Source organism: Cupressus sempervirens, chromosome 6 (assembly GCF_028749045.1).
Source record: "Cupressus sempervirens isolate cs-2001-9-10 chromosome 6, ASM2874904v1, whole genome shotgun sequence".
NCBI classification, from domain to species: Eukaryota; Viridiplantae; Streptophyta; class Pinopsida; order Cupressales; family Cupressaceae; genus Cupressus; species Cupressus sempervirens.
In genome coordinates this window covers 343,556,877-343,701,055 of record NC_143123.1, presented here as the reverse complement: position 1 = coordinate 343,701,055, position 144,179 = coordinate 343,556,877, and the positions used below count along the sequence as shown (strand labels likewise).

The following is a 144,179-nucleotide window of genomic DNA, read 5'->3' as shown; positions in this document are numbered from 1 at the left end:
GTGAATTTCAAATCTTTATCCCAAATCCTATAGTTTATTTTTTTGTGTCTTCTATGGATTTCACTCTTGTGGGTAAATGTTTGGGGGCTAGACCAGATTTTGATTCTTTAAAAAAATGATTAAACTAAAATGGGTTATCTGACGTGATGTTGATATAGCTCCTATGTCAAATGGATTCTTCTCTTTTATTTTCAACTGTAAGGAAGACATGAATATGGTTTTGTGTGGAGGCCCATGGTCATTTAGAAAAAGCTTTCTCACTATTAAAAAATGGGAGCCGAATATGGATTTATTTGATTTTTTTTCTTAACCACTCTGATCTAGGCAAGACTCCCTAGCCTCCCTTTAGAATTTTGGCATGAAGATAATTTCAAAGGAATTGCTAGCTCATTTCATGAACTAGTGGCATTGGATAATGCAATTGCTTCAAGATCTAAACTTCAAAGTGCTAGACTATATATTAAAGTAGCAAATCTGAATCATCTTCCAGATAAGGTGGAATTAATCTCAAAGTTAGGAAAAAGAATATAGGAAATTGTTTACGAAGATCTTCCAAATTCCTGCTATGCCTATAAAAAATAGGGTCATTTGGTCAAAAACTATCCTTATAAAAGTAAGAATCATCCAAACATTGAAAAGGAAGTAAAGAAGACTAAAGTTTAGAAGAAAGTGTGGAAACCTAAAGTTGCTCACAAAGAGAAATAAGGGAAACTGGAGTTGGTTTCTCAAGATGAAGTAACTTAAAAGAAAGTGAGAATATTGAAAAAAAGGGGGACCCTATAATGCCTGAGCAGAATATAGATGATACGATGGATTTAACAAAACAAATGGTTATTTATCAAAACAAGGATGAAAGATGGGAAGATCTAGTTGAGGTGGATGTTCTAGAGGAAGGGGAAATCTAGTCTAACTCTAGAAATCTGATGGAGGAGGGAGAATCCCAAAACACCCATGTGACTGATTATTAGGAAACAGACTCAATGCCTTAGGAGATGCGTGATTGTAAAGATACTGTTCACTTTAGAAACGATCTTGATATTGAAGAAATGAAGGAAGAAGGGAAGGATCCAAAACAAAAATTGAATCAAAGGAAAAAAGTTGAAAAGAAGAGTAATATAGCCCCTAAGGGAGTGGAGACAAGGAGCAGTAAAGTGGATCAGCAAGATAAGGTTAAATCAAATGTTGGTACTCTGGATAAACCTGGAAGAAGATCCTCTAGGAAAACTAGAGAAATGGAAAGTATGCAGAATATTGCTAATGGTAGACAAGCAACTATTTTGGATTTTACTCCTAAAAAATAGAAATGAAAATTATTACTTGGAATATTAGGGGTTTAAATAGTATGCACAAACTTGATGTTGTTAGGAATTTTGTTAGAGAGCAAAAGCTGGATTTTCTTCTTTTGCAAGAAACAAAGATGGAAAAAGAGAAAGTTGAACAAATTAAATCTTTCAAAGATTACTATTTAAAAGCTAGTAGTGTAGAAGGAGCTTTAGGGGGAACCTTGATGTTATGGAAGAAGAATTATTACTTAGGAACTATTTTGAATGCTAGTAAACATCTAGTGGTGGTTAAAATTACTAGTATTGATCACAATAAGGAGTGGTATATTGTTAATATGTATGCTCCCAATACTAAGAACCTTAGGAAAAAGATTTAGGATACTCTCTCACATATAAAAAGCAATGACTATTTTGGGCAATCGATCATTATGGGAGATTTTAATGTTCCTCTTTATGAACATGAAAAAAAGGGAGGAAATGTGAGTCAGTTGGAAGGTTGATTGGATCTCATGGATTTTATTAATAAGGAGGGTTTAATGGATATGGATCTTCATGGAATTCATTTTACCTGGAGCAATAAGAGAATTGGAATTGATTGTATTCAGGCTCACCTTGATAGAGCTCTTATCTCACCCGATTGGACAAAAGAGTTCACTTGTGAGCTGGAAGCTTTTCAGAAAATTGGATTAGATCATTTCCCTCTGATCTTTACTGCTACAAATATTAATATTAACAAAAATTTCCCTTTTAGATTTGAAAAAATGTGGATACAGCACCCATAATTTGAAAGTAAACTGGCTGAATGGTGGAATATAGATGTTGAAGGTACAGCTCTTTACAAAGTTGCCTCCAAGCTTAGAAATGTTTAAAAGATGGTTAAAATTTGGAACAAAAACTATTGTGGTAACATTTTTGAGAATAAATTAGGTATTAAGGAAGAAATTCAAACCATTTAGGATAACATACAGAAGGAAGGATATACTCCTGAACTTGTTATTAAGGAAAATAAAAAATTGGCCCAATATCATGATATAATCACTAAAGAAGAAATCTATTGGAGGCAAAGATCCAGATTGTCATGGTTAAATGAAGGAGATAAAAATACAATATTTTTCCATCTCTCTACTCTGAAGCATAGATCCAAAACTCATATTTCATACATAAAAAAGGGAGATTTGAAGATTTCTAAGGATAAGAATATTATGGAAGAAATGGTTTCCTTTTTCTCTTCTTTAATGACTACTGATCCTAACATTAATCTTCTTCACCAGGTTGTGCTTTTAAAGGTGATCCCACTTTTAGTTATGAAGGAGCAGAATAAATTGTTAGGATCCATTCCCAAGGAAAAAGAAATCTTTAAAGTTGTGTGTTCATTAGGGGGACATAAAGCACTTGGTCGAGATGGTTTTCCCATGTTCTTTTTCTAGAAGTCATGGAAACTAGTTGGAAAAGATGTGTGTGATGCTGTGAAGGAATTTTTTGGAGCAAAACAAATGCTAAAGGAAATAAATTCTACATTCCTTTGTCTAATTCCCAAAAAGATCGAAGCTGACTTTCCAAACCAATTTAGACCGATTAGTCTATGTAACTCATTCTACAAAATTATTTCTAAGTTCCTTACTTCTAGGCTAATCCTTGTGCTTCCTTCTCTTATTTTTGTTCAACAAAATGGCTTCATCCCAGGTAGACAAATTCTTAATTCAGTTATTGCGGCCCATGAGAATATTCACTCTTTGTCTTGTTCTAATAATCAGGGGTTTATTATGAAAGTTGATATTGCGAAAGCATATGACAGAGTTGAATGGGCCTTGCTAAAATTCTACATGCCTTCAATTTTGATCATAAGGTTGTTGGAGCTATTTATCAATTGATCTCTACTTCATCCATTGTTGTCTTGGTCAATGGTAGTTCTTCTCATTTTTTCAATCCTTCTATAGGTCTGAGACAGGGTGATCCCTTATCCCCCATTCTCTTTGTTATTATGGTTGACTTTTTGGGGAGATATATAGGGGACTTGGTTCATAAAGGAGTTATTAAAGGTCTTCAGCCTTCCTCTCATCCCCTCACTTGTTCTCATAGTCAATTTGTAGATGACACTATTTTTATGGGTAAATCTGAAGTTATTGAAGCAAGGAATCTCAAGCAAGCCCTTAATTTGTACTCCTCAGCCTAGGGTCGATTGATTGATTGGAATAAAAGTGTTGTGTTTTTTATTAATACTCCAATCCTTAGACAAAATAAAATTGCCAAAATTCTTGGGTGCTCTATAGGATATTTTCCCTCTATTTATCTAGGGCTTCCTCTTGGTCTGAAGGTTCCTGATTCCTTCTAGGAAGATCTCATTATGAAGTTTAATAAGAATTTGGCAAGCTTGAAAGGAAATCTTTTGAGCCAAGCAAGTAAAATTAATCTTCTTAAAGCATGTCTTCAAAGTATTCCTACTTATGCTTTGAGTCTTTTTAGAATCTCAATCAAATTTGCAGATACTATTGATAAAATTTAGAGGAATTTCTTATGGACCGGTACTGAGGAAAAGAAGAGAATGGCTCTTATTGCATGAGATCAAACTTGTAAACCTATCAGAGATGGTGGATTCAGAACCAAGTCTATAAGAAGTATGAATAGGGCTCTTCTAGCAAAACAAGGTTGGAGAACTTATCATGATGATAAGGAATGGAGCACTATATGGAAGCATAAATACCTTTTTAATGCTAATTCTATAGCTGATTTCCTTTCAACTCCAGATGTTCTCTCTCCATCTGCTATATGGGTAGCTATTCAGGGAACAAAGAACATTCTTGGTAAGGGTTGTTCCTAGAAAATTGGAAATGGGCAAAAAGTGAGATTTTGGGAAGATGTTTGGTTGTTGGATCATCCTTTGATTGATGACTTTCAAGATACCACTCAAGTAGGCAAATGTAAGCAAATGTTTGGTATTTTAGTGGGACATAATTGGGATGATAATACTTGGGTGAACTTGATTGATGTCGACCAAAGTTTTAATAATATATAGTTAACTCTGAATACCTTTTCTCTATATCCTATCCATGAGGATGAGACGATATGGAATGCTGATCCTAGTGGTCAATTTAAAGTTTCTTCTTTGTTTACTTCAAAAGAGAAAGCTATCCAACCTCTATGGTCTCAAGCCTACATAAAGGGTCTTATTCCTAAAATAAATATCTTCTATTGGACTCTACATCAAAACAAAATCCTCACTTAGGATAATGTGCAAAAAAGAGGTATTAATGTAGTAAACAGATGCATTTTATGTAAAGATAGATTTGAAGACAAAAACCACTTGTTCTTGAATTGCTCTTACAATCAACAAGTATGGAATATTGTTCTCACCTATTGTAACATAACTTGGGTCCATCAAAGTAATGTTGAACTTTGTTTTAAAAATTGGAGGTGTCCTTCAAAGGATCTTGATGTGGATTTTCTTTGGAAAATAACTCTTCCCCATCTCTGATGGGGCATCTGGAAAGAAAGAAATAATAGAATTTTTAGAAATAAAGATTTGCCAGGATGGGTGCTTGGACAAAATCTTGTTAGAGCCATTAAGGAAAATTTTAATTCTCAGAGGAAAAGTAATCATACTTTCCAAATTGATAATCCTATGTGATCACAAGGCTCACATTTGAAAAAAGATAACCCAAGATTGACTACCAAATGGATGGCTCCTCCTATTGGTTGGATCAAAGGAAACTTCGATGTTGCTGCTAAGGGTAATCTAGGTAGAGCAGGGTGTGGAGGAGTCTTAAGAGATCATGCAGGTAATATAATTGATGTCATTGTTATCCCTATAGGTAATTCTAACAGCCACATAGCAAAAGCTACTGCTGCTCTATATACTATAAGGTTAGCAGCTGAAACTAGTTATCTTTACCTTTGGTTAGAAGGTGATTCATTAAACATTATAAATATGCTCAATAATAAAAACTCAATCACTTGGTCAATTGAGACAAGTGTGATGGAAATTAAAACTTTATTAAATAAATTTGAAAAAGTGATTATAACCCACACTTATTGCAAAGGCAAGGGGGTGACAGACTAGGTTGCCAACTATGCCATTCAAATGGGTCATAAGATTATGTGGAATGGTGATCTCAGCAAAAAAGTGGATCTCAAAGCCCTCATTAATTATGACTCTACTCACGTGATGGTGGGAAAGATGCTAAGACTAGCAAATTAATGATTTTTGGAAATGGGCATACGGGTGTCAGAATTCCTTCCCCAAGGAGGTACATTTATGCGATTGCAATCTTGACAATGCATGTATCTGGTGCAAAGAGGGTTTTATTTGTTTTAATGAACAATCTCTATATGCTTAACCATATGCTTTCCACCTTCTGCTGAATTTGGTTTGGTATAGCATTTTGAATTCTCTAAAAATGGGAGGATAGCCACAAAAATAGGAACCCCCGAATTGCAAAGCTTGGAAGGACAAAGAGGATGTTTGGAAGATTCTACAAAAGGGGAAGGTGACTAATTTCCTGGAGCATCTTCATGGGTTTAAACCCCATGTTACCATGGCTTTCTTCAAAAATCGGACAGAGGACAGGGTTACTCTGCATGGCGTCAATGTGCAATTGACAGAGAATTTCATAGCAGAGATTACAAGTTTACCCATGGAAGGTATTAAGTTCAGAAAACAAATGAGTATCTCAACTTTTGCATTCAAGAAATTTCCCAAAATGGAAGCAGAGGAGAAAAACCTAGAGAAAAATGGAGATTTCTATGAACTGGACCAGATAAAGACCATATGGCAAGATGTGTTGTCCTATACTTGTTAGTATTTTATCCTGGATGGTAGAAATAAAAGAGTGCATAAGTTTCATTTTGTCTTCCTCAATCATTTTAGGCATAAAGATAGACTTTCTTTTCTATTTTATTTGAGTATCTCTCTTCTACAAAGTCTGCAAGCCCATAGGAAAAAAGAGTCACATCCTATATTGCATGAAGGGTTGATTCTTCTCATAGAAGGTCAATGTAAAAATATGGCCATTGTCTCTTCTCCTTCGGTAGATAAAAAGAAGGGCTCTGCCACTGAAACTTACTCTACGAAGAGTAAGGGGGATGAAATTGTTAAGGGTAAGAAGAGGAGTTTGAAACATGAAACCCAGGATACTCCTCAGTATAATGTGGAAGAGGCCACTAAATTGGAGAACTCAGAAAATAAGGAGGACAAAAACTTGGAGGAAGAAGAAAACATGAATGAGGGTGATTTTAGCTCCAATCTAGAAGGCTACTCAGATGGCAAGAAAAAAAGTGGGAAGGAGGATGAGGAAGAGAATAGTGAGGAAAATATTGAAATGGGTAATATTGGAGAAGGGGGAAACCTAAGTGACCACTCAAAAGAACTAAGGGATGACAAAGAAGAGACACAGCAGGCTAAGGAGGACAATTTGAGGGAGGAGGAATGGATTGATAAGGAGATGTCTCTGGCTAGAGCTGATGTGGAGAAGGATAAAAATGGCTCACCACATAGAGATTCTATGCTCTCCTTTTTGCACATTGAAAAATTAAAAGTTGATACCATACTGCAAGCTGACTCATGGCTATATAACAAGTTAATGAGTCTCAAAAAGAAAGTGGAAAATTTGTAGCAAAATTAGGATATGGATCAAGGTAGTCTTAATCAGGTGGAAATCTAGGTGGGGAACATACCAAACAAACTTAAAGACTATGAAAAAAACTTACGGCTGCTTATTAAGGAAAACAGTAATAAAATGGAACAGGTTACATCCAGTATCTATGTAGCTACTGCAAGTCTTTGAAAGTGGACCAATGAAGAAATTATGTCACCAAGGGGTCTGAGTAAGAGAACCATGAAAAGTTCTAGGAAGAGAGCTACAGAGGCTACTAGTGGTTCGGCTATTGATTCCATTCAAGATGCTGTTGAGATTGGTAAAGAAGTGGTCAAAATGATCAAAGAGTTGCAATAGCAGCCTTTCCTAGTCTTTGGTCTCTAGCCTTTGTTCTAGTCCTGGTCTTAGTTACTGGTCCTAGTATATGGTTATTATTTATGGTTGTAATATCTGGTTTTTTATCTATTGTGTAAAATAGGTTCTAGGTCCTTGTAAAACCTGGGTTCGCTTTTTGGATATGTTCTGTGGTTTCAGGTCCTAGTAAAACCTGATTTTGATATTGTTTAAACAATAGGTTTTAGGTCCTTGTAAAACCTGGTTGCACTTCATGTTATATCTTTTCTATTTTTGTTGAAGGGTTTCAGGGCCCCTTAAAAACCTATTTTTACCATAATCTAAAACATATTGTAGTTTAATCATTGATCTATTTTTTGTTTGGTTCACATCAGTAGAATCATCATTTTTAGATAGCTTGTGTCTAATAACCATAGGTGTACTCACTGGTTTTGAATCTTCCATGCCAAAAAAAATTAGTATCTCCTTGATATATTTATACTGGGTAATGAAGATACCTTACTTCATTTGATATATTTGTAAACCAACAAAGAATTTGATCTCACCAAATATTAGAATTTCATATTCCTTCTTCATTTCATCAGCAAATGATTTGTATAATATTTACTTCTCCAAATATGATATCATAAATAAAAAATTTAGATCATAATACCTCATTGTTCTTGCTAGCCTTCAAATATAGATTTTTGTTGTCATTTGTTCTTGCAAATCTAGTCTTCACCAAATAGTCATCTGATCTTTCATATCATTCTCTAGAGGCTTGTTTCAAACCATATAAAGCTTTGTGAAACTTACACACCATATTCTTCTTGTTGGGATCTACAAATCCTTTAGGTTGTTCTATGTATACTTCCTCTCTACTATATCACAAAGATTCACAATCATCCCAGGGTCCAATCCTCTCAAAACCATCTTCCAAGATCTTTGCAAACCCTCTGCAACAAATCACCAATAGATCAATCTTCCCAAAAAAGATCAACCTTCCATCTTCGCAACCATAGATCCATCTACATGTCCTCCCAAGGTCCTGGTGCAAACTACCTCAACCTTGGAAATCTGTCTACACGCTTAGGAACAACCTTCGATCGAATACTACTTGATGTAGTGTAACGTAGGAGAATACTCAAAGGAGATGTCCTAGCCCCTAGCAAATAACCACACCATGGAAACACAACACAAGATACACAATCTAATGCCAAATGTAATTATTTATTCATAAAATAATTGTTTACATGCAATGTATTGTGTTGTAAGGCCTTCCTGATTATGGCCAAATACAAACAACAATTACAATAATAGTTCTACAAGATCTCTCAAGATCCAACCCAAACACTAGCTAGTCTAGATCCACACTCTAGTAGAAACTTCCAAGATCTCAACTTGTGCTCCCAAGCCCACCAAGAAACCTCCTTATTTCCCAAGCCTTAGCTACTAGCCCTTCTCAAACTTTATCCAAGGTCCAAGTGTAAACTGTCTCACATTCAGTGCTTTATCCACACACTCTAGGAAACTTCACTCCTCTGCTTCTCCTTCTCTCCAAGCTTCTATTAAGAAAATATCACACCTTGAAGCTTGATTAGAAATGCTCATATGCCTAGCTTAAATAGAAACTCACCACCCAAGATGTTACAAACACAACTATCATGGGATAAAAGGTAAATGCAACTACCTTACATAAAATATGTAATTCCCACCCAAATACAACTAAGCACTACCATGTGGCCCAATAAATATTAAATACATGATTCCACCTACACACCTCGATAAATGGGATGACAACAATTTTTATTTATTTTTCTATTTATGCCACCTATGCACCTTGAAAATAAAAATTTATCTTTTCTCCTTTTTCCTATTTTTTATTTTTTTTATTTTTCCTCTAATTTTGTAACTTTCTCTCTCCTCCAAATTTTTTCCTCTCTCTATCATTATTTTCTAATGCAAGATACTCCTGCATCAAGTCATCAATAAATAGAATGAAATATTTATCTCTACAATAGCTTTGAACACCAATAGGTCTACATAAGTCAATGTGAATCAATTCCAAAATATCATCAAATGAATATGTTTTGCTCTTGCAACTAGACTTTGTCATTTTTCCTAGATGACATTGTCTATGTTGGCTCCTGATTTAACAATGTTTGAATAACCAAGTATGAAAGGCAAGAATGTGTCTATGGGCAGCTATCTCCAATAATGGACACACTTCACCAAGAACCTGGGCCAACTATAAGGCTATACTCCTTTTGCACTTCAGGCTCTGCAAAACCTAGGCGGGTAGACCTATAGATTCTTTATATGGTACCAATTATCAAAGCATACATTGAATCTAATGTAAAGCAGATAAAAACCCCTAAATCTTCTATACTTACCCAGGAATCACAAGCATGAAATAGCTAAGAACATACTTCATGAAACTGGCAAGCTAAGTGCGGGTTAACATTGAATAACTTTCAACATAAAAGGGAAAAATGATTTAATATGTTGATATCAGCAAGACCCAAGTATTAGCAATAGAACTTAATCATCCTCTCTCTAATCAGTGCCTTATCTATTGGGAAATTAAATGAATCATAACCATACATCTCTTGGAAACCTCAGACGTATCTCTACATCAAGATCCATGATCTATCTTTCACCTTGTGAATAGACATCTGCTGCAGAATGAATCTCATACTCAGAACATCCTATCATGAAATCTGCAAACCCTGTAACAAACATCAAGAAATTACATGGTTCTTTGCCCCACCAGCAAGACATTTTAATCACATACATTCCTAAACAAAATGCAACCTAATCTATGCTCTTTGATCACAACTTAGAAGAAATAACAGATCCATAATTAGGAGACAAGATTTAGACTGAACTTAAAACCTTTGCTGCTCTTTATTTGCTTTCCTTGAAACCAAATACTTGAAATGTACAGAAAATAACTCATAAATCACCTAACAGACCAGAACTATCTGCATAACAACTCAAAATGTTGTTCAATACAAGAGAGAAATGCTAAAGAATGAAGGTGGAATCACAGATCTGGATCCAACAAAGTGGTCTCCTAGAAGGACTGAAGATTTCCAACCCACAATGGTTTCTCAGTAATTAAAAATTGGAACCCTTACCATAGAGAAAGAGAAGAAAGATATAGGAGAAGAGTTCATTCCCATATCTGAATCTGCAACTGACATCTGTCAACCTGGAAAAACCTTCTCAATAGGTTAAAAACAACTTTCAAATCTTTTCCCTCAAATGCTGAATCAAATCCTTTTCAGTTATGGCTCTAAAAGCATCAAATATTTGAACCTATGATTGAACAAATTTCTGATTTGATTCTTGATCTTTACCTATGGTAAAAGTGAAGATCAGTTTTTTTTAAAATTGACTTCAAAAAGCCAAGGAAATCTTCTACAACTGATTTTCTTCACATAATGACTTTAAACATAATTCAAAACTACTTTCTAACTGACTTTGATGCTCTGAGATCAAATCTACTCCTTTCATTGAGAATGCCCCAAAATTTATAAATCTGCTTACAGACTGAACCACTGTAGACCTATGCAAAATCTAACTCCATATTCAGAAAATTTGGATTCTCCCGGTTCCAACGATATACTGCACTACCTATTTTGGATAAAAATCACCCCTTTTATAGCCATTTGAAATTTAGGCTCCTAGACTGAACCAGAGCATTAAAATTCAAAACTTTAAAAAATTTATATAGTTGAACTATATAAACTTTAAATTTATTCAAATTTTTTATTTGAAAAAATAATGCATTGAAGACATGTTTGAACTTTATTTTAAATTCATTTCAATAACTTTGCCCATCTTGCCACATGTCGAACTCCTATTTGTTATGCAAAGACTTGAAATACTTTTAATTAATTAATATATTAATATTAATTAATTTTTTTAATCCCTCTTTCATGTAGCACTGGAGAAGCAATCAATCTTCTTTACGTTCTTACGCATAGGCCCATATTAATACTATATTAATATTTTATTGCTTCCCGGACCTTCTCAAGTTTCCATTTACGACCATACACTGGCTTCATTTGTCGTAGCAGCGGAGCCTTTTAAATCTTGCTTCCCGACCATACACTTCAAATGTTGCTTTACGACCATACACTCACCGTGGCATCGTAAAGCTCTCCATTCTGTCCTTATGCTCATATGATCTGCATGTAATATCAGGGGGTCTTCAAAATTTATTCCCGACCATACGAGACACTTGCCTTCTCATATCATCAGAAGCCTTTTCATTTCAGACTCTGCTCTTACATTGAGATATTTCCCCACTGCGTAAGAACGTAACATTCAAATTTTGAGTCTCCGACCCTACGGTGAGTGAACCATCTTCCATGCACCACGTGGGTCAAAATACCTTTGCCCTTTGACCCCATGGCCCCTTCCACATGGCTCAGTGTTAAAAAGTGCAGTGTCTTATAAACACTATGGCTCTCACTTGAAATACTATTTAAACATTGCGAACCTTTTGATATCCCCAATGTGGGATAAGTATTTTGGCTCTTATCTTGCTCTACGACCTCCTCTTTGACCTGCGGCCTATTCTTCTTGCTTGGCACTTTATTTGCATGATATCTTGTCTTTCAATGTGTGAGTTCTACCTTTCTTTATCAAACATGCGAGCTTTGTTTGGTTAAAAGGCGTGGACCTTTGTTTTAAACCTGTCGCTGACTGCTATGTGAACTATAAGCTCCCCTGTCCTCAAGATGTGAGTCTACTCCCATTCAGCTGCAGGTTAAGAACTTGTCTTTTACGTGTGAATTCAAGATTGCTAGGTCTTCTGTTTTGAATGACAATGGCTCTTTGATGCCCTACGGCTTTTGTGAAAGTACGTTGACTTCTGGTTTTTTATGAATCTCCTGTTGGACTCTGCCACTGGAAACTCCTCCTCTGAGCCAATGGCTTCTTCTGCTACTTCCATTTCCCTACTCCATTTATGGCGTGAGTTCCCTTAGCTACAACTGGTGACTTGGTGTCATTCCTTATGCGTGGAACTGTGTAGACTTTGCCTCCTTTTAGACTTCCTGCAGCCTTTCCCTTTCAATCGTGTGGAGTGCTTCTACTTGGGCAGCTTTGATTGCTGATACCTCTCACAAAGTGGGGATCCTTTAATGCCACGCTCTTTCTTTTAAAAACTGATTGCTCCTTTGGAAAAGGCGATATCTCCCTTTTAAAACTATATGTTCTCATTTCCATTTATTGCGCGAGCTATGGGTCTTCATACTTTGATTGGGGCTGCTTCTTTATGTGTTGAATCATGCATTGGAAGCTACTAAACTTGCTGGCAAGTTTATTTTAGTTCTGATAGAATGATTTATATTTGAAAATTTGGGCATGACATTCATACAATCTGCTGGAAGGACCTTCACACCATCCACTTCCTTGGGGTTTGGAATTATCTCCATTGTAAGTCGATATAATGATATTTTGATGAGCTATCTTTCTTAGATATCCGCCTCAAAAGATTTCTCTCTTCTAATTGGAACTCCAAACTTCTTGAGAAAAGATCTTCAAATTCAGGCAAGAGCATTTGTTTCCCATCAAAGAAGCCCCTTCAACTCAAACTAGGGCTCATTACATGATTAACCCCTTTTTTTACTTCCTCTTGGTTGAACATGACTGTTGAACGTTTAACTGTGGTGGATGCTTTGCTTGAATGCACCTTGATTGGCTTTTCATTTTTTAAAGATTTTGATTGGCTTCAAGGACAAATTTTAGTTGAGCTCCTCCTACTCTGCCAAAGCACTTATTTTATTTGATTTTATGCTTTATGCAATTTGGGTGCAATTAAACCTATTTTTATTGCTAGCCTCACTTCTATCTCCACCCATAATTTTATAACCATACGTAGATCTGAGATTGCCACAATTTTGATGCATTTAGTTGGGCCCCAAAGTGGGTCCAGCTAAAAAAATTTTGTTCCTGGACAACTGAATCCTCAAACTAATCCATTGACCTTCTCAGATTGATTGGAAACGATTTTGATCACAGATTGATCGTTAAAACTCAATTTGTCACTTTCTGCCAACTGTGAATCTAATGCCAAGAGGTCTATTGACTGCCTTTAAAAACTGACCCGAGCAACTAATCGGGATCTAAAAATTGACACACTGAATCTTTTCTCTGCATACTTCTACCCTGTCAGATCTCGTCTCATGATGAATTTCCAGTCAAAAGATATTGATCATCAAAGTTGCCTTCTTAGGATTATCTGCAAGAAAACATGTCAGAATACCATAAACTGGGTTTGGACTTGGCTCGAAAAACTAGGCAAATGAGCACATGGGGAAACGAAAACTGGGACACTGATTCTATGTCATGAGGTGAATATGAATATGTGATTTGGGTTCATGACGAATCACAGGGCGCAAATGGCGATCAGTCAAAGTAGGCTACTCAAAATTTTATAGACTGGACATGCTGACAGAAAGAATTTTTTGCGAATGGAAATGACCTGGAAAAGTGTGCATATAGATTCGTCATGACTTGCAAACTAACACACTTGAAGTATTTTCAGGGTACTACACAGGGATACAATCCATCTGACTTGATCAATCACGGATTTTGAGTTATGACATCACAAACAGGGCTACTAATCAATCTACAAATATTGACACCAATAAAGGATAGAAATTCCATTTGGAATCGTGTTTGAAAATTGATCAAACGGATTCGTCAAGAGCTAAAACTTGAAACATAACAATTCTCTGATGTCTATAATGCAACACAAAAGGAATTTCAGCATTTATATCAACTGGTCAAAAATTACAACACGTCAAACAGGGCTTCCCAAAAATATGTGCAAATTGCAAAAGCATGAAAACAGTAAACTACCAACTTTGGGGAATTCAAAACCTAGTCAAACGGACTCGAAACGACTCAAAATTTGAAACATAGGCTCTAGGTATGGACACTAGATATTCTCAAAGTGGTGATTCCTAAAAGATTTATCGGTGCGAGATATTCAATTGCAAATGCAGCCTCCTATCGCTGTGTGACACTTGGGTGAAAATGCAAATTTGAAATGCACTCAAAACAGGACTTCACCAAACAGCTTGGAATGTCAGTTTAACATCATGGAACACTTAGACAGGCTAAATGGAAGGTGTTAGAAATATTAAACACCTCTTAGGCCTCAACTGATAACCAAGTGCACATGCACTTAAAAGCGTTTATAGGGCTTAATTTTCTCAAAAGTGCTCAAAATTGACCATGCAATTTTTAGCACCAACAGTCTAAACATGGCATTGTCAAGTTTCTTTAGTTTTGGCAAGCCTCTTACTCTTTTCAATTTACTAATGCTACCCAAATTGTCAAAATTTACAAGACATAACATCTTGTGCCATAATCAAATATCTTCATATTGTTCAAACAAACATGTCTCATCAGATAAATCTAGATAGAACAAGTTACCTCTTGTTTGATCACCCCTTCCAATCAATTTATCATCGGCATCAAATATTTTGGCCTTTCTATGATGGAACTCAACTCTATACACTAATTTTTTTAAACTATGAAATACTCAAAAGATTATAGTTAATTCCTTCAACCCAATAAACATTGTGACATTTGATCTTATCAATTAGTTGAATTGACCCTTTACCTTTCACAAGACATGGAGCATCATTACCAAATTTAACCACCACTCTTCTATGGTCCAATATCCTCATATTTACTTCTATCACCAATCATGTGATTAGAAAAACCACTATTGATTATCCATCTATCACTTTTATTCACATAAGAAAATAAAGTAGTTTCCTCATCTTCATCAAAATCTTCTTTCATAGCAACATAGACTACCTCTTCATCATTACATTTAGATTTAGTATCAGTTTCTTCTTCAGTAATATAACAAGATTTCTTACATTTTTCCTTGTAGTTCTTTTTCTTCTTGAAGTCTCAATCATCTCTTCTTAGTTTGTATTTTTTTTCTTCCTTTCATCCTTGTCTTCTCTTTCAAGACAACTTGCAGCAATATGACCAACCTTGTTGCATGAAAAATAGATTATGGTAAGTTTACCTTTGTATTTTCCTTTGTCCCTTCCAAATCGCATAGCTATCAATGCTTCAAGTTCATCAAGTTCATCATCAGAAGTATCACTATCATTTTTCACATGTTTTCTCTTTCCTTTCTTGCTAAGAATCGATTGTAATTTAGAAATAGATTCAATAGTAGGAGTGTATTTATCAAAATTAGACATCTCAAAAGAAGTAAGTCTACCAATTACACCTTCCAGGATTAGGGCATTACTTGATTTACATCTCAGTTCTTATATTGTAGAAATCCTAATTACATAAATAGGAAGTAGAGTTCTCAATACCTTTTTGACTATTATTTCATCTTCAATCCTTCCTTTAGCTCCTCAAATAGCATTAACAACTTCTTTGATTCTTGTACAATATTGTACTATTTTCTCACATTTTTTCATTCTTATTTCATCAAACTTACCTCTCAAAATTTTTAATTTGGATCTTAGGAAATTATCATCTCCTCCATAGATGGTCTTTAGTTTATCCCATATTTCCTTTCAATCCTTGTACTCTTTTAGGTCATCAAACTCAACATACATTAGGGCTGAAGCAATCTCCAAGATTGACTGATTATGGTCTTGTTTTTCTCTTAGTTGTTGAGTAATCAGAGGGACTAATGTTATGTCCACATATGTAATGTCTAGAAAATCCAATGTAGCATCACCAATACTAGAAATATGTAGCCTCATCAACTTTTACCATGTAGGAAAAGTTTCCTTGTTCAACTTTGGTACCTCCCTTTTGTGCACCATGATCTTTAGCTTTGATTACCTTCAAACTTATCTCTACAAGCACTAATGCTATGATACCAATTGTTATAATATTTATAATAACTAAGAGGGGGGATGTATTAGTTATCCAAGGTCCAAATGTATCCATTGAACAAAAAAATACTTGAACAACTTTAGATCTTATCATTTCGTTACTCAATATCTACTATAAACTTTTAGTACCATTAGCTAGTTCTCCACTATTCTAAAATAACAGACTTGCATAATGTAAACATTAATAAGTAAAATAACATAATAACATCCACACAAGTTTGACACTAGGATTTAACATGGAAACCCAATTTGGAAAAATCCACCAACAACATGCCACCAATTTTCACTCTTCTAAAGTGAGCCCTGTTAGGAGCCAACCTTGTTAAAGGTTACAATACACACTTTTAAAAGTGACCTTGTTAAAGGATTTAATCACTTTGTTAGGAGTGGCCTTGTTAGAAGACTTTAGAATATTCTATTAAAATATCACCCTATTAGAGGATTTACATAGATAGTTAAGTCACTATGACTGTTAGGTCAACCTTGATTAAAGGATTTCAAATATTATTCACAGTGGTTAGAAAGTAATAGAAGGTTTGATAAGTTTAGTACAACTCACTTTGCATGTATAGATATCTATTTTGTTCTCAAAAATGATTCACTCATTGGCCTCCATTTTCATCTCAATCTCTGATTCACTTGGTAACCCTTCAAGAAATCACCCTTCACTTCTTCTCAACTTGATTTAGCCTTCTTCTTAGATTCATCAGTCAAAAACATCAGTCACAGCTTCAACTTCACAAGTATCCACATACAGGCATACGAATAGACATGCACACTTGTAAGTTTTCCTTTGTACCACCTTAAATAGGTAATTCTGATCTTTTGTCTCTTAAACACCACCATAGATCTTAGGGTTAACAATTTGATCCATCAAATACATTATATATGATCGTCATTCTATTTTTCTCTTCTTCTCTAAAAACTTCTCTTAAAATCCATCTCTTAGGTCATTTACCTAATTCTCTCCTAAGATTAAATGATCCAACTCATTGATCCTTATCTTCAATAGGCTTTCCATACAAGAAATCAATTTAGTCAACTAGAAATTATGATTCCTCTCGAATAATTGAGATGTTGTTCCTCGATCAACACTAAGTTCTGACGCTTAGTCATCACTAGGTTACTCAATCACTACAAAACTTCTTGCTCAGTACATACACTGTCACTTAGTCAACACTCACACTTAGTCAACACTAACTTTTCTTGGCACTTACTATGGCTTGGTTGACACTAGCATCACTCAGCATATACATCAAAATTATTTAGTCTTCTACTCTTTTGTTTGGTCAAGCCTATACATTTGATATATCTTTTCTCACACTTTCAAGACTTGAACATTATTGTCTTCACCTTTCACAACATAATTTCAACAATCAATTTATCTTGTCAAAGTCCAACTAATCAAGTGTCCATTTGTAGTTTCCTCATCATAACTCAACCTATCCTCTAGATGCTTTTGTTATGAACAAATTCTCAAATCCTCTTCATCAATCAAATTGATGTGACACTTGGATCAGATAGAATTGTCTCATCAATTGATTTGACATCAATGACAACATAATATTTATTCCAATTGTAGTTTCCAAAAAATGTAAATATTATTATTTATTTTACTTAATTATAGGGACAATATAGTTTAGCATGTTTTCTGTTGTAAAAACATCCTTGCCATTGTGAATTTAAAATGTGTTGATGGGGTGCTACATGTCATCCTTAAATGCAACATGATTGAGGGGACATATCCCCATCCTTTTTAATCTAACTACAATGTTAGAGACAATCATTACATGTGTCAATGATTTCCTAACAATCTATTTTACTTATGCCCTTCTAATTTCAATGTTGGAGAACATTTACAACCACAAGACTTGTTCATTGTTAAAGTAAGTGTTGAAGGGTGAAAGAACACTCATGTTGAGGGGCTAGAACTGGTGACACACGTGTGTGTGTGTGTGTGTGTGTGTGTGTGTGTGTGTGTGTGTGTGAAAAATGTAAGTAGTCCAATTCCAAGAATCTATGTCTCTTGGATGGTTTTCATAGAAACATAGTTGTCATGGACATCAAAAATCAACAAAAAATTGATTGCAGATGAAAACCCCATTGGAGAAAATAGGGTGAAATGATATATTCAATTTAGGAACAAATTCTTTGTCATCCATCCATGTTCTTGAGCTAGAATGCAAGAATTTGATTTATATTTTGAATTATAATTATGCAACTTTTTCTTTCCTTTGAACAAGTAGAAACCTAGAATGGTTTGCCTATAATAATTCACACAAAAAATAATGGTAATCCATTCATGGCCCTTGGGAATTATGTAGGAGATGTAATGGCTCCCTTTTCAAAAAAGTACACTCATAGCTCCATTTCTACCTACTTCCACATTATATTCTTCACAATCCTATATGTGACCAGTTCAATAATGATTTTCATCGTATTCATTTGACAAAGTATTGTAGAATGATGCCACAATAGATTATCTTAGATTCATTTCTTTTTCTTTTTCAAAGCTTTTTATTGTCTACAATGCCAGATCTAGATGGAAAGCCTTAAACCCTAGCCCCCATGACTTACCATGTTTTTAATCCTTAAAAAGGGTCGATCTTCTCTCACATATATGAGTTATAGCTACCCTTAAATTGATAATCTCTAGCCTACACTACTACATGTGGCATCAATTTTTAATGTCAGTTTATCTAATCAAATGAAATATATCATTTGCCATCCAAAAATAATAATCGTCACTAAATAGGTGTCAAAACACATAATGGTGGTCATCAACGTTAGCCTTTTGACATCAAGAAGAAGCCATTAAAAACTTTATTTCATCACATTGTTGACACATAGACTATCATAAAATAACATGGAAAGGAACAACTGCTCCATCTTCATGCCATCAGATAACCAACAATAGCATCATTGTAACTATAGAATTCTCATCAGTTTTCCTATTGGAAATTATTCATGTAGCATTGGAAGTGTAATGACCTATGCATGGTACTTTTGAGGAAACAAGTTGGGGGCAATAAAAGCATAATCCATATGCATGGAAAGAAGGTGGAGCTGAAATAATGCAATTTCTAACACTCATTTGCAATCCTATTAGAGGTCCATAGGTTTTTTAGGTTATAAGACATAACAGATGTTTAAATTATGACCACTATAGGAGATGGATGCCCCCAACTAGAAAGAAATTGAAAATAACTAAAACACTAGAAGACTTTTAATCAAAACAACTATGATCTCCCATGTTAGATCTCCATCTTTAAGTTCCCACCCCCAACAACTTTCTGAATTTCCTCAATATATACAGGCTTTACCTATGCATATAAGAGTTTCTCATAGAAGGAACATGCACAAGTGATGAGCACAAGTCTTTACCAAAGCATTGTTGAGACCTTGACTCAGCCTCAAATCCACTAGTGATGATTTTATAAGATTTGAATATCAATAGTGCATTTGTGGCTAGGTCATCTCCCAGCAACACTTTGACAAATATTATGTGCTTTTCACATACGCATATACCTTTTTTGATTGAATATTATATGAATAGGTAAAGGTTGTGTATGTTGAGGAAATTCAAAATTTTATTGGTGGTAGGAACTCAAAGATAGAGATCTAATACGGGAGTTCTTAGCTATTTTCATTACAAGTATTTTAGTCTTTTAGTTATTTCAATTATATTGCTTGTTGTGGGCATCCCTCGCCCATAGGATTCATAAATATGACATTTTCCATAGTTTATAACATAAAACACCTATATAAATTTCTAACAAACATGCAAAGATGTGTTTAAAATCGTGTTTTCTACCTCTTCTTAGTATTCATGCTTATGGATTGTGGTTTCAATTGTCCCCATCTTGCTTCCTCAAAAGTACTTTGTGTGTATGTGCACGCGTGCATGCGCATGTGTGCACTAGTGGAAGTAAATCACATAAGAAATACCTCTATTGATCTTTAATATTGAACTAGGGCCTTTTCTTGCATTGTCTGAAACCAACATAAAGAGCACTAGCTTGATTTGCAAGTTCTAAGAAAGTAGAATAATATAAAATATGAAAGAACATTGTGGATTTATTAAGATTTACATCATAGAAAATGATGTCCATGATCTTCTAGTAATACCAAAAAAGTGCTTCTATTATGATTATAACAATGGTAGGTGGATGCTTCCATGAGAAATAATAGCATGTACATTATATTACCAACTACAATGAGGTATGTAAATGGTTGCCTAAGATAAATCCAATGCAATAACCAGTTAGTTCCAAAATATTGCAAAGAACCTTTGAAACAAGTATTTTTCCTAGGCTTAAAGTATACTACTCGTCTAAGTTAATATAACTTAACATAATAATACATAAGAAAAACTTCCCCTAATAAGTACTATGAGACTTTTGGAATGTGGAAACCAAATCAGTTCACAATAAAAGATTGAGCTTGGGTCCATGGGGAATCATTCATATTTTACTTCATTGTGTATTTTCACTGGTAGACTCTTAAGTTTTCTTACCTTGTAACAATCCATTGTAGAGTTATGAACTATATTTTCTAAATTTAACTTGTGGAATTCTTCTCCCACAATGGGTTTCTAACATAGGCATAATGTTGAGGTGATGCTCATAAAATAGTTTCGTTCTATTTAACTTTCTAATTTATTATATCATGCTATACATCTATTTCATTTCCCAAACTATGTAAGTAAAGAAACATATGTAATATGATTTTATAAGAACAACAACATTTCATAATACTTATGAATGAAATTCTAAAATGATTTTAAAAATTATCATATCATTGGCTAAATATTTGAGTAGCTAGACTTCTTGTTTGTAGTGTTTGTGAATTATAGTCACAAGTGATAGAGTTACATAAATTTTATTCTTGGTGCGCAAATAGTAGATGCAAATAGTTGATTGAATAGGAGCCTCAATATCCAACTAGTCAACATGTGTTTTGAAAAAATATTGGTGGAAAAGGAGCCAGGCAAAAGAGAAATATTAAACTTGAAAAATATGTACATAATTTTTTTCTAAAAATTATCAATCTCTTTTGATCTATTGTGAAATATAATATATGACATGAAGAAAAATATTTAAGTTAGAGCCATCACAAGAAGATGCAAGAAAGTGTACAAATATTTTATCATATTTTCAAGAAAACAAAAAAAAAATGTTTTTTTTCAAGAAATGTATGCTAGATAAAACTCTAAAAAAAACTAACCTATAGATACCTCAAATATGTAATGTAAATTCTTTGGAATGAAATAAGGAGAGATACAAAGAAGACAAGATATATAGAGGCCCCTTTAGTGGATTCTCTACATTAATAATAGGATTGAGAGGTCAACTTCATTAAAAACATAAAATAGGTCATAGCCTAACAAAGAAATGTAAAATATCAATAATGAGGAGAGAAACATATCTTTAACTAATAAGGTTCCACGGAAAATGTGTTGTCAAAAAAATGAGTGGGTAAGAAGATATACAAAAGCAAGTTTGGATATATCTTTCACCTGAGTTACAAAAATGTTGTCAAGCAACTTTTTTGCAAAAGTTGCTTAGTCAACTTCTTTACCAATGGTCATACCTATTCAAAAGTTGGTTTTTGTCGTTGGTAAGAGTCTATATATACATATTTTAACCATTCCCAAGCCAATGGATGGAGCTTATACAGATATATGATGAATAAAGAAACATTGATTTCTATCTAAATTTGTTGTTTTCTGAAGTTGTACAGCCTTGTATAGATATGCACAGTAGATCAAGTGACATGGTTGGATAGTGTTCTGAGTTACCTTTCTAGTGCAATTTTTTTGACTTCATTTGGTGATTGTTGAAGATATTTATAGACATTTTTTTATTAACATATCTTAAGCCCTTCTAGAAATGAGCAAAAGAAGAAAAGTGGCCACATAAAAGGTGGATTTGGAGTATTTGGAAGTTGACAGAACTCTCTAATTTACAACTTTAAGGTAAATGTGGTAAATAATGGACAAGAATTGTAAGTTTTGGATTTATAAGGATCTTGTGACTGTTGGAGAGTTCATTGGAGGTTTAAGTTGAAGTAGTAGAGTGGTTGGGGGAACTTGGATTTTCTTTTTGTTGGGAGAAGTTGAGTAGTGTCTTGAAGTGACACTTTTTATGTGAGAAGTTTTATCTCACAAAAACTTGAAAAAAAAATTCCTTGTTGAATGGGACCATTGATTGGATCCACCTTGCTCCATCATATGAGAGGCTAAATGAGCCTAATAGATGTTTTTAAACCTGGGGGTGAGTGACATGAAGTTAGATGGTTGGTTGTGACTATAATAAATAGGGGCAATAGTAATTGTTAGAAGGATAGGGATTATGATGTCAAGTTGTTTGTGAATAGTTAGGAAATGTTAAGTGTTTTGTGATTCAACATAAATTTCAAGAGATTCTTCATGTGGAAGTGTATTGGAGAGTCAAGGTATTAGGTATGGATCCATTCTAGGGTTTGATATTGGGTGTGGTGAGTAATGAAAGGTTCTATTTGGTAAGTCAATGTTTAAGCATTGAAAGGTCTCTTGAATGTGAATGGTATCTGGTACAATTATACTTTGAGAAGGTAATTGGATATCGAGCTTCACTTTGTTTTGAGAATAGTTTACTATTATCTACCTAACAATGGCAACCACATGAAGGTGGAAGGTCAACTGGCCCCATCCACCACCCCCCCCCCCCCAACATAAATCTAATTCGCTTTTAACGTCTAACATTCATTCATTATTTCATCTATTAATAAAATATAACATTCATTCATTATCACATTAAGTAAAACATAAATATGAGAATCCATGAAATAATCTCATAATATCCAAAGCTAACATCTAACATGCATTCATTCTTTCATCATTGATCATGTATTATCATCCATTCATTAACACATGACCCTCATTAGCACATAAAATTCTTTAACATTCATCAACACACAATATTCACCAATATTCCTAAGCACATATGATTCATGAACATTCAATATCACATAAAAAATTCAGTCATTTTTTTTTCTTCTTTTTTAATCTTCTTATAAGAAATAATTGTCCTATTTACCAATTGCAATTAAATTTGTTTAAAAGAAAAGGCTATGTTAATTTAAAAAACTAATTACAATTAAATTTCTTTAAAGGAATAACAATTGTCTTCTTTTCTTGATGGAGGAACTTCACTTGTGCATAGGTCATGCTCCACTTTTTCATCACAGGCTACATGTTTTAAAATAGTAACAAAAAATGGTTAGGTTAATTACTATACTAGTTTCAACTAAAGATAATTAATTGTATTAATAATTATATTATATTAATAGAAAATGATTACCTATAGTCCTAGATTCCATATTGGAGCCTTCACTACTTGAAGTATGTTCTCTTAAAGCAGCATTCTAGACATTACAATGTCATGTGCATTGTTATCAAATACACTATTAGTATAGTATTCAATTCGAAAAAAAGAAAAAAAAAATCATTTATATTTTTTACCTCTATAACAGATCCAATATTAGAACCAACTTGCCCACTCGCTTATCAAAGTCATTGAACCGTGGCTACATAGCCTTCCTTGTAGGCAATTTACTTGACCTCATCTGTGATCAATTGCTTTTACTTAGAGCCCTACATTTTGTCAACGTCGTGAATCTTTCCTGCATTGTTTCATCAAAATAAAAAAAAATTCAATTTATAAATATTTTGATATGATATTTCATTTATTGATATGACTCGAGAAACAAGCTTCAAATAACCACCAGACTTGAGCTTGTGTTTCCCATACTTTTCTACTCTTTCCTTGGTTGCTTTTGACATGTCAGTTAATCTATGAAAAATTAAAATATGTTAGATTCTATAAATATAAAGATTAATTAATAAATAATTACATTATTTATAGTATCGCATACCTTTGGTTGCCTTCAAGTGGTGTGTATCCTCTTCTCTTCATTGTTTTCTCCTTCTTGTCCAAATTCAAGTTCTTCCAATCATCAAGTGTAATCTAGGGGGGATGCTCACGCTTCGAGTTATCCATTAAATTGGACTTGTATTAGTTCAAATGTTTAATATATTTCCTTTATTTCACAAGGATATTGATTTCATCAAATGTGCTATCCTCTAAAAGCTTTCTCATACAATCAATGAGATTGCATTTTTCGTTCAGACATTCCTTATTCCACCTTTTCAGAAAAAAACAAACCTATTAGCTTCATAAATGAAGTAAAGATACCTTTGATATAGTTCAAGAACTGGATCAACGGAAAACCATCCTAGCAATTATATGAAATCAAAATAGTGGTTAAGAGTTATTTTACATATGATATTCCACCTGTGACATACAATAGGCTCATATATCTCCAATGTAATGTAATGTGATGAAGATATTTATAGAAAAGTTCATTCCCTACCAAAAAATCATGGGATTAATAGGTAATTTACAATTTTATTATATACTAATAACTTTAAAGTACTTAGAACCTTTGGTGTCTTTAAGAGAATCATTTATGTGTCACTCACAAGAAATTCACATCCTTGGACCAATCTCATACTAGCAACATAGGAACATCTAGGATATTCCTTGATTGCCTCCTCAGGTGTTGCATCTCCCACTACAGAAAATGAATGCATTATGAAATACCCCCAAGAAAGAACACTTCAAAGGAAAAAAACACATAACAAAAGAGAGAGAGAAAGAGAGATCATCATACTAATATGTTGTGTAGCAGAGGATGATTGTGCACTTTGTGTTGTCGGCATTGCAATGGGATGTCCATATGTGCATGGCCTCATTGAAGACAACATTTGCACACTATCATCGACATGACCTAATGGATGGAACAACATGAGGATATTATGAACAAAATGTCTCACTGGGGAATAGAACATGGACATCACCTTTACCACCTGAAGTACCCTCATCAGGGTGATAAGGCCCATGAATATGCAAAAAGCCCAATAAAAATAACATGTCCATAGTTTAGTTAATGACATAAAAGAGTATAAAAATAGACCATTATTGAACTTTTTTTAATTAAAGATTTGATTACTACTCAATCTTAAGGCATCTACTTGGTCCAACAATTTCTTTTCCCTCTCATTTGTTTAAGGATTTGGAGGGTGTATTGTTGACAGCTTAAAATTTTTGGACATAATATCCTAGATTACTTTTTTTAATGTAACAATTGGGTCAATGAATTTTTTGATAACAATTTTATAGTCTGACTCATCAAAGCTCTCCTCTATGAATGGCATAGATTCTAATCCTTTTCCTTGATCACCTAATTATGATAACAACAATATTAACACTAGCAAACTTACTCCAATGCACTCAAGAAAATAACATAATAAAATGACATTTTTCTTCTATCCAATTTGAAAAATTATAATGAGTTTACCTAACAGGAAGAAGAACCAATAGTATCAACATCCCTATTGATTCTATGCAAATCCATGTGGCCCTGAGTCAAACATCAAATATAAAAACATTAGCAAAAGAATTTAATAAAAAAAAATTGGAGGTTGGTTTAAATAGTGCATAGTGTGTACCACCCCCATGATAGTAAGTTTTTTGTATCTATGTAATTTAAATTATAATTGATGAGTAGCTCTTCCCTTGCACGTATTAATTTTATTACACATACAAATACAAGATTTTCCTCGTGCACCTCAAATATGCAATTGGGTTGCTTAAGAGTTGACTCAGGTCGCATACTATTTATTAAATCTGTGATATTACAGGTGTTGATTTTGGCCTCCCATCAATGTATTTATCCAATATTTTACTTTGATTATTGGCTTCTTTGTATATAATTTGTAGAAACTACATACCTATGCATACTCTTTTTATATCAAACAATTTACATCCAAATTTGGTAATCCTAACAAGGTCCAATATATTCCATCAATTCAACAACTTTGATGTAAGATAACTTTATGCCATCCATGGAAAATAGGCACAACCATGCAATGACGATGGTTCTATGCAATGTATCCTCTTGTTAACACAAAAATCAATGTTTATTGGAGGAATTTCCTTGTGTACCCATTGCTTCTATAGATGTTGGTACCTAAAGAGCACCTCAAAGTCACCTTTGGCCTCATCATCATAAGAAAATGACCACCCTTGAGCAAGGAAAAATTTTATGCATATATTGAATTTCCTTCTCATCTTTTGACCTCTAGTTGATCTTCCAATGACAGACCCACTACATGTTTCACTTTCATCTTCTATTCCTATATTTCCCTCACTTAAGGAAGACACATCTGACAAATAACTATTTGTTAGTGCCTGCACTCCATCAAACAAGAGATATAGCTAGTATAGAGAGAGAGAGAGAGAGAGAGAGAGAGAGAGAGAGAGAGAGATTTTACAAGACATTAATCTTACTATCCATAATTGTATTAAATAAACTATTGATATATGATGTATTGACTTCTACCTATCGATCCATGAGACTGTGAGGGATGTTTGAGAAAGGGGATTAAGTTCCTTCATATGTAATACAAGTATCTTATGCTAGCTAAAAATTACATAATATGTAAGCTACAATGTCTCTTAGTTGTTTTGTTGTCAACTCTTCTAGACTTTAAGCCCTTGCAATTTTTGCAAGTTAGACTATAATCTAGCAAGTGTTAACATTTTCCATCACCTCTTCATTTGAGGTTAGACCACAATCTAGCAAGTGTCTACCTATTTTTTTATTTTCTTATATTATCTAACAGGATTCGACGGCCCATAGAAATATAAAATTGAGATATCAAAAATTTGGTCTATAATTGTCATAAACTAAGAAAAATGATGTTGCAAGTAAATAATCGTCTTAGACCTAGTTATATATGGAACTTGAAATATTAGTTATGAAATGATGTTTCTGTATAAGGAATGTTGACCATTGCATCAAGGATGGTAATTGAACTATTGAGTTTTAAAGGGTTTTGTATTTAAGAAGAGGAGTTATGTCAATTAGGGTATGTTCCAAGACAAAGAAGGCTAGTGTTTGGTCAAGACAAGTTGGTATAATAAGAGTGTATTTTAAGGAAACCAATTCTTCCCTCGATATCATTCTATCTTGCTTTTAAAAACTAATTGTAAATCAAGTAAACCAAGAACATGAAGAATCATGAACTCGCAAACATAAATCAACAATGCACACACATCTATCAATGAAAATCGTCAAACATCAAAAAATCATTATGATGCAATGAGTATGACACTTCAGCAATGGCCCTTCCTATGAAACTATTGTCTAGAACTTTTCTCATGAGATAATGTGTTAGCAGCTCTTCATCAATGGGATGGAACCTGAATCCAAGAGGCAATTGTGCATACCCTTATCATGATTGTAACCAAAGTTAAGTGCCTCCATTATTTGGATTGCAAAATTAGGTCACAAGGGAACATAAAGGAGATTGTGGGGTTGTAGCTAAGATCGATAAAGGATTATTTGGATTTCCTATTATATGATCATATGATGGGAAGGATAAGGCCTAGACCTAGTTATTATTTCTGATTATGGTATAGTCTACCTCTACACATTATACTATTGTATAGTTAGTACAATTACTACTACTACCTCTACTACTAACTAACCTAGCTTCTTGTTGGCCACTAATGTGGTTGTATGTAAGCCACTCGTACCACACTATGTACGCATGACCTTTCCTTTTCCTTTTCCCTTTCTTCCTTCCAAACTAAAAAAAATCACTACAGAGATAGATCACTAGGGCACAACAACAGAAAAAACGTATATTCACTCCTGAATCCTAAATGAATGAATGAATGGAAAAACTAGGTGGGGGCACAAGTTATTTTACAATCAATCAAAATTTAATGACTTTTAGTTTCCCTTCCATTCCCCCAACTCAACAATTTTATTTTCAAATGACATAAACTAAAAGCAATACACATCCTTACCTAGGTAGTGTCGATGTTATGTTTTCTTGCATTGTTGACTCACTCATACATATACATAAACATATGCATATGCATACAAATGAACTGAAAATAAAACTATGAAATTGCTATCTAAAACCTTTCTAATGAGATAATGTGTTATGAGCTCTTCATCATCGGGATAGAACTTGAATCTAGGAGGGGGGTGTGCATCACACACATCACAAATATAACCAAAGTTAAGATGCTTCATTAATGGAGTCTCTTCCCAATCTTCTCACAAAAACACAAGAAAACAAATGGATTATTTCAAGCACCCTCCACTATATCGATTAAGGAAACCTTGTCCAATTTTCCAGATGTCCATTTATACTTCTACAAAATATGATATGTGGGGAGATATTGTATTGACTTCTTATATGGGTGTTAGAAGAGGTGGGAAAATGGGATGGGTCGAGATGTTTGGAGAGGCACAAATCAAAAATAAATATGAATGAATCCTATTGCCAATCTGAAATGGATTCCCTCAGCCTGGTGTGTACATGTGTAAGAAAAGCATCACCATAGGCAGGCTTTCTTGGTGTCGAAAGAGTATGTATTTATATCATTATCATTATAGAAGAGGGAGGGGAGGAGAGGTTTTGCGAGGGGGGAGAGTGGGGGGCGGCTATTAAAAGCTCCTGCTATGATGATCTTAGAAGCCTAAGAGAGAGAATGCATGTGTGTGTGAATATGTGTGTTGTCAGTTATGGTATAAAGTAAGTGAATGCAGAATTAAGTCACAAGGGAACATAAAGGAGTTTGTGGGGTTGTAGCTAACATCACTAAAAGATTATTTGGATTTCACATTGTATGTAAAGAGGAGAGAGCGAAGAGCGTATGGTTAAAACACCACATCAATTTTTTGTATAGAAAGGAACTGCACTATTTAGTGCCTGGTCATTCATGACTATTTATATTCTTGCCCACCTTTAAAAAATCTCAACTATTTCTCACCAAATCCCACTTGGCTTTATAAATTGAATCCACACGAACTAAAATTTTAAAAAACCATAATCAAGGTCAAGGGATACTAAATGAATATATGAGTGTCATGGGAATGGATGTGTTGTACAGTTGGGTCAGGGGGTTGTGTTTGTGCTACAAATTAGTGTTGATAGGAAGTCATCCAAAAATATTGGTGCCACAAATTGTGCTACTCAAATGCGTCAAATGTTGTAGCGTTCTGAGGGTGTAATTGATGGTGTTTATGCACATTTTTTTTGCACTTTCAAGCATTCCATTTTGAAATAAATCAAGTTTTGAGTTGGGCAATTTCAATTTCAAAACACAGAAACTTGAGGTAGTATGTGTCCTTACCCTGGAAATGTTGATGATATGTCGACTTGCAACGTTGAGTCACTGGGTAGAAAAATCTTGTGCTCAAACGTCACGTTTGAATAGTACCCTTTCACGTGTGGTCGACTGTGAAAATAATTTGGTCTTTTTTTTTTTTTTGGAATTCCCTTTTAACATTTGAAATCTTACTAGCGTAGATTAGGTAGTCAAAATTATGATGATGTTCGGGCACATTTGGAAAAAAAATATTTAAAAACTTTTTACATAATGTGCCCCCTCTGTCAGAAAGTAATGTTGGAATATAGAGCTAAATGTTTGTGTGTGTGTGTGTGTGTGTGTGTGTGTGTGTGTGTGTGTGTGTGTGTGAGAGAGAGAGAGAGAGAGAGGTTCATGTCCACTCAATTTTCAGCTTTCCTATCATTAATGAAGAATATGAAGGCAAAACTAGAAATAAGGGTACAAAAAATTGTAATCGAAAGGAAAGGGAAGGGAAAACTCGAAAAGGGGGTAGAAAGTTGCAAGTGGAATAAACTTTAAGGAAACAATAGTTAGGAGTTTGAAACATAAAAGATAATATAGGGGGAAAATAGAGCACTAATGAACACATAAATACCTGAGAAAATATATTCAATTATTTATCACCCACTTTCTTTCTGCTCTTTTAGTAAGTCGTAACCCAAATGAACATGTAGAAGATGGTAGAAATAAGGGTATAGAAAATAGTAAGTGAAATAAGCATGAAGAAAAGAGCACAAGTAAGGGACTACATATCTTAAAGTGAAATGAACATGATTATAACAGTAGAAAACACATAAACATGAATGAGTAAAAAACTATAAGTGAAATAAACATAAGCAAAATAGTAGAAAGGGATAGAAGCATGGATAGTTGCAAAATTGTAAGTGAAATGAACATGAATGAAACAATAGAAACAACCCAAAAAATGTGAGGGTGTGAGAAACCATCAAGGGTATGGAGAACCAAAAAAGAAATGAACATGAAGGAAATAGTAAAATGGATACCTATGTGAAAATGATATGAACATTAAAGGTAGTATAGACATAACAATAGAGGTATGGAAAACTAAAAAGAAATGAACGTGGAGGAAATACTATTGAGACCTGCACTGCCTACGTCTATATTACTATCCTAAACACTTGGACAAGACCCTATCCAATCATTCCAGCCAAAAGTATCACCTCATCAAGCATAAAAGATGTGGCCACCTCAACAATAAACATGAATGGATAGATACTTGAAAATGGTATGAATGGAAAAGGTAATATAGAAATAGAAAGAAAGTACAAAAATTGAAAAATAAATGAGTATGAATGAAATATTAGAATGCATGAATACATGTAAATGATAGAGAAAATGTAATATAGAAATAGCATAAACAAATAATAAACACGTATATATCTGGATAAATATCTTCAATTCTTGCTACACTGCACTCTACTTTCTTTGTGCTCGTCATTGGGTGTTGAATGAGATGAATTAGATGGTTTGAAGTCTACTAGTCTTTAATTTGTGCACTCTTACAATTTATAATTTTGAAATTGAAGTTTTACTTGCAAGAATTCATCTGATGGCTTCTTTCAATTAAGATTTGATTATTCCTTAGTGGTTATTGGTGGTCTTACACAAGTTAATTTTGAAATTGCAAGTAGCTTATTGTTGAGGTGATTAAGGAGGAATGGCGATACATTTTGGTTAGAATAATGGGACAGGGTCTTGTCTAAGTGTTTAGGGTTGTAACATATACATAGGCAATAAAGGTCCAAGTAGTTGCAATGAGGAGGCAGTTGTCAATGTCTTAGGTCAACATGTGTCCATGTTACAATGTGTCGATTACCTTGTATTGTGATTGAGGTGGTGATCCTCATTTGTGGGTTTAATATTGACTTGTAAGTGATTACACATGATTTGTATTATTGGCAAACCAAATTGACTTTTTAATATTGAACCCCCTTTAAGCTGCATAAGAACCTATGTCTAATAAGAAAGAGACCTAGTTTTTTTTATTTAATACATTTATAAAATATACAACTTATTCTTATCTATAAATTTAAAATTGTATTAAATTCTCATTATTTTTTATTAGACTTTTCAAACCCACACATAAACGTGTAATATGGTCAAGTGCTAATGTGTGGCCGCCATCAACTCCACTAACATGGCACGTTTTGAACCCAGGCAGTAATTGACTTCTCTAGAATTAGCATTTGGAACGATCATGAAGTATACAATTTTTATTGATAGGTGGTATGCATAGCCATCTTTAAGTGAAGAGTTTAAGCTATATCACTCTTTAATCTTCATAGCATGGGGCAATTTATATACAAGCGAGCATATACAGTAAATGAGATTACTGAAGCACTTCATCTTCCTCCAAATGATGAAATCCTGAGTTGACAGTGCTTATCATATGGTAATTCAAAGTTGAGGCATAACTCCTTTGTTATGGCTCTGATAAGCCTATATAATCAGTTGCTTAATTCAGAAATGATGGCGTCATTTTGTTATCATAATCCTTTCTAACATTCACTTAGTTATCAAAAATTTGAGAGTTTGATTTTTCATAACTTCAGATGCGTAACTATTTTCAAATGTTTTACTTATAGTCACAATGAAACAAATTTTCAAATGCACCCAAAGCCATCATATGTCAATTTACAACACATTGAAATGGCTGAAATATTCATGTTTTATCCATAAAATGCAAATTGAGTAGATGAAAAATTACAAACTACCAACAATTGTACATAATAGATTGTAGTTTTATGTTTATGTGGAAATTTTAGTTTCACAAATACATTTCATATTTATTTTTCACTTGTATACCATATTCGAAAAAAAAAAAAAAATCTTGTCTTTGAAGTCAATCTGATGTTATTATTAATAATTATAATTATAATATTGGCGCATGTATTAATTTCATAATCTCCCCTATTAGTGACAAGTCTCAACTAGCAAAAGTGAAGAACAAAGAAGGTCAAGGGCTAAAACCTGGAAGTCTGGGTCTAAGCTCTAAGAATGGCAAGGAGTACTGACCCAGCCATCGGACCTCACTCAACAAATAACCCATCTCTTCATTTCTTTGATGACAATGCTTGGTTGGCAAATAGATCTTACGGTCTCGTGAATTTTAGATTTTTCATTTCATTTTTCCTCTTATTCAAGCAGCCTGGAAGCACAAGTTAAATTTTGGCGTGGTCCCTTGCCAGTAAAATTCAAAACTACTATTTAGGGTATACGCAAGAAGGGAAAAGACCATGAATATTTGTAGAATGCTAATATAACCTCAGATGGTACGTAATATGCCAAATTGTTTCATCGGATGAGCAATTGATTTCCTTCCTCAAATCAGATTTTTTCATTGCCTTCATCAGTAGCCCCTTAAGATTTCTTGGACACAATGCTTTTCAGGGTACTGAAGTAGTAGTTTTGAAATTGTGTAGTGTAAGCCTCAGCTGCTTCTCAAGTCCAACTTATAATTTTATCCAAATTTTCAAAAGATATTGGTCTTGAAATAGGCCACTCACAAAGAAATTCAATATTTATACAAAAAATACAGTCTACAGTTCGCGTATACGGTTGAATAACTATTTTATGTACCTCTGCCACTGCAGAGTCCAATGGAGCAAGAAGTGGTTTCCTGATATCTGATTCCTACAACCCCGAGACTTTGAATTTTAATAGCATATCATACCATAACCCCTAGTTTGCAGATTCCAAAAAAAGTTGTTTATAAGCTTGCACAGGCAGCAGATAACCTTTGCTTTTCTTCACCTTCAGTCCTCCTAAGAATTTGCAAACGGCAGGATTGCTCTATTATCCTGTTATAAGTTGACTGCCGCTGCCATGGGATGAGAGAAAATTCATCACCATACTCTTCCATCCCTTCTAGTACAAATTGCCAAACCATAGCTCCAGCTCCAGCTCCACCTTCCTTCGCTGACTCATATATCTTATCATACATTGTCTTAAAAAAGAGATCTCGGTGGCTCGCTTCATAGTCTTTACATAGTGACGACAATCCAAACTCTGTGAAAACTACCGGCTTCTTCAGGACTTTCTCTCCATCCTCAATATGAGATTTCACCCATTTAGAAAAGTATATAAGTTTGCCTTCAAGTTCCTTATCTGGAACCCTGCATCAATACCATAGAACTTGATTTCAGCAACAAAATAAATATTTAACCTTAAGTGGACAGAACAAGGCATAAAATAGAAACTAAAGTTATTATCCTCCTTTGACTAAAACTTTCAAACCATGATAAAAATCTCACAAAATACACACCAGCTATCAGGATAAGCATGGACTGATGCAAAGTCAATAGCTTCGACAGCTGAATTGTGCATAAAATCAACACCAAGTGCTTGCGCCCAATCTCCTGGGTTAACTTCAAATTTTTCTGGAGTTGTTGGCCCATAGAAACCTTCATGCCCAACAGTTAGAAGGTGATTACCATCAATTGACTTCAAAAACTGTGCCATTTCTGTAATCCACGCCTGCAGTTGAGGACAAAAATCCCCAGATGATGACATAAAAAAGAAATGATTTTATATCTTCCAATATTTAGAATTTGAATATTATAAACCGAATAATCTGGTAATGCATAAATATTTCAAATTGAATCAATCATTGAGACACTGAATGACTTTCTATTCATTGTGGGATATGCTCAATGCAAGCTAGATGAATTCAATTAAATAGACCTTTCCAAATCTGAAGATTCAAAAATCTATTGAGGTATACCTGGAGAGTCTGTCCAGACACGTCTGAAAGACAACGAGGTTCATTCATAAGCTCCCATGCAAAGATAGCAGGTTCGTCTCGGTACTGAATTCCACTGAGACTGTTTTTTCTAGTCAAAATTCTCTGTGACAACATTGAAGGCTAGATTGAATATGGTGTACAGAGTTTTTTACCAAATATTGTGTTTATTAAAATAGCTAGATTTCTCTTCAGAAAGATGATAGATAAATTTCATCAAAGAAAAGTTGCAGAAACAGCCTGTCACTTCAATGTCAAAAAATAAGGACACCCCACCAAGATGTCAAGAGTGTACTTGAAAGAAGAAAATAATCAATGATGCTACACAAGCAGAATTCTCTACTATGTGCTTAAAATATGAACAAGTTATTAAGTCCACAAGTTATTGAGTCCAGATTATTGGTTCAAGGAAAAGGAGTCTGGAAACATAAAGTTTAAACTTCAAAACTGTAGAATTTACCTTTAATAGCAATCACTAGAAGAGCCAATATAAAATATGAAAATAACATTGCCACCCTTCAAGGATAGCCAAAATAAACCATAAATCAAATATAGCTATTGGAAAGATGGTCTTCAAATCCAAAGCTTTAAGAAATTCTGTGCAGCCACACTACAAAGAGCAATTCTGAAAAAAGGAATGTAAGTAATCATCATAAAGCCAAACTGGACTTCTACAACTATAATCTATAATAGAAATAGAAAGGATGTATCTCATTAAGTCTAGTTCACTATGATCAATTTTTATTTATTAGCATAACAGGATTCACAGGAGACTGACAACACCATGATGTAGGGAAGAGAGATTTGGTCAATTGATAAATTCTCTGCCAGACTAGTTCATATGCTAGAGATGTTGAACAAGGTGAACAACTGACGGTGGGGGGGTTGGAAGGGGGTAGGGATAGTAGTTATATTAAAACAATTTTCTTAACCTTATTCAATTCGGCGCAAACTTAGAGAAATTTGAAACTTTAAACAGACATGAACAGGAAAGCACAAAAATATCATACACCATGAGCACCAGAATTTGTGGACACTCAAGACAGGGAAAAATATGAAGTTAATTCTTATGAATAGAAACACTGATTAAGGTAATATTTACAGAGGCCACTTGCTAGTTTTCTCACTGTAGATAACACTCACTGTTAGTTGGCTCACTGTCAGTTGAGCTAACTATTCAGAACTTAGAAGTAATAAGGCTCACTGTCAATACAAAAAGGCTCGCTGCTTGAATAAAAATAAAGAAATGGAATCCACCATTGAAATCACTGTCACCAACAATCAGCAAAACAAGAATGATATTACAGTCTGGTACTGATTACACAAATTGGCATACTCATCGATACATAGATCTTTCCTCTTCAGATTCACATTCACTTTGCCCATTACTCGCATTCTAGCATCAAATAGAATCATCACTTCCTTATACCATGTCATGCGCCCACAAATATCTAAGTCGGCCGACTACAATTTGAAATAGGTCACAACAAAACATTCTTTTGGTAGTAAGGAATGAAATGTGGACCACACAGAACCTGCTTGCTCATAGCAACATGCTACACATTCACCATAATATTTGGAACCAAGAAATAAGATCTATACATTACAACACAAACACTTGATCTGAAGCATGACCATGTTCCAAAAAGGACCGGACCCAAAGGAATGAACCATATTATGTGGCAAGATCAATAGGACCAGGACGAACACAGCTAAAGATAGATCTTCATAGCGCATCAACCGAGGCATGCTACACTGGATCACCAAAACATCAAATCCACATCCAAACATGTGATATGTTGACCTCAATGACAACAACAATGATAGCATCAGCATCACATTCTAACAATCTCCTCCTTTGTCATTGATGACGACATTCATCTATAACAAAGGAAACAACTGAATATCAAATAATGTCATCATTAATATCTTTGTTCTTCTCCCCTTTGGCAATAATGACAAAAGGGCCAAAACTCCCCCTAACAAACTTACTCTGCTCCCTCTAAAAGGAAGCCACCAAGAATTGATCCAAAAAATAATAAGTATATAATACTCTGTACTAATGCACACACCGGTGCACTTACTGAGCACTAGGAAGGGGCAGAACCCACAATTTATGTCTGAGACACTCAAAAGTATCCTGGTGCAATGGTTTCGGAAAGTTATTTACAATCTGCTCCTTTGTAGATACATATTCAAGTCTAGCCTCATTGTCCGAAACCTTCTCTTTCAAGAAATGATATCTGATAGATGTGTTTGTTCTAGAATGTTGTAACAGAATCTCAGAAATATTTATATCAGTGGAATATCACACATAATTGAGATCGGTTCATCAAATGATATTCCAATATCCTTCAGGATTTGTTTCATCCACAGTACTTAACTGCAGCATGAAGATGCTGTAATGATGCAAAATCTTGCTTTTTACTCAACCATGCAACCAACCAGGAGCTAAGAAAATAAGCTCCACCACAATTACTTCACCGTTTATCAATGCATCCCACCCAACCAGCATCAATATAAGTTACCAATTTGAAATATGAGCCTTTTGGATACCATAATCCAAAAAATTTTGAACGCTTCAAATATATAAAGATTCTATTTACTGCCACAACATGTGATGCAGTCTCTTAATTCTTCCTCCAAAGCATATTCAAACCAATAAGTGATGAATCAGTTCATCACACTTGCTAAGTCAGTCAGTGACCAACACAAATAATAATATCACACTTAGAAGAACATGTCTTCACTTGTGGAGCAAACCATCAAAAGAAATCTGAACTAGAACACTAGATAGACATTAGAACCATGCCCACCATACTGCACAACTTGAAATGCCAATGTGGAGCATTCTATGAACCTGTCCTAACTATTCCTTGTAGCCAAGCTAACTGTCAGAAAACAACAAACACGGATTCTTCCACTGAACTTCTATAGACCTAAAAATATGATAGTGCAACCTTCATCGATCATACATTAACGCACCAAAACTGCAAACCACCAAAGTCTTATGTGAAAGAATGCAAAGAAGTCTCCCATAGGAACTTCAAATGCTATTTCCTACATATTTCAGCTTTGCGTACTTCCATCTTATAAATACGTTATCACTATCAACCATCATGTGAGCACTTCAAATACTCTATCTTGCATATCAAACTTCAAATACTCTTTTCCTGCAAACCAGACTTCAGGTACTCTTTCCCACATACCTCAACATCTCATAACACAAATCTCCATACTAAACACAACTCTCATACATCTTTGCATCAAGTTGAGATTGATGCACACATGTTGACATTAGTGACAACACTGAACTCAAAATGCTAATAGGCATTGAAGTTGTCCTCTAAGTCAAAAAGGACATTCAAGAGCTTTTGAACAAATAATGCACCAATTTAGAAAAGGGATATTTTATTTATGACAAGGAGATGTTGGCCATCATGCATTCTTTTGAGAAGTTCACAAAATATTTAGTTTGTGAAAAAAAAAATTGTGAAGACAAATCACAATTGTTTGAAGTTCTTCTTGGATCAAAAAAATTTGAATAATTGCCAACAAAAATGGGTAAGCAAGTTGCAAGTTTATGCTTTTCAAATAGAGTATAAGAAGGCAATAGGAATGTGGTAGCTGATGCACTTTCTAGTTGGCCTGCTCTGTGCTTGTTATTTATTTCTGCTGGCCAGAGGGTTTCCATTATTGTTGAGCATGCTAAGAATAAACTGGTTTTTGACATAATTGATGAGATTGTGAAAGATGAAAAGTACGTTGCAAAGGAGAGGCTAATCCTCTACAAAAGCACAATTATTTTCATGCCTGAGTCTAAGATCAAGGAAAAGATTCTAAAAGTTGTTCATGACACACCAACAATAGGACAACAAAAGTATTATAAGACAAAAGCATATCCATGAGAGGTTTTCATGGGAAGGATTGAAGGAGAATGTCCATAGGCATAGCCCATAAGGCATGATCTGCAAACATAACAAGAGGGAACAAATTTTCCAACAAGCCTGCTTTAACCACTAACAATTCCTACGGAAAAATGGGAAAGCTTGTACATAGACCTCATCATAGGTTTACTCAAGGTGCTTGGAAGAGTGGTACAGAAGAATATGGATTATGGTACAAACAGGAAGGTGATTTTGAGCTTAAAGTTTATGCTGATGCTGATTGGACAGGAAATGTTGATGACATAAAAGACTATACCTATGTTGTGGATAATAGGTTGACAAAATATGCACATTTCATTGTTATTGCTTCAAATCTCAAGGCAACTCAAGTAGCAAGTATATTCTTCAAGGAGATTTTCGGATTACATGGCTTGCCCAAGAACATTGTCATTGACAGAGAGTAGATTTCTCAATTCTTGTCAGCAAGAATTATTTTTCATTACAGGCACAAAGTTCACACCTAATACTAGCTACCATCGCCAAACTAATGGACAAACAAAGATAGTGAATGTGTATCAAGCGGTACTTAAGGAATTATGTTTCAAACTAGCAGACTACATGGATCAAATGTTTGCACATTGGTGAATATTACTAGAATACCTCACACAACATCCATTGGGATGATGCCTTTTGGGGCTCTATATGGTTGCAACACTATCTTTTACTGATCTACTGCTTTCAGACAACGGGGCACCAATTGCAGGTGACTTAATGGGTTACAATCAAGAGACATTGAGGGCACTAAATAATAATTTGTTGTAATCACAGAACCAACTGAAGACTTATGCAGATTGGAAGAGAATAGAGAAATCCTTTACAGAGAGAGATTTGGTTTCTCTAAGATTGCAGCGATCTGAGTTAAATTATACTAAAAAAGGTGGAAGTGAAAAGCTCAAATCCCAATACTATGGATCATGCAGAATTGTAAAGTGGATAAGAAAAAAGTCATATTAGCTAGACCTCCCACAAAATAGCAGGATTCATAGTGTTTCCCATGTGTCTTATTTGAAGAAAATCATGGGTGATGCATTAAGCCCTTAGAGTTGTTGCCCCACTTAGACAATGACAGTAAGTTGATTTTGATTCTAGAAGAAGTGATGGATACCCACATCAACAAAGGAACGAGAGAATCATAGAGTATATAATTAAATGGGGAAACCTGCTAGTCAAAGATGCCACATGGAAAGGGTCTGATGTTCTCAAGCATCCTAATTTGGATTGCTTGAAGACAAATAATTTTCACGAGGAAAGACTTTCTCTGTCCTCCTTTGGACATCAAGCATTGAGGCTTCCACCTAACCCATGCTAGAGAGTTGTCAAAGGTTGAGAAAGGAACTTGCTTGTTGATGCATGCCAGAGTTTTTTCAGAGATCCAGGATCAAACCTGATACTAAATGCATGTCAGAGTGTTGGGAAAGATCAAGGTTTCTAGATATTGCCTGACCCCTTCCAAAGTGGAAGTATAGCATGAACTCAATAGTACAACAAGGATTGAGTGTCAAAGCTATCACCTGACATGCCGAATGGACAGGTGAGAGAAACTTTGAACCTCTGACAAGAAAGTTTGTAAGGCCCATATTGTCGACCAATGACGTGGTGTGTATTGTTCAAATTTGATCCTTGGCACCATTTTGAGGTAGAGGCTAAGTAGTTTGATCTTTTGGGTGGGCAGCATATAAAACGAGGAAAACATTTCATTTGATGGTTACCCATGTTATGCTATTATTCTTCCTAAGCATATGTTCAAGCTATCTTCTGTAACAAAACCCCATAGGAAATTATGATCAATGGGTGAAACCCATTGGTTTCTAGAATCAAAGAATGAAAACCTTTAGCTATTTGAGAGCATTCTCAGTCAAGGAGTGCACTGCAGCTTCGAGAATTGGCAAGAAAGTTTAGTGACTCACTGTGTGCATTGCTGACTAATTTTTAAGTTAATGGTTGTCATTACAACCCCTTACTATAGAGGTCAGATCATAGACAATATAAGTTATTGGTGGAATTAAATCATTTATGCAAGTTTATTTGTGAAAAGGTTAAGAAATAAATCTTGTTTTCAGTTGATGCGATTTTCAAAATTAAAATTAGGGGTGTACATTTCACTGGTATTAGAGCTGACGAACTTGCCAACCTGTTGGAAAGCTAACCCTTGTTGCAAATATGACAGTTACACAATATTTTTTTAGCATCTATCAATGTTAAGTTCATCACCCCATCCAATTGTGACAAGAAAGTTCAGAAATTTAGTATTCATCTCCCAATGAATCGAAGGAGAATCCTTTTTAGTGCAGGAAATAGACTCGAACACTTGCATCTATGAAAAGATGAATTACTTTGAGTACAGTGGAGAGTCATAGATTAGTTTGATACTGTGCAGGTGAATATTGTTGGGGTTCTGGTTGTGAATCATTTGTTTAATCTTGAGCCATGAGACACCCAAATGAAGAACTAAGAGTTGCAAACACTTTTGCATTAATGAACTAACAAGAATTACAGCTACTAAAGTCTTGTACAATGATGACATGATGAATGAATCATTTCAGCTGATTGTAGAGAGTTTCCAATTACAGCTAATATCAGAACTTGTGTGGTTATGCTTGATCTTGACTATGATGAACTAATAATGTAAATGTTCAACAATTTCTTTGTTGTCGTTAAAACAAGCATTGTAACAGCAATACAAAAAATTATGTCTTTGATAGTCAACAAAAGTGATGGTGTACCTCATTCACTCTAATTAATTTTATTCTATGCTACCAAGCCCTTGCAATTTACCCTGTGTTTGCATATTTGTATAGTTCAAGTACTAGTCCAATTCGAGTTTGCCTCCAAATACACCCAAGGTACCGCCTGGACAAACCCAAGATGGCCCCCACATATCTGTGATCAATAGAGCCACAAAGAAAGATCTTTTCATTACAGAAAATATATTTTTAATCAATAACATCCTCCAGTGCCTACATTCGTCCTTGAGGGTTTTTAATGTTTCCCACTCATTTGGAAAACATAAAACACTAAGAACAATATGTTTTTCCTCCAAGCTGCCATTATTGGGTTTTGAATGACACTTCATATTTTTTCAAAGTTGAGAGCTATGATGAGGTACGACCCACACCAATAGGTTGTCCATCGTTGCAAAAGGAAGATTTAGCCATCAAAGCTGAGTAGAACTTCCATTTTTTCAAGTTCTCAATAAAAAAATTAAATATTTTCCAATTTTTCTTAAAAAAATTAGTTTGTTTCATTTTTTGTACACATTATTATGATCCATTTTGAGAAACCGTTTATAGTACCCATTTTGATTACCTATTTTTATGATGAAATTTTATTACTCATTTTTATGACCTACTATTGGTACTTAAAATGGGTCATCGAAATGGGTACTCAAAATAAAAAAATAAAAACATTATTATGCATAATAAGGGATTATAATGCGGATATTATTTATTACTAAAAGTGTTGTTAATTCAAAATGTTTTTTTTTTAAATTTAGGTTCAAATAGAATGACTGAAAATTCTAGTTCAGTTGCCCAACCCGTAGTGAGTTCTTTTAAATTTGATGCATCATTATCTCTTTGGTGACATTTTTGAGTGAAAGCTCACTTCTATGCTATGGCTTTCACTCCTAAGGAGAGTACCACCATATAGAGAGGAGGGGGTTGTTACTAGCTACAAGTTTGTATTTAAAAGGATATTTTCAAATGAAGATATCCATGTATTTTCTTGATCAGTATGGTCACTTCATGTCTTCAAAAATTCAGTTGTTTTATTTTTCAACACAATTATAGGAAAAAAAAAATTATGACTAGTGGTATCTACGTGATTCTTGCAATTAAATTCTCTCACAAGTATGTTTATTTTTTATTTTTTATTTTCCTTGTTTACATTCAATGTTATTACACTATATGTTATATTTTATAATACTAAAATTTTATAACTTGCAATTTGATTTTGTAAAATTAAATAATAAATGTTGTATGAAAACTCAAGAGGTTGCAAGTTCTTCAGCTGAGTGAAATTCAACGAAATAATCCTTCATTCACTTGGTTAGGTGCAATTATTTGTGTGGAGAAAAAGCTTGACAAAGAATTTGGGTCTAACCCATGAATGTTCTGATTGTTGAAAGTTTAACTTCAGTCGAGTTAATACTGAGCATCTCAATATATTATGCTTTGTCATATGTGTGTGTGTGTGTGTGTGTGTGTGTGTGTAACTTAGACAAATGTGATTCAGATTGGGCATGTGTATATGTTGTTACTGATTCATATCGGGTTCTATCATTCTTGATATTACGACTGCCACCGATACACATCGGATTACTTTCAGATTTATCTGTCATCACCGATCAGGGATCAGGCTTCATTTGTATTACCATCAATAAACATTGAGATCATTATCAAACATGTTATCAGGTATGATTAACCTTTGAATGGTTATGGTTAACAAACATTTGTTTATGACCACGTAGAGTCATGCTCCTATGGGGACATAACTCTTCACATTTATATATATAATTACTCCCATCAGTGGACAAGGCAATATGAAAGACATAACATACTTTGTAGTCCCAGAATTAACAAAGCAACATTGCAGATTACAAACTACATTCCTGTTAGCATTCAGCATTCCAGTCACAGCATATCAGAAGCATTCTAAAGGTATCTACCTGTTGCATTCAAGTAATCCAAAGTAAAGTCTGATATAATCTGTTATCATTTCTATCAAAGATCTATAAATTAACATGGTATCAGAGCCATTTTGATAAGAAATTTTATTCAGAACTTATAAATATAAAATTTCAGACTTTACCATTTTTTTAAACATATTTTTTAAATCAAAATGGTTAACCACGTAAGGTTAGAGGATAGATTGGAGGGGGCATCAAATTTCTCTTCACGGAAAATTCGTGTTATGATAATTCTAAGAGAAGTGGAATTAGAAGAATATGTAGAAACGAATAAAATTATTCCAGAAAATGATCCAGACAAAACAACGTGGAAAAGGCACAACAATAAAGCCATGAAAATAATTATAGACTCTGTTAAGGAACATATTCTCCTGTCTATTTCTAGCCTTTCTATAGCATTTGAAATGTTCTCCACTATCAGGAACACCTTTGAAATCAATAATACTAGCAAGTTGCTGACATTAAAGCAGGATTTATCATGCATAAAAAATGAACAGTGGGGAAACTGTCACTTCCTATTTTCTAAGAATCTCTAAACTAAAAGATCAACTTGCTACAATTGGAAGTCAAGTTGATGATAAAAAACTTAACATGATTGCCCTAAGGGGACTCCTCTATCTTAGGAAACTTTTATTCAAGGACCAAGCTCTCGACTTGACCTTCCAAAATTTGAATTACTCAAGAGGAATTAAGATTAGTCTCAAGGGGGATAAGCCTAAATCAAGAGGGAGACATTCATGCACTTCAAATAAGTTCCAACAAGAAAGGAAAATTCAATCGAAATAGGAGAGAATCCAACAAGCCTTATAAGAAAAGAGATTGGTCAAAAGTGAGATGTTTTAAATGCGACAAAATTGGTCACTCTCATAATGTCTGCCTTGAACGTAAAAGAATTCAAGCTGCTCTAGCATAAATAGAAGAAGAAAAGGAGGAAGTAGAAGAAAAGCATGCATTTTATCTAGCACTCTCCAGTGAGTTAAACTCAAACAAAAACACTTGGATTATAGATAGTGGAGCATCTCGACATATAACAGGTTTTAGAGACAAATTCGAAAACTTCTTAGAATGCAACTCAAAAGAGGTAACTATTGGGGATAACTCCACACATCCAATTAAAGGTATTGAGTCTTGTTCCTTTCATCTAAATTCTGGCATTACTCTTCAACTTAACAATGTTTTAGATGTACTTGGAATTAAAAGAAATCTAGTCTCTATATCTAGCCTTTCTAATCAAGGATACAGAATTGCTTTTCAAGAAGACAAAGTTCTATCTTGGCCTAAAAAATGCTAACATCAAGAAAGCCATCATTATTGGTGTTAGAGACGGGAGTTTATATAAACTCTGTAATTTTGCACTAAGTCATGAAATCTCAAAGTCTACAAAAATATGGCATAGGAGACTAGGTCACCTACATTTCCAAGCATTATCATCTATAGGGAAAATTGTCAAAGGGTTACCTAATCTAAAATCAAATCACTTAGGTGTCTACAAAGGTTGTGCCTAGGTAAAAATGTCAAGAAAACTTTTCCCAAAAGTGTTCATAAATCTAAAACAATACTTGAACTCATTCACTCTGACCTATGTGGTCCTATGTCTATACCCTCTCTAAATGGGTGCCTCTATTATGTAATCTTTATTGATGATTATTCTAAGAGAACTTGGATCTATTTCCTAAAACAAAAGGAATCTATGAAGTACTCTCAAAAATCAAAGAATTCAAAGCCCTAGTAGAAAATCAGTCAAGAAAGAAAATCAAAACTTTAAGATCAGATAATGGAGGAGAGTACATCTCTGAAATTTTTAAAGATTTTTGCAATACTGTTGGGATTAAGAGGGAGTTTTTTGTACCTTATAATCCTCGACAAAATGGAGTTGCAGAACATAAGAATAGATCAATTGTCGAATCAACCAAAGCTGTGATGCATGATCAAAACCTTCATACTTTGTTCTGGGCTTAAGCATCTAACATTGTTGTTTACATTCAAAATCGATGTCCACGCTCAGTCTTGGAAAATACCACTCTAGAAAAAGTATTTACAAGCATCAAACTAGATCTAAGTCACCTAAGGATATTTGGGTGTCCAGTCTATGTGCACATTCCTAAAGAAAAGAGAACAAAGCTAGAACCATCTGGGAAGAAAGGAATTCTCATTGGGTATAGTGAAAACTCCAAAGGTTATAGGGTCTATATTCTAGGTCAAAGAACAATTGACATCAGTAGGGATGTTAAATTTGAAGACTTTGCCTTCAACCTCTCTAAAAATAATGATGAGATATTCACAAAACTTGCCACTGAGACAAATGAAGATCACCTAATCAAGAATGAGAGGGAGAATGACACTTCATCTTCTATACCTACTTCGGATGGTGTCGAAAATAACAACAATAAAAAGAGACCACTTTGGGCCAAAAAATTCATAGAAGAAAATCATGTTGAACCTAATGAAGTATTAAAAGAAAGCAAGAAAACAAGAACTTAGTCTTGTTACGTTGGATTAGTAACAGAACTTATCAAATCAGAACCTTCTAACACTAAAGAATCCTTATCAAGTCAACCTTGGAAGGAAGCTATGATTGAAGAATACAATTCAATATTAAATAATGATGTATGGGACATTGTACCTAGACCTAAAAACAAATCAGTAGTTTCTTTCAAATGGCTGTACAAAATCAAGCATGCACCTGACAGTAGCATTGAAAAATACAAAGCTAGATTCGTAGCACGAGGTCTCTCCCAGAAGGAAGGAAACTTTTGCTCCAGTTGCTAGATATACATCAGTTAGAACCATCTTGGCCATTGCAGCATCTAAAGGATGGAAAGTCCATCTAGTGGATGTTACAAAAGCTTTTTTAAATGGTGAAATTGAAGAAGTGTACATTGAACAACTTGAAGGGTTTATTACTCACAAGAAGAATACTCATGTATGCCAGTTAAAGAAAGCACTATATGGCTCAAACAAGCTCCAAGAGCATGGTATGAAAGAAAAGACAGTTATCTTACAAAACTAGGGTATTCTAAAAATGAAGTTGAACCTAATCTATATTTCAAAATAGATGGAAATGACATGATTATTCTAGTATTATATGTTGACTTATTAATTACAGGTGAAGAACATCTAATAAGAAAATGCAAACAAGAATTGACAGCTGAATTTGACATGAAAGACTTAGGTCTTCTTCACTACTTCCTAGGACTAGAAGTTTGGCAAAAGGGAAACTACATCTTTCTAAACCAAGGAAAATATACTATTGATATTCTAACTAAGTTTGGAATGATGAACTACAGACCAGCTTCTACTCCTATGGAACTTAATCTACATAAACTGAAGGAAGACTTGGATAAATCTAAACCTGTTGATCCTACTCTCTACAAACAAATCATTGACTGATTGATGTATTTAGTGAATACTCATCCTGACATATGTTATGCTACTAACACATTGAGTCAGTTCATGGTTACTCCGAAGAAGATTCACTTGATGGCAGCTAAACATATTCTAAGATATCTAAGAGGAACTATTGGCATGGGAATCAAATATGATCAAGTTGAGATAAATCTTCATGGTTTTTCAGATTCAGATTGGGCAGGCAGTTCTACTGAGCGTAAGAGTACTTCAGGATGTTGCTTCAGTGGGTCCGGGATGATTTCCTGGTTCAACAAGAAACAATCCCCAGTTGCACTAAGCTCTACAGAAGCAGAATACATAGCCACCTCCTTTGGAGCCAAAGAAGTTGTATGGCTACGAAAGCTTTTATTTGATCTATTCAAAGAAACCTTGAAGCCTACTATCATTCATTGTGATAACCAAAGTTCTATTAAACTATTAGCTAATCCAGTATTTCACAATCGGTCAAAGCATATTGAAATTCTTTATCACTACATCAGAGATATGGTAGATCAAGATATTATTAAACTTGAGTCCATTAGTACTAATGAACAGACAGCTCATATTTTTACCAAGCCTCTTGCTTAAGTGAAGTTGGTATACTTCAGACAAAAACTTGGTATGATTAAATTGTAATTTTTGAACATTGAATTTAATTTCAATCCATATGTGTTTATGCTTCTATGATTGTTGCTTCAAATATGTAATGAAAGGTGACAATATTTCACGGACATATATATTTAGAATGTAATCTTTGTAAGGTGACGATCTTACAAATGATAGGCCTATTATTATGACTATTGGTCTGGATATTCCGGAAGCCATGAATAACAAATACATTATGATTACTCTAGGTGTTGTTTCGGACAATTAGAGATCATAATTTATGATATAATAGGGGTCATAGCATTGTGATTTAGTTATTTGACAAGTCTCTATTTCTTAGAGTGGTGGTGTCAAATAATGTATTATGTGTAGATATTCTACTATTTGGATTGTTTATTACTTCTCCCTTGCTAAAGAGGGAGTGTTGAAAGTTCAGCTTCAGTCGAGTAATACTGAGCATCTGAATATATTATGCTCTGTCATATGTGTGTGTGTGTGTAACTTAGACAGATGTGATTTAGATTGGGCATATGTATATTGTGATATTGCTATTAGGATTTAACTGTGTGATTTTTTGAGTCAAACTCATTGACCCATGTTTCATGAGTAGTGATTCAACATGAATCCATCTCTCATGAGAATAAATGGAACACTTAGCACTCATTGGATCTAGGTGATGCTCACAGGGGTGAAGCATCGGGACTTCCCAGGAGGTCACCCCTCCCAGTACTACTCCAGCCTGAGCACACTTAACTACGAAGTTTCCTCCATGGTTAAACCCAAAGCTTGCAACCCCATTTGCAAAACCTTCACCAAGTGTTGCGCCTTATGAACCATTCATTAGAAAGCCCCTTAAGCTCATCGATTGATAAGTAGGAGATAATTTACACAGCAAGTCAAATTGTGATATTGCTATCAAGATTTAACTGTGTGGTTTTTTGAGTCAAACTCATCGACCCATGTTTCATGAGTAGTGACTTAACATGAATCCATCTCTCATGAGAATAAATGGAACACTTAGCACTCATTGGATCTAGGTGATGCTCACAGGGGTGAAGCACTAGGACTTTCTAGGAGGTCACCCATCCCAGTGCTACTCTAGCCTGAGCGCACTTAACGACAAAGTTTCCTCCATGGTTAAACCTAAAGCTTGCAACCCCATTTGCAAAACCTTCACCAAGTGTTGTGCCTTATGAACCATTCATTAGAAAGCCCCTTAAGCTCATCGATTGATAAGTAGGAGATAATTTCCACAGCAAGTCAAATTGTGATATTGCTATCAGGATTTAACTGTGTGATTTGTTGAGTCAAACTCATAGACCCATGTTTCATGAGTAGTGATTCAACATGAATCCATCTCTCATGAGAATAAATGGAACACTTAGCACTCATTGGATCTAGGTGATGCTCACAGGGGTGAAGCACCGAGACCTCTCAGGAGGTCACCCATATGTATATTACTGCTATTACCGATTCACATCGGGATCTATCATTCTTGATATTATGATTGCCACTGATACACATCAGATTACTTTCAAATTTATATGTCATCACCGATGAGGGATCGGGCTTCATTTGTATTACCATCAATAAACATTGAGATCATTATCGAACATGCTATCGGGTATGATTAACCTTTGAATGGTTATGGTTAACAAACATTTGTTTATGACCACATAGGGTCATGACCCTAGTCATGACCCTTCAGGGACATAACTTTTCACATTTATATATATAGTTACTCTCATCAGTGGACAAGGCAATATGAAAGACATAACATACTTGCAGTCCCAGAATTAACAAAGCAACATTGCAGATTACAAACTACATTCCTGTCAGCATTCGGCATTCCAGTCACAGCATATCAGAAGCATTCTAAAGGTATCTACCTGTTGCATTCAAGTAATCCAAAGTAAGTAAAGTCTGATATAATTTGTTATCATTTCTATAAAAGAGCTTATAAATTAACATTGATTAGATGCTGCAATGATACAGTTTGTCGCAGTCTCTATAGATGAGACAGCTTTTGCACATGGCACTAGAGGGAGTGACATTCCAATTAATTGTGGTTCAAATGAAACTGAACCAAATGTTGACCTTGGTTCTTATGATGAACAAGAACATTAAAAATATGAAATATTAATTGTGATTTGGATATCACTGTGTAATGACATTATGAGACTAGAGTATTTTCATTTTTGCAAATTATGAATTTGAGGTATTTAATATTTTATTTATCAATTATTATGAATATCATTGTTCTTATAACTTATAATTTTGAAAATATGTATATATGTACATATGTATGTATGTAATCTTGTACCAATACCGGTACAAAAGGGAAAAAAAATGTTGTACTCATACCAAGCTCCAATACTCATATCCAAATTTATAAATTAGGTTTTATTGGCTAACATGAGGGAGAATGACCAAGATTCTTTATCAATTGCAAATAAATCAGTTGGAAGTGTTGTAAGCCAATGTGGAGAAGATTTGAATCTATATTGAATAGTGGAGCACAAGGAAGCTACGTCACAAGGTTCGAGTTCGAGTTTGAGAACTATGAAATTCCGATGAAATTCGACAATGCAAAAAAGATGGAAAAAATTCGACATTAAATTTGCCATAAATATATATAATTTTATATTTTATATTTATGAGTTTCATGCAAAGAACTTAGATATCTTTACTAATAAAATAAAACTTTTACATTACATTACTAAAAATAATAAAAATATTAATAATCTTAAAACAATATACAAAATATTAATAATTTTCTAATAAAAAAAAATATACATACATGATAAATATAAATGTCTTCCCTAATATTTATATAAAAATAACATATATTATTTGAAAATTACAATAACATTTTACTATTAAGAAAGACTTCATAAAATTTAAAAACTTGAAACCTAAATCATAGAATGAAATATTATAAACATAATGACAGTCGGGAGCTTGAAACCTAAAACATAAAATGAAAATCAGTGTAAAGCTCCGTTGAAATGGCTGTCAAGAGCTGGGCAAGACTGCACACAGCAACGGTAAGGCAAACTCTTCAAATGATGCGAATGGCAAGCAACAGGTGACAGCAAATGCTTGAACTTGGACGCAACATGTAGTGTCTCTCCAATTTGATTTCTATAAGTCATACTGATGGATGAAACCTTGATGATCTTTCTTTGTGAATGATCATGATTGGGACCATGAGTGGTCTACACCCTTGGGGTAATTAGATTTATGTTATTGTATCAATTGGATTGGTTATGCTTATGGCTGATTTATGAAATTATGATGTGTTAGATGGTTTCACTGAGGTTTGTACCAGTGATTACTAGGATTGATGTGGTATCATGATGTTGTTCCATGATTATACAGAGATGTGTGCAAAGATTGCATTGTGTACTATTATTCTGTTACACTAGACTAGGTTCTGGTAGTAGTGGTTGGTCATGTATTTGACCATGTTCACTTATGTGTTTTAAGTGTCTTTTTATGTTATTTAACAACCGTTATTAATTCCATTATTAAATGCTTAAATAATTAGAAATGAATTGTCCATGTTGGATTCATTGATTATGTGCTACGGACATTTACCTTGTTCATTTCAGTAATTTATGCAAATTGGGCTATTTAAATGAAATTAATTAGATGCTTTAATTACATAATTTTGCGTAATTGTCGCTTCGGCTATTATTATTGTGCATCTACACTTGATTGTGTTCATTTATTGTGTAGGACTTATATCCCTGGCAGTGGCACATGGAGTTATTGATCAGACCTTTCATGTTGATCCAATATCGTCCCTGTATGGGCAATGTATCTTTATTGTCATTTTAATCCTCCAATGATTGGTAAATCTAGATTCATAATACATTACCTGATTAGACCCGTGAATGTGTCTGTGCATTTAGGATTCCACAATGGTTGCGGAAAAGATTAAATTAAATGTTGTTTAATGGGTTGAAGGGTTCAATTATTTGATTTAATCTTTATTTTATTGCCAGCTAATTTGTCATAGTTGGATTCCAATTCAATTGGAATCACCAGATTTAATTTGGGTTAAGGGAGCCAATTAGATTATTTAATTGAAATAATCTAATTTATATGTCACTTCGCAAAAGTGCATATATTAGCTGAAAGTGAGTTTATTCTCACTTCTCACTTCGTTATTTGAGGATTTTGGAGAAAACTCCTCCAAACCCTCTTGTGAGAAATCGATGTTTTTCTCGTTGTGGGAGTTTGGCTCGGCGAATCGTTGCGAGGTCAATCTCGTTGGATTCATATCGAGATTGCTCCGATATGTTGATGGTTTCATCTGATTCGACTACCCCATTATTTTATGATGGTATTTCTCATTTTGCCCTATTGGCTACGAGGTAGGGCTTTTTGGGTTTTAATGGTTTTACTCCATTTCAACTTTTGTTTCATGTTGCTAAATGTTAAGGAGTGGAGAACTAGTGTTTCCCTCCATTTTTATGCATTCATATCACCTGGTTGGATAGGGTTGACCATTTTTATTTCGTAGTAAATTAGAAATGCAAGTTTAGGCGATGTTATGTTGTTGGATTTCCATGAAGTGTCCAAGTCCATGATTTTACTTGAAAAGTGTGATATTGAGTAGATTTGATTAGTGGGTTTTCGATTTCATCGAATTCCAAGATGTTTTAGTTTTGGGTGTTTTAGCATTGTCTCGTTTTGCGTGTCATCGGGCTTTTCGCCCATTTCTTTGTTTGGCTTATTTAGAGTTTGATCTTGTATCCCTTGCCTTAACAATTAGGATCATGGAATTCGAATGGTTATAGGACATTCTAGAGTATATTATTTCCTGATCCGAACTCATGTTTCCATAGTGGATTTTGTGGACTAGTGTACTTTGCCAGATTTTCCAGTTTGGGAATCTGAGCCTGTTTGGTGAATTTTATTGGAATCTTGGTTTTGTGACCCTATTCTTGAATTAAGGTTTCAATTTCATTGTTATCCGAGAACTTTGAGTTTCGGGCTTTTTATTCTTGCCTCGATTTGTATGCCGCCCATATTTTGTTGGGATTTTGGCATTGTTTCCTTGGATAGTGGAAATGGATTGTATTCCATATTTCCTTGCATGTTATGTTTCCCCTTCATGGACATTGGGATTCGTGTAGATCCATACTCCCAAATTTAGGTCGGTTGAGTGAGTTCATGATGCTTGGTGATTTATTGTTCATTGGGATTCATGTAGAATTCATACTCTCGGATATAGGCCAGTTGAGTGATCTTGTTATACTTGGTATTTTGATTGTTTCTCATCCAACCCTTGTTTATAATCATCGTGTAGTTGGTGTGCCCACACATGAGCACATGAGCATGCACTTGACGAGTTCTTGCGAGACCTAAACTCTCAGTTGCTTTCGGTTGAGTTATGTTATTGGGGTTGGGTTGGGAAATTGCATTGCCTACGGGCACTCATCATGTGATGAATAGAGTAGACCAGTGGAGGGGCATCTCTCGTAACCCAAGGTCATGTTCCCGACAAGGTATACGTGAAGAAGTTTCTAATAAGTGATAACTAAATTAACTAAGATAAGAAAATATTACGTACCTGTGCAGCTCATCCGAAGGTATGCGCTCGTCGATTTATCCGAGGGCCTAATGTCTACGTGGTTCATCCGAGGACATAGCACTATGGCCTCCTGAGGGAATGATTCCATTGGGTGTTTAGCTTGGGCTCCACAATGCCAAGCGATCTACTCTCTACCACAGTCCCTACATAGTAGACTCATAGAGTGTCCAACCAGGACCTATTGTATTGCATTGTCTCATGATCTTGGTTTCAGTCCTCTGTACTATCTGACCTAAGTGTTAGCCATGGGTGATTGTGTTGTGTGTTTGTGGTTGGATCATTATCTCCATCAGCACGAGAGGAGTGGGCCTATGGGTACCACGTGGTTGGTAGGCATAGCTATCTATACTACTACTGGGGATTGGTGTACAAAGATAGTCTATTTCCAGTTTGAGGCCGATGCTGGATATTCACTTGGTACCTTGGTGAATCCAGAGTATGTTCCCTAGTGATTTATGTTTTACTTTGGATGCATTTGATATCATGTTTAGATGATGATTAGTATGTTACTTTATGCATTCCTTTATCATGATACCGTATCATATTGCTAGATGATGTTTCTTACCACTACTTTGGATTAGTGATGCTATTGGTAGATTAGTATGTTGGATATTCTTGTTCTTATGATGTTATTTGATGATTATTGATAAGAATGATCTCATGACACAACTCCAACCATCTTGTTGACAATTTGAGATTCATGCTCAGGAGATGGCTAGGGCCTTTGAGGTCTCATGATGCCATTATGGGTGGGAGGAAACGAGCGGGGTTGTTTTTAGTTTGGTGTTTCATTGCTAGTGATTTCCTTCTTGTGATATTTGATTTATGCTCATGTATGTTCATTGCGATGTTGCTTTCCGCATGATTACATTAGATGCTATGGATTAAATGTTAGAGATATTTGATCTCCCTTATGCTTTCAAGTGTTCACACCTCGACTAAAGTGATTCCGATACTCCCCAGTGTGGAGGTTCTAACTCTATCTTCCTTCTAGAATTGTCCTCAGGCTTTTTCCTTGTAAACTTGGGCGATGTTGGGCGATACTGGAAAAGTATCGCATGGCTATAAGGAGAAATATCATGGAAAGTATCGCACGGCAGTAGCAAGTTCTATTGTACAATGCTGGTAAAGTATCACATGGCAATAGTGTCATGTCCCCTTTTCAAATAATAAAAAAATAATAATCTTTGCTAAGACAGGCAGGCCCAAGAAAGTGAAGTTTCGGAAAAAGGGGGGTTAATCTTTGGAAACCCTTGGACTAATAAATGAAATTATTATTAAAATATGTTTCATTAACCTCTCTTGGACGTGAGTTACGGTTATGGCCTCTTTTAAGGGGTTTGGAGGCATTTTGGGCTAGGAGGAGAACTTGATTTTTGCTCATTCTTTGTTATTCTTCAGAGGCTGCCAAACCTGTGGAGAAGGAGACCCAAGAACGGGAGTTTGCAGGTTTCCAGGGAGACCCAAGAACGGGAGTTTGCAGGTTTCCAAGAAGGCTAAAGACGGGAGTTTGAAGCCATTCCATGTGCATGCTCATACAGAGTTTGCCTTTGTGCTGAACAGTGTAGATTTGTGGGTTTTTGGGTGTGTTTTTTGCATGAGTTTGGTGTTTTCAGTTGAGCATTTCATATCAGTTTTGGTTGCTGCTGTATTTCAGACTTTAAGCTGTTAAAATAGAGCTGAATATATGTATTGGGACGTGATTAAACTTCTGAGATAGTTTATTAGTGTTTTTGTGGTGTTTCCGAGCATTTTTGTGTTAATTTCGAGAGCCCGATGAGCATAGTTTTTGTCCTGCATTTGTGAGCTGTTGTGTAAAAGCTATATAGATCTAGAAATGTCATTTTGTAGGTTTTTATGCTGCTGAAAAATCTGTAAAAATGGTCATTTTCAGATTTATTAATAATAGGTGAAGCTGTGAAGCTTTTGGCACCATTTCTGGCATACCCGATTTGGGGTTTCTTGAGAAATTTGGAGGATCTTTGTGATATTAGTTGTTTGATCTTAAAGATCTGATTAAAGATTGGAAATATCATACAAAATTAGAAAAGGGACATTTCAGTGGTATCAGAGCCATGATCTTGCCAGCCTGAGGGTTTGTAGAAGTTGCAGGTCAGTTTTGACAACTACCCAGATCTTGCATGTCAGTTTTGACAACTACCCAGATTTTGCATGTCATAATTTATGGTTGCATGTTTCTTCTAATCAGCTGCATGTTAAAATTTATGGTTACATTCTACTTCTAATCATTTTCATGTTAGTTCTTGGTGAATTTGGTGGTTGTAGAAGTTTGCATGTCAATTTTGACAACTACTCAGATCTTGCATGTCAGTTTTGACAACTACCTAGATCTTGCATGCTAGTTTTGACAACTACCCAGATCTTGCATGTCACTTTTGATAACTACCCAAATCTTGCATGTCAAAATTTATGGTTGCATTCTACTTCTAATCATATGCATGTTAGTTCTTGGTGAATTTGGTGGTTGCATGTTGCTTCTAATCAGCTGCATGTCAAAATTTATGGTTGCATGCAACTAAGTGAAAGAGAAAAAAGATATTTGCAGCGAGAAAAGAATAAAGAAATTTTGATCAAACCTCCAGTTGAAAGTAAAAGTACAAAATCCAAGGAAGGGAAAAGTATGGCTGATCCAGATGAGATGGCAAAGAAATTCTTCCAAGACATCCAAAATACTCAGAAGCAAACAGTAGATAGTTTGGCAGAAACTAAAGAGGCTTTGCGAATATTGACAGAAAAACTACAAGGAGTTGCATCTATTAATGAGAAAGGGAGCACTTCAGAGGAGCCAAGAAATCTGAAATCCACACCATCGAAATCAACCAAAACTATTTTCTTGCCTGCAAATGAGCCACCAGTACCAAATCCAGCCATTAATCCTATGGAAGAGGTTACAGGTAACTTGATTACATTAAGAGCTACTTATAATGGCTTAGATGATGACTTTCGTAGTTCAGTTCCTTTTAGAGAATATGTGGATATGATGAACACTTTGATGCCCAAGAAAGAGTATAGAAGGGAGCATGACATAAGTGGAAGAGAGCTCAAAAATAAAATAAGCAAGTTTATAGCACCTACTTTTGATGGAACAAATAAAATTTCAGCTAGAGCATGGCTACAAAAATTACAGACCTTCTTCACACTTAACCCCATGAAGGAGAGTGATGTTGTTCAAATTGCAAGTCTACACTTGGAAGATGCAGCCTATGATTGGTGGTATCATGGAATGACTACTCAAGGTCATGATCAGGTAACTACATTTGATGATTTTAATCAAAGAATGATAGATAGATTTGACCTCAAGGATGATGATTATGAGGATGTTGTTGTGCATGATGGTGAGATACCTGGTGTAGATGAGCAGACATTGAGCATTCATGACTTTTCTGAGAGAGAGTACCAGGCACAGTTAGATGCTTCGTCACATGAGGTTGAGGCTAGTAGTACTTCACATGATTTATCCCGCCAGCTGAAGGTGTGTGAAGACAGTATTGTCACTACATTATCTCATCATGACAGGTATGTGGAGTTAGTTGGTATTGGTCATATTACTCAAGTCAGGATTTTGCTTGAGTTACCAGCTAATTCTAGTTTACAGATATGGACTCGAGATTCTTATATTGGCATTTGGGGTTCAGTTGACTGTAAATCATTAACACTTTTTGGTAGCAGTGATTGTTTGGGTGCTACCATGGATTTGATTAGCAGATTGCACGGTGTTGTCTTTTCTTGTGCCAGGAGCTTATCCGATGTTTGTATTAGTTTTTATACACCGGTGTTGGGCTTTGTTCATATATCTAGTCGACCATACTTGCTGGAATGTGTTGATGATATTTCATATTTGGCAGTGTGTACAGATGAGTCCCAGGATCATATTGGCATTGATGACATCCAGGAGGATGTAGTGGGCAGTTTTGAAGACTTAGTTTCCTTGGGTACAGAGGAGTTGGACAGCAGTGCTAATGTTTTTGATACTCCGTATGTTGATATGAGCTTTAGATTTAATTCACAGGGTATGGATTGTAATACTCTAGAGACTAGTGACTTTGAGGATACTCCTTTAGACAGTGCATCAGAGGAGGTTTGTAGGAGACAGTCAAGCCAGTGCCATCATGTGCCTAATCAGTTAAGAGTTAGTGACCGAGAAATTGCTATCACTTGCCAGCATTTTGATGCTGCTCGTCAGTTGTTAGCAGTTAATGGATGGGGTTCTCCTACTAGTGATGAGCAGGAAGGTAGTTATCTTTCCTTGACAGAGATCCACTCTTTATGGCAGGCTATTCAGATTTTGAGACAGAATTATATGCAGTTGGTAGCTGACAGAGATTATCTTATGGAGTGGGGCAGTATAGCATATGATGCATTGTTGGCCAAGGAAGATGAGGTGAGTGAGCTTACTGAGCAACTTGAGGTGACTTCTGAGATTCTTGAGAGTACACAGTTGGCTTTCAAGGAGTCACAGTTTCATTTGGCTAAGGCGACCATGGAGTTAGAGTGGTTACAGTCTTTACCTGATTCTATATAGTCACAAGCTATGGTGTTTGGTGATCCGAGGATGTCCATGGCCGAGATTTTCAGAGACAGTGGAGATGGGGATGCATCCATCCTTGATACTAACATTGGCATATCAGGTTCATTCCCACTAGAGTCAGGTTCAGTTGAGTTGGTTTTTGTAGCAGATTGTTGTATGCCTGACATGGTGGTGGCCTCTAGTACTGATGGCACAGAGACTAGAGATGTATCAAAGAGCATGTGTGATGTTGGTGAGTCGACAGTTGGCATGGTTCCTACTAGTAATACTACTCCCTTGGTGATATCTTCAGAGATAGTGGTCAATTCCAACATGGTTAATGATCAATTGCAGTTAGTTTCATCTGGATTACAGTCTGAGCCACTGACTGAGATTGGCGCATTCTATCGGCATTACACTGTGAGGTACGCTCATCAATTTACCTTTGATGACCATGTTAATGAGATTATGATACAGAGATGTACTTTGGTTCCTAGTGCTTATCATCAGTTATGGAATAGTTTGATGCCTCGGGATGAGAGTTGTGATGGGCACGACATGGTGATAGGTCCTACAGTTGATAGCTTGATAATACATGACTTAGAGCAGGAGTTTTGGAGTGATGCTTCAGCAGGGTATGTACATCAGTTAGCAATTGATCCTTGTGTTGAGGAGTTGATGGTAGGAAAATTTGGTTTGGGTTCCATTTCTTGTTGTTCATCTTGTGATGGCTTTTCACCATCAGGGGTGCATAGGAGTTATGGTTATGAGACAGTGGCCGATGATCTACAGAGTTGTGTTGATTGCAGGAGTTGTACAGTGTGTGGATTCTCCATACTTGGTATAGTTTCATATGAGAGCATTCACCATTGTTGCAGAGTTGGATTGTACATTTCGTATAGGCCAGTGGGATGCGTTGATGGTATTTATTGTGTTGGCAGTTTGATTTTTCCACTTTACTTGGGTTCTGATGTTCTAAGAGTTTGTGTCTCATGGGTTTTTGACTATGGTGGTGGTGATTTTGGAGTTTGGTTGAGCTATAATTGTCAGTTTGATTATGGATTCCTCTTGGTCATATTGCAGAAGCCTGTGTTAATTGGTAGTAGTATAGTTCATGACTACATTTGGGATCCAGGTGGATTGATTGGTTTATTGTTCAGCCATTGCTTGAGGACAAGCAATGTTTGGGGAGGGGAGGACTTGTCATGTCCCCTTTTCAAATAATAAAAAAATAATAATCTTTGCTAAGACAGGCAAGCCCAAGAAAGTGAAGTTTCGGAAAAAGGGGGTTAATCTTTGGAAACCCTTGGACTAATAAATGAAATTATTATTAAAATATGTTTCATTAACCTCTCTTGGACGTGAGTTACGGTTATGGCCTCTTTTAAGGGGTTTGGAGGCATTTTGGGCTGGGAGGAGAACTTGATTTTTGCTCATTCTTTGTTATTCTTCAGAGGCTGCCAAACCTGTGGAGAAGGAGACCCAAGAACGGGAGTTTGCAGGTTTCCAGGGAGACCCAAGAACGGGAGTTTGCAAGTTTTCAGGAAGGCTAAGGACAGGAGTTTGAAGCCATTCCATGTGCATGCTCATACAGAGTTTGCCTTTGTGCTGAACAGTGTAGATTTGTGGGTTTTTGGGTGTGTTTTTTGCATGAGTTTGGTGTTTTCAGTTGAGCATTTCATATCAGTTTTGGTTGCTGCTGTATTTTAGACTTTAAGTTGTTAAAATAGAGCTGAATATATGTATTGGGACGTGATTAAATTTCTGAGATAGTTTATTAGTGTTTTTGTGGTGTTTCCGGGCATTTTTGTGTTAATTTCGAGAGCCCGATGAGCATAGTTTTTGTCTTGCATTTGTGAGCTGTTTTGTAAAGGCTATATAGATCTGGAAATGTCATTTTGTAGGCTTTTATGCTGCTGAAAAATCTGTAAAAATGGCCATTTTCAGATTTATTAATAATAGGTGAAGCTGTGAAGCTTTTGGCACCATTTCTGGCATACCCGATTTGGGGTTTCTTGAGAAATTTGGAGGATCTTTGTGATATTAGTTGTTTGATCTTAAAGATCTGATTAAAGATTGGAAATATCATACAAAATTAAAAAAGAGACATTTCAAATAGTAAATTATATTGTGCGATACTGGAAAGTATCACATGGTAGTAGTAAGAAGTATCGCACAATACTAGAAAAGTATTGCCTGGTAGTAGTGAACAGTATCGTACAATACTAGAAAAGTATCGCACGAGTTCTATGAGAAAACCTTAGGCAAACGGCAAGCATTTTCGGACATGTCGGATGAGTTTCAAAGGGTGTTTTGGATACCATATTGGGTTGCGCCTCTTCTTAGGTCTTGACAGTTTGGTAATTAAGTGTTTCTCATTTGTTAATTTTCTTAGCTGGTTATTGTTGTGTTGGTAAATAGTGGCGTTTGGAGATCGTTGGTTGATTGGACTGTTTGGTTGAGTCTTTTGCTGTGATCTTTGTGTTCTGTTGCACGTTGACATTGCAAATAACCATGCTTAATACCTTTAAAAAATGTAATGGCTTTTATTTGTCCTTGTTCCAAGGATCTCTAGGCAAGGCATTACAAAATACCAAATGCTTTGCCCTAACCGTCTTTCAATCTAATACACGATCAGATGGATGCATCTTTTAAGTCGTGGAAATGTTTTTGCCCTAACCATCTTTTAGTCTCATACACGATCAGATGGATGCATCTTTCAGCAAATGAAGGGCACTACTCTACAAAGCATGGCAATAAAATATATTTTCAGAAAACGACATGGCTGTCATACAAATTTTTGATGAACCTGAGTGAAGTTTATTAATATTGTATGGATTCGCTGAATTTTGAATTTGATTCCGAAAATTCGGGGAACCTTGTGACATAGCAAGGAAGAGGATGAAAAGTTCACAGCAGAAATTTCTGAAGTAAGGAGTTAATGTGAGAAAGATGAACATTCAAAGCTTAGATCTTGTGTAATAGAATATGTTACATATCAAGAAGTGTATGGTGTGAAGACCTAAAATGATATTATTGAAAGCCCTGCTATAATTATTGATGAAGTTGAGCTAGCTAAAAATCCAAAACAGCAACCAATGATGAGCACATACATAATTCTAGTGAAGAAAATTCAAAAATTGAGTGGGATATTCCAATGCAGGAAGTGTTCAAGATTGGTTTCCAAACGAAATCTAACGAGAGGAAGTTCCAAGATGATCTAGAAGAAAGTAAAGCCTGTTCAGAAGTTGAAGTAATGACACGTGAGCCCTTGTTGTGTGATACGAAAAGTTACTTTTCTGAAAGGCCTAGTGAATTGCAAGAATTGAAGAAACAATGTTTGGTTACAGTAGAGAAAGTGGTACAAGTTTTGACACAAGTTGATGGCACACACAAATTTATTGACGACCTCATTTGAAAGGCCAAGTTGAGAATAGACAGAAAGGCATTGAAGGAATATTCACTTTTGCATATTGTAACAACCCTGGCTGATTATGGCTTCTAATAACATCAATTTTCTTCGCTATTCAGTAGTTTGGCATTTCGTCAAAAATTTGGCAAGCATGCTCAATATCATTGGGATGACAAATCACTTTTGTAGTTTGCATTCAGAACACATATATATGGAATTCAAATAGTTTGAATACTGAGACCATACTTTGTAATGCAACAAATTATGGTGAAATTCAATACTAAAAATTAACTGTCTTTAACAATCTTATTACAGTAACATTCACCTGTATTTAGTGCGCATCTGATTACTATCATAGCAGATGACAACTGCATAAACTAGAAATTACATGAATTTAATAAGGAACCTGAGTTTCTGCAAAAATGTGATTTTACCCTTGACTAGCAAACTGATCGCAGCTCCTTGGAATTAAACCAGGCCTCTCATTATCCAAACACAAGTCTGAAGTAATATATTTGCAAGTTCCTTTTGCAAACACAGGGCCTCTACAGGCAGTCACAGCCCCTAACCAATAAATTGCAGCCCTTAAAGGAAACCTCCACTTGCAAATGGTGTCCAATCGCTACAACAGGAAGGTTGACGGCAGCCAAATTTGCATATTAATCCTCCTCAACCAAATTGCAGGCAATGTAATTAAATTGCAGCAAAGAAATCTTCTAAATTCTAGTTAAAGTTCTCAGCATTTATCACTTCTTAGTTACAGATTATCACAGTAGAGAAGTTACAGGCAAATTATTATACCTCAGCAATAATTTGCAATCCAATATCTCGGACAATTTCCAAAACTCAAACCCTTATACCTCAGCAAGGGCACTGAAAATCAGAACTTCAGGAAAACGTCACAAAGACGACAAAGCAAAATAAGGTAATCAAATGATCGAATGCTTTTCTCATCAAATGAGCTCATATTTATAATCTCCAAATGGCACAAGTTTCCCAAATGAGCTCCACTTAAGAAGCTTCCTCCACACCACATTAAAATATAATAAAGTGTCATTATAATATAGTTTATTAATTGCTTTTAGCTCCCAAAAATGACCTTTTCCACCATAACATAATATTCTGACACACAAGGCCACTATTTCTTGTGCCCATGATTTAAAACTTTTCAACCCGGTTCCAATGAGCTATGATATTGAGGTGACTAACAAACAACGCCAACAAAAATAGCAACCTCAACATATTTTGATCAATAATAGTAATAATTCACCCGTCTTGCAAACACAAGTGAAGAAGCACCAAAATCAAAATTTGACAACACCAAAGTGATCTTGATGAAGAAAGACGATGAAAGAACCTAACAAGGTGACTCACTATAAATAGATCCCTCCAAGATTCTTGAGGCCCAAACCAAAAGCCCAAAATAAAAACTAAGAGCATCACTCAACTCCTCTAATTCAACTAAGCTCATTGGAACCAACAGTTTGACTTACTACAAATAGTAAGTCCCTCAAATGGAGCCAAAAAACACCATAGGCTGTTGGAAAGCCTATAACCCCACAGTTGAGACCCTGAAATCTCACTGTTAGCTCACGAGGGTGGCTATGGTGAACTGGCCAAGCCAACTGCAAGAACCTGCTAAAAATGGGGACATTACATAGATTTGCAAAGTGCAAACAGTTAAAGATGCTTTCGAAACAATGGAGTCAAATGACCGACACTTACTTCTACAAGGTTCATACCCTTAAATTTGTAAGAGAGACTCTTGATAAATTGGAGGGGGGAATGATATTGAAGTTAATGGACATTAAATCAACAAAGAATCCATTAGAAGACACCCAAATGACACTTCTAAAAGAATAAAATCATCTAAATATTGCATAACAATGCAAGAGTGTGAAAATGAGAGAAGAGCTAAAGATATCAAGTAGGCGATTGACAAGCTTGATAGGATGCAAGAAGATGTAGATTTATAACAATTTTCTATGTTTGTAAGAACAAAGTTAGGAAATAGGAAGATTGGTTTGAGCGCGAGCAAGAGGATAGAAATAATATTTAGCTTGTTGATAACCCACTTTTTGAGAGGGGCATGGGGATATAGTTTAATAGTCCACGTTTTGTGATGAATATTCAGACCCTTCCTGATTCTAGTGAATAAGTGATTACAATAACAAGATATGGGATGCAAGTGCAGTTTTCAGACATGAAGTGGCACCACATAATCTTCTAAGGGACCACCAAAGATTGTTGATATCACGTAGATGAAGAGGGATTTCCCCATAATCAGTATCTTGATTCACATGAAGTTACAAATGAAACCAAAGATCTCATCCTAATGATGTGCAAATTTATAAGATCAGGCACAATATAATTCTTAGTAACAATCCTCCTAAAAGATCACCCGATAAAGAAACAAGAACTAATGAGGTACAAGAAGTTGTGCCATGGTATATTATGATACATGAAGACTACACAGAAGACATCTCTTTCGATTGAATTATGGTACAAAATCAAGTTATGCAATGTTTTGAAATTAGCCGTGGTGTTTTTTCATGATGGGATTTGTTTAATATCGTATCTTCCTTACATGGTGTTTAAATTTATAAGTTTGAGTTTGTCAATAAGTAGGAAACAGCATTGTGCAACACCATATTCCCCTCATAAAGGCCAGACATTAATCTCTTTTTCATATTTGATAAATTTAATTGCTTAATATCTATTATGTGATAGTAACATCATTTGATATATTTGAGAAATTAATTAATTAATATCTAATATATGATACTAATATTAACTACTATACTACTTAATATATTAATCTAAATAAATATGATATTAACGTTATTTGATATATTGACACATTAATTGAATTATGTCTGTTTAATATACTGCTTGACATATTTCCACATAAATCAATAATGGCTCGTATACTATTTTTCTTTTATTATTGTTATTTCAATATAGGATTCGTGCTCCTAGTCAATGACCAAGGAGAACAGTCATTGAACAAATTAAAAATATGAAATCGTCGAGGCTGCTGTTTATGGAAGAGGCATTACTAAAACTTATCATAACCAAATAACATTGGTTAGAAAGGCTACAGCTGAGCATACTTCTCTGATGGGGATGTCAAAGAGTGGCATATATTTCAACACTCCCTCCCTCTCCATCAGGACACAATAGAATTCATACACAGTCAGCAAGAAACAACATAAAACCACCAGCAGGAGGCACAATAAGTAAGGAAGAAGACATTGAATCAGACAAAGAAGGAGAATCAGCAAACTCATTTTTAACAGTAAGATTTTAGATATAAATGTATTTCTGTCACATATTGTGTGCAGATTATTAAGTAAATATTGAGATTATTACTTCATATTATATGATATATATACTTCAAATTTATAAGTATCTCAGATATCTAGCTATGTTATCTTAATACAATAAAATATTGTTGTTTTAATCAGGTTCTGTATATTTTCAATTGCAATATATATTTATATGATGCAAGCATATTCATCGGTCTACAATAATAAGCCATATAAGAATGTGTGACTTAGGTGGAATACTATGTCTATTTACACTTTAAGTACAAAAGATTATTACCTCGCAAGATAGGTAAATGGCTGCAATGTAATAGATATTGCTACATCATACAAAGGCAATTGATGAGGCCGATGGATGGGCATGGATTACATCATACAAAGGCACTTCTTGTGAGGGGATAGTCCATATAGATGGAAAGCAATTGCAATAAGGGCAAAGGTGAGGCCTCACTAGGTAAGCCTAGGGGTGAGTTAAGAGCACCTTATTGTAATCTTTCCACCAATCTGTACAGAGATTAAATATTATAAAAGAGTTTCTTTCATATGCATGGTATATTGCTGCCTAGATCTCTAGGGTAGGGTTGTATATCTCTTTTTAAAGCATCACACTAACAATCTAATTAGTTCATATGTGTGTGTGCACTTGTTCCTTATATGTTGTTTGCAGGACTTAAAGCACAATGGACAAAATATTTTACTTGGTAAGACACCTTTTTAACCCTAATTATTATAATCGTGTTGTAGGACATAAAACTAGGATAAATTCTAGAAGGGGACATTACATGTGGAGTTGTTTTGAGAATTCATCTACCTTTGTAGAAGTCTTCATGCTCAACAGATTGAGGAGGCAAAAACATGATTATGTTGCCTTTATATTTACGTTTTACGCAAAAGAATATCATCTGAAGATGTCAGAGATTGGTAGTGACAGAGGAGATTATTCACGAGTCTGAATTGTTTCTTTGGTGTCATTTGGATACAATCCAGCCATCAAGAAGTTACATTTGAGTACTTACAAGTGCTTTGGAAGCCAGTTATGGAAGGAACAAGTGCATTTCAAACAACGATTGATTGTGATGAATTTCAATTGTAAGAAAAGCAATTTTCATTCCTTTGTTAATTCCATTATCTATGCAAATTAAAATAATTCATTTTGTATCCGCTATCTTATTTTCTAACTGCTGGTTTTCAAAAAATCAGACTGTGAGTAATGATTATCAATCTTCATGAGTCCTAGTTATGATCGATATGTCATTATAAATTCAAGAGAAAATGTCAGAAGGTTGTTGTTGAAATGGATGGTTACACCAACCAACACTGATGACATTTGGGAGGTAATGTAAATGGGTCATAATCATCACCAGTTGTTCTTAACATATATCCAAGTTGTTATATGTTTCTTGCTGAGGAGGACAATTGATATCTTCAATTAATGTATTTACTTTGAGAAGGTATTTACAACTAATGGAATGTTCAAGTTTGTAATTTTTGCTAAAATATTTTGGTTTCCCTGATTAAAGACTTGAATAGTTGCAAAATATGCAAATTTGAACCACTTGGTCATTAGGAAAGGTTAGTTTGATTATTAAAACCAAATCCATCTAATACTTATGATTTTTCATAATTAAAACTTTCTTTTCCTACCATTTTTTTTTCTCCTTTCATACCACATTTACATCTCTAGATAAGTGAGGCAACTCATGCAAAGGTGGTGTCTCATTGAAATGGGATGACTTGTCTTTTGGAATGACAACTTCTTCAAGAGGTCAGATGCTAAAATGTCTTTGAATATCTATCAAGGTGGTCAGCCAGCTTGGGAATTTTATGTCTTTGTCTTGGGCACCAAACATGAGGTTGGTCAATGCAGACTACAATACTTATTTTAATTTATTTTCAGTTCACAAGGAAGGCATCAACATGAAAAGAGAATTTGGCCAGTTGGGATTTAAAAGACTGTCTCTTGGAAGATTTAAGATATATATATTTATTTGAACATATATTTTCTCATAGACTTGGTCAGAGAGCATTATGGTTTTCTCAAAGACATGATTTAACTATGTTATTCCCACAACCATACAATGTGTGCTTATCCTTGAGACTATATTATTTCTTCCTCTTGATCTTCCTCTTGATTAGATGATGTATGGCATTTAGCCCATAGCAATTTTCTTTCTTTACAGTAACATATTTTCCTTTGACCTCAAAGACAATAAATGTAGCATTCTTTCTTGACATCAATGACAACTATCATATTTCCAACATACTTTATGATTTGAGCTGAAGAGAATGGATACTTCAGCTAAATGAATCTGATTTTGGAGATTTTTGGCTGTCATGGGTTGTATTAAATCTGGAACAATGCTAATTAATATCCTTTTGTGGTAGGGATAACCTTTAACATCATTAACAAAGATCAATTAGCAAATGAATTTTCTGTCGATCCTAATGGATTATATTTGGAGCTTATTCAGAACAGCAGGTTTCTGCATTTATTTTCCCATCATTCAGAGACTCTTGGAATGGAAACAATGAGTGTTTTCACAGATCTTCTAGTTTATATCATAGTAGAGTTGTTGAAGCATGGAAGAACCAAGCAAAATTTTTGAGAGTTTGCTGAATTCTTGCAAAAGATTATTGTTCTTTTGGCAAGAAAGGTGGAATAGATTTTTATTGCAGGTGTGTTGAAACATGGTACATCAAACATAAAAGCTCACAAACCTCCTAGAGTGATTTGGGATTCTAGAGCAACGTAGATAATTAGGAACAAACTGTTGTTTAAAGCTTGCAATCACTTGAGGGAAAGTAATTCTAGAGAGGGAGGATTGTAATGCCCTGGTTTTAAGAAAAATTGATTTGTGAGCAACTAGCCCAATTTCTGAGTTTTCCCGTAAATGATTAGGTGAGTTGGAGGGAACTTCAAATTTATAGGAATACTCAGAGTTGGTTAACAGTGACTTTGGTTCTTGGTAGTGAGCTTAGTTGGTCATGGAGAGCCTTATGACACTTTCATAATCAATTTGTAGCTTCTTGAGAGATCTCCAAACTTATTGGAGGAGCATGCTATTTTTGGTAAGTCACCTAGTTGCTTCAAATCATTGTCATAAGACTTTAGGATCAATTTGGCATGATCAGAATTGCATAATTCCATTATTATAGTATTTTTTGCAACTCAAATAAATCGTTTGGCAGTTAATTAATTATTTATTTGACTTATCTGATGTTGAAATATTAAAAAACAACTTAGCGTAATAGCTTGTTAAAAAGTGGTTGTTTTTCTATTTGATTTCCTACAGAAAGGGGTCTTTTCTAAATGATAAATATCATTATTTTTCAATTAAGCGTGGGTTCATGTCCCCACCAAATACCCGAATTTTCAATAAGCTTGCAAAGAATTAGACATCTATAGATCCATCTTGAATCTCCTTTAATGGCCCCAATAGTTCGTGAGGCACAAAACATAGACAAGAATAATAGTCTCACCATTGAAAGGCAATTGAAGCAGTGCCTTGAGTAAATGGTGACTCCAATGAAGACATAAAACCAACAATCAAAAACTCAACCTTGAGCCCAATCATATGCATGAGTGTCGTCACAAAAACAAAGAACAATGAGCCCGCTAAGTTTCTTGATGGTTACATTAAAAACTGAAGTGACAAACTAATAAAGAGCATCTTGTGGAATTAATAAAACATCTGGTGAGACACGAAACAAAAATGGCACATACGAAACAAATAAGCGTCTCCAAGACATAAGAAAATCAATGCTAGAGCAGCTGAGAAAAGTTAGAGTGATGCCAACTCGATACAAGGAAGGCCCATGGTGAAACATAGATACAAAACTACCAAATAGGATTGTTAAAATATGACGAAGCTTTGAGTCAGTGAAACACAATGCCAATAGAAGTAAATTTCTTCAAAAAATGATCATGTGGCAAATAAGAGAATGAGTAGATAAAATGAGCATCGAAACAAAGGAAACTTCGAACAAAGACTATAGCTGCAACCTAAGCAATCTAGAATACTCCGAACTAGAAGCAACTAGACCAAATAAGAAGATCTATCTTGCATCTATTAATTCTCAATACTTGCCAACAATAAAGATAGACATTAGACATTAGACATCATGAAACTTGAAGAATCCAAAACATCTTATCCTACTTTTGGATCTTTACTGCAACCCGCTCTGATACCATGTTAGAGTTTTGCCTAGAAATCTTTATTGTAACATAAAACTAAAGGAACAGCACAATAAGATAGCAAATCAATCATCCTCCCAACAGAATAATTTTTTATAAACATTTACTACTTGTTGTCACTCGTGACCTTTTCATACATTGCCCTATTGCAAATGGAGACCCCCTCTTTTTATTGTGGACCTTGTCTTTCTAGTTTTCATTCTTGGTAGTTTTTGACTCAGTCCCCTAAAGTTCCCCATGTTTCAGATTAGAATTGGTGAAATTAGCTAAGTCTAGAAAATAAGTGTTATCCACCTGGCTCTTAGAATGGAAATTGTGTTTGTCAGTGAATTAGGTCAGGTGTGAGAAGGAAATGATCTTTCAAAAAGAATGGCAGTGAAATTTTGAACGTTTTGACATACTTCAGATTTTTGGAAATTTCTATTTTTAGTAAGTTTCATTGCATCATGACATGGCCTTAATTTGAGTTTATAACTACTTAATATTTTTAGCAGTGTCTATTTTTATATTTACTGTGTCCTAGTTTGCCCTAATTTTGCATTTAAACAAACTCATTATTTATAGTAAGTCTATTTTTGGAAAGTTAGATGAGCACTTGTTGAGGAAGTGGAAAGAGGGTATCCAATTATATATCCAGTGAGATAAATAAGTCAAGCAGTTGGTCAAGAACTAAGTCTAAAACAACATCTCTTGGAAAAGCATCTTCTAAAAAGGGGCACCCAAGAAGAATCTCCTAAAAAGGCAACTCCTTGGAAAAAGTGAAAAAGCACTGAAAAAAACCTAAAAGAGGAAAAATTAGAAAAGATTCAGCTCTAGATCCAACATGACAACCTAAAAAGCATCCATCTCCATAAGAATGAGCAAAGACACACTAAGTTTGAGAACGTCCAAAAAAGCAAAGGTGTGATGAAAATGGTTAAGTTTGAAAAATGTTCCTAAAAAGAACTTGAAAGTTGAAAAACCAAGAGTGAAAAATGGTCGAGTTTGGAAACATTTCTAAAAAGGCACAAAAAGACATGAAAAGGCATCCAAAAGACAATAGGGCATGAAAATTCACCAAGTACGGGAAAAATCCTTGATCCCATCCCATGAGTGCCTAAAATGGAAAATCATGAAGAATGGCTAAGTGTTGGTCCAAGAAGGTGAAACAAATGAGGAAACTAGCTAATTGTGGAAGAAGTCCATCTACATGCCTAATATGTCCCCATACAGGAAAGATAGAAATCAAATGAAAAGATGTGAAATTTTTTGGAAAATCCTTGTTCCAGCATCAAATTTATTAGAAATCTTGAAAAAACAATTATGGAAAATCATTGATGGAAACATGTTGATTTCTGAAATTTGGCTACATCTGAATTTTTTGGGGGATCTTCTAAAATCTAGAATCTTCATTATAAATCTTGGACATTTGAAACCACTCTCAAACATCCTAACACTATTTATAAATATAACTTAAATAATGTGACTTGAATGTTATATTTCATATGCAAGGAAAGTTGAAAAAATGACTAAGTCATGAACAAAATCCACCATAGGCATGGATTTGTGCCCAAAGAAATCCTCTCAAGGAAAGTTGAAAAAATGACTTAGTCATGAACAAAATCCACCATAGGCATGGACAAAGTGTTATGTCCCCTATTTTGCTCAATTTTAAAATATTCTACATAGTCGTTGAGACTATATGTGAAGTTGAGTTGAATGGCTAAATTAGTTATTCATTATGATTTCATGTGAAATTGGAGTGTTGGTTATTCGTTATGATTCATGAGAATTAAGATTATATGATATTATATGAATGGGGAATGGTTTAGCTAAATGATTATTTGATTTTGATGAAATGATTTGAAAATATGTTACTACCATGGTAAATTTATTTTTGCAAAGCGTGATGAAGGGGGGGGGAGCATTGTCAAAGAGGGAAGTGGGCATGAGGACACCAACCTACCATTGAGCAAACAACTATGAGTCCTAAACCACCATGGCCAAGGTAAAACGGACTAGGCAAGCAAGAGTATACCAAGTGATCATCATGAGCTAACCAGGTCAACACATTTAATAAAATAATAGAAGTATCAATTTGAGTATGAATTGAACTAGGAACAATTATTACCTTTAAGAAATGGAATGGCAGACATGTTCTAGTATAATATACCATGGTACTTACATGTAATTGTACATGTACATACATATATACGTACATATGTGTATATTCAAATGACATACATTAATGTATACGTTACTTAAAACACAACATATACACAAAAATACACATATTTAGAATACTTTGTATACAAATGTATATGTGTACATACATATACAAATATATGTAGATAGAGAATGGTGTCATTATAAATAAAACATGAGTAAAATTATTATTACTTCCATTTTTTGTCAATGTTCTTATATTATCTCCATTGGTCCTTTAATATTATTTCTTCGATAGGCCTTTTGATATTATCAGTCCTTTAAAGTAGCTTTTTGGATATTCAAATCAAGAATGTAACTTTGTTTTGCCACCTTTCAATTATCTTGCTTGTAACTCCTTCCCAAAGAATTATAACTCCTAACCCAAGCATGCACGAGGAACCGGGGAGTCATTTTTCTATACTCTACGATAAGCTTCAATACCTATGAGTCAATTCTTTAGTAACAACCACACTTTCCTGCTCTCTATATTCACTACTTGAGATTTATTCCCTTAGCAACTTTGAGCCAATGCGAGCATTATTATACCCCGTCCATAATCGGCTATCTCAGCCATAACAGGAAATTAGATTGCACAAGGAGTCATGCTAGGCCAAATCGCAAGCTTAGACCTGTGGATGAGGGTGACATACCTCTATTAATACAGCCTAGTCATGCATCTATCTAACCTTACTTGTTCTCATTTATTAAAAATGAAGGTTCTGAGTTTTGAGCTATTAGCAAGAATGTTTGTTTAATAATATTGTGGATAGAGCTAGACGGACTAGGATTCATGATTTGAATGAATTGATTGTATATGTCACAGCTATTTGGTATGGGTGCTTATATGCAATCCGTTTGAAATACCCAATGTATGTTTTTGTTTTAGAACTAAAGTAATTGGGAAAGAAAACCAGATTTGTGCATTCTTATACAAGGGTATAAGCCATATGCCACTGAGATAAGATGAGACACCATCACACAAAGAGATGACAATATTGTTTATGAATTGCCTTGAACCTTTTTGCAATATCTGTAATAGGCCTAGGTTGGGCAAATAAATTTTGTCTAAAGTAAACAAAGTTAATCAAGAATCATGGACAGCCACGATGGGATTCATCATGGTAGAGATGAAGGGTGTAGGCTAATAACAATTGATTATGGAAAATAACCAGCAAGACAAAAGATGGAAATCGATACAAAACTAAACAATAAATGAATATAAGCAAATATACTAAACCGAGTCAGCTCATGGTGGTCAAAGTGTATAAGTCTTGTCGTCAAGTCGAGAGATGGGTGATCAGGCACACAGTGTCCATGTAAATCCCTAGCCAGGGTAGTTTTAGTGGCTCATGATGCTGCTATGATCACTAGAAGTCGAGATAGCTTGCTGTTGGATGGATAGGTTGATGAAAGAAGTTCACAACCTAGCCGGCTGTGAAGATGACACTCTAAGACTAGGATGCTCAATGGCAGGACAGAGGTGTTCCCATGCCTAATCCCATACAGGGAGGGCCTTTCTCAGTGAGATTGTATGGGAATACTTAGGGTCCGTGGTTGGGAAGTTAAGCCTCTGACAATGCTTCTCCTCTCCAACAGATGCCAAGACTTGCTCAACACAAAAGAATTTGCATTTATGTCTCCTTTCCTTACCAAGTATTTTGTTTTTGAATATTTTATTTTCAAAGTTCAGCTGAAGTTATGTTTATTTAGTTGTTAATGCTATAATCTTTTTCGTGTTTTCAAGCAGTTGATTAAGTAATCAAATTAAACTACCCTTCATTCTATTGATATAAGCAGTTAACTAGAATTCAATTAATTTGTTACAACCATTATATCTTTCATATGAATATGTAAAATAGTTGTTATAATTGTCTTTCATGCATGTGAGTATGGAAAGTAATGTATTTTCAAATATTATATAATTATTATTTATGGTTAGGAAAATAGCTCGTTACAAAAAGCCTCAAATGTGCCCATGAGAATCAAGTCACTATGGAGAAAGATCTTTCCACAAGTTGCAAATTCCTTCACGAGGTCTCTTTGGCGCCCAAGGGTAGCATGGAATTGTGTTCAAAGTACAAATTACACTAAGTTAAGGAATCATTGACATGAAGAAAAAATCCTCTACCCCAAAAGTGTGCCCAAGCATTCAAATGGCATGAAAAATTAAAATTTTGGCCAAGTAAAAAAATCAAAAAGGCATGTTAGTGAACTTTTGAGTGCTTTGATGAACTTACTATTTTTGGAAATTTCTATTTTTAGTAAATTTTACTACATCCCAAGTTGGCCTTATTTTGACTTTGGAACAACTTGCTATTTTTAGCAAGTGTTAAGTTTTAGCTAGTCTATTTTTAGAAAAATTTCATTGCATCCTAGATTGACCTTATTTGACTTTGGAACAACTTACTATTTTAGAGAGTCCCTTTTTTGTAGGTCTATTTTATTAATAGGTAAGCTTCTGCTAATAAAGAAAAAAGGGTATCTAGTTCTTTATTCGAAAGAATGAGTGAGGTATTCAACCAAAAAATGGTTTAGTTCTTGAAACATCCTTGAAATATCCAATAGTGGAAAGGCATGAAAAATATCAAAAAATGGTTAAGTTTGAAGAACACCTTCAAAAAATATCCAAAAAAGAAAAAATGATGAGATTCCACTAAGTCAAGGAATTTCCTCGAGTTGAAGAAATTCCTCCACTAGGATCCAAATGTGCCCAAGAGGGCGAATTCCATTAAGTCAAGGAATTTCCTTGAGCTGAAGAGATCCTTCACAAGTGTCAAATTGTGTGCAAGAGAACAAGGAAAGATGAAAAAATGTTTAAGTGTTGGAAAAATTTCTCCTTTGTGTCTAATATGGCCCCAAGTTGAAGAGAGCAAGGAAAATTCAAAAAAAGGCGAAGTGTTGGAAAATACCTCCTCATAAAAATGTACAAAAGAAGTTGCAAGGAATAGATGAAATTTGGCTAAGTATGGAAACTATCTAGATCTCACATTTCACCCTCTTCAAGTGTGTGCACCCATGGGTTGAGAAATGTTGATGAAGATAAATGCCAAAAAGGGATTTCTTGGAAAATAAAATAGAAGTGTGAGAAGGTGAATTTAAAGCATGAAAAGAGGAAGGTGACAATTTTGTGCGCACACACATAGTTTCTAGAGAGATCAGGCATGAGATTTTAAGAAGAGAGAGATGAAGTTGCAAAGAGATACCGAAGAACTTTTGAAGTAATATTGGAAGGAATCAAAAAGAGAGGTGAGAAATTTGGAGAGGGGATATATTTTAGAGAGAGACATATGGAAGAGTTTTCATGTGTTATATTCCTTGCACAATTCTTATGTCAATTGTTTTATTTTGCAAGAGGAAGAATCCCAATTCAAGGAAGATGTTCAAGTCCCACAATTTCAGTTCTACTATTGAAGACATCCAAATTTCAAGCAAGCTAGTTCAATGCATGCAAAATTCAAGACTTCAAAGATCTCAAAGTTCAAATGCAAGTGTAGAAAGAAGAATGCAACATCTTAAAGTTCTTTCGGAAATCCAAGAAGTTCAATCTATTTCAAGAAGGCAAATTACCAAGCAAGTATATGGAAACAAGAAAATGATCAAAGTTTCATAAGAGGAAATCAAAGTTGGATCTTGGTTACAAAATGATGCAGTTAGAAAATACCTGAGCCTTCATGGTGCCTAATCATCTCCTCCAACAAATCAAAGTTCTCCTACTCAAAAATCACTGCATTTAAGGAATGGAATAAAGAATAATCTATTCAAAGAAGACAGTATTTAATGCATACTGAGAATTCATTTCACCCCATTTTCCTAGTTAATGGACTTCATAATGGGCACCTATTACCCCACCTTTCCCACCTTGTTGGACGTATGTATTTCTATTGGTCCAGGTGGACCCATTCATTAATTGGAAATTCTCTTCTTTCCTTTACCATAATCAAGGTTGAGGTGACAAAATCTAGGTTGTTATTCTGTTTCAATCTTGGTCGCCCACGAGCTCACTACTCATTTCTAAAGCAATGAATTTCAAGATTATTGCTAAGAGCTACCAAGATAATAAAATTTTCACTGTTGGTTTCAATCTTTCATGGTGATTACTTGATGTATTTGGTGCTTGCATGGTTTCTCTCTTCCCTCACTTAGAGTAGATTTTTTGTACGAGTGTTTTGGTTTTGGTGGAGAATGTAATGGTGTTTGATAAATTTCTATGGCTCATACTTCTAGTAGCTTGTTGATTGTAAATTGTCATGTAAAGTTGGCTTGAGCCCCCTTTTTGTGGATGCTTGACTTCTATCATTAAATAAGCATTGACCATTATGATATGAGAATTCTTTGCATAACCCTTTGAAGATTGCACTAGTTCTTGCGGAGTTGTAGTTGATCTTGGCAAGGTAGGTTTGGTTATTAAAGTTTTGTCCACAAGAGCGCTATCTATTGATATCATTTCCCTTAGGAGTAAATTTAGATCCTTCTAACTCTTTCCCCTTTAATTTCAATTCATCTCAGTTGTGTCATTCAAAAAAGAAGCATCACAAGATTGCAATATCCAATGAAGAAGTTCAAGCCATCATTGTAGAAGAGGTAAAGAATGATTTGTTAGCACCTAGGAAAACAAAGAATTAGTCCACGCTAATGTTTACCAAATTGTCATAATCTTCCCACTATTTCTCATTGTGATCTTTATAATCTTCCCACTACTTTCCTTAATCCTCTTTTGAGAACCAGTGATATAGTTCTTATCATATAGCTTTCTACTTGATTATACCTACCAGATGGACAAAAAATATCAGACAAAATAATCAATATCAGGGAGGCTTCATGGGTGTTTCCCCAACTCAAAAGTTGTTCGGATAAAATTCTCTTAATATATCTTGCATATCGAGAAGGAATTGATCAAGTCATAATACTCGAAGAGCCTAGGGGAGAAAATGCACATTATCAGGAGGACATTGGATACTTCTCGACAGAAAAACTCATCAAAGAGTGAGTGGATCACAAAGAGATCCATGGATCACACCAAATCCACAAGTCACATCAATGAAGATATTATTGGAGAGAAGTACATATTGTTTCCCTAAAGGATAAGAGGATAGAAAAACGAATATTCATCAAGAAAACTATTACAATCAAAGCAATTTCATTAAGTTCTCTCAGTTATGTAGGTCATTCCGATATGTACTTATTTTGGAGACACAAATGGTAGGTCTCCTTGAAATTTCTTGTGAGAAAAAAGTTGAGGATAATGGTCATTAGGGGAAGTTTCATTATATCTTGCCGATGTATTTCATCAAAAAGACTCCATATAATTGGATCAAGTTTCTTGTCTCTCAGACTATGTAAGTCATTCTAATTAGAGGTGCGTGCAATATTGTCCAAAAGAATTTTTTCAGGTCACCCTGAAGTGCATAGCGAGGAGAAATACAATAGATACATTGGAGAGGCCGTTGGTATCAAAAATAAATCCTCCTTTCTCAACAATCACAAATGCCAAGACGATACTGATAAAGACTGGTCATCCATTCCAAAGGCTTCAAATACCTCTTGGCAAAGCTACTAATTGATTAACTGAATAATTACCTCGTCGGGAGACACTTTATATCAAGGAAAGGTCAAAATGTCTCTCCAATAACCTCAGTCACAGCGACATCGGGAAGATTTATCAATTTTCAATCAAAAATATTAAAGGCTATAGCAAAAGAAGGGGTTACACAAATTCGACAAGATTACTAAACAATCTTCCCAAATCAATAATAAAATCCAACAAGCAGTTTAGATTGAAAGGATATTCCATTAGTCTTGACAATAAAAAAAAATAAGCTTATAAATAGAATTGGCACCAAACAAAGTAAACAAATCGGCATGAGATCAAATGAGTACTTACTAATGATACAAATTACTTTGCTCTGACATTTTGAATTTTAAAAAGCTTATGCATTAATTCCCAGTGGTTGACCTTAATGGTTGCACAAGTAGTCTCAACATGAACGGTATTGATCGACTAAGTTTTACCAAAAGGACTAAACTACAATGGTTGCATAAAAGAAAGGGCGAGAGATCACAATGGAGATTCAATAATTTGTAGCTCTAAAAATTGATAATTTGCACTTGAATATTGTATTAGGATTTTTTCTTTATGGAGAAGGATCATGGATAGCCTTGGAGGATCAAAAACGAAAAGACAAAAAGTAAAAAGTAACAAGAGAGAAAGTTAGAAACAAAAAAACTGAAACAAAGAAAAATGTAGAGCTTGAACAGAGGAAATTACACCAAATACTAAATCAGTTGCTTGATTTAAGGCCAAAATCTGTAAGGATAGCACAATTAAGGCTTGATGCTAAGAAATTGGAAGATAAATAGAAAGACCTAGGAGATATATAGACAACAATTAGAAGATATGAGTTATTCATTTTCTGCTACAATTGAAAAACTAGGTATGAACCAATGTGTGACCCTTGGAAACTAAATCTAAGTAAAGTGGTTGTGTCGAATGTCTTTGTGAACTATCGATCCCATAAAACTCCTAGCAAAATGCTAAAATCCAAACCTCAAAGCCATTTGCAATTTACAAGGAGAAACTTTGCAAAGAGAACCTCTCGTACTTGTATTCAAGAATGCAATTATTGAGGTGTTCAAATTAGATAACACTTGTGATTACCTTATAGTGCATCAAGATCTTAACAATGAGTACTAGATTATGGACACCACCTACAAGGGATGGAGGTTGCCTCTGCATAGGCTTAGGAAAGATGGAAACTCAGTACCACTTGCAGATGATTACGCACCTCCTTTTCAAGTGGATTTATATGAGCCATACCTGAAATACACTTACTATTTAGCCAAGCAAGTAGTGGGCATAGATGCTCCTAAGTTTATGTTCATAGTCCCATTGGAATCGTTGTTGATGTACAAGTCCATAATGCTAGACCAATCAACTATGCTTCATAAGTTTTTAGAATGATTGACCTAGGTTTGAAAGCCGTAAAAGCAACCATTCCCAACTATATTTCAAACACTACTCCATTCTTATGCACCTAATATTGTACTATGGCCATGAGATTGGAATGTGGCCACAGCAGTTGAGAGTTGCACAACTTGACAAGCATGGTGAGCCATTGCTAATTTAGTTGTGGACTTCCATTTGAGTTAAAAGATTTGCAAATTCCCAATATGTGTACTTTGAGGAATACTTTGTCAAAACATTATATACGGTTTACAACTACTCTTGTTATTATTCACTTTCCAATGAAACCAAAAAAAATCGTAAGGCCCAAAGACTTTAATATAAGGAAAAATGTAGAGCATAAATAGGGCGATTGGCATTCTTTCATTGAATATACCATGATCAGAGTGTATGGTTTTAAAGACCCTCCTTTCCTATTGTCCAAGATTGTGCCACACTTAATTGCATATATGGAGATTGTTAGACACCTTGATTATTCAAATGTCATGAACTTCATTTCATATGGAAAACAATCACGTATGCCTGGTACATTGCATTTTCGAGATTTTACCATAGTTCTACATAAGGTTATGAGCATATTTTAGATAAACTAGGACATTAAAACATGAAGGTGGCTGCTCCAAGGAAAGGATTAAATCCTGAAGATTTTATTTATCATGTTAGAGGAAAGCAAAATCTGAATGGGTATACCCATGTGCCATTTTTGCATGATTGTATCATTAGGAATTTGGATGAAGCGGAAGGAGTAGGCCATAGATTATTATAATAGGAAAATGGAGAGAGATGAAAGAAATACAAGAAGCACAATTCTTGTCTTCTGCTAGTGAAGAGTCCCCGAATGAAGAAGTACTGCGACATTAGTTTGACAAGATTCCAAAGTTGAAAATTGAGGAGTATCAGCCTCCATCAAGTAGAGAGCAAGAAGTTGATGAATCATCTAATATTAGGCAATTAGCTTACACATCTTTTGTCTCTGATGATCAATGTACCAAGTCCTCTGAGTTTAAGTCTTTTCTATATAGACAAAAAGGGAAAATGTTGAGAGACTCAGTTGCACACATCACACCCCAAAATGAGGGTCAGCTGTTAGAAACACTAGGATGGATGTGGAGGATGAAATGAACACTATCACTCCTAAGAGAGGAAAGTAGATGTTAGAGATGCTAGTGTGATGATATTTCTAGGCTGGAACTGGAATTTTGCTTTAGTTTATGATAGTTTCTTACACATTAGTGATGTGAAACATAAACTTATTCTGAAGAGAGAAAGAAGTGTACGCAGGATCAGGATATAATCATCGTGAGAGATCCCTTTTGATCTAGCCTTTGTATCCTCCACATAAGAAACCCTGCATCATTGATAGAGAGAAGGCCTTTGGCCACATAATTGCACTAAAAGTGGGGGAAACTAATCCAATGGTTACTGCAGACATTGGTATTAATGTGGCCAAACTGAATAAAGCCCAAGTACAAATGTCGATTAAGGAAAGGGAAATGTACAAGTTGAAGAGTGAAAGGTTAATCAAAGATAACAATTATCTGAAGGATAAACTCAAGGGAGCACCTAAAGAATCTGTAGGATTGTTAACTCAAGGGGAGAATCCCAATTGAGAAACAAATATGAAAACTAAAGATGGAGAACCAACAAATGAATAACCAGATGAGAAATGCTAGGTTAGAAACAGTCTCTAAGGTATTTTAAAAGATGTTTAGCAATTTGACGGTTTGGTTGAAAAATTCTAGGTTTCCCATTCGGAAAACCTCACTACTATTCAAGAACACGAGAGGATAAGGGAGAGACTCAATGCAAAACTATGAGACAGCAGAAGCTCCTCTAATAATGAGGTCATTACAACTGTCGATGTGTTGCTAAAGAAACAGAAAGAATATTATCAAGACTGTTGAGTTACTAGGATCACTTTTGCAAATGTAATTACACTGCCATGGTATTGGTGTGTTCCAAATGCAGATTTGAATGACTTATAAATATGAGAGGAGGAGACATGTCTCTATGATTAACCATCATTAGATAATAATAATATATTAACAATAATATATACAACCATATATATATATAATATATATAACATAATATATATATATATATATATATATATATATATAAGTTGATGTAAGAGTATTTTTTAAATGATGATTTACCAACAACAACATGTATCTCATGATCGAATCAATCCGACTAAAGATACAACCTAAACACTCCCTCTTAGCTAGGGAGGGTTGTTAGAGAACACATTATGTTCTCAAGCATATGAAGAGATATCATCTCAATAAGATATTCCTGGAATGACATATTTAAGAATATCAACATATATCCATCAACTTAGATGTTATCTTTCAATATAATCCATAGTATGTTTCAACAAGAAATATCAATCATATGATATTCATCATACTTATATTCTTATGTGCATTGACATTAAATCCTTGATGCCTACCAAAAGAATATGTTATATCTTATAAAGATATGTGATATCTGATCTCCGACACTCCAGGACAACAACTGAATGTAGTCTATTAGATAACAGCTATGATCTCAGGAAAACAACTTAATGTAGTCCATCATGATAAGTGTTATGTAGGGTTTTGATACCCTATGTATCACCCCTCCCAAACATTTAAAAAATTTAAAATATTTTCAAAGAAAAAACATTATAAATTATTTTGCATTATATTTAATCATTTAAATAATTAAATATTAATACATGCAAAATAATTCAATATCTTTCACACAATTAATTCTTTAAGAATTAATTATTACTATTGTAATGTGATATTGGAAGTAAAAATGATAAACGAAGTTGGTGGGGGTAAGGTAAATTGTTAAAAAAGAATTTGAAATAATTAATTCTTTAAAAAGAATTAATTATTTTTGTGAAATGAAGTTGTAAGAGCTTTTGAGAATTGATTAAAGTTGAAATGAGATGTAAAAATAATTAATTCTTTTATAAGAATTAATTATTATAATAAAATGCCAAAGAGGACAAAGATTCAGTAAGAAGTTGGGGCAGTTGCCAAACTTCTTGGAAAATTTTATTTAATGAGGGAAAACTGATTGTAAAGGGATTCTTTTCGGGTTGGAAAATGTCTGTACATTTTTCAAGAAAAGGGAAGTTATTTTGAGTTGGAAGTTTTGTAACAGGGAAAAGAGAGATTTATTTTGTTTTACCATAGTTTGATTTGATTTGCAGGAACAGGGTAATCCCATGGTTATGATGTTATGTATTTGAGATGTAGGAACTTTATATATCAGATTTTGGAGTCTGGATATGAATTCCTTAGACTAATGTTGATTATATAGTCACTTTTTTCATATCTAAGATACATTTTTTGTAACATCATTTATTGTTTGTAAAACGAAGAAATCTTCCTTCCATTTTCTTTGTAATAAGAAAGATTGGCCAAGTAGTCTTGTGGCTGCTTGTTCGTCTTTCTTCTTCTATACAGTTTATAGATCTTGAAAACGCATTCATTTCATGTCTATGAATGAATGTCAAAAAACCTTAAGTACCTTCAGGTTAAAGGTACATCCTATCATTTAAATTCATTGCAAATCTGTCACCGAGGGAGCTACACCTCTCAATTCAAAGGAAGATTATCAATGAAATGATAATCTATCCAATTGTTAGTATATTTTGTTCTTCTTTTGAAGTATATTGAGTCATTGTTTGCATTTCTATCCAAAGGACAAAATTGTTTACTAACAATGAGTACCATGATCTTAAGGTAGAATTTGATCAATATGATCATCTCATAGACATAATAAACACTAGCATTAACATCATGATACCTACCAACAATTATTTTATTATATATCCAAGAAGGATATGAGTTATCTGATCTCTAACACACTGCAGGACATCAACTTAATGTAGTCTATCATGATACATTTTTTATCACGATAATAGAGAAAGAACACAAGAACAACAAATGTAGTGAAGAACTGAGCACGATCATTGAGTATCACATAGCTTGTGATATCAGTATGTGGAGGAAATCAAACATATGCATATATGTATGTAAATGTATGTACATATACATACATATATGTATGTATATACCGATATCAATTTTATCAAATCCAACCAAAGTTATTACTTTAACACTCCCTCTTAGCGAGGGAGGATATGATCAATTTCATAATCTTGTATTCAAGTTTGCATAAAAAACGCTTATACACAATTATATCCCTTTAAGAATATATACTATCTAATTTTCGACACATTTTGAGACACAACATAGTTGATTAGATAGTTATTCTTGATCTCATGATTTTCGGCTCAATCCAGGACTATCATGATTTACTTATTGTCATGCCTTCTGGCACAGTCTGGGACAGCAAGTTTAATGTAGTCTATCATGACAATGGATCAAAAATACAACACAACAACCACACTATCATGATTTCTGGCTCATTCCAAGACAACAATTTAATCAATCATGATACATTTTGTTAACATGATTACTAGCACATTCTAGGGCAACAACTTAATGAAGTCTATCATGATAACATGATCAAGCTATTGCTAAGATCGTCACCTTACAATAGCGACGTCGCACATATATCAAATGAAAGATTGTCACCTTCCATGACATAAATCACAACGGCATCATGTAGTAACTCAAATGATATCCACAATGAATCAAGTTAGAGGGTGGATCCACCATAGTTGCTCCTACAAGGTGGAACAAGGGTTTTCACCTCAAACTTCTCTCTCACAGAGGAGAGTACATTACAACGAATTTCACTTCGAATTTCTCCCTTACAAAGAAGAGATCACTAACAAGGGATCACACCTCAAAAATCTCCCTCTGAACAACTATCCTGGGAAATCGGGTCCTCTAGTTACTCCCTTAGAAGCTCTCTTCGCCCAAGGATGCCAGTCGGACTCCCTCTGAGTCTGATATCAATCTTTTGACTTTTTGGTGATAAGTCATTATTCCTCATGATGTGCACAAGAGTAGTGCCATCAAAATCATACAATCATACACATGTATTTTTAAACTCCCTCTGAGTATCAATCTTCTAAGCTCCTACATTGCCTTTAAATAAGTGTCACACTCCCTCTTAATATAGAAGGATACTCATAATCTCAACCATCATGGATATTCGCTTCGAGAGACTCACTTTATCTGGTCCGATCATCGGATGTCTAATGAATTCTAGATCAAAAACTTCTTTGGGTCTATTGATACGATTGAGTCTGCACAATATTTGGTAGCATATGTAAAGAACCAACCTTCTTTTCCTACAAGAAATCCTCAAACATAAGGGAAAAGATTAGGGCAGATAACTCTTATAGTATGCATAGAATTACAATTAAGAGAGACTATAATGAGTAGATAACTTTAAAACTCAAGGATAATAAATACTTATCTACACATCAACATCCTTCATACAAGTTGCTCTGAGGGTCCATGTGCAACAAATTGGAGAATGTCTCCATATAAGCACTTGTCAAACAATGGGAATAGAATATTGACTATTACTCCCCCCGACAATGTAAACTCCCAATATATTATTTTATGGAAGTTAAGACCCACGTGAAATGATCAAATCATTTCTCAATGATGCAGAGCCTCTAAGCTCAATTATTATTTCCTCTCAGAAGAGTTTGTGCATGTGAGATTGACCCATATGACCATGTATAAATCTACCATGTACCATTGAGCTCTTTGCTTCAATATTCAGATTATAGCTCATAATGACCTTTTCCTGTATTTAGTTGGTTCCCACAATTTTATTTTATACCTTTGTAATGTCCCTTAGTAGGACCTTGCTTGCTTAATTTTCTCTAGAATCTCCAATTAGATTTTGTTTTCACTTAGAGATGACAATTTGTAGTGTTCCTTATTTTCCCAATCACTATTCACTATATTCCTGTGTTTCTTACATTAAATTTAAGTCTATTTGTTAATGAGGGTTGTTCATTTAACGTCTTTGAATTCTTAGATAGATTGCTTATATTTGAAAGACTTGGTAAATTGTATTTGTTTACCATGAGTGGATATTGAGAGCACTATTATCCATATCAATCCATTAAAGTGCAATCTTGAATGGTCTTCATAAGATAATCCTTGCATGGGCATATAGACAGAAACTGTCAGCAATCTTCTTTTCATATTACTTATCTCTGTAATAGCTTCCCTTTTGGTTTTATCATCTCCAAATATAAGAAACATATAACGAGTCTTATATATATTAATACAAGGTTGGGACCTCTTGTGACTGGTCAGTATAGTTAACTGTAGCAATGTATGATTGTATCTTCATTTGGAGAACATATTTGAATCATATCACAGTTTAAGTGATCAATATTAAGTTACTTCTTAGTTCTTTCTTTGTCCCTTGGAATGCTCTGAACTTTTAACTTCTGAATTAAAACCAACTCACTGAATATAAACTATTAGGTAGTTCTGCCAATAATTCCGGATCTGTCTTATTATCATGTTACAGTAAAATATAAACCAGGAACTATTATACCTGTAGTACACCTTTCTGTCAATGATGTTTACTCAAGTCTTAAGCCTGTATACCCCTCTTGAGTCCTCTATTTATCTCCTTTGACTGTATTAACTCTATCAGTCTGTGTCTTTATTTCACTCAATGGGAAATAAATTTGCTAATGTTTAACAAATTTCTCATAAAGGATTTGAATGAATGATCTAAATGGTGGTCTTCAATTTCTATATATATCCTTCATCACTGAATGGTTGCACCTTTTACACATGCACTTCGCTTTGCAAGAGATCACACATCTTCTAATACTTGACCGATAAGTGATTATCACATAATCAGTTCCTTTACTCCTCAGCTTAATTGACATATTGTCATGAAGTCTTAATCAAATGTCTTAGATGATCTCTTATTTAATGGATCTTCATTGGAACGATATCTTAGTGATCCATTAAGTTGTAATAATTTCTGATATGGGGATCCAATTATCATTTCTTGTTATTGATGCTTGGTTTTTGTAGAAATATCCGGTTAATGTAATGACTAATTATTGTAACCGTTATTAGTTCAGCATCCTCGTATGATCGACTAATTCTATTACATCCCAAAATTTTGACCTAATTTTAAACTTGTTCATAACCGTTGGATTTAACAAATTATTCTTTCATGATCATGTAAAATAGGTAGTTATTTATATACTTTGTATTAACTGTTAATGAAGATGGTCATTAACCATTAACTGTCATTAGATGATTAGCAGTTGCTTGATTTAAAATTATGATTAATAATTTAAAGTCTCTTAAAATGTTTATATGAAATTATTATAGAATTGTTATTATAGAGAAAGTGTTTTCATGGGTGAATGCAGGAGAAGATGAAGAGGGGGAAGCATTGCTAAATGGGATCATCAGAATGGGATGCTCGCTTAGTTCAGTCATTAGAATCGGCAGGTAAGACCTTAAACTTCTTTGGAAATGATGCAACGACTTGAACACAGGATACATTTGTGGGACCTGCATGAGCTATTAAGAAAATAATCTGAGAAAACATAAAATAATCTAATTAAAATACAAAACATACCTCAAGGAATTTTAATTGATCTTTCATCATATTATTATAATATATATTCATATACGTACATATAAATATAAAATGAAATGGCATCATTATATTATAATAACTTAATAAAATGACGTCACCCCATTGATATACTTACATGAACGTATGTAAATATGAATTATAATAATAGTTTAAATTATAAATTTTCCAACTCTTTCTTCCAACCTTTTACTTTTCCCTTTTCTTTTCAATCAATTTAACACTTGACAATTCGAATTGACACATAACTTTTAAAACCAGTGGAAGCCAAGAAGTCACAGCTTGTTTCTTTATATGGAAGCTCTGAGAGGAGTCGGGATCATTCATTCCACACACTCGGCTACATTTCTTACTCTCTCTGCCACCTTTAGCACCCAACTACACACAATTCCATGAGTCGAAAGCCCCTTTTTCCTTCAAGTCTAAATGTTCATTTACAAGCAGCAGCTCTGTCGTATATACTCAGCCATTGAGGAATAAGCTTTCTACACTTGATAGGTCTATAGTGTCTTAAGGAGAACAGACTTCCAAATTCGGTTGCAAGGTTTTCAAACATAATCAGCATATACATCAGGTCATGTAAAGTTATTCAATATCATTTTATTGCTTTCCATAGCAGCCAGTTAAGCTCTCAAGATTTTTCTTTTCCAGCTTTATTTTAAGTTACAATATGAGTTTTTGCTGCATACTCCATGTCCTTTGTTATTAGTCTTCTTCTATAACTTTCATAATAAATTAGATACAACCCTTATGTAAGCGTTTTCTTTCCAAGTACAATAAAATCTGGAATGAAATATACTATCCAATGATATTTTCCAAATAGTCTCAAGAACATAATCTTTTGGTCACAATTGTGATAAGCATTCTAAGCAAAAAATCTATGCATAGAGAAGATTGCTCAGGAAATTCCAAACACCCGGGATTCCCTGCTATATAGCCAAGTAAGGTGAAGAGGTGGAATTAATCTGCAAGAAAGCAGAAGAGAAGTCAGACATGATTAACTTAAATGAAATAAACTTAATAGCTCATGCTCATCCCTATAATGAAACCTGTTGTCAAGTCGAGCAATGGTGATTAGGTCATTGACCCCATCAGAAATCCTTGGCCAAGGTAGTTTATAGTCATGTTTGCCATCTAATGATCACTTGATGTCAACAGCACCACTTATGTAAGCATGTCCGATTCATAACTGAGCGGACATTCAAAACACCAGGATGCTCAGGTGGTTGGATTAAAGAACATCCCAAGCCTGATCCCGAGGTAGGAAGGGCCTTTCTAATTTAATAGAATGCATGGAGATAAGTATGGTCCGAGGTTGGGAGGTTAAGCCTATGTCAATGCTTCTCCTCTCACCAAAGCCGAAGCTTGCACAACCAACTAAAGATCCTTCGATGGTACTTGTATGTTCCATTCTTTTTTTCTTGTTGAGCATTTACTTTACTTGCATGAAGAAAGGATAGTTAATCGTTAATCTAGATATTTCAGTAGATCATGAATACAGTTATCATAGTTAATCATAAATCTAGATATTTTAGTTGATCATGAATACAGTTATGATAGTTAATCGTTAATCTAGATATTTCAATTGATCATAAATACAATTATGATAGTTAATCGTTAATCTAGTTATTTCAGTTGATCATGAATATAATTATGTTTAGTTAATCGTTAATCTAGTTATTTCAAATGATCATGAATACAACTATTTTCAATTAATCGTTAAAATAGTTATTATCAAATGAACATTGATAAGGTTATGGTTATTTTAGTTAATTTGTTAAAAGCAGTTAATGTCATGTGAAAAGGATTCAGTTGTATATTTATGAATGTTGGAAGTTCTTAGTTTAAACCGTCTTTGTTTTTCGATATGAAAATCCATTTGTTACTGATTCCTTATTCAATCCCTGCTAATTGAGGTCTTTGAATATCTATATCGATTGCTGCCTTGATATCTGTAATACCTTCTTCATATCGATATCTTGTAAATGGGTCTAAAACTGACTGATGTGGACAATACTGCAGATATATTTAATACCAAATGTCACTTTTCAAGGAATGAGTGTGTTCTTTTTGTTGATAACACTTATTTTATAGTCATTTTCATCCTTAACATATCACACTTTTTGTTAATTTAATTCCTTTTTATTACAGCATGAATCTATGTTCAAGTCTCGACAATAATATCTCACAAAATCTTTCGAACCTTAGCCAAGATGAATATCTTTGACGGGATCTTTGTTACATGATTGGACTTTGATTGACATCCAAATTAACGATTATCGGTCCTTTACAGCATTACTCCTTGTCGTCGACAATCATACTCATCATTGTCATCACATTAACTCTTTCTATATAGAGTATGTTTTCTATGGTCTCTTCAATATGTTGGCAACAATAAATCAAGCCTAGCAGAAGACAATTTTAATCACCTATCTATTACCAAATAACTTATCTACACAAAGATTTAATTCCAACTATTTCTTTATTGTGGCATAAAAATTTCATATCTAACAACATTGCATATATGTGGCACATATCTCTTGGAAGATTCATTCTTATCATTATTGAATTGTCTAACGCTGCAAAGTCGAGGCATATCTGATACTGCCAATGGTTTATTAGTTAGGTTGTTTTTATGCTAAACCATTCTCTTGACACAAGTTCATTGAGATATTTGTCTGGTAATTGTTCTCTAACATTTGCAGCCCTGCTCTGATACCATGTTGAGTAACTAGGATCACTTCTGCAAATGTAATAACACTACCATGGTATTGGTGTGTTCCAATTGCAGATTTGAATGACTAAAAAATATGAGAGGAGACATGTCTCTATGGTTAACCATCATTAGATAATAATAATAGATTAACCATAATATATATATATATATATATATATATATATATATATATATATAACATAATAAATAGGCAAGAGCCTACAACATAATGGTAACTTGTGAGCCTCTAATGTAGGAGGTCTTGAGTTCCAATTTACTTAACACATAAAAATAATTAATTACAATAAATAACAATAATTAATCTAGGTATCACCGTTTACTGATCAAATATATATATATATACAAGTCGATGTAAGAGTATTTTCTAGATGATGATTTACCAACAACAATCTTTCTCATGATCAAATCAATCTGACTGAAGCTACAACCTTAACAAAGATCATTTGTCAAAAGTTAAGGAGTTCATTGGACGCTTCAGTAATAGGCCTGCCAGCATTGTTTGATGATGATAAAACACCGAAGAATCAAAGGCAGCGGGCAACAGAATGCAGGTCGATACTACAAGATGCACCAAAGCTGCAAAGAATGATGACCCTGCACTAGATGAGACCTACAAGAACTTGGAGGAGATGATAAATATTGAATTTTCAGCAAGGGACATGATACATGATGCATATACTTATCTGAGCGAAGAATATACCAATTACATCACCCAAGTTCACTTGTAGCTCATTAGAGCATGATAGAGGTCTTGTTTAATTTTACTTTTAGGGATCTCATTGTTAAGATCAAAAGGCATTCCGGAGGCATGACCTCTTCAAATTATTACTATATAAGTTGTTATGTAATGTTAATGATGAGATAATAGAATATAGATAGAAGATGAAAAGACTTGCTTTAAAATGGTGGAAAACAAATATTTTTCTTTTGAGTTCAGTTCTTTGCAATTTTCAATTCAAGCAATTGAGTACTATTTGAATTATTATATGAGAAGTTATCCTTGCTAATTTTATTTATTTATCAAGTATATTGTGAATCAATTAGAGGAATTCATTTCCTGAAATGGCTTGTGTGATTGGTCTTCTAAAGTAGAGTTAAATTCAAATGGATGAGTTATAATAGCAATAGTAATCTGATCTTGTATGAAGAACTAGATAGTTGAAGATCTCTACAAGTTATAGATTTTTTTAAATTGTCCTATAAAGTGATACATTAGGATCTTGGGAGGAAGTACTATGTTACCCAAACAAAGAGAAGGCACTGGTCTATACCAGTACTTTCAAACAACGAATTAGGAGTAAAGATAGAAGTAGCAGAATTAGATAAAAGTATAGGAATTAGAAGTAAGGAAATTAGAAGTAAAAATAGGAATAGAAGATTGGTTATATGCCAAATTGACCAACTAAATGTAAAGTTTGCAAGATAGAGGTTTTAATCTGCAATAAGGATCATCAAACTTAGAGATATAATCAGTGATCAGGTATACCCACCTTGGTCTAGCAGAACCAGAAGTGCAGGGGGATTTGATTATTTCAATCAATCCTATTTGTTGGCCAAGCCAGTTGTGGAACTCAATCATAGACCTCGGCATAGTCTTAGGGTTTTATAATTCGTTGATTTGGGAACCAACACAATTCAAACTTAAATCCCTTAGTGATACCATCATTTCAAATCAACCAGTGAGATTATCCACAAGTCAAGACCTGATAGAAAACAACCTTCGAGTCACCTATATAATCTTTCACAATCTTAGCATACATGGGATTTTGGTCAAGAGAGAATAAGATACCTTGGTATCTTATTCTGTTGTTGGTGCGGTCATAAAATGCCCATCAACCCTACTGTGCAACTAATTCAAAATAGATACAACACATCCATATACAGAAGGTTAGTAATTAATAGTGCAATATATTAACATCCACACATAATCTCAAACCAAGAGTAGAAGAAGAAACCACAAGACCTTCAATTAAATGGTTCAAGTATACATAATTGCATAAGGCCTTAAAGGTGAAGCTTAATTTGACTACAAAAATCAAATGCTGAGGCTCAGACTCTTGTAATTCTGAAAGACGAATAAAATGTGAAGACCAGATATTTTGTACAAAAACAAACTATTCCTATGTTTATAATTCTAAACTAAAAGAGCTGTCGATTGAATGTGCCATGAGCATTGATCCAAGCCACTTAATTCAGCCCCCAAAAGACGTGCCCGTATGGACACTTATATTGTTGGATCATATTTAGAGATGCCAGCCTCATGGTCAATCCTTTTCCATTCATAGTTGTTCCTTGTTTGGGCTCCAAATTGATCTTCAATAATTAATATGGTTGAAGTTATTTATTCCAACATGAAATACCATAATCACCGGAGATCAAAAGACCCTTAACTATAATGATTCCAAGGCGCATGCCATATAGATGGTGGATGGGATATGGTTTAGAACAAACAATGGTTGTTAGTAGTTACTCTACATGGAATCCTCAATCTTAATTTTCCCTTCAGATCCTACAAGATGCCACCAGGCAAAATGGCCAATTAGCTAGCTAATTCACCATCATTTGATTCAATGCAGATACACCACTTATCTCCCACTTTTCCTTTCGTGCCTTCTTCACATGAGGGGCTGGGCTCCAAATTATAGCCTCTCAAGTGGCACACAAATAGAACCTTTAGTAATTAAGGGCAAAGCACTTTATCTTTGCACCATCCAATCACATGAAGGGTCAATGGTTGAGGAAATTGTAAAAGGTGTCACTCTTCTTTTTTGTTGAATCATCATTTATGGGACATGTTAAGGGTGCTTCATTCACTTTGTAAGTTGGCACAAACTATAAGCTGAAACATCCTGAAGACCTGTTTGGTGTTTGATCAAGATTAATAGTGAGCACTATTTCGAGCTCCTGTTGGCAAATTTGGGCAAGGCAGAGACTGCCAACTCTTGAACTTCAAGGAAATACAAATTCATATTTATATGAAAATATGGCTTTACAATGAAGTATTTCTAAACACTAAAACAATAGCATCAAAGAAACTAATAAAAGAATTCAGAGAAAGAGTAAAAAATAAATTCATGTGAATTTTGAATGTAGAAAAAAATTAAATGGCATCACTAAAACCTCATATTAGACCCCATGAGTTTTTGAGATCGTGTAATTTGAGGCAGCTTTGATGATACCCAGAGCAAAGAGCTAACTTTGTAAACTAAACATGATACTCATCAATCTCAATTGTCGAAAACTTAACCTTGAATTCATCAAGCTTTTGCTAGTCTGTGCAGAACCTATACGATTCATCTTTCTTACTATCCATGATTACCAAGACCAAAAAATAGTTCTGCAAGGGTGTGCGACATCCTCGTCCAACATTTATTCTGACTCTTCCAATCAATATGTGATCTCAGTCATCTGATCAACATGTAGCAGAAAAGTCTGGAGTAACATGTCCTAGAATGCTTGTTACTATTGCTGAAGAATATTTTAGAAGTCTTGTGGAATGGATAGTGATTCCCTGTGAACATCCAGGAAGTTGCTCCACTACACCATGATACCCATTTTATAGAATTTTCTCTTTCTGATGAGATATAATCACGTGATTGTAATTGCTTTTTAGTCTCACAGAGAAGATCCCTAGTTACTAAAGTTATTGCACTTTCGAAACATTTGTGACCCCAAAAAGAATAATTATAAGCCTGAGAATCAAGAGGATAGTCACCAACATTGACTCTGAAGCTATGAAACTAAGCTCTATTTGAGATCAGGTTACCATTGGTGATCTTCATTTAGTGTTTGAACACCAAATAAGAAAAGCAATTCAGTGTTGATGTGTCCTCCCGCCCGAGAGCTTGTGTATTTAATTCTACAAAAAATGAATTGAAACAGTGAACTATGTATATGTAGCTCCTCTTCAACATTATCGGACTCACCAATGACAACATTTTGTATGATATGGAACTCCTTATCAACGTGCTTTTGTCCCTCAGAAAATGTCTTGTGGAAATCTAGCACAAAGTCTTTTCACGTCATGCTGCTTCTTGTGGTGGTAAGGTGTGAATGAATTGAACAGGGCTGTTTATCTTGGCAGTGTGCCCACCTCGTGTTCAAAGGTTTTTGATAGTTATGCATTTTCTATGTCTTTAAACTTATCTCAATGCCATTTTATGTTTCTGATGCATCTCCCAAGCCATATATATTAGTTCAATGTTTAGTGCATTGGTTTCCTAATGGTGAACAGGCACCCATGACCTCATATCAGCAATCTGATTGATGTTGATTTTAACAGTTAAGTGCATAAAAGGATGGCTTATAAGAAGTATAATGGGTATGCTGTATCCCATGGTTCTATCCTTGGATCTTTGCTGAAGTGAAACAGTGAGACTTCAGGCTGAAGAAAAGAATCTAACTACAAGTGCCCGAAATTTCAAAGTATATAAAGGGAGCAGTATTCAATATCAAGGGATGTGTACTAAATAAGTTGTAATTCTCTTGGGGAGCTGAGCATGATCACATACCTTCCTTCTCTTTAGAGATCAGCAATAATATAATTATTACATACCAGAGTGCTTGAGTAGGATGAAATGCTGAATTCTAAGAAAAGTCTCTCATTTTTGTGCATGTGTAAAGGACTGTGAGAAGCCATCCGCAATAGTTGAGTGTTGTTTAATACTATTCGGTATAAGGTAATGTCCAAAGTACCAGGAGTAAGGCTAGATATTCTGCTTTCAGGTAAGCCTCGGAGTGTTTCCATATTAGTTACTTGCCAAGAAAAGATGCTCAAAATGGAAATGTCTTCTACAAAGCTTCAATGCTCTCATATGGAGATAAACAAAGGCGTCTATTTGAAGCTATGCGAGTTTACCACTAAAAAAAAATCTAGTAAGGCCTTTAAAAGAAAACATCCAACATATAAGCCATAGATCAGTCAAAGCCATGGCATTGTATGAACTTATATTTACCAAGGCACATCAACTCGTAGTTTTATCAGTAGAATGATAGGCCCAGCATAATGTCTTTTGTTTAACAAATATGAATCTAACCTATAATCTAGTAGGATTTTTTTTAAATATCTTATTTTTCTCCTAACATCAAGCTTCAAGAAAAAGAGATGTAAGTATGCCCACTAAAAGAAGTGATTTCGAAAACTAACATAGTTGCATCCAAGACAAACAGTTGACACCCAGGATGTAGCAAAATGCATTCAGTAGAGAATTCCTTATACCTCACCAACATTATAGCGTTGAATCTTGACAAGGATATGCACACAGATGTGGTAGATAAGATAAGATAAGATAATAATAGTAATGTCCAACTAAAACCACAAGGGTTTATGGGACTGAGCATACAAACAAAAGAGCCAGCCAAAATAGGAGCACTAAACGGTGTCTAAGAAGAAACAAAACAAAACACGAAGCCAGAGAAACAAAGGTAAGGACTAAAGATCCTTCCTTGGTATAAAAAATCAGTCACACAAGGGTATAAACGTGAATGATCTAGAGTCTTAGATCATCGCCGAGAACCACTGGAGGAGTATCATTGCCTAGAAAGACTGGTGCTGTGTCTAACTAATCTAGAATAAGTGATACTGGATGGCCTTTTCACGCCCCGTGGAGGAGACAAGGGGAAGAAAAATGCAGTGCTGAGCTTGTTTGAGATATGACCCTAAGGCATGAGTGACTGCAGGATATGCTCACGAAGCTAGGTGGCTTCCCGTAAATAAAGTGCAAGACACCACTAGTCCATATAACTGAAGAATGCTGAAAGAGAAAAACAATCTCTAAAAAGGCAATAAAATCTCTCTCTGATGTCATAGTAGATAGGACAGAAAAATATAAAGTGGGTCTCAGTCTCAACCTCTGCCAAAGTACAAGTCGACAAATCCAATCCTCTCTAACCATATGGTGATTGGTTGGAACCCGAAGACGGTGAGAGCCAACTCTAAAGGAGCCCAAAGAGAATCACAGAGCGTGACTCTAGCGTTGATAAAGATAAGCAGGGCGAACAATATTACCAGTCTGAATCTCAAGAAAATGCTTAGCATAAAAGGCCATCTTAGGACATAATCCACCAGAAGGATTACTCCAGGTAGTGATAATGTACTATCTATAGATATCCCATCTAACATATTCAATTCTTGTCTTGAGGGAAGGAGGTGAGTAGGAGCATCCAGCGAGAACTGATAAGGAGGAAGACGATTGATACCAATCCCGATCGAACCCAACAAAGAGGTGGCTTGGGCGTACCAACAAGAAGATCTAGTGCTAGTGTCAAATTTCATAATTGCAACAAAAGAACAATATGCCAGATGAGAATATCTATGTCGATCAATATCTAAATCCATAAAGCCTGAGAGAACCAAATCAAGTTGAAAATGGCCACAAGTTTGAAAGGATGAGCACCAAACTCAACCAAGACAGTGTCGTAGGGGGTGAGTCTGTGACATCTAATGATATGTCGTAGAAGCAACGTCTAAACACGCTCAATAAAGGCCCAATTTGAAGCAAGAATAGAAAGTCCAAACCACCAAGCCATAGAGAATGGTCGGTCTAACTAAGGAGTCTAAAACGGACAGCTTGGACAGAATGTTTATTTAATCATCCACCAAGGTCAGAACAAGCTAAGCCCTTTTATTATCAGATAGCATATGTTGGATTTAAACTTTAATTTTTTCTCTGATGAAATTAATGCCAATTAGACAGTCATGGGCATGACATTGTTGTGTTGTGGAGGATTATAGGATCACATGATAATATGATATAATAAAGTGCTACATGCTCATAGTTTTGTAAAATATAATATAAACAATATTTTGGATTTCAAAAAAAGCTTGTAACAAACAATTAGTAGTTGTCTGAACTTTGGGATCATTTATTGAGGATTGAAGGTTTCCCTTAACCTTAATATTTAACATTGTTAGTAAACTCCGAAGTACAAATTCAAATACTCGTCTATCCAAAAGTGGAATCAACTTTCGGTATTTCATCTGTTCTTGAAGTGAAGTTACCTAAAGATATTGCAACCCCTTCTTAATTTAATGCACTAGAAAAACGTTAAAATTCTTTCCTATCAAAGATGTCTAAGCACAAAGCATGGTTACTGAGATTTGTACCCTATTACCTAGTACTCATCCCCAGTATTGACAATACGTGTCCCCCTATTGAACACACAAGCATCTCTGGATGTTAGGAGACTTCATATGTTATTTCCTAGCCCTGTTATGTATCTCTTGGAAGTATCCCAATCCAAAGGAGTAAGAAGAGAAAATATTAAGAATGATTAAGATGCCTAAGTGTGCAATAGTTTTATCAATTGATTGAAATGGGAAAAAACTTAAAAGGGTACTCCATGGTTTTAACTCATGCTAATAAACTGTATATTATAAATCTAACCCTAAATTATTAAATTTTCAAACATTTAATTATTTTTAATATACTTTTTTTCTCCAAAACACAGAGCGTTTGTTTGAAAATAGCACCCCCATCTCTCTTACCAGGGATGCCTCTTATCTCCAAGCTCTCTTACCAGAGATGCCTCTTATCTCCAAGTTATTATTGGTGCCCATCCCAAAACTCTCTAAAATAAGAACCACAAACATGAACCTTCTGAAAAATAACAATAGTGCTTTCTAAAACCATTGTAGATATTACTAGCATACCTATATTTTTAAATAAAATTTATGTAAAATATGCTAAGAGATATCAATTTTCAAAATATCTAATATTCATAAATATCAATAACCTAAACCATATATTTTGTATTAAATATAAAAAAGCTTCAATAAGCATTTGTAATTAGAATACTTTTTTCTACGATAGAGGTGATGAGTTTTTTAGTCATCCCATGATGACATCCTTAACTAGTCGCTACACCGATAACATTTTTCCTCAGGCAAGTTAATTTAGTTTTCTTTTCATCCTAATCTATAGGTAGACACTCCTCCATATGTAAAAATAGCTATAAGAAATGGGAGTGGCTTCCAAAATACCAGTAGATGATGGATTGGGTTAATAGAAAGATGCAAAATTGACAAAATAATACTGTAACAGCATAAAAACGTACATGTCTTTGACATGGTCTTCGATTTTTCTTCAATTTTGCATGATACTTCCTATCACAACAAAAAGTTTATGATGCAATTCTAATGGCTAGTATCACTTATACGAGTTGCTTATATCCCCTCATAAACAAAATATGCATTAGAATCTACAAAAGTATAAGTCCTAAAACAATAAGATTAGGGAATAATTTTTCAGACAATGGTAGTGGAGGGGTTAGAATTGCTAGATTAACTACTCAAATTATGAGGTCTAAATAATTTTTTAATTTTGCATTTCCTATGTTATATTATTGGTACATTTGACAAACAATATCCTAATAATTGAAATATATATATCAAGAAGTTTAGAAAAGGAACTTCGTACGTAAAGCCTACCAGTTGTCATTAAAATCTTGTCATCCCCACTAATGGCATCTTCTTCACCAGGGCTTTCCAAGATCAAAACCTTTGATCCCACTGCATTATGCAATCAAAAGAGTGGTGTCCCCGTCTTAGCTCGAACCCTAATCGTTGCTTCCCCAACGTGCGGTGCCCTATGCTTGAGTTGCTTGAAAGGAGTCGAAAATGGAAGAAAGAGTGTAATTGGAGAAGGGCAAAAGGATGGAGAGCCCCCAAAATCCTTCAAACAAGTCATCCAAGGTGCAAGAATCATACCTATGGATGCCAGGTTCTTCAAAAGCAAATTATTAGGCAAAGTCGAAACAGAAGATCGTGAAGATAGAGGTAAGGGCCCGCCTTCCCCTAGATTCGTCAATAAGCCTAACAAAAAAATGTCTCTAGCGTTAGACCATGAACTAGACTTAGAGGATGTGCAATCTTTTTTGTTGCTTTAGATGTTGCTAAGTTATCATCCAAGAACTTTCTTAATGAATGGCTACAACAAGTTTGGGAGCAAAAAATGGGTTATCATTATTCCTATTGTTGAATGCTCCAAAAAGGACTCTTTCTTCTCTTGTTCTATAACCCTAATTCGTAGAAAGCTGTTATAGAAAGACACCTTTGAAAAGTTGGGAGTTTTGAGTTTTGAGCCCTTGGTCTCTCGATGCCTCCAACAGTGAGATCCTTGTTCTAACCAGCTAAAGATAGATTATTATCGAAAATCTCCCCCCTTACTTGCGGAATCTCATCCCTCAAATGCTCAAACCTATTGATGGGGTCATTAAGGTCAACAGGTCTAATGTTCTAATACCTAACATAGACGACTAGGGTTTTAAAGTCTATTAATCCCAGACTTGATGTCCGGAGAATATATACTTTGAATTTGATGATACTCTTGTTAGCTGCCCCATCACATATATGGGAGGGCTCAATGTGTGTTATTTGTACAAGAATGAGGGTCATAAAAGGCATGATTGCCCTCTACTAAAGCAAAAAAATTCCCACTCTCTCCAAAGGAGCAAACAATAATTAGAAACCCATAACTAAATCTTCTCTGGTTGATAAGTCCCCTCATTCTGATGTTGTCAAACACCCCATTTGTCCCTCCCCTTCTTAGTGGATGGATAATGTCGACGAAATCTAGGCCTCTCTAGATGGCTTGAAAGACAGGTTTACTAATAATTCTCTACACCCCACTTTCAACAAATCACCTCTCAAAGAGCTTGATGCTCTCCCCCGAGCTCAAAACTAAGACTTTGGGCTCAGTAAGCCAAACCCTAAGCCCTCCCATCGAATGCAAATGCTCAACAAATTGCCTTGGATAGAATTAAAAAGAAGGTTGACATTGCAAAATTGAACCCCTCCCCCCCCCTCCAAAATGGAGAACATACTCTTTACCCCTCTCGAGAAACATTATTGTTGGTTCTATCGCCCCTCCTATCTATCCTCCTCAGGATAATCAAGCTCACCTTGTCATCCTAGATAAACCCCCTTCCCCTTGTCCCTCAGCTTCCCCTATTGATGATAAATTTGACACTATTAGCTCTGTTTTAACCAACAAGATTGTTGAGGATGATAATCTTAATGGATTCTTTGTGGTTGTCATCCCCCCTCCTCCCCCTTCCCCCTCTCCCAAATCTTTGACATTATAAACCCAAACCCAGGGACAAGAGAATGAAACCTCATGATTCTGAGAAGGATTGTTGTAGATGTGATGGTCAGGGCCCAAATAACAACATGATTTTGGATTTCCCTATGGGGGATAAAGAGGATCCTCCCATTAACCAAGATCAAGTTGAAGATGAAACATTTATTTTCAATGTTGAAACCCAAAAAAAGAGGAGGAAGACCAAAAAGATGGACCCCATATGTCACGACCCCTATATTGTTCATTTGTTGCAATTCCAATAAATAATTTGTCTTTTATTTTAAATATAATTCCTTGAGATTTATTTATCAAGTTTTATTTGAAAATATTTAATGTGTTTTCTTTAGAGGTAATTTAATTTAAAAAATAAATAAATTTTGCGATTATTTAATGAAATTATTATTATTATTTTTATCTTGCTTTTTAAAATTCGGAAGTCATTTTTATAGTAATTAATACGTAAGAAAGTTTTATGTTTATTTTTAGATATTAATTAAATAAAGTGATATTTGTTTTAAGCAAATTAGTTTTGTTTTTATATTAAAGTACTAACTAAGAAAATTTCTTAAAAGTGGAATTTAAAATAATTTTTAAAAAAAACATACATTTACAAACGAATAATTTCACACTTTTGGAACTAAGCATTTAACTAATGATTAAAGGTAAATGTTGAGGGGATCAAATAAAGGTCGAAGGTAAAACAAAATGAGCCAAAAAGCTTTAAATGTGATGCATCGATTTATATTAGATAAGGAGGTTACAAATGTTTTGTTTCTTATTCATAACAAATTTAAAAGTATAAACATTGTTTTTTTTGGGTAATATAAGACTTAGGCAGCTAAGTTAATGCTATAAAACCCACAGGAATGGAGCATATTTCTTTTTGAAGAGGCAGGCGCAGGAAACGGCAAGGCTGGATAAGGAGATGTGTTGAACCAAGAGGGAATGGGAGACAACGTGGCTGGTACAGGGGTGGCCTCCCATGCAGTGGCATCGTGGAAGCTTGGGGAAGAAGCGAATCAGATTTGGATCGATCCAAAAGAGGGCAGCGTGAATGTGGAGAGAGACCAGCCATAGGGTTTTTGCCGCCACAAAAAAAATGGATAAAAGGAGGAGAGTCGTTCTCTTGATGGGGGATAGAGAGGATACTTGCCAGGAGTCTCAGGAAATCAAGAATGACAGAACCTTAGTTAGTCTTTTGCTCCAAACTCTCAGTTTCATACAGAATTTGCAGCAAGAAGGAGAACAGTATTAGTCTAGAGGTAGCTACTTGGTATCACAGTAACAAATTCCCAGTTATTCTTTTCCTCATCTCAACTCTTTCAGTCAAACCAGGTATGTAAAATTTATTTGGGGAAAACATTTCTTTCAGTTGTTTTGGTTATGCACAGAGGTTGTTGCACAAGAATTACAGGTGAGAGATATTACGAAAACTTATTTAGTTATATTTTGTTGTTTTGCTTTTTTATGGTAGTGTTACAGCTGAATACATCTTTGGGGTAGTCTTAATTTGTTTTGTTGATAAATGTACACATAAACTTTGATTGGGTAGATGGTTCATTCTAAGTTTATATTGCAAAGTTGTATTACTTCTTGAAACTGGGAGCCATCTGTGATTAGGAATGTTCATATATCAATGTTTGTGCTGTTAGGAATGTTAGCTAAAAACAGTTTGATCAATTGGATATGAAATTGTCACTATACAGAAAACCCTACTATTTGGTATATTCTTGCCTTTTATTGTATGTTCTATTAATGCATTACAATTGGAGTGACCTGCTGTACCTATTTGTTAGTATAGCAGCAGAATAGTTAAATTGCCATTTTTCTTATTCTTCGCTCCTGCCAGTCATTGGATTAAGTGATACTGAATTTTTCTCATTCCACGTGTTTGGAAGTTTTGGGTTGTTAAAGAATGGCTTTGGAATTGTGTCATATGTGACTTGGATGAGATCTGCATTTGGAATTTGAAGTATGCCAATATAGAGTTTGCTGAAGTTTATTGTATTCTAAAAATTTCAATTCACTGCACTTAATACAAAAGTAAAACATCGATTTGAAATTTCTACGTATATTTGCAAACCTTGATTTTACTTGGAAACTGAAACCTCAAAAATCCTTAAACAATTGCTAGAATTTGTTTTTATATTTAATTAAAATAGAAAAGAATGGCATTTGTGTAATGTTACCTTTTGTTTGAACCTTGAAAATAAGTTAATGATTAACCTTACATGTCAACACATTATCCTTTGGTGCAAAATAAAACTCAGAACCCATTTTGCAGTATAGGCATAGTATGTTATCTTTAGCATGGTATGTTACAGCTGTTGGGAAGTTCTTTACATACAATAACTAACCAAGTGAGAAATTAAGGGTACATACGCATAGGTGAACATTGTACACGGACAAACTAAAAATCTCTAAAAGCTAGTTTTATACATAATATAATGGATGCTTAAGATTGCCGCCTAATTCACCTTAGTAAGTGTATGACGGTGAAGAACTACTCGGAAATGAAGAGAACCCCACAAGGGTCATCTCCACAATAGTTACATCAAACTTAGAACAAACAAAACTACATATCGGTAGCGAGTGCACGTTCCATTGATATCTTGATCCTGTGGATACGGGTATGTAGGCAGCCTGGAAGGTGAAGAATACCTCTTCAGCACAAATACTTTGGACATAGGTGTTGTGGTTACTTAACTCTCGTTAAATTGTAACTCATTTCAAAGCTTAAACAGTAAAAAAAAACTTGGTAACAAAAAGCAGAAAAAAAGCAGTTAAATAAAGATCCTCGAGAAGGTACCTATACCTAGTCGGATGCCTGAAACCCGAGAAGGGGTATAGGACTTAGTAATTCTCTCGGTGGTCTTACACCTGGCTAAAGGCTCGAAATCCAAGGAAAGGTGTGGATCTATTGGTAATGATAAACCTTGCAAAGAACCTTGGCTCAGTCCTGGGCAGACTGTGTAAATTCTTGCAAGCCACCCAGACCCGGATTGGTTCGGAAGGGTGAAAGACTCTGATCAGAGCATTGTCTATTCCTGTCCCCTGTTTTAACCCATCCCGGTTGGATGGAGGTACGACCTCCAGGTCACTTAAAGATCTTCCTACCCCGAATGGGTAGAGGTATGACCTGACAAGGTCGCTTATGTGTTCCTTTGGTTACCCATCCTGAAAGGATAGGGTGCGAAGTCTCAATCACTTACATGTTCAGCCTACCTCGAATGGGCAGAGGTATTGAGTAAGTAATGTCCCTATTGGATAGAGGGTTGGTCCAATGGACTGACCATTTGGCCCTGGACAGAAGAGCCCGGATTGGATAGTCAATGTTAAGTCCTATAAGGACAACACGAAGATGAAAATCTACTAAGCAATCTAAATAAAAATTTAAAAAAATGTAAACTGGTAGATTATGTTAACAAGAAGGGTTGTTTTTTTCTAATTGTCTTATATTTTATGTTTAAAATCAGATGGTCCTTACACCATAGTTTAAGATGGTGAAGCTATCAGGACGAAGAGAGCTAGACCTCCTTTAATGGGAGGGAACCCAACCACCTAAGGTCCCAAAAGGAAAACTCCCCAATTGCTTCAAGAGCTTTTAGGCTCCTTATGGATGCTAATAAATAAATTCTGCTATGATGAAGTTAAATTGTGTTTCTTGGAATGTTAGAGGGTTGGAATCCTCTGATAAAAAATATGTGGTCAAGAGGTTCTTGAGGATGATCAAGGATCTAGACATATTGATACTACAGGAAATTAAATCTGGAGGATTTTCTCTTGAAATCTCCCTTGAATGTATTTGGAAAGATGTTATTGCCTTATCCTCTGGCCATCAAAGGGGTAAGGGAGGCACCTCTATTTTAATTGGACCCAAGTGGAAGAAAGCCATTAGCAAATGGGGATGCTCACCTTGTAACAGAGCAGTTTGGGTCTACCTAAAGCATGAACACCTTGAATTTAATAGATGTTTGGTATATGCTCCCAATTACTAATGAACGAATCAAGTTGTGGCAATGGATTACTGACCTGGCAAACATTCCTTGACAGTTAGCTGGAGACTTCAATATGGTTGAAAGACTACAAGACAAGCTTGGAAGTATGAAGTTTAATTGGAAGGGCAATCAGCAATTTTATTGGAGTAGGATGATTGGGAAACTTAATCTCTTTGACCCTCTAGCTGGACTCAAACACAGCTCTAATTGAATATGGTACACATTGTCAAATTACCAAAAAGGTGACAAGAGGATTTATTACTAGCTGGATAGATTCTACTTAAATAGAGATGTATTCAGCTGTTCTAAACCCCCTAATGATAATAGTGTCAGAATCCTACCTTACACCCTTTCTGATCACCATTTGGTGATCACTTATATCTTCATAATTGATAAACCTATTAAGGTAAAAATGAAGACATATGGCTTCTCCCTCAACACTTCAATGCTTCAAGACCAGGGTGTCCTTGCTGCAATTAATATCATTCAGTGGTACAATAAAAGTATCATCAAACGTGAAAGTGCCATTAGTAGGTGGGTCCAAATTACTGAATCCTGGCAAACTATATTCAAGGTAGTTGGAAAGAAAAAAGCCATAGATGCAAGAGGTAAATAGCTTACCCTTGTCAACTCCCTTCAAAAGGTTGAAAAGAATCTACAAGATAATCCTTTTAATCTCAATGCATCGGATGCAGTCACTAGTGTGAGAAATGAAATTAGAAAGATCCAAACCAGAAGAGTTCAAGAAGCCAAGGCAAGAGCAAGGATCGACTAGATTAACCTTGGGGACAAAGGTTCTAAATTTTTTTTCCAGATTTTAAACAGTAAAGAAGCCAAGTACAGAAATTGAGTGCATTTGTGAAGAAGAAGAAACTTTGACTTCTCAGGATGATATACTTAAGGCATTCAACAAATATTATAGTAAATTATTTACATCTGAAGATGATGGCCTAAAGATGAATGAAACTAGAAATAAGATTAAAAAGATCATACCCAAGAAAATCTCAAACAGGGATGCTGTAGACTCAGTAGAGATATAACAATTGAAGAAATCAGAAATGCTATGCAGAAAATGAGCAATGACAAAGCCCCAGGACCATATGGGTTGCTAGTGGAATTTTATAAGGTAAACCTGGATTGAATTTGTCCTGAGCTTCTAGAGGTGTATGAGAATGCCTTTCAAAGTGGAACATTGGGTCAAGATATTACTGCCAGACTAATCGAACTCATCCCTAAAGAGGGTGATAAGGCTCTTATTAAAAACTGGAGGCCCATCACCATATTGAACGTTTCATACAAGATACTAGCTAAGATCCTGGCTATGAGGATGGAAAATATTCTTCCAAATATCGTTAACCCCACACAAACTGGCTTTGTCAAGGGTAGATACATAATGGAAAATCTTATCACCTATTGGGAGGCTCTTGATTGGGTAAAGTCTCTGGACAGAATGTTGGCATGCTTCTCATAGATTATGAGAAAGCATACGACAGAGAGAAATAGAGTTTCATTAAAATGATGTTGGAGGTCCTTGGATTTCCTCATCTCTTCTATCACATGATTTCTTCCTTTCTTGTTGGAGCAAGGGCTGTTGTAGAGATAAATGGTGCTCAATCACACTCTTGTGAACTTTCCAGGAACATCAGACAGGGGTGTTCCCTTGTTCCTTCCCTGTTTGTCATTGCAGCAGAATCCCTCCATTACCTACTCAGGGATGTCTCCCTTTCTCCAAAAGTACAGGGTACATCCCTACCTAACAAGGAGGAGCTTTCTAATATTCAGTTTGCAGATGGCATAGCCATCCTATTTTGTTTGGAAGAAAGGAATATGGAACACCTTACAGAGAAATTAAATACCTTTTGTACTACCTTGGGTAGTAAGACTTCTCTGTCAAAATCCATCCTGCTGGAATGGGAAGAGGAAGTAGCCAACTGGTGCCTCAAGTATGGTATAGGATGGGGAGGACCCAGTAATGTGGTGAGATACTAAGGCATTCCATTTGCTGTTAACCTGAACATTGATGATATGTGGACGTGGATTAAGGGGAGAGTCACTAAGAAGTTGAGCAAATGGAATACTAACTACCTCACGGACGCGGCTATCCTCCCTACAAATTGCACCATTGACTAAATTTCAAAAAAATGAAAACACAGTGAAATTTTTTGAAATTTTCAGCATTTGATCTTCATGATCTGTATATTTTGTGATCGAAAACAACAAAATTCTTGAGAAAATTTTGCTGTGTCTTCATGAATCTGAAAAAGAATCATGTTTGACTTTTTTTTTGTCTTTGGTGCATTTTGTCTGGAGATTAGCCAGCACCCTACCTCATCATGGCTGACAGAGTACAAGTTTGTTAGAATATCCTCTCTTCTTCTTCCATATATTTCTCTTTTGCATAGCTCTTCAGTCAAAACCAATTTGGCATTCTTCAAAAGATTGCTAGAGATTTCTTATGGTCAGATGGTAAAGGTAATAAGAAATCTCATGCGGTTTGTTGGGACTAGTGTTCAAGAAGCAAAGAATTAGGAGGATTGGTGTTGAGAAACTTAAGAATGCAAGGGATTGCACTGGCTATTAAATGGATAGATAAAGCTATACAAGGGGATTTTCCACGGAAAGTTCTTGTCAGGAATAACTCATCCAGAGCCCATCCTAGTAGAGCCAAATTTTGGACTGATTTGAATATATTGGACCTTCTCACCTTAAACTGCGATGTTAGTGTGGGTGGATCCAATGTATTTAAATCAATGTGGAAGAGCTGGAAATATGCCAAAAACCTCTTTGGTGGTAAGGAGAAATATGAACAAGGTAACATTTTATGTGGACAGAGCTCAATTTGGTGGAATCTAATGCATGGGGATGAACATCTAGCTCTTGTTCAAGACGGCTCTGCTAGAAGATAGGCAAAGAAAGGTATTGTTAGTTTCAAGGATATAATTAATGTAATCTCCCTCATTCAGTGGTCTGAGCTTAAGGAGAAATATAATATACCGAAGTCACAATAGAGAACTTTTACCATCTTGAAAGGTGAGTTTGGTATATATTATTTGGATAAAGGTTGTTGTACCAAAGAATCATGTTCCTTCCAGGTTGTGTTGGCTTGACTCCACTTCCCTCCACCTTGTCAAATCCAAATATGGTTACTTCCTTACTCATAATCTTGATATCGTTAACCATCTCAACCTTAAATGGAGCCTCCAATATGAGCCATCTGAGTGGATTAAGATCCTTTCAAACCTGTGGAAACATCCTATTGAACCTAAACTGTCTTGTTTCTTATGGCATCTCTTCCTGCACAAATTACCCTTTAAAAAGTCAGGAGGGGAACCCAATATTTGTTCTGTTTTCAAAAACTTTGAATCTGTCCATGATGTGTTCTTTGATTGCATCTTTGCCACAGAAGTTTGGAATCTCAAGAGAAATTTGTCTTTTGATTGACTTCTAGTCTGTGTGTGGCTGCGGCAAGTTTGGGGAAGAAGACCAATGAGGTCGTGTCTCCGGGTGGACCTAGTAAAAGGACCAGATTAAGCTCACGGAAGAAGACTGCTGAGGAAAAGGCTGATGAGGACAAGGCTGCTGAGGATGCTGCTGGAACAGGCCTTACCCCTGCTGATACTATTCTCAGTACAGCTGATGTGGGTAAGGAGGTTGCAAAGATAATTAAGGAACTGCAGTAGTTCTGGTTTCCTTGTTTTTATATGCTCATTTTAAAATTTCTGTAACTTTCAGGTTCCAGGTCCTTGTAAAACCTGGTCGTACTTTCTGGTTACATTATGTGGTTTCAGGTCCCTGTAAAACCTGATTTTGTGTTTGCTTTTTTGGTCCTCAGGCGCATGTTCTCCTGGTATGCTTAGTTGAATATCTTTTTATGCTGTTAAGGGTTTCGGGTCCTTCAAAACCTGCTTTTACCTTAATCTAAAAACATTATTACTGGTTCTTTTGACAATAGCAACAATGATGTAACATCTTTTGGTCTAATCTTTCATCTGTCTTATTATGGGACATTTGGAAATTAGGAATAATGGTGTTTTTGAGGGAAAGGCCAGGCACCTTACTGAGTCTCTACAGAGACTCATATATACTAATGTTGCATTGCACGTTACAACCATCATCAAGATGAAAGACAGAAAATTCCTTCAGATTCTAAAGTAAGGAAAGGCAATGGTGCAGGAGGAGATAGACTCATATATACTAATGTTGCATTGCACATTACAACCATCATCAAGATGAAAGAGAGAAAATTCCTTAAGATTCTAAAGAAAGGAAAGGCAATCATGCAGAAGAAGGAGATAGCACATGGATACACAACCATCAAAGACAGAGACGAGTTTGACATCACTCTGGTAGAATTCATCCAGCAGCTAAAGGACAGTAGTAAATGGAGGAATAAAGAAGTTGCTGGAAGTGCCTGCAGACAGGAGCAGTTCAGCAAGGAGTCTGATATTTTCATCAACCCAACTGTTTCTCCTATTAATATTACTATCTCTGATTCCAGCAGTGATCTCCCGGATTATGTAGTAGGTGATCCAGAGTTTGAATTGTATTCCTAAAGGTTTAAACTATGTTGTACTTTTTGAACTGATCGTTATCACCGTTTATAACTGTATATTTTGATATTGGGGCTTGGGATCATCATGATTTATACTGAATAGTCTGAGCGGGTTATACTCCTATTAGTCAAGGATGCTTTATTTTTTGTTTAATGATTATCAATAGAAAAAGAAATTTAGAAAAAGGGTATTGAAGCCTTCACCAAATCTCTAGCTCTTCAAAGTATTTCAGATGAGATGGCTATGCTTATGAACAAGGTAGCAGTATATCATTAATCAGTATCCCTAAAACATACTTATCTTATAGAAATCATCTAAGGACAACTTTTCATTAATTGAATCATGTTGTAACTAATTCATTATATATAGAAAAACAATCTGAGCTGGATAAATCGACTGTCTGATAATGGTTGGATACATCAGGAGTCAACAGAAGCAAGAAGGCTCACCCACAGCTTTAACAGAAGCACAGTTGGATTCAAAATCTCTAGGCCTGGCATTCGCATTCGCAAGATGAATGTTACCTCTATTTATGTTCCTTGTATTGGCTATTGTGGCCTCTGAATTTGGTGTGCTGGAAAATAATTATTGGGGCACCAGGATTGCAATTATCAAAGCAACCATATGAAACCTCTGTCACTAACAGAGAGAGTGAGCCTATCATAGGAAATGACAGGGTTCTTATTGTTATGGGAAACTGTGTATTCTGAATAGATGGGTCGAATAAAAAATTCATCAAATACATTTGTGGGTAAGCTTGTAGATTCTTTCTATCATTGCTCATGTTCTTCTTTCTCCTACCTTCAATCCTCCAAAGGATCAATGACGAGAATTGGGCCAAATTTATCAATTTTAGTAGAAGGCTAATGGGCATTTTCTTGAGTTTCCACCATGATATGCTGGTTGCCATGAGGTCTTCTGCAGGAGAGATTCAGGAATTCTTTAAATTCTTCAATTCAAACCAAACTGCAGAGCCCATGAATATGTCCTGAGTTGAGGACTCCAGTACGAGTTAAAACTCGACTGCAGATACTAATCAAGCCAGTGAAGATAAACAAATCAAAGAAATCACGATAATTCATTTATCAAGCCCATTCAAGACAGCAAATTTTACCACATCAGTTTTTAAATGTAGTGATCACATTTTCACGCATTTCTTATTCTTTACCACTTCCACTTCAATGAGCTTATAACTGACATCTCTGTGCATTAATCCATTTCCACTTCCTTCTATTTGTAACTGCCCAGATTTTTATCAGAATATATCTAATGCATGCATTTGATATTTTCCACTTGAGCATGCATTTGTAACTGTCAGAAATGACTCATTTTTTAGTTTTTTAAATTACCATTTTGTCAATACAACTGACATTAGAATACCAATCAAAATCATGACAGTTGCACGTCAAATTTATTGAAAAATGTGAAAATGTTTACAAACAAAGTTGACGTTACTGTAGAAAGCCTCTCTGCTTAAAAAGTTCAATATTTTAGTTCACAGTAACAAACAAACCCCAATGCCAAGTCTATGTTTGCTTTTTTGATGTCTGATATTTGGTTATCTGGATAAATTTGCAGATTAACATGAATGAACTTAAAAAACTAACAAAATCACAATGTATTCATGAAAAAGTAGTCAAATATAGCATCATTACCTTAACATAGTTTTTGTAGTAGCCTCGAATCGTGGGATCACTGAAGAAAGAATCATTTGAGGAACCAACATCAACTCCAGCGTCACGAGCCCATCGGACGTACTCACCCTTTCCACCATAGGCATTCAGATTATTGACAAGGCTGAAAATTATTCTTATTCCATGGCGCCTTGCTTCTACAATTACATAATCCAATGCCTGCAATCATCATGCAAGGAATTAGGCCTTGTTGTAGTTCCAAAAGATGTAAAGGTCCATTCGAAATTCTGAATGGCCCCTTTGAAATAGTTATAAATGTGAAAAGATATTTTCTCCCAAATAAGAATTCACTATAAAAATAGTCATCAGAAAGAACATAATGCTATCTTTTCAATTGAACTGCATGATGCTGCTGAAGAACGTAATATAAATATAAGAGAAGGGCCTCGGGAAAAGAAATCAGCTGTGTATCAAAAATATTTTATCCTTCCAATGAAGAATAGAGAAAGGAATGTCAGAAACTCACTCTTAAACACAAAATATTACATCCTTCGTTTAAATCTATAGCAAAGGTGAAGAATAGCGACAAATAATATGCAAAAAAATACCGACATGCAGGCTGCCGCTCAAGAGCTATGTTCAAGCCCTTCAAAAACCAGTCAAAAATTTGCTCTGCACTGGGAGACCTAAAGTTTGATCTGCAAACATAATGGGATACAAGACCCTCCTACCTCGATAGCCCATGGTTGCAGCATCTAAATGAACAATGCCAGTTGCAATTAAGCCGTGTGTGATTTTGATGCTACATATAGTTTTGCTTGTACCATCTTGTTCCACTGGATATATTAAAGATATATACGCAAATATCTACTGGAGACTAGAATTAGACAGTAGCAGCCTTTGTATTAGTTTATCTTAGTTTCTAATTGACAAACCAAAAAAAAGGAGGGTTGGAAGCACAGTTCATTTGTTGCATTATAGGAAATTCAATCTATTTAAATCATTTCGGTGATTCCTGTGGGTGGGAAAAGATAAAACGATATTGGATAGCACAGGCACGAATATATATTTTTAATCACATCTTTGACACAAATTTATTAAACAATGCCAAAGCCAATTATGTGGCATATGAAACATATTGATCTCATTGCATTCAGACAAATATAGGTTCTGGTACCTTAAAAACACCCTCATCAAACTTTCCTGGGTATAGCTGAAGAGCATTATACCCTCCATCATTGAAGGCCCATGTTCTACACACGGAGAGACCCATTTGTGCACCTGCTCTAAGCATGGCCTTAACTCTCGGCCTTGTGGAGTAATCAACACTGTCGGACATGAGCCAATATGAATTCCATCCATTCACATACAGGGGCTTGCCATCCACCATAAACTGAGATCCGTTCCTTTGAACAAAGCTCATCCTTGGCTGCGTAAACCTGAGCATGTGGAAGACATCCCCGAAGGAACTGTACAAGAAAAGAACGAAGGAAGCAACACCGAATATAGTATAGACACCTGTGCCACCCCACATTTTAAGCTGATAGGCATTCAGCCCTGCTTGCCCTGCCCTGCACTTGTATGCTCGATTCACCGCTTTGTTTTCCCAACCAAAGTTATTCTGATTCCTTGTAAACTGCATTGTCCATCCTCCGAAGCGGTTTCGTGGGGCAATCAAGGTTTTAAATCAAGAGCATCGAACATAACTTTCAAAAAGCGACTACACGCACATCTCAATATATTGGGTTTAGTGTTTTTCTTAAAAAGTTGTTTGTGTTGGCAAAGACAAAGCCATTAGCCCGAGTCCTACTCCTTTAAGCTCATTGGTATCATGCTGTTAGAAATGCAAAATATAAAACTTCTATGAACCGACCCAAAATTCTTATGACACCAATAAAAAATGCAAAAGTGCTTGTATTATTCCGGTGGTGAAACACAGATTACCAGTGTCTGTGATCTCTGATATCTAGTTGCTTCAGACAGGCTTTAGTATGGGTCCCTTTAAGAGAGTATCTTCTAAGGTAGTGGTGCTACAATATTTGCACCAACTGAGTCATGGTCAGAGGCATTCCCGCCATTCCAGCAACTGAAGTAGTTGGTACGAGTCGACCCGTTTGCTCTCACATCACCTCATTTCACTTTGCTTTCACTCGAGAATAAATTTTCGCATATGGGCTCCTACCATAGATTTCTGATTGTTCATAAGTCATATAAAATGAGCTGCCAACTCATAGATATTCTTTTCGGAATCCAATGAACAGGCTCATCATCTTATCAGTCATAAATTTGATCACTGTAAAACAACACCACAGATTACAAATGAATTTTTTAGTATTATGCTTTCAAGCAAGGATTATGATAAAATAATCATGTATTTGTCAGTACTCAGGAATGCTTAACCATAAGCAAATGATAGTTTACCTGTTTAGTGATGGAATCCCCTGATCTAATTAGGTGGATGTCGCTGGTACAGGAGAAGATCTCACAATGCCTTCAAAGAAGATTTTCATTGGCAGGTACGTTGGTAGGCTCAAGGGATTCTTATTCCTTGGGTGAAGGACAACGATGACTTTCCGTTTTTTATATAAAAAATACATAAAATGCATGTTGGTTATAAATCTTTTTTTTGTAATCTTTTTTTTTTATTGAGAAATTGAATTTAAAGGAAAATAAGATATTTAACCATCAAAATTGATATAAATTTGATATGTAAGAATAGGGCATTTAGTTATAAGAAGAATTAGTGAAAGATATTTTATTGAGATGGTGTATTGTGATTTCTCATTATATCTAATAATTAAATTTATATCAAATGAATTCTAGTAAATTATGACAATCATTGTTCTTTATTTTGAGTCAATTTTATTACTAAAGATCTAAATGATCTCTTTAGTTATCGTTTTAAACTTTTATTTTGGATTTGAACATTTTATTTGGCTTTACATGATATGTGATATCTCTAAAAATGTGGTTTCTGTGATTTTTTTTAACATGATGGATGTGAATAATTCTTGGTCACTAGAATTTGTTGTGTTAAGCATGAGGGATGACTTACACCCCTCTTTAACTTTAGTCAAACCCTTGGATCAATTAAATAAATTTGCATGAATTAGAAAATGTACCAAGAAAAATGCATAAGCTCGATTGGTCATTATTAATGTAGATGTTAATGTTATGTTCTTTGTGAACATTATGGGATACTAAAACAAAATTGTGTGTAAATATGCTTCAATATTCAAAATCAATTAAGGTTTTTCATTTTATACAACATCCTAAAGTTGAAACTCTCAAAATTTGCAAGAATGTTGGAGTGTCATGTTCAAAACTTTGTAAAAGTACCCATATGTGAGTTTTTGTATCTAGGTGCCCAAGTTGTGTTTTAAGCTCTTTCAAGTGTTTTATGTGCTCCTCACATTGCATTTAGCATGATTATGCATCTGAGATTGTTAGTTTCAAGTTTCAAGTCAGTTAGTGAAATGTCATTTTGTGCACTTCAGAAATCTGCATTTTTGCCGTAGTGTTAATTTGTTGTAACAGGCCTAATTTGCATTTGAATATCTTGTGCCCTGTTATATGTCATGGCTTGCATCTTTGGGGATGTTTAGTATGCATATCAAACAACCTACGTGTCAAATTTCAAGTCATTATGTTGAGTTTTGATAGGTTTTTGAGTCCCCCAAAGTTAGGTGTTCAAATTTGTCTTACCATCCTACTTTGTCTATAAATCTAGATACTTGTGTTTGAAGAGTTGTAACTTTTGTCCAGCTAATCCAAATGAGAAAATGCTTTCACTATTGTGTTGCAAAGATAAGGGATATCATATGTTTTAGTTTAAAGCCCTTGACAAATCTATTTGATTAGTATCTAAACGAGATTTAAAATGTAATTTATATTGTCTTGGTGTTGATCAGATTCATAGAATCATTGGAAGCCTTGATTGACAAGTAATATCTTGGAAGTCGTAAAAGATAAGCCTAAATTGATTATACCACTACATTCTACACTTAAAATACACTCACTGTGTAAGTTTTCAGGTCTTGGCCAATCCATTATCCCACTTTTTAGAGCTTGTTTAATTTGCAAAAACTCTTATTTTGTTGTGTTGTGTAAGTCGAGTGGCATCAAGTAACTAAGGGCATTGTTTGTGCAATCCCTTTATAGAGTAGACCCACATGTTTGAAACCAAGGGATGTCACAGGTTCATAACATGCAAGGGTGCGAGTGGAGTGATGTCTTTTTTAGGACACAGATAAAATTTTGGGGGTCGCATGGCCAGATGCACCAACAATGGGTATCATTTTTTACTTGAAGTTGAAAGTACCAAACCTACAAGCACATCAGCAATACCATAGAGCTTCACTAAAATGAGAGACATTATTATTGGAGTTTGTTGGGAAAATGATGTAGGGGATGTGATTTTCAAGCATCCTTTGTATGTCTTGATGTCATTTTACCGACCGTCAACATTTGAAGCATATGTGTTTCTATTTTATGTAAGTAGAGGGGAAAGTGAAGTCATATTTTGTGTTTTGACTAGAGGTGGGATTTTTGAACCATATTTAGATGGGACACTTGAAACCTTCCTTGGTGATGCTTTGGTGTATTTTTGTAGGGGAAAATTGTTGGTCATCTTAGGCTTAGTGGACCATGACTTCCAAATGCATTCTAAGGGAGGCCTGATTGATAATGGGATCCATGTGTTTCACAAGAATAGTCTCCATGTTTGGGTATGCGCAACATAATTTTTTTAGGGTTTCACATAGGAGTTATCTCATATTGATGGTGTGGGAGAGATACTCAATGTTTTATTGAATGCCACCCATATATTACAATGTATAAAGTGGTGACACTTTAGGATAGTATGTCCTGCACACGAGGCCCACATGAGTCAATTTGGAGAAGCATCTATGTAGCTGACAAAATGGTTGTGATTAAATATTTGTTACTATTTAATATTAATTTAAAATTAAAATACAACAGTTTTACAATTTTTAAATGATTAATAAATTATGGTAAGCAGTTATTCTATTGGCTAGATAGAAATTTCACCAGTTTGGTGTCAAGTTAGATACATTTTGACCAGTTGCAGTAATGAGTTAGAGGTGATGCATGGCCTAGATAGAGAACCAACAGGTGCCACATGGTGCAAAAAAATAAGGTCGATGATAGGGCAAGATAGACATGTTCACAAGAGAAATCTAGTCCCAGCAAAATGATGCAAGCATGTAAAACATTGCCACGTGGCGCGATTGGCCCAAAAGATAGATGATCAAGTTGGTGACATAGTAGCAATGTCAGTGACAATGTGTATGGAGCAACCAACCAAGCTCTGTCATGTGGCATATCCAGTGTGAATATTGTGGGACCCTACGTTAAACGTCGAGAAGAGATCAATGATCATTTCATGTTCACATGGATAGGTGCTCACTGATTAATGCATGTGATGAAGTGAGATCTTGACACGTGTTAGGGCAATCCAACTGAGGTCGGTGACATGGAGTGTTGATGAGACATGTACATGAATAGGTCAAACTAATGAGACACTTCTACATGATAGTTTATGAGGTCAAAATCTAGTGGGCTGATAGATTGGAGGGCAACAGGATTCCATAGGTTCTAAGCTATTAAAAAGTAATAAATTCCCAGTGGAGTGCTCAACTTGGATATAAAGCATGTGGGAGTGGGGCCCACTTAATGAACCAAATTTGAAGAACGTAAAAGGTAATGATATTTTAAAAAATTAATTTGTTCTCTCATAGTGTTGAGAGTTAATGTCAAGGGATGAGGATCGCTTGTATACAGACGCCTCACAAGAGGAATTAGTTTCTAATCAATTAAAAGGGGAATGTGGGGAAACTAAATATTAATTTCTTAGCAATATGCAAAACCAATGGGATATTAAATTTTCAAATGGGGCCCATAGAGAATAAAGTGACTGATTAAATAAAGAAATGAGGGAATATTTTATTGGAGACTTTTAAGCAAATCATATAGGAAATAATCCTTTTTATTTTGAAGGCTTGAGTATTGTAAAGGAAGTGTTTTATTTGTATAGTTCAAACTATATAGTAAAACATGAGATTTTAAATGAAGGCCTTCAGTACAAAAGCAAGATGCATGATAGGTATTGATGAAATGGATAAAATAATGGATAGAAGCCTGCTATGTTTTATTGTAGTTTATTTTAAAGGGTGTTTCCAACAATAAGTGAAATATTGCAACAGGGGGTATTTTTTAATTGATTTTAATAGCACTTGAGGGCAATTTGTGTCAAAATGGTGAACTAGGTTTGTTCCAAATTTGGGAAAGTTACTACTAGCAGTGTTATTTTGTTGTTGTAGCATTTGGGTGGCCCTTTTAGCAAAGATTTTTAGATCAATTTGATGGTTTCATATTGTTGGGTTTCTTCATCATTCTAGAAGATATTTATGAGTTTGTTGAATCAACCTATAAAGATCATATTTTTCAGTCGAAGGGGGATGAGAGATGAAGTTGTTTTGTAACATACAATAGAAGACTCAAGTGGACAAATGACACACACATATCATATCTAGATTCTTATTGTAATGCCCCGCCAAGGGATCCAAAAGAATTAACCTAAAGTTTCACTAAGTTTGCTAAACATTTTTTTTTTTTAAGTAAGAAAGTATGACAAACACATCAAACACATAGTAGCGGAAGCAACAACATGAAATCATCGACAAACATACATTGTAAGTTACATTTCTTAAAGATCCCAAGACATTGAGTCACGTTTAAATTTAATTAATTCTAAGTCTAACAACTATCACATACATATGAAAGAATAATCAGAAAGTCCCATGTCCATAATATACATTTGTTCCGAATGCCTCTCGGCAAATTAATTCGGAATGCTCAATCATCCACTGTACAAGTCACAGGGTATGAAAGGCTTAAAAGAATATACATATGTAAAGATCAAGATACAACATCCTCAAATCCATGATACAAAGTACAGTAAAAATATATGAAACTATTCACCATACATGATACATCCATACATCCATAATGATAAAACATCTATCATAAAATCTAACCATCCATCATAATAATCCAAGAACATAGTGAAGGTAAATGCCAATCACGAAATCTCCAGCCACGGTGCCCACGGAACGATCTCAATGGTAAGAGTAAAAGCACCACCACCCGACCGCGTGGAACCTAAATGGTCCACTCCCACCGCGCTGAGGAGATAGTCTCAAGTCCCAAATAGGATAACAAAACCTATAATCATAAATACTCTCTAAGTCCAGGAAATCCTATAAGTATGCTAACTCAAGGGTTCCTAAAAAGATCAACATCTAAATCCCAGAGGTACTACAAGACACGTAGGAAACCTAATATGCAAGCGGGAAAGTGTCATCACAAAAGTCACGTAGAAGTTACCCGAGCAATCCCTTAGGAATCCCGGGTCCCTACTGATCCTGCGGCCACTAGTATCCTCTCGTACTGACGAGGCATACTATGGAATGCAAGGTCGTAACCAAGCGTTCTCTCTACCCCATCCTAGTCTGTACTAGCACTCATGGCATGGGAGAGAACATACAATTATCTTGTTAGGTTCATTTTCTCTCATTTAGTGTAAATGTTTTCCCTTATTAAAAATGACTTACAATGGGTTTCTCAAGGCAGCCTCTTAGGGCTCTGACCCCCATTGCAAGCCACTTCTCGACTCTACACATAGATAACCTACCCTAGGCTCATGAAATCATAAATCAAAGAATCATAATAAAACCACCTCAGTCCTATACAAGCAACTGAAAAACATCATAAAAGATAATCCACAAAATTATATCAATTCTTCATGAGCAACAGATAATATCAATTAGTAATCATATGATCACGACAGTTCTCTATCAGCAACTGAAGGCATCAATGATAAGTCACAAAATCCAATGGTTCTCCAATGAGCAACCAGAAAGTAATACAAGTATAACTGATCGAGACTCAGAAATGGTTAAGTTAGGTATTCTCAAATACATACACCTCAGCTTCACACATGGAAACTAGAAAGCAATAACAAACAGTAAACACAATCATGTCATAGAGCACTTCATCACATTACCATGGTCGGGTTAAGAAAGATCGAGACCAATTCATCATGTCATCACATTCACAACCCCCGAGCCTTTGGTAACAACCTAAACGGGTCAACACTCTAGGACCACCCAAACTCCAGACATAACCAGTACATAGAAAACATCATAGTTTCACAGTGGGTTTGATTGAAGGTAAATTATCAAGTTAAAGGTAAGGACCTAGTTCTCAGTTAACATATGTTTCAAGTAATTAAATTTCATAGTTTGGGTTTGTTTCTAGAACACACAATAGGATTTAAATTGTAGTTTTCAATTAATGTACATTTCTAATGCAAAGGTTTCCCCACTATTACCCTTAAATTTTAATCTGATAATTAATTCAACCCACAGATATATAATTGCTCTCACGTTTAAAAGTTAATTTTCCTAACAAAATAGTCTAAGATAACCTTTTCATTTTATTAAATTATAAAAGAGATCCCTTAATGATTATAAATAAAATAATCATGATTTTATTAAAAATCAATATTTTAATATCCTCTAATCTTAACAAATATTATTTGAAACATATTTAATTTAAATAGATTAAAGTTTTAATTCAATATATAAATATTATTATTAACATATCAAATTGTAAAATATTATAAAAATTTGATAGTAAAAATATTAATAACATAAATTAAATTTAATTAAAACTTATATTTCTTTTTTAAAAAAAAACTAAATTGCAATTTATATTATTAAAAAAAAAACACTCTTAAATCGCATGCGGACTACATGAAAAGTTTTTAATAAAAAAAAAACTTAGCGATTTTAAAATCGTTGTCCTGCGGCATTAACCCGCTGCGCAGGGTACTGCTGCGTCAGCAGTACCTGCTGCCACAGCAGTACAGGCTGCAAATTAATGTGGTCAGCAGCCGGGTTCAGGGCTGGGTCAACAAAACCCCCCCCCACCACACACATATATATATGTTTTTATTTCATTTTTATAATAAGACTTTGTTTTATAAAAAAAATTATAGATATTTAAATTTATTAAACAATTTTTTTTTCTTTTTTTAAAATAACTATTATTATTATTATTATTATTATTATTATTATTATTATTATATATTTTAATTGATTTCATCTATACTCTGATGGAGAAAGTAAATAAATATTATCAACCATCCAATTTTAGAATTTCATCTTTAGATTCGACCCTTTCTCGATTAAATCCTATGTTCTTTGATTTAGAAACTAGGGTTCTTTCAGATCTCTTTTCTAACCCTGACGTGTACAGAAGATTAATTCATGAGCATTTATTAATTTTCAATATTGGAATGTTTAAACTTTCATCACAGAGAATTTAGATATACAATCCACAGGCACGAAGAAGACAAGGAATAGAGAAATTGCGTAAATAATCAACAATCAATACACAAGACCCTACCTGATACTGATGCTAATACAAAACCCTCGAAAAACTAGGGAGAATTTGCTCCCCCTTCAATAACTTTCCTCTGAAAAACTTTCCTAGAATTCTCCTTCTGAAATTCGCTATCAAAAGATGTCTTCCAAAATTCTCGTCCAAATTCGTCTCTCCCTCAAAAATGAACCCCCAAAGTTGTGATAAGCAATTTCTCCTCAATTCGGGGCACTAATTGTGCGTTTACCCGAGAAGACTCTTTTCACAACTCAGTTAACTCCAAATTAACTTTTATTATCTTTTCTTATTCTTTTGCATTCCACTTTCATGCACATTAAGTTGAATTATTAAATAACTTTATTTAAAATTTCACTTGACTTCAATTCTTAATTAATTTATTACTTTAAATCTTATGTGCACTTTTAAGAAATTAAAATAACATTATTAATTTTTATAATTTAATTCTTAAATTTAACTCATGTTTAGATCATGCGATCTAGAATTCTTAATAAATTAATATCTTTCAACTTTTAAATTTATTTTAGAACTTAATTGATAACATATTTAATTAATTTAAATAACAATAATATTTAGCATTTATTTAAAAATGAACTCCAAATATATTATTATTAAATTAAATAAATATTATCCTGTTCTAAATATATCTTGAACTTTAATCCCCAACTTTAATTCTTTTATTTAATTAATTAATTAATTAAATATAAAGATATCATAATAATTCTTTATTAAATTAAATCATTAATTAGTCTTTTTAATTAGACTTAATTAATAGAAAAATACACCAAGGACTCATAAAGCAACATACGAAAACCCATCATAGAAAAATACATACCAAATCAAACAAAAGGGTTATAATCACGAAATTACATCATTTGATGCATTCAGAGGGTACTTAACTCAGATACTTGTCCTAATTATCCATTAGGATGATTGGTTAAAGGGCTTAGGATTTGGACTTAAGAGTTTATCTCCCCTCTCTTATCATTGAGACAGTGCGATAGGGTACGCTCATCTTGACAATTCAGGGAAGTCGATACCCGGTACCTGCAACCTGCATAAAATCCACGCATGTACAAACACAATATTCTAAGCTAAACAGACAATGGCAGGAAGTGGTGCATTGTGTAGATCCCGACTAGCAGGTGACTACGACTCCCTCCCTTAACCATATCAGAAACACCATACATAAATAAAACAACACGCACACCATACACATGCAGTATGGGGTAAGTATCCATAAGAAGCACATGAAATAATAAACCATCTAACTAATCATCATTGATGACTGAGACCATTGAATAATCATCATACATGCATGAAATATAGAGTACCAAGTAATCTCATCATATAATAAACTGAGTGTAAACATCATCTGATAATCTCTAAAATAATAATACTAATCATCAAACATAAATTGGCCTAAAAGAGTTTGGCAATGATATCAGAAATGTAGCTCAAAAATGTAAACTAGGGGCAGGCACTACACTTATTTCTTCTCTATCTTCTTCTTCTCTTTTATTTATCTGATTGGTTCCAAATCGAATAATTTTCTACTTTTGTGATACCATTTCAATTATTTTTCTCATGTATAAGTAGTATATTGTACATTTCTTCTAGAGAATAATGAATATGTTGTTGAGTCTTTGGTAGGGTTTGAGTTGTTGAGTCATGTATTCATTATAAATTAGGAATAACATGATGTTTAATAGAAAGAGGGTTTCATCTAGATCCCTCCATTTGTAAATCAGTAAAGTTATAATGGAAATGAAACAAAGTTTTATGTTCTTTCAGTTACTTCTTGTAAGATGTGTATTTCTTTTTTCATGTTGCAATCCAAGGGATTGGCTAAGTTTCTTGTGAACATAGATGATTTGATGATGGGGATTTCATGCTCATAGATGATTTGATGATGATGGTCTTCGATGGAGAGGAAACACAATTTTGTTTGTTTGAGTTTTCAAATGTTATTATTTAATCACCTACATATCATAAAAGTAAAAAATAAAATAAAAATTATAGAACACTCTAGACTGATATGTGAACATATGCAATTCAGGGTGTAGCAAGTAGTATGAGAACACCATGGAGTACTCGTTCTACTAGAGGTGTGAGGCTAGGAGCAAGAATACCTAAGGTAAAGTTTTTAAAATATTCTTAAAAGTACAATAATACATTGACTTCAAAATATTGTTTATCAATTGTTATGACACTAACAATACAAAGTTCCCTAAATGTTGTTCCTTAATTTTTATGACATTATCTAGCCCTATTTGGTCTAAGGCTCCTTCCTAGGACCTTTTGGACTTTGAAACCTTACATCATTCCATCCATTTTATGCCTTAAGATGTAGTTTTCCTTTATATAGCTTTCCACTATCTACATCTACCAATCCTTCACACCATCCAATAACACCCAGAATCTAAGGATTTTTACAAGGAATCCAATAGAATATCCATTTCCAAGTTAAGTTGTTGAGTCATATCATCTAATTACATCATGTGAAGTTGCTAGAGTTGAAACCTTTCCATCTCTCACACCCATCATTCCTCTTCCATCTCCCATAATTATCATCCCTCTTTCATCTACCCCATTTATAGATCCTCTCCATTTCCTACCATTATTGAAAATCCTCTTATATATCCCCTCACATCTCCCACCATCATTGAAACCCTTCCATTCATCAAATCCACCCAATTCCCATTCACATCTCTTGCTACTAGCATTACCTAAACCTCATCTAATGAATCTCACAAATCCATTATCCATTTACCCATCCCCATCAAAGGACCTATCAACCTCCATATCACCTAGGGTGTATTGCAAGAGTGTGGAGGTCATGAATCTACACTTGTATTTCTTGACAAGGTGCCAAAAGTTCATTCATATCCCTCTTTTCCTTCTTGATCTATTTGTTTTCAATCAAGGCCTTGTAGCCTTTTTGAGCCCCAATTTTTCCTATCTTTCAACCATCCTTCCAATCTCATCCACACCTTTTCTAATCTCCATTAAACATCTTAGAACCATTAGTTTTTTACTTTCGATCATTCGCTACAAGAATCAACTCATTGTTATCAAATCCCTTATGTCAAGGTATATAAAATAATGCTTATGATGAAGAATGACCAATAAAACATTTAATGACCTTCATCTCTTTCTTGTGTTTTATTTTCCTCAGACGATCTCATAATTTTTCTTGTTCCTTCTTGTCATTTACAACATTACCTCATATTTATAATAATACTCTTTACTATATTATAGGACTTGTCAGGGGCTAGAATTTCTCAAGTTGATGATGCCATTAACTTTGGCCTTGACAGTTATGTGGTATCATATTTCGCATACCTATCAAGTTTACAATTTTACTTGAACTCATGATGTATCTTACTAATTCCTCTTATGTTATTTTTATTTATGCTTTAGGGTACCCCACATAGCTCAAGGTTAGGAGAAAAGTGAAAGAAATCAACAAGCACACCCAAATGCAAAAAGGTATTAAATACAAGTCAAGTTTATATTTTGAAATTCATTATGAATATGTGTGTGTGTAGACATGCACTCAATATTGATGAATATGTGCTGAATTTTTTGTTGAATATATATAGAAACAATTGAGTTTTGGAGAGTTGATGAATGCACCTAGCATTACTAATGTTCAAGATAGGGATGAGGTAAAATTTCACATTTTCTTTTAATTAAATTTCATCATTGTGTCATAACATATTTTGTATTTTCATCCAAGAATCTGTCAAAGTTGCATCATCAGTGGTGTTTCCTCCTACGAGTATAGGACAATCATATGAGGTTATGGTATTCATTTGTTCTATAGACATATTTAACAATTGCATTTACAAATGAGTACATGTAGTTTTTTGTTTTATAGTAATTATCAACAATTTTGGGTTATTAACATGTGTTATTTATCTTTTACCCATTACAAAACTCTTCACGGCTTCATACAAATTCTTTCTCATTTCATTTTTCTAGGAGTCTCGAGCATCAAATATGGGGTCAAACACGAGAAAGGCAAGAGGTGTGCATGTAGATTATTAGTTGAAGCCTACTTGTGATCTCAATTTGGATTTCTTGTGTGTACGATATAAATCCCTAACACCTACCTCTACAATGCTAACATTATTATCACTTACCAAGTAGGTTATGCCTTAGACCAACATTGATTCATCATTGGTTGTGTCTCCTGCTAGCATGGGAGATTGAACTCAGGCTACAATATGTATTTATTTTTTCAACTCTATTTAGAATCCCTAACACCTACTCTACAATTCTAACATTTTATTGCTTACCATACAGGTTGTGCTCATACCAACACTGATTCATCATTGGTTGTGCTTCCTGCTAGCACAAGAGATCCATCTCAGGCTGTAGTATGTATTTTTTTTTACTTTATTTAGAATCCCTAACACCTACTCTATAATTCTACCATTTTATTGTTTACCATACAGATTGTTCCTTGTACCAACATTGTTTCATCAGTGGCTATGCTTTTCACTAGTACATGAGTTACAACTCAGGCTCTAGTACAAATTTGGTTTTGTACTCTAATTAGAAATCCCTAACACCTATGTATACAAATCTAACATTTTATCACTACCATACAGGTTGTACCTCATACTAGCATTGTTTCATCACTAGTTGTGCTTCCCATGAGCATTGATTCATTAGTGGTCGTGTGTCTCATTGTCACTCTACCTCATCATTTTGTTAGGAGTCCTACCCATCCACAAAAGAGCCCATTATTGCTATCATCTAGTTCAAGTGTGGGACAAAGAGACAAGGTAATCAACAACTCAACTATCCACAATTTACAACATGATTTTTATTTATTTTTTATAATATTTTTTAGATAAGATATTTGATCTAGCATTTCAATTTTTCTTATGTAGACACCTGGCGAGCCAGATACTCTACCAAAGAGGCTCAGTTTTGATGATCTAACATAGTCATAGATATTGATAGAGATATACATATGTAGTTGTGGTCATTACATGACAATGATATATATTCAACTTTTAGATTGTATATATTTGACATTTGTATTGTACACATTCGAGATTTGTATTGTGCACATTCAACATTTTTATTGTACACATTCGACATTTGTATTGTACCTATGAGACATGACATCTTTTTGTAACTATATGATTGATATGGCACAATATTTCTCATTTTGATATACATTAAACTTGAATTTGCATCCAACTTGTTCAATGTGTGCATACAAATTTGTACTTCATCTTACTTTCTTGCAATTAATCAAACACGCGAATGTTCATTATTTTATATAAAAATGTAACATATTTATCAAATTCAGTGTAACATGTAATCAAACTCATATGTGGCTCATTTTGATGTAATAAGACATGAAAAGGAAAAATATGTCACGTTTCTTGTATTTGTGTTAAATTATTAAAATTGTGCACTTATTTTGACATTTATTTGGAAGCCCTTATCTTGTGGTTTGACCGCCATTTGGCATGTGTAATTAAGCTAGCATGGAAAATGATCAACCAAGGTAATAGGTGCTCTTATAGTGTTGTTTATAGATTTTTAGGTCTCCTAAGATGTGTAGGTGTTAGTTCCAAAAGGTTTTGTAAGAATTTTTTGAAACTTGATATGTTTGTCATGTTTGCATCATAAGTTGCAATATGACAACTTTGCATCTTTTTCTTAAAGAGTGGAAGGAAAAAGGTTTCTTGGTTAAGTCGAGATGTAAAAAGCCTGTAACTGAAACTTCCACCATTAATGGTTGAATCAAATCAATTTTGGTTTTGCTGGATTGAGTCATTGAAGCAAATGGCCTTACAAGGTCACCAATGTTGCTTAGAGATCCTTAGGGATGCTTCCATTCAGTGTGGTTGATAATGTTTGAGGGACTCTATGGCTGAAAAGAGATTTTCCCTAGCCTAAATTGAGCCAACCAGAGCTAACAGAGAAGATGATTTGATCCTAGGACAAACGATTTGAAATATACATAACCTTGCTCATTTGAACTGAGCAACACTACAACTTTTGGTATTAGACAAGAAAGTGATGCCAAATCCAAAATATGTTGGATCTGCAAAAAATAAGATAGGTTATTATAGGCCTTAAAAACATGACCCTATAGCACCTGACAGTTTGTCAATACCTCACACGAGCTTAGAGATATGCTCACTCAAAGATCACCGCTTAGTAGTGCTTAGAGACCCTTAGGGATGCTTCCATGCAATGTGGTCAATAATTTTCGAGGGACTCTCTGGTTGAAACAAGGTTGGCCCTAGCCTAAACCTAACCAACGAGAGATAATGAAGAAGGCAATTCATTTCTAGGATGAACAATTTGAAATATACACAGTCTTGCTCATTTGAATTGAGAAACATTGCAACTTTTGGCATTAGGCAAGAAAGGGATGCCAAATCCAAACAAAGTTAGATCTCCTAAAACTAAGATATTTTATTGTAGGCCTAAAAAACATGATCTTATAGCACTTAACAGTTTGTCAATACCTTGCACGAGCTCAGAGATACGTCTGCTCAAAGATCGTTGCTCAATAGTGCTTAGAGACCCTTAGGGATGCTTCCAATCAGTGTAGTCGATAACATACAAGGGACTCTATGGCTGAAATGAGATTTTCCATAGCCTAAACCCAACCAATTGCAACTAATAGAGAAGATGATTCGATCCCATAATGAATGGTTTGAAATAAACACAACCTTGCTCATTTGAATTGAGACACATTGCAAATTTTGGCATTAGGCAAGAAAGGGATGCCAAATCCAAACAAAGTTAGATCTCCTAAAACTGAGATATTTTATTGTATGCCTCAACAATGTGATCTTATAGCACCTAACAGTTTGTCAATACCTTTCATGAGCTTAGAGATACGTTTTCTCAAAGATTGTTGCTGAATAGTGCTTAGAGACCCTTAGGGACGCTTCTAATCAGTGTAGTCGATAACATACAAGGGACTCAATGGCTAAAATGAGGTTGGCCATAACCTCCCAGCCAATTAGAACTAATAGAGAAGATGATTCGATTGCATAATGAATGGTTTGAAATATACACAACCTTGCTCATTTAAACTAAGCAACACTGCAACTTTTGGAATTAGGAGAGAAAGGGATGCCAAATCCAAACAAAGTTAGATCTCCTAAAACTAAGAAAAGTCATTATAAACCTCAAAAACATGATCTTGTTGCACCTAAAAAAAATTCAATACCTCACACAAGCTCAAAGATATGCCTACTTAAAGATCATTTCCCAATAGTGCTTAGAGACTCTTAGGAATGCTTTCATGCAGCGTGGTTGATAATGTATGAGGGACTCTATGGTTGAAATAAGGTTGGCCCTAGCCTAAACCTAAATAATAAAAGCTAACAAAGAAGATGATTCAATCCCAGGATGGACAGTTTGTGATATACACAACCTTGCTCATTTTAACCAAGCAACACTGCAACTTTTGGCATTAGGAGAGAAAGGGATGCCAAATCCAAACAAAGTCGAATCTCCTAAAACTAAGATAGGTTAGTATAGGCCTTAATAACATTATCTTGTAGCACCTTCCATTTTGTCAATACCTTGCATGAGTTCATAGATATGCCAACTCAAAGATTGTTGCCCAATAGTGCTTAAAGACCCTTAAGAACACTTCCATGTAGTGTGGTTGATAACATCCAAGGGACTTTGCATCTGAAAAGAGTTTGTCCCTAGCCTAGACCCATCCAACTAGAGCTAATGGAGAATAAATTTTGACCCCAAGATGAATGGTTTGAAATATAGACAACCTTGGTCATTTGAACTAAGCAACACTGCAACTTTTGGCATTTGGTGCGAAAAGAATGCAAAATCCAAACAAAGTTGAATCGCCTAAAACTGAGAAAGGTTATTGTAGGCCTCGATAGTACAATCCTATAGCACTTGGAATTTTTTCAATACCTCACATGAGCTTAGAGATATGCTAGCTCAAAGATCGATGTCCAATGTGTAATGCTTACCTCTAGTTGACATTTTAGATTGTTTTGTTAGATACTTTTAGGCCTATTCTATGATCATGTTTTATGATTAGTGGTACTTAGCTACCAGATTGATTAGATGTCATTTCATATTAAGTTGATAAATGTGTTGAGTTACTTAGTTATTTCATGCGTTCAAGATTATTTCTATGATGATACATGTATGTTCATACAGTGATTTCAGTTATCTCATGATGATTAGTAGATGGATTATTTATATGCAGTTTTATGGTTACTTACCCCATACTTGCATGTGTATGGTGCACTTGTCTATTTTACTTTATGATTGGCATTCGTAATGTAGTTGAGGGAGGGAGTCATAGTCACCTGCTAATCGGGATCTACAAGATGCACCACTCCTCGCCATTACATATTTAGTTTAGATTATATGTGTATGTACATGTGTGGATTTTATGTAGATTACAGGTACAAAGCATCGACTTCTCTAAATTGCTAGGATGAGTGTGCCATATCACAGTATCACAATGGTATAAGTTGGGAGATAATTCTTGAGTCCAATCCCTAACCTAAGCCAATTGTCCTAGAAAAGTAGGACAAATATCTGAGTTGTTTACCCTTCCAAATTTTTCAAGTGATGTGAATTCATGATTTTGACCCTTGAGCTTGATCTAGTATTTTGTACTTTATAATGGGTTTTCATATTTAGTCTTGTGGGTTTGTTGTGATTTTTAGTTATAATTAGATCAAATTAAAAGAGTATTTAATGATTTAATTTAATGAAAATTTAATAAAGAAATTTTAATATTTAATTATATTTAATTAATTGAGAAATTTTTTTTAAAAAAGAGAATTAAATTTTAAAAAAATTATTAAAGTTCTATTTTTGACGTATTTATATTTATTTAATTTAATAATTTATTTAGGAGTTTCATTTTAATAATAATCTATAAATAATATTATTAGTTGAATTAATAAATATATTATTAAAAGTGTCTCATGATTTAATAAGAGAGAGAAAAGAAATTGATTTAATAAAGTTTATTTTAATTAGAGTACAAAAGTTGGTGCATGAAATTAAAATACAATAAAGTAATTAAGAAAAGGGGTTTTACGTGATTGCACAATCGAAGCCCTAATTGGGGGAAAAACTCTTTATTAGGAAATTGGAGTTTGTTTCTCCATACACAGGTTTGTAGGAGTCGATTTTCGAAAAGAGAGTTTTCGAAAGAAAAGCAAAATTCTTGCATGTTTTGTGTGTTCATTATTTAGCATCATATCCAGGTAGGATCTTATGAGTTTTGTGCAATAGTTCATATGTGAAATTATCAATCTTCTTCATGTCTGATTGAAATCGTTTCAGATTATATTTGGGTTGAAACCCTTGTTTGTGAATCTATTGTTCCTTGTTTTCAAAGGTGTCTATGAATGAATTTCATCTTTTTGAAACTATTGTTTTTGAATTTGAGGATTTGTATTTGGATTGTAAAAAATTGGGTTATGGGTTTAGAAAAGAAAACCCAGAATTATTAATTTATTTCGATTGTTTTTCCCAGATTTCTATATAAGTTTTATGATGAAATTTTGATTTAAAAAAAATATATTATATAAATATTACCACAGTAAATAAATTACTATGGTAATAATTATATTAAAAAGGGTAATTATTTTTTATTTTGTTTGTATTGTTTTCTTTTGAGAAAAAAATTATATTATTTAAAAAAAATCTAATAATATATTCTTTGTCGAGGGGGCTTTTTTTTTTTTTTTTTAAATAATTTTTTTTTTTATTATGGTGGGTGGGGCCACCACCCCCCCCACTCACTTTTCCTCTCACTCTCCTCCTCTTTACCTCCGCAACGACCATATGAGACTGTGTGCAACAGGTACTGTTGATGCAATACCCTGTTGTTGTGGTAGTCGTGTGCATAAGTCTGTGGACCTTATAAATGTTTATTTATTTATATAGTTTTTTAAAAATTTAAAGTTATTAAATTTTATAATTTAACAAATATTTAATATAGTTTTTTTAATTTTTAGTAAAATAATTCAATTTTAATTGATTAAATTAAAAGGCTTAATTATATTAATTAATTAATTTTGTTATTATGAATTTTAAGTATATGTTATTTTTTTGTGATGAGTTTTTGGAATGGTTTTTTGTTTTAAACCAATAAGATTATTTTTGAATTATTTATTTTAAATCTAATGATGATTTAATTAAATAATTATTATTTTATGAAATAGAAAAATTGGTTAACTCAGGTTTTGGTTAACGGTTCAATGTCATATTTAATTGACTTTTAATAAGATTTTTGTATCTATAATTCTTGTGAACTCTAAAACATTAGCAAATCAACACTAGGGAAATTTTATGATTTGAAAACCTTGGTAATCATAATACTTTGAGAAGACAAAAACGTGAACCCTGATTATGATTGAAAACTCAATAAACTATAATACTTGGAATTGAGAACTAAAACCCTGGTTGTATATTAAACTCTTATGTTTGAAGAAGACTTAACAAACTATGATTTTTTTTTTTTTAAAGACTCTGATGAGATGTGTGTGGTTTTACATTTGGAGTTTTATGGTTAAAAGATTTTAATGATTTGTTAAGAGTTGAGACTTTGTGAAGTTGAGAACATTAGCAAACCTATGACTTGAAAAAGAAATGGAAATTTGAAAACCTTGAGTGAAGATTGAACTGTTCTATTTTCAAAACCTAATGAGTTATGAAAGCTTCATTGTTTGTACTTTACGTGATGTGTGGTTTATTGTTGTGGGTTTTGGGTCTGACTTAGTTCTTTGACTAAATCAGGATGTTTACAAGAGGCTTGGGGGTTTGTTCTATGATGTCATGATGATGTTTTGTATATGATATTTTATACCTAACCATGGTGATGTGTCATGTATTTTCTATGATTAGATTTGATTTGTTGTATGTTAATGCTTTCGAGTTTCTTGTATAGAATTGAGGTGAATGGTGTGACCTTTTCGGTGTAACCTTTGAGTCTTTGATTAATTATGTTTTGATGCTTTCCAATTGCTTATATAGGACTAAGATGATATTGAGATTTTATCTATAGGCACTTTCCTGTTTCTTGTAAAGGACTAATGTGATTACTGTGTTTTATCTATAGGTTCTTTCCAATCACTTGTAAAGGACCAAGGTGAAAATTGTGATATTTTGAGTTGTACTTTTATGAGCCTAGGGTAGATAATCTATTGTAGATTGGGAAGTGGCTTGCAATGAGGTCAAAGCCCAAAGTGGCTGCTTGGGTAACCCATTGTAAATTATTTTTAATAAGCGATAACATTTCATTAAATAGGTTTAAAATGAATTAATAAGAGACATTATTTTTCCTTGCCCATGCCTCAAATACTAGTATAGGCTAGGATGGGAGTAGAGAGGATGCTTGTTTGCGACTTTGCTTTGTTAGTATGCCTTGTCTGTATGAAAGGGTACTGGTGCCACATACAGACACTAGGGGATTGAAGTCTAGAGAGGCTACCAAGGTAACCTTAGAGTTGGCTCATGCAATGACACTTGCACACTTGCATAGTGGATTTCCTACATGTCTTTGTTGCCTTTGGGATTAGATGATACTTGTGTCTTGTTACCCTTTGAGATAGTTTTCTTTCAAGTGTTTCCTTGACCTAAATGTTGGTTATGACTCATGGTTTGATATCTATTTGGGACTTGAGACTATCTCCTCAGTGTAGTGGGAGTGGGCCATTTAGGTTTCACGAGGTCGAGTGGTAGTGCATTTTTCTTATACCATTGAGATCCAACAACTAGATGTCGTTGCTGGATATGTTTGTGCAGATGTTCCTTTCTATTTGGTCTTATATTATTGTTGGATGGTTATATTATGTTGTACTATTTGTTTATTAGAGGTCTTATGATATTATGTAATCTATTTTATGGTATATATTCTTTCAACCTTTCATACCCTGTGACTTGTACAATGGATGATTGTGCATTTTGATTATGCCAAGTGGCATCCTATAATTATGTATTATTTATATGGATTTTGTACTTGTGATTATTCCATGATATGGATTTTGGTTGTGTTAGATTTAATATTAATAAACTTAAATGTGATTCAACATCATGGGAACCTTAAGAGATGTAATTTGTTTATGGATTGTTTTTATGTATGCGAGTAATTGCTTCTATTGTATTATTTGTTGTTGTTTATTATCCTTCAAAAAACAAATGATTTGGAAAACTTAGTGAAACTTTAGGTTTATTTCTTTTGGGTTCCCTGGTGGGGTGTTACACAATGTTTCTTAGAGACTCTTAGGGACACTTTTGTGCAATGTGGTTCATAATGTCCTAGGGACTCTGTGGCCAAAACAAGGTTTGCTCTAGCCTAAACTTGACCAACTAAAGATAAGGAATAAGACATTTTGATCCTAGGCCAAATGAATTATGGGTGTACACCATTGGTAAGAGTGGGAAAAGGGCATAATTTTTTTTTTATTGCTCTTAAGTACAAGTATGGATGAGTGAAGGTCTGAAATCTCCATGAATGTTTAGATTATTGAGTTACCTTTAAAATGAATTAGGCTTGAGTTTTTTAAATGTCTAGGGGTGGGAGAAAAGTGAAATTCTTTAACAAGAAGCCCTAGATGGGCTATTCTTTCTCTGAACTTATGAAGTGTTGATAGATTCCTTTGAAGTGTTGATAGATTCTTTATGATGCAAGGGTATCTAAGGTTCTTGATTATTATGGATATTTTGGTGGAAGACAAGAGGTGCTCGACCATCTCTATGGTATTTCTCAATTAGAGGCTTGGCCGAATGGGCTTGGTGAAGAAGCTTGTTGTTCAATTAAAGTATGTTACTAGGTTGAGGAAGTGTTGCTTGGCCATTATTGGGGTAGTTCTTGATTGTAGTGTTGGCCAAGGAGCTCAGTCATTGAAGGAGTTTGGAATATACTATGTAGCTCAACACTCTCTGTATTGCTCATCGCATGTCATTGTTTGGCACCTGAGGAACTCAAAAAATCTTATGGTGCTCAAGGATGCTTGGGGAGTTTGGTAGGTGTGTTTGCTTGGTAGTTCCTGGATTGATCATGTTTTTTGATACATAGTTATGTGGTTGTTGCAGGTTAACATGAGGGTTAACATTTGATATTTAATGTTTGCTCCAAGCCAACTTGTGGTTTAAATATGCATTGAATGTAAGGGTTTATTTAATTTATAACTTTCTAGCCCAACTTATGAGTTGTCTAGCTGGTTAGATGACTTGTTCAAGAGAGAAGAAGGCATGTCAAGGTTGAGGTAGAGGTTGGTTTTGTTGATCAATTTGTCGAGCTTGATATGAAGCCTATAGAGCAACCTGTGATTGTTGCTGAAGAGGTTCCTAACCTTGTTGATGTTGGAATGGAAATTTTTTTTCATGATTAGTTGGATGGATATGACATGGAAATTGTAGAGCACCTGGTCATGGATAATTCAGTTGTTTTTTGTGATGAGTTATATGTTGCAAAGCATCTTGTTGTGATCAATGAGATTTTTGGTTTTGGGAGTTTGGCATGTGTTAAAGAGGGCATACACATTGTTGTTGATATGGATTGTAGGGATAAGTTTCAAACCCTATTTGTGGGTTCCCATGTTGTTCAGTTTATTCCTATAAGCGAATATGTTGATTGGTTATTTGTAAATTTGTAAAGGAGGAGTTGGCTGATGGACTTGTTCATCTTCTTTCCTTTATGGCTTGGCAAGCCTTAGGTGAAGGTGAAGTGAACTTCTAGTTCTCATGGAGGAACAAAGTGTGGGTCACACTTTTCTCTGTACCTCAGGAGTCTAATGTAGGGGCATTTGAGGTTCCTAAAGATTCTGGCTATTTTAGTAGAAGACAAGAGGTTCTTAGCCATCTCTGCAGTATTTCTTGACTAGAGGCTTGATTGAATGGGCTTAATGGAGAAGCTTGGTGTTTAGTTGAAGTATGTTACTTAATTGAGGAAATGTTGCTTGGTCATTATTGGGGCACTTCTTGGTTGTAGTGTTGGTTGAGGAGATCAATCATTGAAGGAGTTTGACATATACTATGTTGCTTAGAACTCGTTGCATTGCTCAACGTGTGTGGTTGTTTGGCACCCGAGGAACTCAATAAAGCTTATGGTGCTTGGTGATTCTTGGGAACAAACATGTTTTCTTAGTAGTACATGGATTGCTTATGTTTGTTGACACTCGGTCATGTGGTTATCATAGGTTAACACGAGGATTAAAATTTAATATTTAATATTTGTTGCAAGCCAACTTGTGGCTTAAACATGCATCTAACGTAAGGGCTTATTTAATTTGTAACTTTCTAGGTTGACTTATGGCTTAATTTGCTATAAGTAAGCAATTTAGGGGAGTCTCGAGTCATAATTTGTTCATCATGGAGTAGTTGAGAAGCTAATAATTGGGGCTTGGGAAACAAGAGATTGCTTGGTGGCTTGTGAGCACACGTTTAGATCTCGCTAGAGATTTTTACTAGAGTGTTGTTGTGTTACAGATCTATACTACATAGGGTTTGGGTTGGATCTTGAGGGGTCTTACAGAACTATTACTTGCTTTGTATTTAGCTATAATTGGGAAGGCCTTACATCTCGACACATTGAATGTAATCAGTTGTTTTATGAATATAGAGTTGAGTTTGGTATCATATTTTGTATCTTGTGTTGTGTTTCTGTTGTGTGGTTATTTGCTGGGGACTAGGACATCTCCTTTAGGGATTCTACTACCTTGCATTGTGTCACTTTGATGAGGGAGAGGCGAGGGGATATTAAGGAGGAGGAATATTGGAAAGGGAGGGAGGTGGAGGGAGAGCAAGAGAGGAGAGGTAAAGGGAGAAGGGGGCGAAGTGGGAGAGGGAGAAGCATGGTAAGTGGGAGAGGGAGAGGAGAGGGAAAAGGAGAAGAGGAGGAAGTGGGTGAGGGAGAAGGTGATTAAGTGGGAGATGGAGAGGGGAGGGAGAAAAGGGAAAGGGAGGGAGATGGAGAGGGTGGGAAGTGGGATAGGGGAGGGAGAGGGGGATAGTGGGCATAGGGAGAGGGGGAATGGATACAAGGACTAATACAAGAATGTAAAGGATAATTCTCATGTCTTAGGTCCAATATAACATGTATTATATAAAACTAATCAAATATGATGCATGAAAGAAGGATTGAGGTGTGTACACCATGAGGAAGCATGATTGAGGGTATAAAGTTGATACAAGGGTATACTAGCAAGTGATTTTCCTTAACAAGGCCTGATTTTTTGAGTTTATGTTGATTATATATGTTGAATTGAAGGTGTACATTAAAAGAACTAGTTGTGGAAGTGATTGGAGAGTGAATTTCTAGAAGGTCCTATTTTTTGGGAGAAAATGGTGAGGATTTGGTGGTTGGGAATATAAACAAAGCCAAGGGGACTGAAAACCTATTGAACCTATTTTTTTGACACCTAAGTAGATATTGTACAAAATTAGGTTATCAGGGATTTAGGATAAAGAGTAGTTGCTTTGTAAAAGTGGCCTATTTTAAGCCTAAAAAGGGGTGTCATAGTATGACAGCAAGGACATGGTCCAAAATAACCCTATCCAAGGTCTTCATATGTTTTAGAGAAGGAACATGGGTATCTAGATATATAATTTATTTTCTTGATGGTTGGGGAAAGTTAGGAGAAATATGCAAGAGGACAACCACTAGGTGTCATCAGGCCTATTAGGTGAACTTTGTAGTTCCCTTGTAAATCCATATAAGTTGAAGATAATTGAATGTTATTTGAAGGAGATGTTATCATCAAACCCACAAAATAGAGTTCAACAACCTAATTTATAACCATAACAATATATAACAATGTGCAAAATTTATATCTCTTATCGATTTTGTATACAAAATTTGGCATCTAAATATGCACATTCTACATCTCTTATTTTGTATATATACAAATTTGGCATCTAGATATGCACATCACTACAAAGTTACAACATTTCATGTGAGATATACATGAAATTTTCAAAATTATTCTACCATATGTAGAATGATTCAGCTATATATCACACAATCAATCAAGGGAACCTTTTGGATCAACTCTAACCCTCATTGTATCAAGTATTGCCTCGTGATCATATTCACAAACTTTCCACAACTTCCTGTTAAGAGTTCTACCACAATATAGTATCAATTGAATATTTGTTGTAACAATAAGGTTAAAGTAATGAAGAATATGTTTGTGTGTCTCAAAATCCTCAAACAACGACGTGCTACAATTCTTGATAGGGAGCCTACATTTAATTTTAAAGATAATTTAAAGTCAAAATTAATACATTAAACATGAGAAGTTGAATTAAATAGGTCTTCATGCCATTGGATAGAAATATACCACCTTCTAATCCATACGCCTATCATAACGACAAATCCTATTGGGTACTCAATATACTCACCATCAATGATTATAGCTATCAATTTCTTTTTGGCCTCAATACATGAACATAGAAAGTAATGAGTTCCTTCTATATTATTCTCATATATAATAACTACATATACATGACATGGATTATATGGAACAATAAGTTAATGCCAAAATTGAAATGAAGATTAAACTTTAAAAAAACATGAAAATCTATTTTTAACCAAGTATTAAATTGATAACTTAGTACCTGATTCAACTAGGTTAGATACATGGTCAAAACATATTGATGCTTCAAACTAGTTGAATTGTAGTGTGGTAGGGAGTTAATATGAATCAATTAGATGTAAAAGTATACAAGACCAATAGTCAACCTTGATTTGGGGGATAAAAATTAGCAAAAATAAAATGGCCCCAATGCTCCAAAAATCAACGTCGTTACAAAGTGTTCAAAATTTTGACTCCAATGCAACTTGAACAGGCAAAATCAGAGTTCAAATGCCAAAGTAATATCTAGTCAAACTTTGGTCAAATTAGGTACAAAAGATGTCAAAAAGGGCCAAAATTTGAGAGTGGTCAACAATGGGTTTCAAATTAAAGAGCTCGTTGAGAGTTTTTCGAAGGTGTCAATGGTCAATCCTAATCTGAGGGATAAAAATCAATGAAAATTAAAATGTCCCTAGTGCTCCAAGAATCAACATCATTACAAAGTGTTCAAAATTTTAACTCCAATGCAACTTGAATGAGCAAAATCAAAGTTTAGGTGCCAAAGTTATGGCTAGTCAAACTTTGGTCAAACTAGGTACTAAAGCCATCAACAAGGGGTGAAATTTGACCATCTCAAAAATGGTCAACAATGGGTTTCAAATTAAAGATCTCATTGAGAGCTTTCCAATAGTGTTTGTTTCATAAAAAATGGAGGTCATATGTGAAAGTTATGGGTCATTTGAAGTTGGAGGGAATTTTTTTTTAAATAATCCCTTTAAAATTAAATGGTGGAAAATAAATTGGAGTTGTGAAAAGGGATATTAATGGGATCATGTGTTTTAAATAGGGATTTTATAGTTTTGGGTGTTTTAGCCTAATTATGGCTAATTTTATGTGTAAAATGGAGGTAGGAGTCTTAGGAATTCATCAAGTTGATGAGAAGGAGATTATGATCTTGAAGAGTTGATAATTATTATTGTACATTAGAGAATAATGTTGCCAATGTGCTTGAAGGGAACATCTTATAACACTTGTAATTTATTTTTGGAGCTAATTGAATCAATCCCTCTATTGGGGTAGGACTCCAAGACGTTGTCCAACCTGCAGATGAACTCTATTATTAATTATGTTTTGTCTTCTATCTCTTGATTCTCTTTCTTTTAGATCATTGCCTAGTTATGCTTTGTCATTTAAGCATTTAATTTATGTCAATTCACTTATTTAAATCTTTGAATTAACTTTATGTAATTATGTTAAGTATTCCTCTATAATCATCCTAGATCCTAATCAGATCAAGTTTGGTATCAGAGCTCTTGTGTGACTAGTACTGAAGATTTGAATGGTAACAAGATATAGGATTCAAAAAGGAAAATGAAAGCTTGAGAAACACAATCCTTAGATTGAGAAACAAAGGACTAATCCACTGTCACAAATGGAAGACAAAGGTGGTGGACAAGCTTCTAAAGACAATGTTAGAAGTTTTAATACATGAAAGAGAAGAAAATATGCGCAGATGTGTAGCTCATGAGGGTAGAGGGAAAAAGAAAGGAGGTGATCGTAATCCTCAAATACACCTCTCTCTTCTCCTCTCTCTCTCTCTCACACACACACACACAAACACACACACACACACACACACACACACACACACACACACACATTCCTCTTCTCCTTTTCTACCCATTCCAAGTCTTCTAATATTTTTAAGGGTGGACATAAGCCTCAAATCAAATTGGATATAAAGTTTGACTTGCCAAAGTAATGTAGGGAGTTAAATGCTAAGAAGTTAGATGATTGGATGTTAGCAAGTTGAAATCTACTATAGAGTTCAAAACCTCATAGATGATGTTGATAGAATTATGTTAGCTTCTCTTCGGTTAGGAGGTATAGATCTAACCTAGTGGGAGAGTAGGACTCGGGATGAAACTTCACAGCATGGTAGGTTCAATTTATCTTGGTCAGAATTTCTTGATTCTCTAAAGAAGCAATTCTATCCCCTAGGCCATATGCAACAATTAATGATGAACTGACAACATTTTAGGCAAGGGAAAGGTCAGTATGTCTAAGAATACACCCATGAATTTCGTAAAAAGGCTATTTCACTAAATATCCCATTGTATGCTTAAGATATTGTAATACCCCTCCTTTTGTATCATTGTTAACTTAGTTGTTAAAGTTCCATATGACTCTTATATAGATGCATTAGCCCTTATTTGATATTTGAAATGCAATACTTTGATATATTGAGTAATTGATTATGTCAAGTTGTGACAATTTCCTACATGTAGCAATGATACTTTAATTGCTCTTTGCTAGTTAATGAAATCACTTTTATGATGTTTCCATATGGTGTGTCTTAGAAAGATGTTTATTATGTCCTTGTAATGATAAGATTTTCATGTTAGAATACGATGTTATTTATATTCAGGATTTACTATTATACTTACCCCATACTTACGTGTGTATGATGTGTGTGTCTATTTTATATTTATGTTTGATGTGTCTGATATGGTTGAGGGAGGGAGTTGTAGTCACCTGCTAGTTAGGATCTAGATGTACCACTCCTTGTCATTGTCTGTTTGGCTTAGATATATATGCATATGTACATGCTCGTATGTACACAAATTTGTAGGTACCAGGCATTGACTTCCTTGAATTGCCTAGATGAGTGTGCCATATTTTAGTAACTCAATGGTAAGAATGAGGAGATAATGTTCATGTTTGACCCCAACCATAGCCTAATTGCTTGTCTTGAGAAGGAGGACATGTATCTGACTTTCCATCCTTTTTAAACTTGTGAGTTTATCTTTGTCTGTATTGTTTACTTTTGAGTTTTGGTTAGTTTTGGTAATGTTGTTTTTATGTGGATTTAGCTATGTGATTTATTTGGTAAATGATTTAATTATAATATTTGGGTGAATTATATAATATTTGATTATTATTATTATATATTATTTAATTAAAGAGAAAATATTAAAATATGAGAATATTTAATTAATTGAAAACTAATTAAATATGTGCTTTGATTTAAAAGACTTAATTTGGAAGTCTAAATTTGAAAAATTGGTTAAAGAGAAACTAAAATATGATGATATTTAATTACTTAGAAATTAATAAAATATGTACTTCAGTTTAAAAAATAATAATTTAAAAGTCTACTTTAAGAAGTTGGATAAAAAGACAATTAAAAGATTAAAGATTTAATATTGCTTTGTTATAAATATTTAATTAACAATAATTAAATTAGAGTTGCATTTAAATAATGAGCTTTAGTTATTATTATTATTTTAAATGATAAACTGTGCTTTAAATAATGCTTGCATTGATTAATAAAGTGGAGGAAAATAAAAATAAAAGAATATTTTTATTAAAAAGTTCTTTAAGTGTGTATGAAAGGATTAAATAATTAAAGTAATTATTATTTAATAAAGTTAGTGACTTTTAAAATATTGGAGAATAGAAACCCTAATTAGGGTTATGGTTATTTATTAGAGGGTTGTAGTTCATTTGAGGGACACATAGGTTCTGGGGAGCAAAATTTGGAATTGGAGCAAAAGAACTATTAAAAGTTTCAGAGGGTGGATTTGCATGCATTTATAGATTGTCTTAGATGTTAGCTATTATTTTGAGGTAGGGTTTGAAAACTCATTGTAGAATTTTATTGAAAGATATGTCTACTTCATGTCTTCCTGCGTGATTGCATAAAGCTTATATTAATTTATTATATTGATTTTTAGATAAAGAGTTATGTTGTAGATTTTGAAAAGGGAAATGTATTAATCAAAAAAACTTGATTGCGAAAAAACTATAGAAAATTATTATGACTATTTTCTTTTAAAACCTTTTCTAATATAGGGAAAATTCAATTATAGAAAATTGGAAGAAAATAATAAATTGAATAGCAAGGGTTTCAACTATAAAATTATCATTAGAACCATGTGATTATCACAAATTTTCTAGATAAAGATAAATGTTCTTCTTATATTTAAAATAATTTGATTGCAAAATTTATTGGAAACGCAAAAGATTAATTGAGAAGAAAACATGTTGTAACTAAACTTATAGATGCATGTGAAACCAAATATACAAAAAATAGAAAACTAAGTATATTATGGTTGCATGATTTGAGAGATAAAGGGAATGCAAAAATATTAATTGCAAGTTCATTTTTATTTTATAAAAATACAATTTAAGTTTTAAGATTTATTTATTAATATTAATTTTAAAAAATCTTTTTTCATTATTAATTATTAATTTTAAAAATTTAAAAATATAAATTAAATTATTAAAAAATATATTTATTTATTTTAAAATTTAAATAAATAAATACTATTTATTTTCTTGCAAGTAGGTCTTTAATATCAATTACTTTTAAAACTCCTAGTAGGATATAACTCATTATATATTTACCAATGCAAGTGAAATTACACATTAATAAATAAATAATTGTGATTTAGTTATATCTTAAGAGAAGCTAGAGTGGAGTTCACTCTATAATCATCTAGTTATGGATATTTAATGTTATGAGAGAAGTTGTAAATAACTTAATTATAATTATAATTTCAAGTTTGAGTTATCTCTAGTTGCATTATGACTTAAATGAAAAGTAACTATTAATATTGAACTTAAACAGAGTCAAATTAATATTTTAAAACTGAAATTGATATTAATATTTAATCTAATAATATATATTTATGTTATTAATTAAATAATTTATGATTTCAGATAATTTAAATTAATAACATGATAATATTGCATGATATTTTATATGCATAAAGAGATTTGACATTTAAATACTTGATTTAAATAAGTATACTAGCATAACAATTTATATTAACATGTATATTCTTACTTTATTTCTAAACACATCCTTATGACCCAAACTAAACAAGAGAGAATGATATAATTAAATCATTTGGCTGAAAGCTATGTGTTTTCTTATATTATATTTATAGTCTTGTGATGTTTATTTTTATGGTGGTTTTCTTTGTGGGTTGTTTAGTTGGCCAAGTTAAGATGTGCACTAGAGGCATTTTTTGAGATTTCTTTTATGATTATTTGACTATATGCCATGATGTACTTTATGATTTGAATTGAGATTTATTTTATGAGATATCTTTTGATGAGCATTTATGATGACTTAGGTTTTGAGAACCAATGTTATTTTTGGGTTGCCTATTAAGGAACTAAATTCGATCAATATTACTTTTGTGGTATGAGACACAATTGTGGTTTGTGAGTTTTGGGAAGGTAGTCTAGGTGCATGTATGTGGGAGTGGCTTACAATGGGGTTCGAGGCCCAAAGTGGTTGCTAGAGTAATTCATTGTAAGTTGTGTAATAAGTGATAACATAGTAATTAAAATATTTAGAAAACATTAAAAAGATAAGTTAGAGATTTTGCCTCGCTCATGCCTTGAGTGCTTGTATAGGCTAAGGTGAGAATGAGATGATACCTAGTGAGAGGTATAACGAGTTTGTCTCATCTTGATGAGAGGATATTCTGATTTTAAATGTGTCACATTGAGGGTTCGAGGCTAGAGTGAGCCATCCAAGGTAACTCAATGCTTGAGGATTCGGTGTCTAATGAGGTACCAGTCTAGGGTAACTCAAGTAGTTTGACCATGTGATAACACTCCCTAGTATGTAGCCTAAGTCTCCTTCATGGTTTTTATTATTTGTCTCTGGTGGTGTGCTTGTTGGATGTTACTTTTGATGGTGTATTTATTGTTAGTTATTATTTATTGATTGGAAGTCAATTATTGTTGATAGATGAATTTTATTGATGAATGCTAGTTATTCATTAGTGGTGTTTTTATTGTTAGAGTTGGTGACTGGTGGTTTACTTTTATTGATGATAATTTTTATCTGTTGGTTATTGTGCTTGTGACACTTGACATTGATTTGGAGGTGGTTGTAACTTTTTGGTTTTGATACTTTTTTGCATTTGGTATTTAGATGTTGGCTTGGTGTGTGATGTTGGTATTGGGATGAGTGTCCTTTCAGTTTTGATTATCTCTTCTTCTTGAGTAATTTTATTACCCTTGAGGTAGTTTTGACTATTAGGATTCCTTGTGTAGGAATGTTTAATGATTTATTAGTTGTTTGTGGATTGTTCATTATCTTCTCTACACAGTGGGAGTGGAAACTTGACCATGTGACCATGCGGTTGGAAGGTAGTGTATTCTTACCATCTGGGTCCCCCCTAGTTTTACAGATGTTGGATGCTCGTGGATGCAGTTGTGCCATTATCATTCTTATTCTCATCTTAGATATTTCTATTTAGTTGATGTATATATGTTATCATGTTATATTATATTTTGATGTACTTGTATCTATTCTCGCATACCTTGCAACATGTGTAGTGGATGCTATTCATTAGATGTAGTTTCATTGTATCACTTGTACTTATGCATTTGCTTATGAGACAATGCATCTGTTATTTTCTTATGATTCATGAACATGTACTAGAGACTTAAACTATTTAATATAACTTCTTAGCATGACACAATGTGAAGGAACCCTTGAGTAATGGAAACTATATTTTTAATTTCTTATGTTTACTTGTTATTTATGTGTATATTGCTTCTACATTATTACTTTGTTATTGTTTAAACTTTAAGAAAAAAATAGTTCAATAAACATTGAACCATGTTAGGTTATTTCTCTTGGGCTCCTGAGTGAGGTGTTGTAGATACTTTGCTCAAGTACATAGGTGGTCTCCATTCTTACCTTAGAAATTCTATTTTGGTTTTGAATCCATGTAATTTGGACGAAGTATGTGTAAAAGCTACACTTTTAGAGTCAAGGGGTAAGGCTACTTTCATTGATAAGATCAATAAGAACCCGTCTAAGTTTGAAAGAAAATCCAAAGATAAAGGGAAGGGAAAAAGACAACTACAATGAAGAAAGAGAGTGAAAAAACCACATGCTCACATTACAAGAAAGAAGGGCATGATGATTCTAAGTGTTGGAATATGCATCTAGAAAAGAGGCCAAAGTGATATGGTTGAAACAAAGGCAAACAAAAGCCTACCGTTATATTCAATGGATCTTGGATCTAACTCCAGAGACGATACATGGAACATTTCTACTAGGATCCAAGGTAAAGGAAAATATATATCTCTTTCTTCAACTACAAGTTCTTCAAATATAAGTGCCAATACAAGTAAAGAATCTTCTCCCAAGAATGATAAGCGAAGGAATGAATTATTTCATATTCAGGTTGTTATAAAACATTCTAAGGTCAATACTTTGTTTGGTATGAGTTCTCAAGTTAATTTGATATCTAAAGAAGTTGTTAAAAAGATTAACTTGACTACAAAACCTCATCCAAAACCATATCCTCTTAGATGGGTTTGCAATGATGCACAATTAGAGGTAAACAAGCAATGTAAATAGAGATTTGTTGTCACTACAAACTTTGTAGATGAGGTAGAAGCTGATGTAGTCCCTTTAGATGTTTGTGGTCTTGTTCTTGGGAGTCCATACCTGTATGATCAACAAGCTATCTTTTATAGGGGGGACAATAAGTATCATTTTTTTAAAGATAAGTTTGAATACATTGTACGAGCACATAAGATAAAGACTAATTTTGCATTAGTTAATGTAGGTCAAATGAAAAGGTTAGTCAATTCAAGTAAGAACTTTGTATTAATGCTTGTAAAAGCCAAAGAAGATGAAACATTTGAGGTATTCAAGGGGCATGATCCTAAACATAAGTTTGAAATGGTCAAGGTTGTTTCCGCTTATGATGACTTGTCTCAGGAACCAAAAGGATTGTCTCCTAAGAGAGAGATACAACATGAAATTTAGTTACAATAGGATGTGTCACTTCCTAATATCAATATGTACCATTTATTAGTTCTCCAGAATGAAGAAATTAACAAGAAAGTTTAGGAGTTGGTTGAAAAAGGAGTTATTTGTCCTAGTAATTCTCCTTGTGGTCTCCTATTGTGTTGGTTCCAAAGAAATATGGGACTTGGAGAATGTGCATCGACTATAGGGCTTTGAATAGGGAAATAGTAAATAACAAGTACCCTCTTCCTAGAATAGATGGTTTGCTTGATTAGTTAAAACATGCAATTTATTTCACCAAGTTAGACTTGCATAGTGGATATCATCAAATTCGAATTGCAAAGAATGATATTTGGAAAACTGCTTTTAAGACAAAACATGGACGATTTGAGTGGTTGGTGATGCCCTTTGGACTTTGCAATGCACCATATACATTTATGAGAGTCATGAATGATGTCTTTCATCCCTTTATTGCTGATTTTGTCATAGTCAATTTAGATGATATCCTTGTATTCAGTAAGTCTTGGGATGATCACGTAATTCATGTAAAAAGAGTCTTAGATGTATTGAGAAAAGAAAAGCTTTAGGTAAAGATGTCTAAATGTGAATTCGCTCACTAGTACATTTGGGTTCATTTTTTGACCTTTATTGGTTGATATTTTTTCGGTCAAAAACCTTCCATAGCTATTGTCTAAGTTCAATCAGGAATTGGTCAAAATTTCGACCAACAAAGGCAAATTGGCCGTTGGTGGAAAACTCGACCAACAAAGGTAGAAAAAAAATTTGGTGTTGGTGGAAATTTCAACCAACAAAGGTGGAAATTTTTTTTGTCGTTGGTGGAAATTTCGACCAATAAAGGTGGAAATTTTGACCAACAAAGGTGGAAATTTTTTTGGCGTTGGTGGAAATTTCCACCAATGAAGGTCAAAATTTCAACCAACAAAGGTGGAAAAAAATTGGGTGTTGGTGGAAATTTCCACCAGCAAAGGTAGAAAAAACCCAAGCATTGGTGGAAATTTCGACCAATGAAGGTGGAAATTTCCACCAACAGGTAGGTGTAAATTTTTTTCAGGCATTCTATAAAACAATCACATACCTTGCGTATGATATGACATTTTGCATGCATCCTACACTCTCTCATCTGATTGATGATTGATTACGTAGAGTGATTTGAAACCATGATTCTAAAAAACACACACAATCAAATCCAAAATGAACTTGCACTACAAATGGATTGTGGAAATCTGATATTGTTAATTTTGCGTGCATGTCTACCAAGACAAATATATGTTTAAGTTGTGATTATCCTGGTAGACATGCATGCAATTTTACCAATATCAGATTTCCACAATCCATTTGTAGTGCAAGTTCATTTTGGATTTGATTGTGTGTTTTTTAGCATCATGGTTTTAGATCACTCTACGCAATCCATCATTAGTCGGATGAGAGAGAGTGCAAGATGCATACAAAATGTCATATCATATGTAAGGCATGTGAACTATTTTATAGAATGCCTGAAAAACACTGACAATAACTAATATGAAAAATATATAATTAGTTATATGATTGAGACAAATCATGTACTAGTGAGTTGGTCAAAATTTTGACCAAAAAAATTTTGACGGTCAAATTTGGTCAAAAATTGGGTTGAAAATTTGATCAATGAAGGTCAAAAAATGAACCCAAATGCACTAGTGCAAGTATGTTCACCAAGTTGACTCTTTGAGTTCGGTCATCAAGTCACCCCACCAAAGTGCCTCATCAAGGTCATTCTTTAGGTCTGCTCATCGAGCTTGCTCACCAAGTTAGCTCGCCATGTCACATCTCTAAGTGGCCTTGCTAAGTCGGCTCGCCAACTTGCCCCACCAAGTTGCCACTTTAAGCCCACTCACCATGTTAGATCACCAAGTCGACTCCCTAAGTCAACTCGCCAAGTTGACAATTGAAGTATGCTCACCAATTCGACTCTCTAAGTTCGCTCACCAAGTCTACCCCCTAGGCCAACTCTCCAGATCAGCTCATCAAGTCAACCCCACCTAGTCACCTCAACGAGTTGACTCATTAAGTTAGCTCACGAAGTCGACTCACCCAGTGGTTTTACCACCTTGCCTCAACAAGTGGGCTTACAAAGTTTCCCCATAGAGTTGCTTCTCTAAGCTTGCTCACCATGTAAACTCACTTGGTCAGCAACACCAAGTAGACTTTTCCAATATGCTCACCAAGTTAGCTAACAAAATCACCCCACCAAGTCATGTCACCAAGTCGTCTGTTCAAGTAAGCTCATCAAGTTAACACTTTAACTTTTCTCATCAAGTTACCCAACCAAAGCACCTCATCAAGGTCAATCTTTAAGTACACTTAGTAGGTCGGTTCACCAAGTCGCTTCATGAAGTCATCTCAACAAGTGGCCTCAATAAGTTAGCTCACCAACTTGCACCACCAAGTCACCACTTTAAGTCGACTCACCATATCAGCTTGCTAGGTTGACTCCCATAGTCAGCTCGCCAAGCTGACAATTCAAGTACACTCACCAAGTCGACTCTTTAAGTTCGCTCACCAAGTTTGTCCCCTAGGTCAACTCTCTAGGTCATCCCACCAAGTCACCCCCACTGAGTCACCTCAATGAGTTGACTCTTTAAGTCAGCTCACCAAGTCTATTGTTCAAGTACGCACGCTAAGTCGGCTCGCCAAGCCCACCAAGTCATGTCACCAAGTCGATTGTTCGAGTATGCTCATAAAGTTGACTCTTTAAGGTCAGCTCGCCAAGCTAGCCCACCAAGTCATG

The 144,179-nt window shown here is 34.5% G+C and overlaps 1 protein-coding gene across 1 annotated transcript; it reads right to left on the bottom strand.

Annotated features, from left to right (window-relative positions):
* Positions 1-32,700: 32,700 nt before the first annotated feature.
* LOC149552540 (mannan endo-1,4-beta-mannosidase 2-like) lies at positions 32,701-110,096 on the bottom strand. Its single transcript, XM_089788118.1, has 6 exons — positions 109,964-110,096; positions 108,720-109,835; positions 107,564-107,761; positions 34,111-34,233; positions 33,652-33,863; positions 32,701-33,502 (listed from the first exon to the last, which is right to left on the bottom strand). Exons 2-6 carry the CDS (start codon positions 109,182-109,184, stop codon positions 33,097-33,099), a joined length of 1,404 nt encoding a protein of 467 aa, XP_089644244.1. The 5' UTR covers positions 109,185-109,835; positions 109,964-110,096; the 3' UTR covers positions 32,701-33,096.
* Between the last annotated feature and the right edge of the window lie 34,083 nt (positions 110,097-144,179).

Excerpts from the sequence above, each read along its gene's own strand:
- LOC149552540 (XM_089788118.1), bottom strand. The coding sequence starts at position 109,184 with ATGCAGTTTACAAGGAATCAGAATAACTTTGGTTGGGAAAACAAAGCG. Across the intron at positions 34,234-107,563 it reads ACTACAAAAACTATGTTAAG|AGAATTTTGACTAGAAAAAA; the intron begins GTAATGATGCTA and ends ATGTTGTCACAG. Across the intron at positions 33,503-33,651 it reads CATGCTTATCCTGATAGCTG|GGTTCCAGATAAGGAACTTG; the intron begins GTGTGTATTTTG and ends GTATTGATGCAG.